At 38.9% G+C, this 127,500-nt stretch overlaps 5 protein-coding genes and 1 long non-coding RNA gene across 6 annotated transcripts in view; 2 read left to right on the forward strand and 4 right to left on the reverse strand.

Moving 5' to 3' along the window:
* Positions 1 to 21,923: 21,923 nt before the first annotated feature.
* LOC145462785 (uncharacterized) lies at positions 21,924 to 23,198 on the forward strand. Its single transcript, XM_081446394.1, has one exon. The coding sequence runs from the start codon at positions 21,996 to 21,998 to the stop codon at positions 22,920 to 22,922; it is 927 nt and encodes a 308-aa protein (XP_081302520.1). The 5' UTR covers positions 21,924 to 21,995; the 3' UTR covers positions 22,923 to 23,198.
* A 10,339-nt stretch (positions 23,199 to 33,537) lies between these two features.
* LOC145464502 (uncharacterized) lies at positions 33,538 to 37,963 on the reverse strand. The gene is made up of 6 exons (XM_081448419.1): positions 37,900 to 37,963; positions 37,783 to 37,833; positions 37,468 to 37,506; positions 35,092 to 36,804; positions 34,381 to 34,735; positions 33,538 to 33,607 (listed from the first exon to the last, which is right to left on the reverse strand). The coding sequence occupies exons 1-6, from the start codon at positions 37,961 to 37,963 to the stop codon at positions 33,541 to 33,543; spliced, it is 2,289 nt and encodes a 762-aa protein (XP_081304545.1). The 3' UTR covers positions 33,538 to 33,540.
* Positions 37,964 to 55,234: 17,271 nt separating this feature from the next.
* Positions 55,235 to 67,240, reverse strand: LOC145482162 (uncharacterized). The gene is made up of 7 exons (XM_081460773.1): positions 67,158 to 67,240; positions 63,297 to 63,380; positions 60,086 to 60,136; positions 59,074 to 59,124; positions 56,418 to 56,468; positions 55,766 to 55,825; positions 55,235 to 55,483 (listed from the first exon to the last, which is right to left on the reverse strand). Exons 1-7 carry the CDS (start codon positions 67,198 to 67,200, stop codon positions 55,380 to 55,382), a joined length of 444 nt encoding a protein of 147 aa, XP_081316899.1. The 5' UTR covers positions 67,201 to 67,240; the 3' UTR covers positions 55,235 to 55,379.
* A 707-nt stretch (positions 67,241 to 67,947) lies between these two features.
* On the reverse strand, positions 67,948 to 77,752 carry LOC145464513 (D-inositol 3-phosphate glycosyltransferase-like). The gene is made up of 2 exons (XM_081448429.1): positions 77,652 to 77,752; positions 67,948 to 69,306 (listed from the first exon to the last, which is right to left on the reverse strand). The coding sequence occupies exons 1-2, from the start codon at positions 77,667 to 77,669 to the stop codon at positions 67,948 to 67,950; spliced, it is 1,377 nt and encodes a 458-aa protein (XP_081304555.1). The 5' UTR covers positions 77,670 to 77,752.
* An 11,281-nt stretch (positions 77,753 to 89,033) lies between these two features.
* On the forward strand, positions 89,034 to 103,398 carry LOC145482402 (uncharacterized). The gene is made up of 3 exons (XR_014048772.1): positions 89,034 to 89,101; positions 96,329 to 96,405; positions 101,799 to 103,398. It is a non-coding gene; the product is annotated as an uncharacterized LOC145482402 (long non-coding RNA).
* A 23,433-nt stretch (positions 103,399 to 126,831) lies between these two features.
* The window catches only part of LOC145464523 (uncharacterized), a 2,783-nt gene continuing 2,114 nt past the window's right edge, over positions 126,832 to 127,500 (reverse strand). The window contains exon 2 of the mRNA XM_081448441.1: positions 126,832 to 126,943. Coding sequence (XP_081304567.1) covers positions 126,832 to 126,943 — 112 coding nt within the window. The remainder of the gene's footprint in view (positions 126,944 to 127,500) is intronic.

Below are 127,500 nucleotides of genomic sequence, written 5' to 3' on the forward strand. Positions count from 1 at the left end.
TAGAACCTCGATATAACGAACCTCGATATAACGAACTCTTCGATATAACGAACACAATCCGTAAGCCCAAACGTAAATCTACCTCGATATAACGAATTACAATGTCAGCACCCGACAAAAGATAAACGCTGAACAGACAACAGTCAACAAATCCTTGTAATCCTTATGGACAATTTTCTGTATAACCTCTATGTTGCAACATTTTTAAATCGCTACTTTGAAAAGTGTCGTTCTTTTGTAAACAAAAGCTGCGCGTCTGCTCAAAAGTGAAAATAATTGATACTGAAAGCCACCATGCTTATTTATGAATTGCATCTCAAAACGCGGCACTTCTGGGCGACAAAAATTGCATTGAATTACGTGACAGAAGTCACCTGTGTTACAAATCAATCATTAACTATGACCTCGATATAACGAACATTTTGGTTGTTCCCGTCAAATTCGTTATATTGAGGTTTTCAATATAACGAACAAATTTGGCCGGTCCCCAGCGACTTCGTTAAATCGAGGTTCCACTGTATTTTCGTATAGAATTACTCTTAGTGCTTCGGTAAAGTTTCTTACCTTACATTTGGGTCTTGTCCTTTTATACTTCAGTGAACTTGTTCAATTCTGAGCAATACAGTTGCTGTCTTTCGATATTGAAAGCCGCGTAAACAAGTAAAATCCTGTTTCATTTGGCTTGCACAAGGCATTTAATTTTCAGAAACGTCATTACTGCGCATCCTGCCGTAAACCTTTATCTTTTGTCATAATTTACAGATATAGAAGACTTTAGAGGAGACTGTGTGGGGAACATTTCGGGATCGTGACTAAAACACCACACGAGTACATACGAGTAGCATACAAGTGCATACGAGTACATGCCAGCAACACACAAGTGCATACGAGTACTACGAGTAACATACGAGTACATACGAGTAACATACGACTACATATAAGTAACATACGAATATATACGGGTAACATACGACTACATACGAGTAACATAGAGTACATACAGACACATACGGTAATATACAGGTTATATACGAATACATTGGTTACATACGAATACTTAGCTCTCATTAACCGAGCAGGAGGTCTGTATGGGAGAATCTTGACCGAGGTCGTGAGTACAGACCGAACGCAGTGAGGTCTGTACACACGACCGAGGTCAAGATTCTCCTATACAGACCGACTTAGCTCGGTTAATGAGATGTTTATTATGCGGCAAAGAAGAAAACTTTAATTCGTTTGATGTAACTGGTTTGCTTGAAAACGGAGATGAGCTTAACTTAAACCTGCTGAAGTTTGCTCGTCCTCTTCACTTCTTTTTTTGTCATCAAGCTTTTTGGCACTTCCATAAATGATTGATTTTTTAATTTTTTGATTTTTGATTTTTTCACAATTTCAACGCAAAATGAAACCGGTCTAGATGCCGGTGTAGATGGGAAAATCTAGACCGCGGTCAATATCGATTTCAGCCAATCAAATTAGTGAATTCGGTAGGTCCCAGTCCTTGTGAGACACAGCCATATAATAAATAGGAATATCAAATGTAAATACATTGATTAATACTGGAAACTTCATTCAAACAAACAAACATTCAAAGCAATGTTGCTGTTTACAAGCTTTATTGAACCGTTTTGTGACTTGCACTATGGAAGGGTATATTATTGCACATACCCAATAAATTTAATCTGTTACTTTAATCTCTTACTCAAGTAATTTAATTTGATCTCTTACTTATGTCAAGAGAATAACCAAAATGTGCAAATTTGAAAGAAAGTTAGACTGTTTTACCCCTTACTTGAGGAAATGGAGAGGGGTTCAATTCATTGAATGAAAAAATACCCCCCCCCCCGACACACACACACACACACACACACACAAGTGCCACACGCGTGCGTGCACCACACACATGCGCCTGTGAAACATAAATACGTTCTCCATACGTACGCCAAACAAGCAAACCGGAGCGCTGATGTGATAAGATGCAACGTTGCGCGTCAAATAAACGTAGATTGTGCTGATTGCACACAAGATTTACCGCGCGCAAATGTCTCATACAATTGTTTCCCTCGAAGTAATAGCATAGTAAAAGCTTCGAGGTGAGTGTGTGGCGTGCTGTTACGGGCGTGTGTGTGTGCGCTCGCTCGCGTATGTGTGCAAGACATGACCCGCGCACGTGTAAACATGAAATGTAAAGAGCAAAATGGTACATTTCATGTTTATTACCCTCCTGCCATCGTATGTTGCTCCTATGTATTTGTATGTAACCAATGTATTGATGTATAACCTATATATTACCGTATGTAGTCGTCTGTATCCGTATGTTTCTCGTATCTAGTCGTATGTTACTCGTATGTACTCGTATGTACTCGTATATTACTCGTATGTACTCCTGTGGTGTTTTAGTCACGATCACATTTCGGTGAGAAAACTCTGTCTCGCTCGCTTTCCACACGTGTTTCATTCAACTCGAAAAGTGAAGAACGTGCCACTCCGCGCTAAAAATTTTTCCTGCCATTTTCATATTATCACTTCGTTAAGAACAAAGTGAAATGTCCACATCATTTCGTCAATTTACGTAATGGGTATTTGTCTGCGGATTATCTGTTCCGAAAAGCGAACAGCTATCTCAGCCCGGAGATACGTTCGAGGAAAACTGTGAGCTTCGGGGAACTGATAAATAGATAATATCCAAGTATATTTTTAAAGTCAAATAAACGCTATTATCCTTCAAATGTTTTGCGCAGCACGCAAGATCTTTTAAACGTTTGGGAATATCACTCGGACAGTGAAAACTTACTTAACCTGACTCGTTGCCAGCGATCTCTTGTGTAATTGTTAGACGAGAGGGATTATGGGAAAGAGCATCCAACACGTCTTAGTGAATGATCAAGACTGGGCACGAATCTCACTAGGAGTGATTTCACTAAACCACTGACAATGCCTCTGTCCACTTGGGTGGTATAAATGGGTAGAGGTGAATTTAACGCAGGAGGTGGGCGGGGAGGGGGGGGGGGTAACCCAACAATGTTAGTCGTTCGCAGACTTGTTTTTCTTCTAAGAACATAATGAGTTTCTGTCGATTTTGCTCACTGCAACAGACCAAGCGGCTTAACCCGCTTTGGCCTGGACCAATTTGGGATTCCTGTCACTGCTAGATAAACAGCGCGAAGGTCATTCAGGACTAAAGATTTCACAGATTACATTTATCATGTAATAGGTAACAACTTCCAGGCCTGTGTTCACACAAGCGACGTGCGCTTTCTTTAATATGCATCACAAACCAAAAGTACATCAAACACTTGGGAAAAAATATTTACAAAATTAATACAAGAGTTGTAAAGAAAAAACTAATAAAAACTAATAATTTAGAAGCAAACTTACAAACCCTCGATATAACAAATTAATATCTGTCAACCCTTAACGGTATAATATGCACACTCAGGATCAATTGGCTGATGCTAAAATTAATTCGCAAATACAGATAGAGAGAAATATGTGTGTCCTTATTTACCTTATTTATTGAGTATGTAGTTTTCCAAATGAGGAAGCTGGCGAAGGACATGAATAAGCGAGAGTGAATAAAACAATTGACGTTGCGGATGAAAGCGTCAACCTGTAGCTACAACAAGACCGAAAGGTGGTCTGGGTACTTCACTGGAATATTCCCTGTCAGTCTACTAGAGGGTATCTACCAGATTGTATTCTTACATTTGAACTATTTAGTTTTCCTTTCCTCGAGTTCTTTTTCTGTTTCTTCACTATTACTTGGCTTTAAGTTTGCAACACTCTAAAACAACTTAATTGTTTCGATCTGTTTCCAAATGTTTGGCAAAAGGAAACATCAATATCCATGTCATATCGCAGCGCCTCTCTACTTCTATCCCCGAGGGAAATCCCATATAAAAATGACGGGGACGCTCTTTTAGGGGTTAAAAACGCGGTTTTGGTATCTCTTAGCATGTTCAGCCTCAAAAGGTCCACAGCGGGAGCTGAGCTGACACAAATATGGCAGGAGACATTTGTCAATCAACCCATTTTTTTTTTTTTTTTTTTTTTTTTTTTTTTTGCGAAACGACAAGTAAAAAGATATAGTTTTTGTTTTTCAACAATGCGTTTTATCATCATGTATATCACTGCGATTAACTTCTTATTTCTTGTAAGCAACTGATGTTTAATTTTGTCGCATTTACACCGGGAATTCACAACTCACCACATTCAGTTTTAAATGTGTTGTTTTAGAATTGTTGCCCCTAAGAGGTGAAAAAAAATTCAAGCCACGCCCATAAAACGGGATAGTGGTATATATAAAGAACACAGCTACTTACAAAGTGTGCACGCTTCTGAATTATGACATGATATCAATCGGCTTGAAACGAATATTGCGACTAAAAGGACAAGGGCACCGGGGGGGCACTCCCATATAAAATAGACGGGGGGTGCTCGTCGTACCTTTTAGTGGTTAAGAAAGGGGTTGTGGTACCCCTTAGGGTGTTAAGCCTCAAAAGGTCCACAGCTGGAGCTTTTGCGATTCCTTTTAGGGTATTGGGACGAAAGAATATCTCAGGAGATAATGTGTTATGTAAGAATTTGTACCTCTTAGGGGAGAAAACCAACTGAAGCCACGACCACAAAACAGGGTCATTAGCTTAAATTCATGTTTAGATGAAAAGGACAAGATCGTAGCATATATGAAACTCGATGCAGTGATGGTTTTAAAACAGCGAATTAAATTCGAAACGGTCAGATGTGGCCCGTTTCGCAAATTTGCGAAATACGTGACTGACATTGGCGTGACTGCCTTACTTCTTTCGTTACCAAGGTGATATAAGTAACCTCAACAGTAACAACAGCAACCTCAAACGGGTTGTATAGTAAACCTTAACTTAACCAAACTCGAACTCTTTGTTCAAAAATCATCACTGTATCGATTTTTATCTACGAAAAGTGTTAAAGAATCGGAAGAAAAAAGTTACATATCTTAACAGTCTTCGAACAGCTCGTTTCGCAAAATACAGATCTGTAATTTGCGAAACGGGGCACTTCTGACTTTTTGGCTCGAACTCTTTTGTTTAAAAATCATTGCTGTATAGAGCTGTACCTGCGAAAAGTGTTAAAGAATCGGAAGAAATAAGTTACATATCGTCACAGTCTTCGAAGAGCTCGTTTCGCAAAATACAGATCTTCCAATTTACAAATTCTACACTTCCGCTGTTTTATTCCTAGTTACTCATGCGCAGTATGGTGCATGAGTTGTAACATGGGCTCCGTTTCTCCGTTTTGGTGTCACATTTGTGCATGCAAATTTATGCATGCAAACATTTACCACGCTCTTTGGAGCTCCGTACGCCATATTGGATTCTTCAAGAAGGTGTCGGTTTTTCGCAAACGTTGTGCTTTTTTCCCAATTTGATACGGTGTGAAAGTACCTATCAGTACTTTAGTTCGTTGTTAAGATTCTGAACTGACATGTGAGCATGCATGGACAGCAAGAAAGTGTTTCTGGAGAGGTGAGCCATTGTTTATGTCGATCGCCATCTGACAATATGACAAGTCTCAAATTTAGTAGGGTTTTGGAGATTCAAGGACATATTACGAAGAATCGTTTACTAAAAACGTGCTTTGTATACTTAATCTTTTGGTCAAAAAATGCTTCTTATTCGTGTAAATGGACGTTTTCAACAAAATGGGCAGGTAATAGGCCACGTTCGATATATCAACACTCTAGCATGTCTCCGAGGATTTCACGACAAAATATTCAAGTTTCTTTTGCCCCTCAAATCCCAAAAGATACTCAGTTACAAAGAAATCATTTTAAAAGAAAAATAAATGCTATAACTTGATGTTTCGGCGTTATGTTGTCGCCATTATCAAATGCAGATTAAAGTCGTCCAGTTCAGTTATAGTTATAGTTGTATACTAGCTTAGGTGTTAAGAAGGAATCCACCAAAAGTTCGAGTAACAAGTGGACAAAAACTTTTTACCGAAATTATTTACATTGTATTGGAAACTTTTGTGCGACTCTTTTAAATAACTTCTCAAAAGAAATCATTTCTAACAACACCAAATGTAGAAAACAAATTTTGAAGTAATATATGAAGCACTTGAAAGTGCTGGTGAAATGAAACTGATGATGAAATTTTACCTGTGTTTTACCTGACAATTTCTCTGAACCTTGAAATTTACTTGCTCGAGTTCCCATGAGAAAGTGTTTTTGGTGTTATTTCAGACAACTGTTTATATCTTTAGCTTTTAGAAAATGCAAAAAGGACTGTAGTATACTTAAAGTTATTCTGGTACATGGTTTGTTTCCATTAAAAACCTGAATTGCTCGATTTCCTATCGGGATCGAGTCAAGAAGAATGTGACGAACAATGTCAGGTAATAAAACACTTGTGTGTTTAAGTTTTTTTTTTCCTTTTTCTTTTTCTGCTTCTTGGTTAGTCTAGTACACTTTGTATTTTGTATCAATTGTTGGAACCTATTACACTTTTAGCAACATGTGTAAGGATATATATAATAATATTTCAATTCTCGGAAATATCGCATTGCTTGATATGACTTACAAGAAACACCAGGTGCCGACTGAGGAGTACTGTTATTTTATCAAGTTTCAAGTATACTTTAAAATCAAATTACAAATAAAAATAAGGCAAAGTTGATATTTGTTACAGTGGTCCAGTACTGGAATATATTCCTAACTACCAACATAAACAAGTCTAATACTTGAACAAAAAATGCCTAAAGAGATTTAATTCAGAATAGCTATGAAAAAAGATATTTCATGCAATTCGCAATTCTGAATCGTTTGTTAATTCTCTATCAATAATTTTTCGACTCGGCTTGCTTTCTTATTCGCCTGACGATATCCTTGTAATAAAGATGGCATATTGCAATACAGCACTTATGTTCTCTCCTCCATCTTAATTATCTATGTCTTAGATCTATGATGCATCTTTTTCAAATTAGCATTTCTCCCGTGTTATTTCTAGCTTTAAGATGGCAAACGTTTTAAAATTGCTTGTCTGACTATGTACGCATTGCGTATCTATTTTATACGACTTGTAACATCCTGCGCGTGAGTATAGGCTACTTGGAGCCTCTTGTTTACGTTATCGCACGGAGGAATCTGACTGTTGTGATACTTGATATGTTCGTTCCAGTACAGGTTCATCCCTTTCGTTTCGTCTCGTTTCGTAAAATATAGTAAGCCGTTCATTTCAGTACAGGTTTATTCGTTTCGTTTTGTTTCGCAAAATACAGTAAGCCATAAAGACCGACTATTTTTTGGCCGATAGGTGACAACATATCGTCTCAAAACATACTTTCCGCTTTTCCGCAGTCATCTTTCACCAAAATTAACATTATTGTGGAATATTCCATGCTCGTTTCTTCATCTATTTTGTCTTTAACAAACCGACCAGGCCACAGATTGGTATGACTGCTCACGCACAGAGTGAAAAGATATTCCCAGACTCCCGTTCTCCGTTCCCCGTTACCAGTTTTAGTAACATCCACGATAACAGCAACCAAGCAGAAATGAAATATGAGCGACCAAAGGACGCTAGACCGTAACTGAAAGTTGATTGACAATTATGCTGACTACGGACTACCGGGAATTTCCTGCACGAATAGTTTCGATTTCATATCACGCAAAATGTTTGTAGGCTTTGTAAACGACCTTTAGATCGAAATACGAGTGCAAAATGGTATAAAAGGAGAACGGTTTTTCAAGCCAAGAGCTTATGCGTTTGACTATCACATCAATCGAGTATCGAGCGTCTTCTCGACTGCAACAAGAAACCGACGTAGAGTGTGGATTCTTGGGATGTAACGGTCCAACTCGTACTTCTATCCAAACTGCTCCTACTATTTAACATCCGAGACAGGCGAATCGAGACACCGAGGCCCTTAGCTCCTGTCAGTGGGTTAAACGATTTTAGACTTGGAGACGGATGACACGTAGAAAAACTAGACCTCATGACTCAAAATACAGCCGTGGGAGATTTCGAGATCGAATAAAAAATTTCTGTAATTCAAGAATTCAAGAGTTTTCTGCGAAAAAGTGTATGCAATAAAGACATTTTTCAACACAATTGCGTTATTCACTCAGGCTGAAAGTTATTAATTAGTGCATGATTCCACGTGTTTTCGCTACACAGAATCGGATCGATAAGATATCCGAAGATATTGACTATTTTGAACCAATTTTCGACCTCGATACAAGTTTTACAACTTATACTAAGGCGCGAAGTAAAATAGAAAACATATACACGTACTAACCTGAACTACGCTCGTCTTCAGCGACGCAGAATGGACGGTTTCTGTGAGGAATTGTTCAGCATAACCTACAAACAGGCGTCCCTATTAATCGCGGTGGTAACTGAGCAACACCTTTATGTGTGACTTATTCCGATTGGTCATCAAACAACAACAAACATTGGCCTACATATTGATTGGTTCCTGACTAAAAGTTTGACCTCCGGCATAGAAATATCGCTACTAATAGACTCGCTGTTTGGGCTCGTCGCGCAATCTTCACTCCCTCATAAAATCTGTACAAAATGTAATAGACGCTGAGAAGAAGAGCAAAGTGTAAACTAAAATTACTATGTCCTTACGCAATAGCGCGTGGCATCAAGGGTCAGCAAGACACTCCAGTGTCAGTGACCACAACTAAAAAGAAACCTATGATAAACAAGTCTTACATGTTGGCAAAAGTTGCAACCTCCGGCAAAACCTTGTATAAAATATTCGACAAATTACACAAAGCGGAACAAAAAAGTTTAAAAGAGGTGATCAAAATTTACTGGCGCGTAATGGGGTAAACATATGGAACAATAAAACAACAGTAATAACACAGTTTACATTTATTCTTCGTAACAACAGTAGCGCGAAATATATTTAGTGGTTGCATGTTGTAAGGAGTTCCGTCACACAGTAGTCAACAGATTTTAAAGTACTTTTTCAGTAATGCTGTTTGTAAGGGTTGTCTCGGTAACTGGGTCTTGTCCTTTTATACTTCACTGAACTTGTTCAATTCTGAGCAATACAGTTGCTGTCTTTCGATAATGAAAGCCACGTAAACCAGGGCCGGGGCAGAAGACTCCTGAAATTTTTGTACTGGATCATCCAACAAAAAGTGACGTCACATCCGGTTTAAACGGTGCCGCGCAGCTTTTTTCACAAAGCGAAAAAATGGCGTTTCGATTGGGGAAGATTTTCTTCTATTTGCAAACCGTCAGGTCCGTGTCCTTCCATACTGAGGATAGAAATATGTTGATGGCACATTTCTTCGACTTTTGAAGAAAAACTGTTGGCAAAAGAGAACAGTTAAGTATTGTTTTGAAGGAAAATAACGGAGAGCCTTCTATCATCGAATGGCGGATTTTACACATATTCAAAACTGGTGTTGTTCCGACTTTTGGTTCTTATTGTTCGTGATTCGGTGATAACACTGAGTGCAATAGCCTATAATGTTAACAACAACCTGGATGAAGTATTGCTGGCCATAGTTTGCACTGTGTACAACGGGAACATATTTAACAGAAACCGTTTTTTTCTGAAAGTGAACACAGTTGAAGTTCTGTATCCACGTGCGTGTGGTGGAAAAGACATGCTGAATCGTATACCCAAGGTTAGTATCCTATTTCCGTATCTCTTGTTGAATACGGTTTTTCTCTGTAAGAAATAAGCAATGTTGAGAGTTAGAGGCGAGCTTTGGGGATTACAGATTTCCCCGAAGAGATCAACAAAGGGGTGAAGCGGTCCCCATCAAATTTTTGTGGGAGTTCCCTCCCCCCCCCCCCCCCGGGCACTGTGAGGTTGTTCATTAATAAATGCTGGACAGAATTCAAATTTTATCCAATCCTCTGTATTGTCTGAACTGCAATGCTGGCCTGGGGATCAACGTCTTTGGGCAGTTCCAAAAGAGTGGGGTTGGCCTGTTTAGGGTTAGCTCTCGATGGTATGGTATATCCTTAGCCCTTAACTTTACCCCCGCTTTTGACAGGTACCCACTTCTACTGTGACCCAGGGTGGGGGCTACTCCCTTATATGCGCTATAGGCGTATGTTTGGCCCCAAAAGGTATGGTTTTTCAGCCGTTTTGATCATAACTTGGGTATCAGTTTTGGCCATTTTGGCCTTAAATAGGGTATGGGTTTTGTACTCTAATCTTGAATTGGGTAATGTTGTTTAGAAGAAGCTAATTTTTCATCATTATTGGTAAGACCATAAACAAAAGGCCTTCAAATATTATGTTTAGGGCAACTGTGTCAGCTACAATGGTGGTAAATAGGTTATCAAATTTTTGGTCTGGTTGTATATAGGGTAGGGAGAATCGCAGATTTTGGTCATAAATAGGGTAAGGGCTTTGGGAAGCTGGCTGCACTCCACGACCAAATTTTTCTGGGAGTTGTAAATTGTCATCTATTAATAATAAAATGGAGGACATCTTCTGTGTTTTTATTCAACAATTGGACTATAAGGTCAAGAATTCTTTGAGGTGATAGTTTAAGGCTGTATCAACTGTATTATGACCTGATGGGAATCTTAAGCTAGCAATCCAATAATATTGTTAAGTAGAATTGTAATTAAATTTTCTTCAAACCATGATTTACCATTGTTTCTTTATCAAACTTCATACTTAGGTGGAATCATACAAATTTATCTACAATTCTCATACTTGTAGTCATAATTAGTTAATTCGACTATTTTGAGATTTTAAAGTTATGTTCTATATATCAAATTAACTCAGCAAGAGATGCTGTGGGAACACAGGCCGCTGGTGATTGTTTTCACAGCTTTTTTAGTTCTTCCAAAGATCTGTTTACAACACCTCATCTTCTGTTAATCTGGTGAGGATACAATGTAGCTCTGTAGCAATGGGCCCCTTGTTCATTATTTGATCAATGTTTAAATGGCATCAGCCTTCCATCTTGTAAAGAAAGAATGAAAAATGACTGTCTCATATACATGCATCAAATAATTCACAAAGGTCAGTTGTGATTGCTCCATTGTGGGTGGGCTGAGAATTCTAGCTTAGTTTGATCTTAAAGTGATTGTTTGCCATTAATTTCCTCATGCATTCGGCTGAATTTGACCCTGCATGACTATTCATGACCCTTATTGAATAATCAAATGTGCAATATCCCTCTTTGTTTGAGTTTCCCTCAGTCACTCAATCACAGTGAGTTTTGCTGAGTTAATTTTCTCTTCTTTGTAAATTGATATTTCTGCTTTAAATTCTAAATCTAGGCATCATGTGACACTCGCCATGCCAAGAGTTGTCCCGGTTAGCCAAGCTAAAGTGTTTATATAAAGAAAAGTTGTCCTGCCTGTCAGAGTGAGACAGGTTCGTGATCCTAAATGTAAATGGTTGGTTGAATTTTCAAAGCAATAAGTGAAAAGTTAGCTTGGCCAGGGGAACTCAGGAGAAGGGTTGTCTTGGGTACCCAAGACCATATAAATGGGCCTTATATAAATGGGCCATAAGGTCATTCTATTTTATTTCCACACTCCCTCTTCCTCTGTTGACATGAGCTTTAGACAGGGTTATGAAAGAGTTATTTCTGCACTTTTATCTTTTCTGTTAGGTCGTAAATATTGACTTATTTAGTGAGTGTGGCTGGGGGAGGGGGTGTGGATATAAAATGGAATATCCCTAGTCAGCTCTGGGTCCAAGTTGTGTGTTGTCCAACTGATTATGCAAACTATACTTTCCAAAATCTTTATGGGTAGGTGTTTGGAGGATCATCTTATCTGTTCATCACTACACTGGAACCCCACCTTATGGCCACCCCATTCACATAACCACCTTGTTATCACGGCCACTTTATTCTGGCTTGAACAAAAGCTCAGTCAGTCGGTCATTTTCTTATTTAAAGAACGCCTTTAAGCACACTGTTAATGTGGTCAGATTTTTGTGGCCCATTGGCAACCAGATTAACAGAGTTCCACTGTAATTTAAAATTGTCAGTGTTGGTTGTTTTTAGAATATTTGTACCTCATAGAGGTGAAAATGAATTTGAGCTATCCACAAAACAAAATTCTGGATGGTACATTGTAGGAGATCAGGCATCACTTTGATAGGGAAGTCCCATAACTCTATTATTTGGAGATTGGTTATCCCCTATCCCTGAAATTACCAAGGCTGATATCTCCATTATCATGTCATCAAAGCCATAATATTTTGACACCTACTGTATCAAACACAGTTTCCTTAAGCAGTAACAAGAGTCTTCCTTTGGTAAAACCAAAATAGTACTTGTTGCCAGGTGTTTTATTAAAGTATAACCCTTCCAGAAGCCTTCACAAAGTAATATCAGTTGCTAACAATTTTTTTGTGGCTGATTTAAATTTTGTAATAAATCATAATCATAATAAATCATATATAATAAATCAATAAATCGTAATAAATCCTAATAAATCATTTTGTAATAAATTTTGTAATAAAACACGTGAAATGAGTAAAGTAAATTGTACTTAAGAATTATTTTTTAATTATCCTTTTTGTCTAGCTTATGCATCAATGTGCATATATGTTTGGTACAGTTGATGTGATGTCTTGCAGGACTTTATCAACTAAATAAATGTAGATGTAGATGTAGATCATACTGAACATGGCTCAGGTTTAATATACATTTTGTTGCATTTAGCTAACATGTTTTTAGTTAAAAGGAGGTCACTCCAAAAAGCTTGCTTTTTTTGTCTTCACTTATTAAGCAAGTGGTGGATTTAAATTTAGTTTTTTTAACCGTATTGTTAATGAATGGAATAGTTTACCTAATCACATTAGAAAAGCAAATTGTATTGGAACTTTTAAAAGGAATGTTTTAAGTTATCTTATGGATAATTAGAATATTTGTATATTTGTATTTGTATTTGTATTTGTATATTTGTATATATATTTTAAATTTTAATAAGTGGGGACATCCCTAGTATGGTGCCATTGCGCTATTGGTTGTCCCCTTCTCCACTGCTTTTTGTTTGTTTGTTTGTTTTTAGTTGGTTATCTTAATTATTCACAATGTATTTGTATTGTATTGGAGTAAATCGTAATAAATAAAATAAATAAATAAATAAATAAATAAGTGAATATTCAGCTTTTCCACTCACCAAAGGTTCAGCCTCTGAAGTGCCAGCTGCTATCCTTAAGAGCTTCGTCTCGGAATTAAGAAGCGACTTCGGAGGCCACCATTTTGCAGCTGTCTTCATTTTGCAGGCTGTGTTCATGTGACTTCATTCTGTCCAACTCAAAATTGGCAGGATTAGGAGAAGAATCTGCAACTGACTTGGCATCTGTCACAAGGTCAGCAAAATCTATTTTTTTCCAATCGATTATCCTCTTCACTATTTTCAATGCTATTATTTTGGAGTTTGGAGCACGTTTAGCTCAAAATAATATGTCTCAAGAGCAGCCATAACCCAGAGTGGTAGTCAAAAGCTTGTGAGAAGCCATTAGGACAAAATCTCTCGGACGGAATGATGTCATGAAAACTTGGCCTGGGTGCTTCTTTGGAGGCGAACTTCATAAGGAAAACCTGCACTTTAGACCCTGAAACTTCTGTGATTGGCTAACCTAAGTGCAAGGTTTACATTAGCATTGACATAAAATGTAATATGTTTTTTGGAGTGACCTTCTCCTTTATACATGTATCCAAAAAACAAAATATATATTGTCCAAACTCAGTCGTGTTAGTAGTGTTAGTGTCTAATGAGAACCTGCAAAGAGATAGTTATACAGTCATTCTTCTCAATATTCTGGGAGTCTCCCACCTACCATTTAGATCATCCACCCCAGACAATTTTTGAACTATTGTCCAGATACAAGGGACCGTGGGCTCTTGGGGACAGTGCATAAAATGCTATTATGATGAAATTTGCAGATGTCCTCCATAATATGAGCATAACAGTTTTGTTACCATGGCAACATACTGGGTTTCAACCTTCCCTGATATAGGCTTTTCTGAGCACCTTTGGCTTTCCATTTTGATATTTGCCAATGCCCCTGCGAAATAAATTCCCAGTAGTCTGGGAATTCCTAGGAATTCCTAGGAATTCCTAGGAATTCCAAGTTATTCCAAGACATGCAAATTGTGCTTTATCCAAGACCTTGGAATTTCTGGGAATATTTGGGAATAGTGGAAGTATGACTGGGAATTATTGGGAATTCCTAGGAATTCCAAGTTATTCCAAGCCATGCAAATTATGCTTAATCCAAGACCTTGGAATTTCTGGGAATATTTGGGAATAGTGAAAAGTATGACTGGGAATTATTGGGAATAATCCTTGGAACTCCTATTATTTCCCAGAGTGCTTTAAAAAATGTGTTTGGAATATCTAGGAGTTTTGGGGAGTAGCTAAAACACATGAAATATTGTTGGAAATTTCTATAAATTTCCAAAGTGTCAAAATTAAAGATGAACTCAGTGCATGAATCAATTTCCGTACATTAGTAAAAATCAACAGGATCATTTCTCTGTAGTTCCATCCTTTTTTATTGTTGTCAAGCTCCAAGGTAATTATTTCCAAAGAAATGTACATTAATTCCAGTTTAAGTCTGACAACTCAACATAAAACTATAGCACTGATAACATTGCTTTTTAGATCCAACATGATTTGTTAGTGTATATGTGCCCATATGGACCCTTAAATCAAACACCCAGAGTTTAACTGATAGAAAAATGGATGCTCTTAGATTTGATAAATAGATTAAGCAAAAAATTCCTGTCAGCATAAATGAATATATATTATTTACAATTCCAATAAAACCAAAAGTATATATATGCATGTATATATTTAATATAATTGTAGATTCACACACATACCCATCACAGCCCACTGTTGAACAATTTTTGACTTGATCCTTTTTGAATTTAGGAAAAAGAGGAAGACATCTCTCTCAGATGTCATAAATGAAAAGCTCACAGTTTCCACACACCTGCTGTACATTTGTAAAACTGTACTGTGACATTCTCTGGACAAATTACCGGTAGTTTCATTAAAACAATGATATCTTTAGCAGCCTCTCATTGTCATACAATGTCTTGAAATTAAGGCCAGAATAGCCGTACAGACATATTCTTTGGCAGAAAATGTCTTTTTCTTAGGAACCATTAGTTTCACTTTCATCAGGGGAGTCAAGTGGATGGCCGTCAGTGTCAGAGTTCTCAAATTCTTCAGAGGAGTCAGAACTAGAAACTTCAACATCATTATCTGAATCACTGTCTGTGGACAAATCTGAGTTGTTGTGTATTACATCAGTTGGTATTTCTGTAGTCTTTTCAGGTATATGCAACTCCATTTCATCAAATGCTGCTGTGAAGCTTCAATTCTTGTATAAAGGTTGACTCCACAATCCATCAAAGTCATCCACAACATTTTTGCCAACAGCCATCTCACTCAGGTGAGCCGAAGACTCTGAGGTGTTCTGTTCATGGTGCTGGAAATGATCTCCAGCAAAAAGTGATGCAAGAGAGGGAGATGACATCAACAGGCCTGTGAAGACTGCTTTAAGCGATTTTTGTGGTCGAATCTTGTAGATTTTGGTATGGGCATAGTGGGATCATCAATATGTTTCTTGTATTTCCTTGTCCTTGCGGTCACTTTAATTCATAACACAACAAAATCAAACGAATCAAAAAGATTGAGTCAGTGGGAAACAAATAAATAACTGACACAAATAAATGACAATGCAAATAAAAAAACCTACATCTTGATGTATTGAAAAGACTATAGATCTCATATCATGTTAATCCTTATAAATAATTCAAAGGAAAAAATGACAAGCATTGCAAATTTATACTTGCTGCATTGTGCTGACTGGGTGTTGAAACATGTGGGCTCTCAAAATAGATTTGGTGGACTAATACAACAAGCTTAAGCTTATTTCGCAGAATTTATCTCGTTTCCTTAAGTCGATTTGAAACTTTTCAGGTGAATTTCGGCGTTTGGGGTTTTTAAAGAGCACACAATGCATCGCTTAGTTTGATTTATTTACAATTATAGCTTATCATAACAGAAAATCCCTATAAAATTGGATTCCTTACCTTTGCAGTGAACTTGATTTAAGTGCCTCACGATCCTTTGTTATCTTGACAACCGTCGAGAACAGATCAACCAGTTAAAGTACGTTCCATTTTCCTCCTTGATTTCTTCCTAAAAAGTCTGTGTAGTTTTTTTCCTTTTGAAGCAAGACCCAACTTTCAAAAGACCACCAAAATCGCGTGGAAAGGGAAACAGACTTGCCATCGAAAGCGACTGGTCCGGCAGCCTCGTTGCCAGTCTCTCTCCCCTTCTTCTCCAGTTCCATTCTCTCCTCAACTGATCAACGGAACCAATCACAGCACGCCAATTTTCACCTGACTATCCTCGTGACTGAACGTGACAAAGATCGCGTTATTCATTCTCTTTTGGCGCCCATCTTTGAATTCAGCGTTAACGGTTGATCGCTCGTGCGTTTTAGTAGATTTCACTTCCAAAATTATATCAAAATGGTTTTTGCTGCGGTCCTGTGACCAGAAGAAAACAGGGTGAGTGTCATTAACGAGAAACAAGTTATTCTTGGCGAAGATTTGGAGCTAAAGGAAAGTCTTACTGTGGATGTTTCAACGGGGAAAAATTCAAAGGGCAGATTAGCCGTATACAAAATTATTTGGTGAGTAATCGAATTCAAGTAACCTTATATTATACAAAGTAAATTCTTGTATTTAGACAGAAGCTTTTCAATGAACTTTATCATCACGAATCATACACGAGTGGGTCACTCAGTCATGGTATGAAATTAATTCTGGCTAAAGCAAAGTTGAAACAATTTAGGTTGCCCAGTCAGTGCGTGCCTAAACAATTTGATTTGCGAATAACAAGTAGTTTCTCTCGCCACACTTGTTCAAACGAAACAAATATAGCAGTTCTCTCTGATCCCAGTCAAAGTTCTTCACAAAAACTCCGACGAGGCAGCCACAGTGTGCATGAGTCTGATACGTGTCTCCTGTGTGTTTCAGCCTGACTGTATGGCAATCCGTGTTGATCTTCAATTTTTGTCCATCCGTATATTCCTTTGTGTTTACTCTATTATTTAAATGTTCCTTTAATGTTGTAAGTGTCTTTTTTAATATTTCTAATGTCTAAATTTGGCTAAAAACCGTGATATATATATCCTTTAATTCGAGAGTTGTTGATACACTGACAGAAGAAGGAAAACCTTGATTTAATCAACTGTAAGCTCAAGATTTATGTAACATATTTATCAATAGTATACAAGCACCTTCACAATTATCAAGTCTTCTCTTTTAACATTTCAACCAGCTTACAGTCAGGTCTTAATTAGCTCCATGTATTAAACTGTGAGCACATAAACATTTGGATCTCAGTCTTACAGTACCTCATATATATTGCAATGTAATGTATTTTTTTAAAATTTGTTTTAGGTGTCATACAACAAAGATGACGATTAAGAGGCTAGCTGTTGACACCCTAATTAGAGGGCAACAAAAGAAGCTGCAGAATCAACAGAAATAACTGAACAGCAGCTAAGTTTGCCCAAACTCAGCCTTTTTTAATTTTAAGGAGTGTTTCAGTTTTGTTCTTACCATTGATTCCTTACAATCATGAAAATCCAGATTTGTTCCACATAATAACAATAATTTAAGCTACAATCTTGTGAATGGAAAATTGTTGGATTTCTAAACCAAAAAAGTAAGTAAATTATCTGAAAGAGTTCTCTTTTTATCAAACATGTAAAAGTTTGACCATCATATCTGTTTTCAGTTTTGCTTTTGATTCTTGATGTAATGAAAAAGAAACAGGATAGTTAATCTTATGTATAAATTCATGAAAGCAAATGTAATAAACCATTGATTTAAAACCTGTTTGATGTGATATCAGTGACTTTATTTGTTATTTTAATGCCGGGCATTAATCATCAAAATTTTGTCTGACCTACAAATGATACAAAATTCCCAGTTTTTCTCAGATTTTCCAAAAAATTCCAACCTATTCTCAAAAAATCCTACAAATTCCAAGTTATTCCCAGAAATTCCTAGGAATTTTTGGGAATTTTAAGGAATTTTCAAGGTGAGTATATTTCAGTTGGAATTCCTAGGGATTCCTAGGAATTCCAAATCAGCTCTATGTAAACTTGGAATTCCTAGGAATTCCTAGGAATTCCGAGTCCGAATTACCGTGAAAATTCACGCCTTAGATTCCTAGGAATTCCTAGGAATTCTTAGGAATTCCTAGGAATTTTTTCCTAGGAATTTTTTCCTAGGAATTCTTAGGAAATTCCTAGGAATTCCTAGGAATTCTTAAAGTTATCTCACAAGGGTGGTACCTCATCAGCACAATCCAGAAAGCATATTAATATACAAGGTTGAAGTTGTAGCCTCGTTTAACATTTTTCAAGCTGAAAATCACTGAATTAGTGAAATCAGGTTAGAGGGGACTGGAAAAGAGTGAGTTGCCACAGGAAAATAGAGGCTGTATATAATTTTTATAGCCATAGGTGTGTTTCCTGTAGCTCTAACTATAAGCCTACCAACCTGATGTAATATTGGGTTGAGTGTATGACAACATCAGTCACCTCATTTGCATATTTATAGTTTTCAAACTGAAATATCTTTGGAACTGATGCACATATTTGCAAAAGGTAAAGTGCATTTTAAATCTCTGGTGGAATTCTATGTGATACACCTGAAAATTCTGACTCAAGGGATAAAAATTTAATGATAGAAGTACTTCAAAGCATTGAGTTGAATTTATGCTGTTGGCAAAATTTTACCGTAAGGTGTCGAAACAAATTTGAAGGTGAATTTGGTGTGGTTATTGAATTGACAGAGGTTGGTTTTGTTATTATTGTTATTATCTTCTATATTTTTGAGGCAGAGTGGTTGCTGGCAAAAGCTAAACTGGCAATATCCTCACTGACCTGTGTTTAGATGTTTTAAGGTTTTTGTCTGACAATGAAGGTTAATTTAAGTAGTTTCACTGTCTTTACAATAGTACATATGGATATTAATAGTATAGTTATATTTCAATATCCTCATTCTAAAATTATAGTAATTTTATGGCTCAGTTTCTACGTCTGCTTTAATTTGTTTTAACCAGTAATTTTTTTAAACCAATTTAATTTTATCAAAGGGGATTAGGGGGAATCTGAGAGCAGCAATAAATTAGATCAACAAATATAAGGAAATTTGCAATGATTGCTTTCATTGCCTAGTGGGCATGAAGTGGACCAAAAAGTCAGAGATCTGATGTTTGAATCTAGTCTGTCTGTACAAAATATAAAAATGATTGTATTGTAGTATAGGAGTATTATGGTAAGTTATGTTGGGGGGTTGATATGGGATCCTGGCTGTACCGTTGTAGGGTAGGAATAGGGACTGAGGGGTGGGTGGTGTGCTTGTGATCCTTTTAAAAACAACTCTGAAAGTGAAAACAAACTGATTTGAAAAATTTACAGCACAGGTAAAAGTTATAAATTGTATCTTGTTTTTTATAGGTGGTAAATGAGCAAATACCCACAAGAGACCTGTCCAAGTGTGATTCTTTTTACTGATAATGGAAATCATAATAAAGATACAAAGCCACCTTGGTGTGGTTTTTTCCTTGACAGTGAAGTGCAACGTAACCAAAAGTTGCGTTCTGAAAGAGGTTTAGAAAAATTAAATGGAAAATTAAACTACACCAGTTTGTGTTAATTTTGTAAGTACTCCTCTCTCCAAAATATATTTGGTATGCTGTCGTACTGGCAAGAATATAATGTAGAAATTTTATGGGAAATGTTTCCATTTAAAAAATATGCAGCTCAGTGACAATACCCGGCGCGTCGGGTATGTTATGGACGGGTCAATGGGTGAGTGAGTGAGTGAGTGAGTGAGTGAGTGAGTGAGTGAGTGAGTGAGTGAGTGAGTGAGTGAGTGAGTGAGTGAGTGAGTGAGTGAGTGAGTGAGTGAGTGAGTGAGTGAGTGAGTGAGTGAGTGAGTGAGTGAGTGAGTGAGTGAGTGAGTGAGTGAGTGAGTGAGTGAGTGAGTGAGTGAGTGAGAGATGTATGTATGTCACACCAATCAGATTGGATCTACTATGAATAGCCAATCAAATTTCTTGTTGTAAAGGTAAATGGTATGTGAGAAACACAAGATATGTATAAACACAAGGACTTTGGTAATTGAAAAATAAAGAGTGACGTGTATGTTGCCGGTTTGTGATTTTTAGTCCGGTTTGGAGGGGAGTGTGACAGTTACATACGTGCGTTGGGTTGTTTTAGAGTGCATAATTTTCAGTGTAATGGTGGCTAGTTATGAACGAGATGAGTCTTGAGTTTTGAAGCAGTTAATGAGTTAGTAGTAGGCAAATGACACGAGATATTTTTATTTTTAATTACAAAGGGTAACTTGATACTTTTGTTTTTCACAAGGAGTAAATTCAGTTAGAGGTCACGAATCGTCGGTTCTAGTTCTTAGGACATGTTTTAGAGGAGACGAGACTATTTAGATTTGAAGCAGTTCTAACGTTTACAATAGTAAGTGCAGGTAACGATTGTTTTGTTCTTATTGCATGCAAATATAACGAGATATTTTTATTTTTCAGTTACAATGGGTAATTTGACACTCTTGTTTTTCACAAAGTTGTAAATTCAATTAGAACTGACGAATCGTCACCGCTTGTTCCCACGAGATGTTTGCTATTTTTAGTTTCAAATGGTAACTCGACACTTTTGTTTTTCATATGGAAGTAAATTCAATTAGAGCTTACAAGTTATCGGCCATTGTTCCCAGGATATTAAACAAAAAAGAAGCTTTCATTTCTAGAGTGTTTTTACGTCTCTGCAGTAGCAGTTTAATAGTTTTATTTGATGACATTCATTTCAGTCCGATATTTTTTAAGGTAAAAAGTATGAAAACTGTTCAAATGTTCTTTGAAGACTGCGCGGCACCAAGTTAAAGTGCAATTTAATTAAATCAGACTTTCAACGTGTCAGAAGTTTTTTTCTCTTTCTTTCTATTTTCGGTGAAGTTGTGTTGTGTTGTGTTGTGTGAAAAGGTAAACTTACGTCTCGTATAAAATGCGAAAAAGTCCCTAAATTAACTTGAGTATTTTTGAGCAAAAATTCCTCTTGGGGGTTGGAAGGGTTATGTGATCGGTGAGTGAGGGAGTTATGCATGTGCGCGTGTCACACCGGGTTGTATCAAAGAACGAATCAAATTGCCTGTTAGAAAATAAGATGGTATCTACATTAATCTGAAGACATGTCAGATTACTGTAGTTTGTTCAGTCAAACATTTTATGGCTTACTATTTAGCTATCTTACCATGACCGATGTAACATCACAACCAAAGAAAAAATGTCAAATTAACCAAATCATTACTGTACCATGAATGCTCCTATCTCCGACACTTCACACAAAAAAATAACTCTTGCACGCCTTGTTTACTTACAGGGAGAACGATTATGTCGCAGTCAAATTTTATTTTGCCGCTCAGCCCGCTTGTTTACCGGATGTGACGTCACTTTTTGTTGGATGAGTCAAACACAAAAAAAGTGTCAGGCGTCGCAGAGTGTTCTCCCCCGCCCCTGGCGTAAACAAGTAAAATCCTGTTTCATTTGGCTTGCACAAGGCATTTAATTTTCAGAAACGCTATTACTGCGCATCCTCCCGTAAACCTTAATCTTTTGTCACAATTTACAGATATAGAAGACTTTAGAGGAGACTGTGTGGGGAACATTTCGGGATCGTGACTAAAACACCACACGAGTACATACGAGTAACATACAAGTACATACGAGTACATACGGGTAACGTACAGATGCATACGAGTCAATACGAGTAACTTACGAGTACATATGAGTAACATACGAATACATACGAGTAGCATTCGACTACATACGAGTAACAAGCGAGTACATGCAGACACATAAGGTGAGGACTGGGTCGAGTAATGGCGACGTAAAGACGTGCGTTGCTGCCGCCCGCCGATCTTTCTGCTCTGTCTTTGGTAAATGGCCGTTTTTTTCGGTCAGTTTTTGAGCAAAAGAAAAACCATATCCTCAGACTCTTCCGACGAATCATCTCTTTCGCCGGAAATCAAAAAAACGAAGCCATACTCCTCGCCAACGCATCACGAAGACGAAATAATGACAGCTCTCAGTATGACACAAGATGTTGGTGCAACTCTACAAGCAATCTTAGCAAAGCTGGAAAAGCTTGATTCAATAGAATCCGCCGTGAAGAAAATTGAAGCCAATCTCGAGAACTTAGAGAAACGAACCCAAAGGCTAGAAGATTTCCAAACAACAGCGAAGAAAGATATTGACGATCTAAAAGAAGGGATCAACTTTACTGGACAACAACTCAAGGATAAGACAGAAGCTATGGAGAAGGTGCATCGACTCTATGAAACTCAATTAACAGAGCTCACGACAAAATGCCAGAAAAATGGGGATTTGTTAGACGAGATCCACACTAAAAATCTTTACTTAGAAGCCTACTCTCGCCGGGAGAATATCAAATTCACGAACATAGAAGAATCGACAGAAATAGGCGGCCGCACTAGTGAAGACACCGAAGAAGTTCTCCGAACTTTTCTGGAACGTGATCTTGGTTATAGGGATGCAAGGAATGTAGAAATTCAGCGAGTACATCGCATCGGAAAAAGCAAGGATGGAAATCCGCGTCCTATTCTGGCCCGTTTCCTTAGATATAAAGACTGTCAACAGATCTTTTTACTGGGTCACCGGCTTAAAGGCACTAACTTTCAAATGTTCCGAGACCTTCCCCAGGAAATCATTACCCGTCGCAAAGTACAGATGGGAGCTTTTAAGGATGCCAGGAAAAATGGAGTTGCTGCCTCCTTCAGCCAATCTCAACCGGATAAATTGTATATCAGAGGTAAATTGTGGCCGATCGGGCAAAAATTTACTATTTAATTAACACTAAATAAACTTTGTTCAGATTGACCGGTAAATTGTTCAAACTTCTCGCAGTTTCGTTATTGCCAATATGCTTTTCACCAATTAGAGGCGGTCGGCAACTTAAACGGGCTAATAGAGTTGCAGGCTTTTTCTCTTTTTTGCTGTAGCAAGCAATCAAGTTGCCTAATTTCTCCACCATAAGTCCTTTAGTAATTTTATTCATTTTGTGTGTGTTTTCGTTTTACTGTCTCCAGGGCATAAAAATCTATCTAATTAACAATAGTTTAAAGGCATGTGGTCGTTTAGATATCTTTTATTGTGAAAATGCAAAACAGTCAACTCAGCCTCCTTCATTACTCACAATACAACAGATCTGAAAATAATTTCCCTCAATGTCAGGGGATTGGGAAACAATGCCAAAAGAAAAGAGGTGTTTAACTGGCTGAGAGCGAAAAAGCAATCTATATATATGCTGCAAGAGGTCCATTGTTCTCGAGAAACTACCGATATATGGTCTTGTGAATGGGGGTACAAAGCGCTCTTCAGCTGCTGCAGCAGCAACAAAGCAGGGGTTGGTATTCTTTTCAATAATAATTTCAATTGCCAGATCCACAAGGTTTTCTCGGATCCGAATGGACGCTTTTTAATATGTGATATCGTTGCTGATAGCAAGCGTCTGACTGTGGCTAACATCTACGCTCCGAATGAAGACGATCCAAATTTCTTTCAGGTTTTTTTCGATCATTTATCAAACTTTAAATGTGGTGAAATCATAATTGGTGGGGACTTTAACTTAGTTCTTGACGTCGAAAAAGACAAGAGGGGTGGCCTTGCCAGAACACACAAAAATGCCTTAAAAGTGATTCGAGATTTCTCTGAAAATCTTGGTTTGACTGATATTTGGAGACTTTTCAACCCAGAAGCCAGGAGATATACTTGGCGCCAAAACCAACCAGTCATACATTGCCGACTCGATTTTTTTCTAGTAAGTGAATCATCTTTATGTGATGTGACCCATGCAGATATTTTTCCTGGTTTCAAAACGGATCATTCGATGATTACTCTGAATCTAGCTTTACACTCGAACCCCAGAGGCAAAGGTTTTTGGAAGTTGAACGCGTCCCTTTTATCCGAAATGAGATATGTCCAAGAAATTAAAACAACAATTGAAAGCACTGTGAAACAATACAAAGACGACACCTCAGTGAACCCAGATCTGCTTTGGGAGATGATTAAATTAAAGGTGCGAGAAAAATCAATATCTTATGCTGCATACAAAAACGCGACAACAAGGAAACGCGAAGAAATGTTGGAACGCGAAATCGCCTTGTTAGAAAAACATTTAGACAGTGCAAGCAATAGTAACCCGTCATATCATATTGTTGCTGAAAGAATTTTTACCTTAAAGAAAGAGCTAGAAAACATTTTTGAGTATCGAACCAAAGGCGCTATCATTAGGTCAAAGTCGCAATGGTACAACGAGGGCGAAAAGAACTCCGGATATTTTCTAAACCTCGAAAAAAGGCACTGTAAACAAGGAACAATTAGTCAATTAAAAATTAATGACACCGACTTTGTCACCACAGACAAAGATATCTTATCTGAATGTACGGCTTTTTATAAAAATCTTTATACGTCAAAAAGCCCCGACAGCATCCAGTCAACATTCCTCTCTGAAGTGAACTCCACTTCTTTGACCAATGAAGAACAAACTTTATGTGAAGGCCCCTTAACTCAAAAGGAATGTCTCGAAGCCCTGAAGAAGATGGAGTCTGACAAAACGCCAGGCACGGATGGACTTCCCGCCGAATTCTACAAAGTTTTTTGGAAAGACATTTCTTCTTTTTTAATCTCGGCCCTCAACTATGCTTTTGACTCTGGCTGCCTCTCAGTAACACAAAGACGAGGGGTTATAAAACTAATTCCAAAAAAAGATGCGGAACTATACTTCATCAAAAATTGGAGGCCTATTACCCTTTTGAACACTGATTACAAAATCGCAGCAAAATCTATTGCAAACCGAATTAAATTAGTACTTCCAAACCTTATCAATCACGATCAAACAGGATTTTTGAAGGGCAGATTTATAGGCGAAAATATCAGACTCATTGACTCTATTATCCAATATGCCACAGAAAAGAATATCCCGGGCCTGTTACTTTTTATTGACTTTGAAAAGGCATTTGATTCTCTCGAATGGTCCTTCATACATGGAACATTAAGATCCTACGGTTTTGGTGCTTCGCTAATTAACTGGGTGAAAACCCTGTATAGTCATACTGAAAGCTGTATTCTGAATAATGGATGGGCAAGTAATTTTTTTGAAATTCAAAGAGGTGTTAGGCAAGGCTGCCCGCTCTCACCTTATTTATTTATCCTATCGGCAGAGGTGCTGGCCACGGCAATTAGGAAAAATACTAATATAAAGGGAATCTCTGTAAATAATGTGGAAATTAAGTTAAGTCAGTATGCCGATGACACAACACTTATATTAGACGGGTCACGTGAATCTCTCCTTTCATCCCTTGCAATGCTTGACGATTTCAGCAAAGTCTCTGGCCTCAGACTCAATGATAAGAAAACGGAAGCTCTATGGATTGGCGCAAGTATTGGAAGTGATAAAATTCTGTTATCAGGAAAAGAGCTTAAATGGCCAAAAGACAAAGTAAAATCCCTAGGTCTATGGATTTCAACAGATCCCGAACTATCTGCCTCTTTAAACTACAATGAGAAACTTGAAAAAGTGAAAGAAATCCTGAGATGCTGGAAATACCGCCGACTCACATTGTTAGGGAAAATCACTGTTATCAAATCACTAGTGGTCTCCCAATTGGTTTATCTACTCTCGCCTCTTCGCTCAAACTACAGGGTTTTAAAAGAAATAAATGATTTACTCTACACTTTTCTATGGAATGGTAAAGGCGACAAGATAAAACGGAAGGTAATGATCAATGATTTCGGTGGTGGTGGCCTAAAAATGATTGATATTAGTTCCTTCAATAAATCTCTCAAAACAACATGGATTAAAAAATATTTAGATAACAACAATAAGGGAAAATGGAAAATCTTTTTTGACATAACCCTAAAAAAATATGGCTGTCAAAACTTTTTTTCCTACAACCTCAACGTTAGAGACACCTTATCGACAATAACAACCTCGGATGCCTTTTTAAAAGAACTATTAGGAATCTGGGCGGAAGTTAACTTTGAACCTGAAATAACATCGAAAGATCACTTTCTGGATCAACAACTTTGGCATAACTCCCTAATAAAGATAGCCAACAAAACAGTTTTTTTTAAAAATTGGTTCACCAAGGGAATAACTCGGGTGAAACATCTTTTAGGACCGGACAACAACTTTCTCTCGTTAAATGATTTCCGCTGTAAGTATGAAATAGACCCTCGCCCTCTCAGCTTCTACGGATTAATATCGGCTGTAAAGTCTCTTCGGACTGATTCTAATTTTCAAGATTTACAGAACACCGACCACGAATATGAGCCACTTACAACAAGAATTTTGCAGGTCAAAAAAGCAACTACGATAATATATAAAAAACTGATTAGTTACAAGAGTTTAACCCCAGTGTCAAGTCAAAAGAAGTGGCTAGAGGATTGTGGCCTACCAATAAATGACAACATAAATTGGAATGCTGCCTATCTTTTAGCTAAAAAATGCACAAAGAGCACTAAGCTGATAGAGTTTCAGTTTAAATTCTTACATAGACGTGTACCAACCAATAAGTTTTTATTTAGAATAGGTCTACAGGGCGATGAAAAGTGCAGTTTTTGTCACACCTCCTCTGAGTCAATAATTCATCTTTTTTGGTCATGCCGTCAAACATCTCACTTTTGGAATAAACTTACTGAATGGCTGAAAAACTTAAATTTACTTCCTAGAGATTATGCTTTGACAAATATTACTGCTTTGGGTCTGAGGCCAGATATCTCTCAATTTGCGCTTCTTATAAATTACTGCTTTCTCTTAGCACGATATCACATATGGCTCGCTAAAACAAAAAATGATCATCCAAATCTTACGCTTTTCATATGCACACTAAAATTACAGTATGAGATAGAAACAAAAAGTGGAGACACGAAGAAATGGAAACCTCTTACAGGATACATGAGGATTTAATTAATATTTTAGATTATATTTTCTGTAGGGTTATCTATCTCCTACCCATTAAGCTATTTCTAATCTCCTGTCAGATGCATAACTCATTTTACTTTTAATGTACCACATGCCTTTGGTCTGTTTTTTTATGTTTCTGTACTACAACCTCAAGCTGTAATGATAACAAGCTATTTTTCTTCTCAGTTTTTTTTTTTTTTTTTTCTTTGCCCCTTGTCGTCACTGTATTTCTTAATTGTGTAAGTCGTGTAACTGTATTTGTTAGTAATGTAAGTTGTTTAGTTATTGTAATTTAAATAGTGTAAATAATTAGAGCAATATAATGTAAATAGAGTTAGTGTTGTAAAAAAAAAAAAATAAAAAAAAAAAAAAATAACTCTTGCACGCCTTGTTTACTTACAGGGAGAACGATTATGTCGCAGTCAAATTTTATTTTGCCGCTCAGCCCGCTTGTTTACCGGATGTGACGTCACTTTTTGTTGGATGAGTCAAACACAAAAAAAGTGTCAGGCGTCGCAGAGTGTTCTCCCCCGCCCCTGGCGTAAACAAGTAAAATCCTGTTTCATTTGGCTTGCACAAGGCATTTAATTTTCAGAAACGCTATTACTGCGCATCCTCCCGTAAACCTTAATCTTTTGTCACAATTTACAGATATAGAAGACTTTAGAGGAGACTGTGTGGGGAACATTTCGGGATCGTGACTAAAACACCACACGAGTACATACGAGTAACATACAAGTACATACGAGTACATACGGGTAACGTACAGATGCATACGAGTCAATACGAGTAACTTACGAGTACATATGAGTAACATACGAATACATACGAGTAGCATTCGACTACATACGAGTAACAAGCGAGTACATGCAGACACATAAGGTGATATACAGGTTACATAGGAATACTTAGCTCTTATTAACCGAGCAGGAGGTCAGTATGCGATTGGGAGAATCTTGACCGAGGTCGTGAGTACAGACCGAGGTCAAGATTCTCCCATACAGACCGACTTAGCTCGGTTAATAAGTTGTTTATTACACGGCAAAGAAGAAAACTTTAATTCGTTTGATGTAACTGGTTTGCTTGCAAACGAAGATGACCTTAACTTAAACCTGCCGAAGTTTGCTCGTCCTCTTTACTTCTTTTTTTGTCATCAAGTTTTTTGGCACTTCCATAAATGATTGATTTTTGTATTTTACTTTGCTACAATTTCAACGCAAAATGAAACCGGTCTAAATGCCGGTATAGTGGCATTTAGTGGTATATGTGCGCGGGTCATGTCTTACACACATACACGAGCAAGCGCAACTGCCACCCACGCGCGCGTACCACACACATGCGCCTGTGGCACATACATACGTTCTCCATATGCGCGCCAAACAAACAAACTTGAGCGCTGATGTGATAAGATGGACGTTGCGCGTCAAATAAACGCAGATTGCGCTGATTGCACACAAGATTTAGCGCGCGCAAAGTAATAGCATTGTAAAAGTTTCGAGGTGAGTGTGTGGCGTGCTGTTACGGAAGTGTGTGTGTGTGTGCGCGCGTGTGGGAGGGGGAGTATCTTTTCATTCAGTGAATTGAACCCCTCTCCATTTCCTCAAGTAAGGGGTAAAACAATCTAACTTTCGTTCAAATTTGCAAATTTTGGTTATTCTCTTAACATAGGTAAGAGATTAAATTAAATTACATGAGTAAGAGATCAAAATAACAGATTAAATTTATTGGTTATGTACAATAATATACCCTGCCATAGTGCAAGTCACAAAACGGTTCAATAAAGCTTGTAAACAGCAACATTACTTTGAATGTTTGTTTGTTTGAATGAATTTTCCATTATTAATCAATGTATTTATATTTGATATTCCTATTTATTATATGGCTGTGTCTCACAAGGACTGGAAACTACCGAATTCACGACTTTGATCGGCTGAAATCGATATTGACCTCGGTCAAGATTTTCCCATCTATACCGCCATCTAGACCGGTAATGAAATGTAAAGAGAAAAATGGTACATTTTATGTTTATTACCCTCCTGCCATCGTATGTTGCTCCTATGTATTTGTATGTAACCAATTTATTGGTATATAACCTATATATTACCGTATGTAGTGGTATGTACCCGTATGTTTCTCGTATCTAGTCGTATGTTACTCGTATGCACTCGTATGCAAGGTACGTAGGTAAAGTCTGCATGCGAGCCAAGTGGCCCATCAGGCCGGAGCTTATCCCGGTTTCTGTAGTATGAAGCGACTAGGAGTATTTCTACTCCCCCCTGGATGGGATGCTAGTCCATCGCAGGGTTACCCCCAGCATTAAGTTCGCCGGTACCCATTTATACACCTGGGTGGAGAGAGGCACTGTGGGAGTAAAGTGTCTTGCCCTAGAACACAACACAATGTCCCCGGCCAGGGCTCGAACCCGGACCGCTCGATCCGGAGACGAGCGCACTAACCATGAGGCTACCGTTACGTATGCACTCGTATGTACTCGTATGTTACTAGTAGTACTCGTGTGGTGTTTTAGTCACGATCACATTTCGGTAAGACAACTCTGTCTCGCTCGCTTTCCACACGTGTTTCATTCAACTCAAAAAGTGAAGAACCCGCTACTCCGCGCTACAAATTTTTTCCGCCATTTTCATATTATCACTTCGTTTAGAACAAACTGAAATGTCCATATCATTTCGTCAATTTACATAGTTGGATATTTGTCTGCGGATTATCTGTTCCGAAAAGCGAACAGCTATCTCAGCCCGGAGATACGTTCGAGGAAAACTGTGAGCTTCGGGGAACAGATAAATAGATAATGTCCAAGTATATTTTTAAAGTCAAATGAAGGATATTATCCTTCAAATATTTTGCGCAGCACGCAAGATCTTTTAAACATTTGGTAATATCACTCGGACAGTGAAAGCTTGTAACCTGACTCGTTCCCAGCGATCTCTTATGTAATAGTTAGACGAGAGGGATTATGGAAAGAGCATCCAACACGACTTAGTGAATGATCAAGACTGGGCACGAATCTCATGATTTCACCAAACCACTGACAGTGCCTCTGTCCACTTGGGTGGTATAAATGGGTAGCGGTGAATTTAATGCAGGGGGTGGGGGGGGGGGGGTAGCCCAGCAATGTTAGTCGTTCGCAGACTTGTTTTTCTTCTAAGAACATAATGAATTTCTGTCAATTTTGCTCACTGGAACAGACCAAGCGGCTTAACCCGCTTTGGCCTGGACCAAAGTGAGATTCCTGTCACTGCTAGATAAACAGCGCGAAAGTCATTCAGGACTAAAGATTTCACAGATTACATTTATCATGTAATAGGTAACAACTTCCAGGCCTGTGTTCACACAAGCGACGTGCGCTTTCTTTAATATGCATCACAAACCAAAAGTACATCAAACACTTGGGAAAAAATATTTACAAAATTAATACAAAATGAAAAACTTCAAGAGTTGTAAAGAAAAAACTAATAAAAACTAATAATTTAGAAGTAAACTTATAAACCCTCGATATAACAAATTAATACCTGTCAACCCTTAACGGTATAAAATGCACACTCAGGATCAATTGTCTGATGCTAAAACTAATTTGAAAATACAGATAGATAGAAAGATGTGTATCCTTATTTATTGGGTATGTACTTTTCCAAATGAGGAAGCGGGCGAAGGACATGAATAAGCAGGAGTGAATATAACAATTGACAATGTGGATGAAAGCGTCAACCTGTAGCCACAACAAGACCGAAAGGTGGTCTGGGTACTTCACTGGAATATTCCCTGTCAGTCTACTAGAGGGTATCTACCAGATTGTATTCTTGCATTTGAACTATTTGTTTTTCCTTTCCTCAAGTTCTTTTTCTGTTTCTTCACTATTACTTGACTTTAAGCTTGCAACACTCTAAAAAAACTTAATTGTTTCGATCTGTTTCCAAATGTTTGGCAAAAGGCAACATCAATATCCATGTCATATCGCAGCGGCTTTCTACTTCTACCCCCGAGGGAACTCCCATATAAAAATGACGGGGACGCTCTTTTAGGGGTTAAAAACGCGGTTTTGGTATCTCTTAGCATGTTCAGCCTCAAAAGGTCCACAGCGGGAGCTGAGCTGACACAAATATGGCAGGAGACATTTGTCAATCAACCCATTTTTTTTTTTTTTTTTTTTTTTTTGCGGAACGACAAGTAAAAAGATATAGTTTTTGTTTTTCAACAATGCGTTTTATCATCATGTATATCATTGCGGTTAACTTCTTATTTCTTGTAAGCAACTGATGTTTAATTTTGTCACATTTACACTGGGAATTCACAACTCACCACATTCACTTTTAAATGTGTTGTTTTAGAATTATTGTCCCTAAGAGGTGAAAAAAAATTCAAGCCACGCTCATAATTCGGGATACTGGTATATATAAAGAACACAGCTACTTACAAAGTGTGCACGCTTCTGAATTATGACATGATGTCAATCGGCTTGAAACGAACATTGCGACTAAAAGGACAAGGGCATGGGGGGGGGACTCACATATAAAATAGACGGGGGGTGCTCGTCGTACCTTTTAGTGGTTAAGAAAGGGGTTGTGGTACCTCTTAGGGTGTTAAGCCTCAAAAGGTCCACAGCTGGAGCTTTTGCGATTCCTTTTAGGGTATTGGGACGAAAGAATATCTCAGGAGATGTGTTATGTAAGAATAGGGGAGAAAAACATTTCAAGCCACGCCCTAAAAACAGGATCTTGGTACCTCTTAGGGGTTCTTTTCAAAATTTCCGACGAGCACCCCCGTCCTTTTCATGTGGGATTCCCTTCCCCAGAGCAAGGGCAACGTTAAGTTTCTAATTAATGCCTAATAGTCTAGGAGACGCAGAGCGCAATAAGATTCTACGACTTGAGTTTCGTAATCGTAATAGTCCTTCTTTAGTCCCATCGTTAAGACACCAGGCAAATGAAACACAGTAAAACGTTTTTTCTCAAACGTCGGCTTCAAATAAACGTCGGGTTTACAAGGCCAAGTCTTCAATACACAATCGAAGTGTTTACTCAAAAGTAATACATCACCTAATACTTAAACTGTGCAAAAGAAAATTCATAGACAGTCGCCTTCCCCCTACCCCATCCATGTAGACATCTCTTTGTATTCTTACGTTTGTACTTCAGTCGTATGGACTGTCTGCTACATCAGTCATGCAGGCTACATACGTCCAAGTAGGTACATGCATTACGCGTTAAAATAAGCGCATACATGTTCCCTTAAAAGTTCAATAAAATGTATTTACACCATCCGACAGTGTCTCGCCAAATTTGGTATAATTGCTTTGAAAATGTTGCGCTATGATTGTAATGAACTGAAGGCAAGCACTAGTCTTCATCTTAAGAGAGATTTTATAAAGAAAGAAAATTGTCTGTTAAGCATACGTTTGCGGAGAATACAGAATTATCAAACAGACTACGAGCCTGGGTTTTCTGTGAGCGAGTCGTTGTCTATCGGTCATAGAAAACGAGGGCGAGTACAAAAAAAATTCTCTCTTTCGAGAGCAACGTGTCCACGGCCTATGTGCTGGTAGTTCCACTTGGGAATTGCAGTTTTTTAGAACATAAAATTTCCAAGGGAATCTATCAATCCATAGGCGCGAGTCATGAACACGATTTTCATTTTCTCTCAATTGTTTACCACGAAATGTTCTTGTACTAGTAAACCTAAAACTGAAAACATCAAGACATTATTTACCGTAATGTCCAACCGTTCTGGAGCGCAATTGCCATTTTATCGTACCGTTGTTTGTCGGTGTATTCAGCAGTAGTATTTACTTCTACGTGCTATTTTCCAAGAGAAATCTACATGGGATAACGACCAAAACGACTCAAGATTCTTGCTCTTTGGTGCCGCCCATATATGCATAGCTAGCTTGAGGTAATCGGTTCAATGCCCGTCATTCTCTCTGATGAGCGCGCATCTCTCCTAAACTTACAGAAATACTGCAAGACTCGTAAATATATTCAGGGATCACAACAAAATGTGATATTAGGGCCTCAACAGACTAGGACAATTGGTCGTCCATAGATATTAGCACCTAACTGCTCGACAGAATAATTCCACACACTGGAAGCTAAAGTTATTAATTTCTAAATATCTATGCGAGAACTTGATTAATAACGTTCGATGAACATGTCAGAGGTGCCTATTTTTTCCGCTAAAATCGTTGGGATGAAACACTTAAATTCAGTGTTTTAGGAAACACTTAGTACTTGGTTGTTAGTTGGATTTACATGTAAGGTAATTAAATTCCAGTAAAAGTGTCATCGATACCTTGGTTGCTTCGATCTTTTAAGCTATTGATAATCCTTTGTTGTCTACAACTAACGTTTTGCTTTAAAAGCCTGATCCCAGCAAGCATTGAATGGGAGACAACTCAGCTTCTCTTCGTGGTAGGTTTCGTGCTGGGATCAGGTTAAAACGTCAACCATATCGATCTACCATTGACAAACTCGGATTGTGTCCTCTTACTCAGTCGATCTCCAGTAACTGTTGGCGGACAAGACGGCTGCACACTTCTTCAATCTGTTCTTTAGTTCTGTGTGAGGAGATCAAGTAAGACACTATTTTTATTGTGATTTTATAAACAAGCAGTTGTTTTGCCTTTCATCAGTACTACATAGTGTATTTTGTTTCTCTATGTTTTATCTTCACTGTCCTTGCCCGTTCACATACTCTTGAAATACCGTCAAGTAATCTTTCAAAACCTAAGCGTAAAAACGAACCGGTCTTCCTTCCATAATCAGCAAGTCCTATCTCGTGACGTATGACCAGTTTTATAGATTGTATGACTTGTCAACCTACAACCATATCAGGCAGAGCTTAGGGAAATGCTGTCGAAGTAAATATTAGCAGCAAATTATTTAAGTCCATAAAAACCCAGAGCATACCCTCTAAAGGTGCGTTATTATGGTCAGGATTTATATATGACCCATTTTATGATCCAAGATCAGTCGGGTCATGGTGCATCAAAGGAACCAATGAATCTTCTCTTCGCAAGGATTCTTTGGTTCCTTTGATACACAGTAATAATCTGAGTGATCCCGGATTATAAACACTCATTCAAATCTTCTCAAGGAATCCCAGCCTTATTGTCTTAGCATAACCTCGTGACTGAGCCAGAATATCGATAGAGCTGACATGTATAGCGACGTTTTCTACTAAAATCTGCAAACAAACGCAGGCTCTTTCGAGTGTTGTCGATCAATCCATCGTGATTGGTAAACAATAAGTTTGCCAATGCTGGGCCTCTGAGTTAAGCTAAAATCGATGTTGAAGCACGCCTATGCTACAAAAAAAAGCCCAAAATACCGTTGAAGATCCTTGGTGTTGTCATCCAGCACTCTCTCCTGAATGGTCTGTGACCTTTCAAGGCATTCTTTTGCTTCCTGGAGTTCTCCCCTTTCTTTCTGCACCATACCAAGATCAAACAGAGACTTGGCCGTGTCACGATGATCCTTCAGCAACTCTTCCCGTATCCTCAGTGCTTCATCTGAATACTGCTTAGCTTTGTCGTATTGACCAAGAGCATAGTAGTTATTGGACAGATTGTTGAGGATGGTTGCCGTGAAAGGATGATCACCCAGTTGTTCCCTGTAAACTGGAAGGGTCTGACGTTCTCTGACTGCGATGGCTTCACGGTGGTCTCCTTTAAGCGACAGGGCCACTATCAAAATAATTTACAAGAAAACGTTATTATTCCTCTGTCTCGATGCCTTTGAGTTAAGTACAAGGAAAAACTAGTGAGGAATTGATCCGGCCCCTGATAAGGCTCCATTACCAGCCACTGTTCGGGAAAGGAGGGGAAGAACTGACGTAGACCGGACTCGAGAGAGCGGCGGAACTCGAGCCTATTCTTAGATAGACTTCACGTGTCCAACTGTTAGTCGGTTAGAATCCCAATCCGATTGGCCGTGGCTAGACTCTTGGCTGGTATCATCGTGCTGTGCTGACGAACAAGACTATTTACTGTCACAGTGTTTCGCTGAAACTGAGGATGCATAAACAATAAATGAAACGTACCTGCCATATCATTGTATGTTGCTGCAAGCATGACGATGCCCTCTTCCCCATGTCTTTTTCTAATGTCGATAGCCCGCTGAATCTTCACTTTCCCTTCAGAGAATTTGCCTTCCTTTGCGAGACATCGACCAAGTTTGGAGAGACATTGGGCCCGGCTATTTCCTGTGTTGATGTTCAGATTCCGACTGCTCTGAATTTTGTCGGCTTCCACCAAATATTCCTTGGTTCGGTCCGCCGCTACATCACACAGACCTGGCGAACATGAGCAGTGGAACACTTGTTTGATCCCCAGGGAGGTGAGGCACTCACTCAATCTCTTTTGATCTTCCATTTCTTCAGACTTCTTTCTTAACAAGTTGAAAAAAAATTCATATCTCTCCTTTCCAATCATCTTCGCCAGAAGCTCCCCAACGCCGTTGAAGACATCGATGCACTTCCCAATTTGTTCTGCAGGCATTTCTCCGTTGTCACACCACCCAATAAGTTGCATGATGTTCTCTTCGTCCTGTCGGAAAGCTGTGATTGCGTCTGAAGCGTTCTTGCTCAAGAACAGTTTAAATGTGTCTGTCAGGAAGGTAAGAAAGTAGTTGATGAACACATTCCGGGCATTGACAAAGATTTCACGAAAACCTGACTGATCTGATGTCTTCTTTCCGCAGTAGTCGCGAATGACTCTGAGAAAAGTAAAGAAACAAACATCCTTAACGATGTTTTGTCCTAAAAGAGATCGCTTTGCCAGTTCCAATGCATTATCTGTGAGCTGATGTTCACTCAGCTTCAAGGGTTGAAATATTTCTTCAGCTCTACGCAGGGTGAAACGCCCTCTAAGAAGTGCTAATATTATGAGGGTGCTCTTTTCCTTTTCATTAAGTCTGCCAAAGCAAATATCAAGGCACACGTTAATCTTTTTTTCTTTCGGGACGGACTGGATCTTTCTTAAGAACTCAAATGCATCGCTCGGTTGTGCGCAGCTCATACGTGCCACGAGATCAAGCAGGTCGGAGTGTGACATGGCTAAGGTGTACAGAACGAGGGGAATGCCGCTGCAAATCTCTGATAGCTGGTACGCGAGCTGCTGGTCAACCACCCTTTCTTTACCAACCCTTTGCAAAAGCTGAAATGACTCTTCTGGTTTAAAGCAATCCAGATGAACCTTTTGCTGCCCTAGGTCCGGAAACACAATTTTCTCTGATGAGGTGACCAGTAACTTGACTTTTCTTGAAATCATCACAGTTTCAGTGATAAAATTCATGATCTTCGATTCTTCGCATGGTGGGGTCATCCTCCCTTGTGCCACTGCTCCTTCATGGGGAGTTTCTCGCCCAATGTCGCCCAAATACAGCAGAAATTCGAAGTTGTCCAACAGCAACACAGTGTAGAAAGCTTGGCTTTTCAGGCGATTTTTCAGCTCTGATATCGGCTTGTCGACAGGACAAGGGTAAACTTGTTGAAGAGACTTTTCTGCGAAATCGTCCAAAGAATTTATATATCTGCAGTTGACATAAACAACCACGGTGCAACTGTCGAAGTCCAATCGGTCGTTTGCTACCTTGATAGCTGTGCTTGTTTTACCCACACCAGTAACGCCATGTACGAGAACACATCTGCAAACGTGTGTTGGACAGAGGTATCTGCTAATGGCGTTGCATTCCTGGTCACGACTGACAAAATGAGGAATTGTTTGAGGGAGATGGGAGAAATCTCTGCAGGCTCCTGTGAGACAAATGTTTCTTCGTTAATCACCAACTTATGTAGATAAAATATCCTCTAGAAAGAGCATCTAATAGGAGCGAGAATCCGCCAACTAATGTACACGGTTCTTCCTAGAACACAAACTATCAATATTGTAAACTATGTTGACCAACAAGTGGACACAATTTGCGTTTGTCGGCAGTTGTTAGGTGTTCGTTCTGTTCTTCTGAGATTTATATAGGTAGATGTGACAAAATTTATTGACGTGGCACACTTTACGGCACTGTTTGTGCCCCTGCAACGTCGAAGATGAAACTAGGTCTATACTTTATTGTTGAAAATAGTCATCGATTAGTTATCGTTTTTTCAGTGAATAATAAAAATACAATACTGAATCTCCGACAGTAACAGTTAGAGCATTAATTGTATAATTTATGAACTCCATTGATTATTTTATTAGCACGCCGTTAGTGCAGTGCTTATCCTCCTGTTTTGATAGGCGAGACAAACTACTTTCAATCTTTTGATTATATTTTTGTTGTTCTTGTTATTTATTTCTTTGTAAGTTTACGATCATAGCCATTTTAAAATGCTTTACGCTTTACGCTACAATGCGGAAACAATTTATGAATATATGCAAATAAAGCCTGTTGTTGTTGAGTCTGATATAAAATTTCAAATTACCTGCACTAGTTTCCGATACTGGTAATGAGACTATGAAACCTGTGTAATTGATCAAGCAAAGAACAATACTAGTCAATACAAATGACTGAGTCATGAAAAAGCTATTTCGTCACAATTCTTTCCCAATAACATTAATTTTCCATCTAATCATTCCCCATTTTTACATCCTCGAATTTTCATTCCCATGCTTTTCTATTCCCATGCTTTTACGTTCTCCCATCATTTCGTTGTAGCAACAATTGCAATCAACTTTCTCAGGAAAAACAGTGAAGAAAAGACCGTGAGACTCAATTTAACATTAAAAATTCAAAATACCTGGACTGGTTGTTTCCAGTTCACCAGCACTCTTTGGTTGATCTGAAAGACCTGGAAGGGAAGGTTAAGTATTTGTTATTTAAGGTGACCGAACACAGTTTTCGCGCGCGTTCTCACTAGTGCGATTCAGCGCGCGCACAAGGATTACAAAAACCAAACATGACGTCGATACAGCGATCATTCTAATTGCTCAATGCCCGCGCTAACTCTGGACACAGTGTATTGATGGTTTTAGTCTTTTATTAGAAAGGTATGTTAGAAAAGGTAACAATGCAAAGAACCCAACAATTCTTAGATTTACTTTTGTTACCGAAAGAACTCAGTTAAGTGCAGCGCATGCGTAATAAGTCAACAATTGTGATTGACTGCGGAATAGCTTTCTCGGAATTACGCCTATTTCTCGAGAACCATTCTTTAGAATTTCACGACACTCGGCACGAAAATACTTTAGGGAACGAGTAACTGGAGTAATAAAAAAATGAACCTTAACAGACGAAATTCTAGATATTCCAGTGAACCTTAAACAAGGGATAATCATAGGCGTACGGGCACCCTCGGACTGTCTGCAGGGGGGGGGGGGGCGGTGACCTTTTTACCCGAAAAAATTACCCAATGCCCGAATGCGTGAGTGTTGAAATCGGGATGCAGACGCACTCAAATTGGGAGAAAAACAAAAATGTTCACAAAGATAGTTCTATTGAAAGCTTGCATACTCAATGACCTCTCTATCAACAGTCTCCATCGAGTAAAATCTAAAACTTATTAAGAGAAAAAGTCCTTCTATTCATGGCGTTCGTTCAGCGATGGGCTGATCAGAAACATTGGCATTTGCGTTTGAAGATGGACCGTTTGGGTGTGTTACAGAAGCAATCATATATTCGAGACGAACGTCTCTACATACACGAGACGTTCAAAGAACAACATGAGGCATTGCAAGAAGTCGTTCGTGATAGTCTCGGCCACAGCAGACTTGCAGCGTGCACTGCAAGCCTTCTATGAATTCAAAAGCCACGTAAATAAGATGGTTAACAACATGGACGTACTAGAGGAACACCTCCAAAGAAAAATTCAAGAAAGAAATTAAAACACCATATTGTTAAGACATTCCAAACGGCTCTTTCAGAGCCACCACAAGAAAAAAAGTCTTGGTCCTCGTTCGCTTTGATTCGTGTCCTTGTTTTGTTGATGGAAAATTGGGAAAGGAAATAATATCCTTATTAAGGATTTCCACGATACACATTAAGCCAACTTGTAGCTAACAGAAAACCCCAGGTCCCTCATAACATTTCAGTTTAAGTCCTTTTATTGCAAGGCAAATGTCAGAGAAAAGTAGCTTACAAGGCTTAAAATCTAAAAGTAAAGGCCGAAAACGCTGTCCCGTTTCGTCCCGACTGACTACCACGGCGTCTTCGGTGCGCCAACGATACTTAAGATCAGCAGCAGATACAAATGGTACACTTTATACGGTACGCACACGGTACTACTTCAGGGACCAAACCACTGAAGAAACCACTTGGCGGCCTAAAGATACCCAATCGGGTGTCTAACCACACAGAACTTCATAAAAGTAGAAACTCTTTATGCGGGTTTTGAAAATCACATCAACAGCATTATTTTGTAATGTTTTCTCTTGAGTGTCGTTGCCCGAATCATGGGCGTTTTGCCCCTCGCCCCCCCCCCCCCCCCCATCTCGTACGCTTATGGGGATAATTATAGATATCTTCGTTAAATTACTATTTAACTATTAGATTATGAGCTCAAGATTTCTATGAGGTGATAGTTGATGAGCCCGAAGGCCGAATCAACTATTTCGTTGATGCCCTTCTTTTAGTCTTCTCAGAAATTTAATTATCCATTTACATCTAAACTTTCTTCCAAAACTTCAGGAAAACGATGAAAACGTTGCATTTTATGGACGACTGACAGTCACTGCACTCTAATGGCTGATAGTGTACGAGTAGCTCAGCCAATCAGATGGCAGCATTTGCATTAGTATACTAGTAGAATTCCACTAATAAAATAGTGTTAACTTCTGAGCATTGTTACATGCTTGTTGCATGTAAATTATAAAGAGAATTTAATAACTAGATTTCTGCAAATAAACCAGCCCGATTTTAAAGCCCTGTTAATATTTCATGCTTCCATGGCAACGTCAGACACGCCAGCTTAACTATCAAAAAACAGAAGATTGTGTTGTTAACAAGCGTGTTGCCATTTTTGGCGACCAAAGGATCAAGAGTTTTAGCGAAAAAAGGTAAATGAAACACAGGAATCAAAAAACTGTGTTCAGCCACCGAAGTGAACATTGGTAAATATTCACTGAGCCTGAGGCGAATAATTGTTTTAGTACAATTTTCAGAGGTGAATATCAAGGACTTCAAAATAACGGACTAAAGCATGAAAACACAAACGCAATTGTTCGTTTGCATACACGTATGCAGCCGTAGTTTTAACAATAGGGAGTTTACGAATCGATGACTTCTTTCACGACGACGATGTCTGTACAGCGGAAAGCCCTACTACGCATGCGCAAAAGGGTGTTTCGCAAGATTGAGCATCGTCGCGTGGCCGGCGACGACGGCAACCAGAGTGTTTTCAAGTTGTCGTCAGAGTTTTGCGACTTAGGTTTGTTGTGACCTTTTTCTGTGCCATTTTACGTCTAAGGTAGATTATTGCTTTCTGAAGTCTGAGTTTTCTTTTTTTTTTTTTTCTAACAGTTGAAGACGCTGGAAATGGCAGACGAAGTTTTAGCTTTGGCTACGGCAACAAGTACAAGGTTATGATAACTATGGGTTTTTTTGGTTATTCATCTCTTTATTGAGGTTTCCCAGCATATCAAGTGTAATTGCATGAACGAAATGAAAATTGGGGTGGCATTTTCAGCTTTCTTTTGGGGCCTAATAACGGTAAATAGCCCGAGTAAAGTAATGTATCCAAGCTCAACTTCACACCATGTCTACATGTGCAGTTTTTATAAATTATTCCCGCAGCTATCGGTCAAATAAGGCAAAGGTATGTATTTGAACGATGATATGCGCAGCTTTTCAACTGTAGTTATTTTGTTTTGACGTCAGCAGACACTTTACTTAACTTATTTAATTCAGACCGAATTTAGATATCCTAAAACCAGTTAAAAGAAATTCCAGACTCTTAAGTCTTGCCTACATCTTCATTATTTAAGCCATTTCACTGCAAAAGCTTAATCTTAAATTTGTACAGTTGCAGTCAATGTTAATGTAGTGAATATTCCGTTGTACTTGTAAACAAAAGAAATCCAAACTAAATTATTACTTCACAATTTTGTTAGGCCAAAGAGAGGGCTCTTTCCAGCAAATTTATTGTTTACACTTGCTTGTGGACAAGAAACTGTTTATATATGCTGTGCTAAATTAAAGCAAATTTGATCTATTCCAGAGCTGATTTGCCTTTTTAAATGATGTAGGACAAGTTTATGACATTGGTACATCTCACGAATGTAACTCGTTTTGTTAAAGAAATTCTCAGATGAAATGGAGTGTAGAGCATGGAGAGCATGATGTAATGCTGGAAAGGGAAATAATGTTGTTCGAATTATGGAAATATAAGGCAGGGAGCGGGCCAGTGCCTAGATCGAATTGCTGAGAGTCTTAATCATTTGAAAAAGCCGTCCTTTAGCGTGTCTCAAACGTCTGTGGGATTTTAAAAAGAAGGAAAGATCTGAGAAAAATACTTCTGGGATTTCTCCAGGAAAGACAGAACTCGATCAAAAAATGGAAGATTACTTGGAACAAAAAGAAGATCAGGAGGGGGCGTCAGAGAAGGCCTCAGAAGAACCTCGGGATAAGGCGGCAAAGGACAAGGACACGAGAAATAAGGCAATGGAACATGTGGAACGTCGATCAGAAACAAAGAAAAGAGCTGGCTCTGATCTGCCAAAAAAGAAAAGGATACACCATGGAAACGACCCTCTTAAATACTTGAGAGAGGCATCAGATAGATATTGCGAACTGAAAAAGCAAGAGCTTGAATTTAGAATGGCACAGGAGAAAAGTGCAGCAGCCAACAAACCCTTATATGCTTCAGCAAATGACTGAAGAATCAGCAAGAGCAATTTCAAACGATGCTTCAGATGTTCATGCAACATGCCCTGTTAAACTTTTGAAGAAGAGAAATTGATGTTATGTTGGACTAATTTAGTCAGGAGTTTTTATGGGCGTAGTTAAGTTCATGGTTACATGGTTACATTTTTTAGTAATGGGATACCCCTTTCTCCATATGGATAATCTCTATTTACTATTTAATGAAAAGTTAAAACAAAATTCTTCTTTTAATGCTGTTGAGTTCCACATTGATACAAAAATAACAGAAGTTGAAACTATATGATTAAATGAAATAATTATCTAGAAGCGGTGGATTGATGCCAAAGTACTCGGAGCTAGTAGACTGGTACAAAGTAGTATGAGCGTTCTGAATCAAGGCACAATCTATGTACATTTTCCCCACTGCACTTAAACCAATTTTACCCATTCAACAGCAGTACGTGCAGCATTCATGGCTGTATTGTAGTCTTTTTCATCTTGGGTTAGAGCTGTACCCCTTAAAGGTCCTTGCACGTGCGCACGCAGGGCGGGGGAGGGGGTCTGTTGTAGAGAACTCTTTGATTGACACATGGCCGAACAGTTCCGTCGATGAAACCCCAACAATTGTCTAATGCTGCGCGTGACTGATGTACAGCATCAGCATATAGCGTAAGGTTTGCTAAAGAAAGCAGGTTATGATTGTAGGCAGTCAGCGAGTGATTCCATCGATTGCAAATCCAGTCAATCATGTGATTTGTTATAATGCGATCTCTGGGACTGGTATTGCAAGGTGAAAAACCATATCATTATACCGGCGAGGATATAAAAATCTTTTTAGGTAAATACAGAAAAAAGGAATCGATTCGACAACCAAACCATTCTACCTACGTCACGAACTCATCTGGTAACTGAAGTGCATCTGCAAATTTTTATATGTCATTTTTATAGAAGCGAAATTTGGCGTTGCATCCAGCATTTGTCAACTCGTCTAACTCAAATCTTTCATAATCCCAATACCGTACGGAAAATCGGGTTTTTTGACCTATTAGCATCATACAACAAGACAATCTCTCTGTGATTGATAAATACTTTTCTTTATCATATGACCCGTACGGCCCCGCGCGCAATTTCCGTGGAAAACCATAAGAAAAAAGGTCCCGTATGAGGGCCGTACGCGTCGAAGTGATAGGGCCGGAAAAACACGTGCGGCCCTACTAGAAATGCGTACGGCCCTACTAGAAACTCGATGCGAGTTAATGACAAAACAACTTTGTCGCTGCAAAATTTTGTTCTTTTCAAAATGAGAGATGAAAGTAAACATTGTGAGAGCGAAGTTTACTATTCAGGCGAACTGTCCGATGCAGAACTACTTCAGTCGCCAACTCACTCCGAAAGCACAGAAAGAAAGTCAACAGTCCTCACAACTAAAGAAGTTCACAACTTTCTCAGAAGCCAACAACAAGCAAACGGGCGGTCAAGAAAACAACTTTTCCGAATAAATTGTCCGATAATTAACCTTTGGAATAAGCAAACAGTCTTGAGGCGAAACTTCTTTCAGTGGAAAGCATCAAAGAATTCATCGTAGGTCAACAGCAAGAAAACCGGCAAGTCGCGAAGAAAACAAAGTATGATATAAATTTTTTCTTCGAGTTTCCAGAGTTAGGAGAAGAGAAATCACAAACATACCTTGTGCACAGTAGGATATATTGCTCTGCAGTTTCTACATCAGTGTTGTTTGAAGAAACAAAACTGAGTACGAACACAAGTTCATTACCGTAAAATTCATCCAGATAATAATACTCGCTTGAATTTCCACTACATAGCAAAGCCAGCAGAAGTCAGCAAACCCAGGTACTGTTTGCGGGAGCTAACATCGGTGTCATTAATATTCAGTTGCTGGTTCTTCCTTGTTCAAGAGAATCCAAGAGGTAGACAAATAGCTTGAAACGACGCCGACGTTTTCTTAAGTCTTCAGATGAAGAAGATTTGTGAACAATTTCACTGAAGCGTGAAGCCAACTTTTGTCACTCGTTAAGTTTTTGATGGTTTTGACATATCTTTGACAGCTTTATGTCAACTTTCTGTTGGCTTTTTGGCATGAATTGTAATTGTAGACTTACATTGAAAAACAAATGTGAGAAAATGAGTCGTGTTTTTCGATGAATTGTGAGTTTCTTGTTCGACGCGAAGAAATAAACGACAATGAGTTTTCATGGTAGAATCTTTTCTGTAGTTTTTCCGCACGGCCGTCTGATGTTATGTAATCGCGTCCTATTTAGGTTCAACCGTTAAGTGGTCATATGATAAAATGCTTATTGACTGAGTAAGGTCGGGCCGGACGGGAAAATATTTGTCTCTCGGTCAGGACGCATGGACCTCGCTGCGCTCGGTCCGTACGTCCTGACCTCGAGCCAAATATTTTCCCGTCCGGCCCTCCCACTCAGTCAATAAGTACATAGTACGCATATGCAATGCAGTTTCTCGTCTCTCTTAACTTTGGCATCTCCCTTCGGTCTCTTCCAGTTTCCCTAAGTGATATAGTACTTCACAAACAAGCGTTGTTTCCTGGAAGAAAAAATTAATTTCTTCCCAAAAAGGCACAAACACTACCCTGGTCCCAGGTTCCGCATGAGATGAGAATAATCAAGAAAAACCTCTGGGTCCAGGGTACACAAACACGGTCTTGGTATCGTAATCAAATTTTGGCGCCAAATTGTGCGCGACGCCGACCCAGAACATGACGTCACTAAAAGTCGTGGCCGTGAAAGGAGTCGTCGATTCGTAAGCTCTCTAATAAGCTTATATGTACATTACGATTGTGAATCAATTAGCTTACGATTGTGAATCAATTCACTCATCGAGTTCGGCAGTAAAACAAACAAGCGAAACTCAACGAATAATAAATTCATCCGGTACCTTTGTTTTATCGTTGTTGACTGTAGGTGGCTATACCCGAACTCTGCCACGAGTAAAGCCTTGTCACGGAAACTTGTTCTTAAAAAACGCACACCACTATACCACCGAGGAAAATGACCCAGGCTTTGTCACTATTTTGGATTTATTTCCTTGATCTAATAACGATGTGGTCGACTAAAATTACAATTACATAAAGCTAAATTACTAACAGCGGGTAAGTGGTTCTACACGCGAGATGAGAAAGACAAACTAGCTATGTACAATAATAGAAACAAACATAACTGAAACAAGCTGAAATTAAATGCTGATGAAATAGACTTACTCACCAACGTTTCCGGGTTAAATCCTATCTTATGTCTTGATAACTTCTTTAGGGATTTCTGATTCTTCGATCACACGCGTTGCTGATCTCATTCTACTGTGCTATAAACTGGTCCTTGTAAAGAAATATATCCCACGTGATATTCTGTAAATCACGGAACGAAATTTGATGATAGATACTTAACTGCGCCTATATGGCAGCGGTTACATGGCTCCCCTAAATTGTAAGATCAATTTATAAAAATAGGCGTCTCCTAGAATGCTTAGCTATGAAATATCCAAACTAAAGGAAAAAAAAACTAAAATAAAGTGTCCATTCCACATCTGCTTCTGTCAGCATCAGCTTCACTTGGTATCACTGGAATCTGTTCAGCCTTGCGGGATTGGCTCCTAGTCGGGGACACCCGGTCTTCCTTCTGTGTTATTCGGAACTAGGAGGACAAGCTTGTGGATTGGGCGCTCTAGGAAAGACACTGGTTTTCTTCGTCTGCCACTGCTAGAGAGATGGCGATCTCTCTAGCTTACATCCCTAGCCCATCATTTCCCTTTCGAGGCTCAGCCACACGAGCTAGTTTCCACTGGTTATGGGGGGTATTATCGTCTTTAATGATAACGACATCTCCAAGTCTCGTCTTGGGCGCACCTATATCTGCCGTTCTTGTAGAGCATGGAGAAATTCTTTCCTCCATCGAGTCCAGAACTCGTTCGTTAAATGCTGACCGCGCCGCCATTGTTTCTTGGAGTACTGGTCAGCGTCTTGGAAGGCTCCGCGGGGTGGAAGAACGATGTTAGTCTTCGTGGTAAGGAGATGATTTGGGGTCAAGGCCTCTAGAGAAACAGGCGACGTGTTGTTGTGAGTAGTTAGTGTTAGTAGTGAGTGGACGGCTGTTTATTACTGCTTCAGCTTCACACATAAAAGTCCTTAGTGCTTCGTCGTTCAGCTGGCTCCCGTTCTTTTCCAAGAGTGCGGAGAGGACGCTTCTAACTTCTAACTTCTGCTTGAAGTTGGCGTATAGGACCGCACCTACAGAGGAATCGTCGCAGTGCGTTTAGAAATGAGTCGTTTCCAATGTATGACAGACTCCTAAATGAACGGCCCTGGAGGCCAGGCATGTAAAAACTACGCCGTATCTTTTTAGTTCCTTGCGGCCTTCCTTAACGTACCATGGGTCGAAGAGATGGACACCGCAATAACTAAACGGAGGGGATGGTTCTAGTCTTTCTTCGGGAAGGTCAGCCATTTTTTGCTCTTGTGCCTTCGCTCGCAGTCGTTGGCAGGTAACGCAATTCTTTATGTAGGTTGAAACAGCACCGCTACATCCAGTGGTACAACAGCCGGAGGAGCGAATTTCGTTGAGGGTAACTCTTCCTTGGTGCTGAGTCTTTTCGTGAAAATCCTTTATCACGAGCTCGGTGACGTGTCCTCTTCTTGGAAGAATGACCGGGTTAATGTTCTTTATATCTCCAGGTAAGCTGGCTCGCTGAATTCTCCCACCCACTCTTAGAACCCCATGTCTATCTAGAAAGGATCAAGGCGGTATAGATTGCTTGCTTGTTTCACGACTTGACTTCGCTTTCTTGCTTCATCAGCCTTTTCTGTATTTTTTTGGTTCGACCTAGGGGTCTCAAGCGCCTTGATCTCATTGTCTTTGTATTTGCTTTACGATTTCACGCTGAGCTTTCTTCAGTTCTTCTATTCAAAGCGGCTGGTACTTCTAAATTGCGGAGGTTTTCACATCTTCCAAGTGAATCCCTTTCCTTGATCTCTCTCTCTCTCTCTCTCTCTCTCTCTCTCTCGGAGTACCTTTAGGTATCTGCGGCAGACAGCTATTGCTATCTTTGCAAGGAACAAAACTGAGGAATAATCTAGTCGTTGTAGCAAGGATGCTGGAACTTCATTCCCTGCTCTTGGGAAAACAGAGCTTTTCTTGACTTCTTTATTGTCAGGTGATAGCTCGAGATGTTCATACTGTGGATCAGAGCTTCTCCAGCCTTCACTGTTCTCCCACAACAACGCGGGTCCGTTTATCCATCGCTTCTTCTCAACAAGGCTTCTTGCACTGATGTTTATAGTTGTAAGAATATGACGGTATATCAAGACAGTAACCTCAAGTTCATGATTTTCTTTATTCTCAAAACTTGTCTGCTTGACACTGATTTGAAACTGTAAGAGGAAATTATATATTAATCAGAGCTTGAGCCGGGCTGACAAAAATTTGGACAAATAGAGGTGTTTTGTTTCTTGACTTCCGTGTAAAATCTCATAACACGTTTGCCACTGAAGACATCTTAAGGAGACCCTTCCGTGTCTCACGGACATAATCGACAGCGAAAGCATTTCTATCTTAATAAAGGAAATGTTATCCATTATGATAAACCAAGATACTAATAATGTTAAAAATTTGGCATTCATTCCTGCGGTTATGATAGCGGAAACTCGTAATTTCACAGCTATCCGGCTTTTGTATTTCCAAATCATAATTACGAAATCCAGTCACGCACAACATTTTTACAAAAAGAACTGAAGAGTACTAAAAAAATGGAGAACTTTATCCTCAACTTTATTTAGTGATTTTGTTCTCCGTGCTGTAAAACCGTTTTCCTTTCCTTGAAAAAATTCTTTCCCGTCTACTAGATTTTTGAGTTATTTTTTTGTAAAAAAAAAAAATACCTCTTAGTCGGCGCGTCGGGTATGTTACGGGTCAATGGGTGAGTGAGTGAGTGAGAGATGTATGTATGTCACACCAATCAGATTGGATCAACTATAAACAGCCAATCAAATTTCTTGTTGTGAAGGTAAATAGTATGTGAGGAGATTTGATCCTGATACAGTTTAGAACGGCCATATTTATTCTTCTATAAAAGAGGAGGAATTATTCATGTATGGGGCTTATTTCGACATCTTCTGAGGCGAGGATTTTGTGAGCGGGTTTGATTAACATTTGCAATTGGATAATCAGTCAAAGAAACATAGTGTTTGGCATATAACTACGAGCATGCAATCAAGGGTGAGCTTTTCCCATTAGATAAAGTTTTCAATTAAATGAGTCTTAGCCGCTATGCTACTAGGTTTAAGATTTGAATGATAAGAACAATTGTATTTTAGGGGAGCGGAATGCACTACTGGGAATTTGATGAGGTTGCGACCAGGTTCAAATCGTTTGCATGTTGTATTGAAACCTAAATATTGCTGCAGAGTTCATAGTAAGTGTTCCGGGCGTGTAGTCAATGTCAGCATCCATTGACAAGTTTCACTGTGAAAAGCGAAGAGACTATAATTAATTCGGTCAACAGAACAAAAAGATATTATTCTGTGACGATTTCACAATTATAATGGTTCTTGTTTACCATTGGAATGAGAAGATACGTTTGAAATGAAACTAAATCTTTTCTCTTCAATGTTATCAGGGTTTTCGCTTTTTCACATTAATAGCTAGCACGAATTGCAGTAGGAGAAAAAGGAAATTGTTTTCGTTCATGATAACTTTAGTGAGGTATATGAAGTCTTGGGCGTTTTATTGTATTAAACACAAGGACTTTGGAAATTGAAAAATAAAGACTGACGTGTATGTTACCGGTTTGGGATTTTTAGTCCGGTTTGGAGCGGAGTGTGATAGTTAGATACATACACTGGGTTGTTTTAGAGTGCATAATGTTCAGTGTAATAGTGGCTAGTTATGAACGAGATGAGTCTTGAGTTTTGAAGCAGTTCATGAGTTAGCGGCTATGCAAATTGCACAAGATATTTTTATTTTTAGTTACAAAGGGCAACTTGATACTTTTGTTTTTCACAAGGAGTAAATTCAGTTAGAGCTGACAAATCGTCACCACTTGTTCCCACGAGATGTTTGCTATTTTCAGTTACAAATGGTAACTTGACACTTTTGTTTTTCACAAGGGAGTAAATTCAATTAGAGCTGACAAATCGTCACCACTTGTTCCCATGAAATGTTTCAACAAACAAAACAAGATATTGCTATTGTTAGTTACAAATGGTAACTTAACGCTTGTTTTTGAGTTATTTTTTTGTAAAAAAAAATACCTCTTAGTCGGCGCGTCGGGTATGTTATGGACGCGTCAATGGATGAGTGAGTGAGTGAGTGAGTAAGTGAGTGAGTGAGTAAGTGAGTGAGTGAGTGAGTGAGTGAGTGAGTGAGTGAGAGATGTATGTATGTCACACCAATCATATTGGATCTGCTATAAACAGCCAATCAAATTTCTTGTTGTAAAGGTAAATGGTATGTGAGAAGATTTGATCCTCGCGATAGAGTTCAGAACGGCCATATTTATTCTTCTATAAAAGAGGAGGAAGTACTCATATATTGGGTTTACTTCGACATGTTCTGTAGGTTTTGCTGAGGATTTCAGTTATGAACGAGATGAGCCTCGAGGTTTGAAACAGTTCGTGAGTTAGTAGTATGCAAATGGAACGAGATATTTTCATTTTTAGTTACAAAGGTAACTTGATACTTTTGTTTTTCACAAGGAGTAAATTCAATTAGATGTCACGAATCGTCGCTTCTAGTTCTTAGGATGTTTTAGAGGAGACGAGACTATTTAGATCTGAAAGAGTTCTACGTTTACAATAGTAAGTGTAGGCAACGATTGTTTTGTTCTTGTTGCATGCAAATATAACGAGATATTTTATTTTTTAGTTACAAAGGGTAATTGGACACCTTTTTTTTCACAAGGAAGTAAATTCAATTAGAGCTCACGAATCGTCACCACTCTTTCCCACTAGATGTTTGCTATTTTTAGTTACAAATGGTAACTTAACACTTTTGTCTTTTTGTATGGGAGTAAATTCAATTAGAACTGACAAGTTATCGGCTATTGTTTCCAGGTTATTAAACAAAAAAGAAGCATTCATTTCTGAACGGTTTTTACGTCACTGCAGTAGCAGTTTAATAGTTTTATTTGATGACATTCATTTCAGTCCGATGTTTTTAAAGGTAAAAAGTTTGAAAACTGCTCAAATGTTCTTTGAAGACTGCGTGGCACCAAGTTAAAGTGCAATTTAATTAAATCAGACTTTCAACGTGTCATACAGGTTTTTTTCCTCTTTCTTTCTATTTTCGGACAAGTTGTGTTGTCTTGTGTTGTGTGAAAAGGGTAAACGTACGACTCGTATAAAATGCGAAAAGGTCTCTTATTTAACTTGAATATTTTTGAGCAAAAATTCCTCTTGGGGGTTTGAAGGGCTATGTGATCGGTGAGTGAGGGAGTTATGCATGTGCGCATGTCACACCAATCACAGTGTGGGTTGTATCAAAGAACGAATCAAATTGCCTGTTAGAAAATAAGATGGTATCTACATTAATTTGGAGAAGTGTCAGATTACTGTAGTTTGTTCAGTCAAACATTTTATGGCTTACTTTTCAGTTATCTTACCATGAGCGATGTAACATCGCATGTACATCATAAATTCCGAGTTTCTTTCTTGCTGTACATCGCAACCCAAAAAAAACTTGTCAAATTAACCAAATCATAACTGTAAACAGCTCAATGAATGCTCCTATCTCCGACACTTCACAAAAAATAACTCTTGCACGCCTTGCGTGCCTATGTTATTTTCAGTTACAAAAGTAACTTGATACTTTTGTTTTTCACAAGGAGTAAATTCAATTAGAGTTCACGAATCGCTGCTTCTAGTTCTTAGGACATGTTTTAAAGGAGCGAGACTATTTAGATTTGAAATAGTTCTAACGTTTACAATAGTAAGTGCAGGTAACGATTGTTTTGTTCTTGTTGCATGCAAATATAACGAGACATTTTTACTTTTTAGTTACGAAGGGTAATTTGACTCTCTTGTTTTTCACACGGGAGTAAATTCAATTAGAGCTGACGAATCGTCACCACTTGTTCCCACGAGATGTTTGCTATCTTTAGTTACAAATGGTAACTTAACACTTTTGTTTTTTTATATGGGAGTAAATTCAATTAGATCCGACAAGTCATCGGCTATTGTTCCCAGGATATTAAACAAAAAAGAAGCATTCATGTCTGGACGGTTTTTACGTCTCTGCAGCAGCAGTTCAATATTTTTATTTGATGGGCATTTTATGACATTCTTTTCAGTCCGATATTTTTAAAGGTAAAAAGTATGAAAACTGTTCAAATGTTCTTTGAAGACTGCGTGGCACCAAGTTAAAGTGTAATTTAATTAAATCAGACTTTCAACGTGTCAGAGAGGTTTGGTTGCGTTCTGTTGTGTAAAAAGGGTAAACTTACGACTCATAAAATGCGAAAAGTTCCCTTAACTTGAGTATTTTTGAGCAAAAATTCCTCTTGGGGGTTTGAAGGGCTATGTGATCGGTGAGTGAGGGAGTTATGCATGTGCGCATGTCACACCAATCACAGTGTGGGTTGCATCAAAGAACGAATCAAATTGCCTGTTAGAAAATAAGAGGGTATCTACATTAATCCGGAGACGTGTCAGATTACTGTAGTTTGTTCAGTCAAACATTTTATGGCTTACTATTTAGTTATCTTACCATTACCGATGTAACATCGTATGTACATCATAAATTCCCAGTTTCTTTCTTGCTGTACATCGCAACCAAAATAACTTGTCAAATTAACCAAATCATTACTGTAAACAGTTCCATGAATGCTCCTATCTCCGAGACTTTTAGTTCACACAAAAAAAATTACTCTTACACGTCTTGCGTGCCTTTGTTCAGCTACGGTAATCTGCTTAAGCCCGTTAACTATAACACAAAACCCGAATGTTTTTAAAAAATAAATCAACTTGCCATGATTGTTCACCTTGCTTTATTCAATTTTGTTACTATAGTTGTTAACGAATCACCCAAGAACAACTTATCCGACCAGCAGAACTTCTCTGCAAATACATACTTCGTGCATGAAGGTGAACTTATTTATGCCTGTAGTTATTTATTAACTTTTAACAGACTTCCAAAAAAAAAGAGCCATTCAGACGAGGAATTTGATATGAGAGATGATGAAGAGAGCAAAAACAATGCTATGAATTTGGAGTATAAATATGAAAATATCGACAGTTATTCAGAGAACGAATACTAACGTACCTTAAGAACCTCAGGTGTAACATCTCAAACGACGGAGCTGGACTAGAACTAGCAATTTTCCTGTACATGCTGGACTACCAAGTTGTTAATTCTTACGAAAACTATTTAATAATCGATATCCACCAAGACAGTATCGGCATGTTGGAAAAGGTTGGTGTCCGGTGGTTTCGATACAAGTCGAAGTCGATTAGATGCATGTCGCAAGTCGATTCGATACAAACTGAATTCGATTCGACTCATCGCTTTTTCAGTAAATAATAAAAATAGAATACTGAATCTCAGACAGTTACCGTTTACAACAATAATTATACAATTAATGGGACCCATTGATTATTTTATCAGCACGGCGTTGGTGCAGTGCTTACCCTCCCGTTTTGATATACGAGACAAATTACTATTGATCGTTTGATTATATGTTTGAATTTTATTTGTTTGTACGTTTACGATCGTAACAATTTTAAGACGCTTTATGCTTTGTGCTACAATGTGGTGTGAGGGAGGCGCGGTGGCCTCATGGTTAGTGCGTACGTCTCAGAATCGAGCGGTCTGGATTCGAGGCCTGGCCAGGGACATTGCGCTGTGTTCTTTACTCTCACAGTGACTCTCTCCACCCAGGTGTACAAATGGGTACGGGCGAACTTAATGTTAGGAGTAACCCTGCGATGGACTAGCATCCCATCCAGGGAGGAGTAGAAATACTCATAGTCGCTTCATGCTACAGAAACCGGGATAAGCTCCGGCCTGATGGGCCACTTATTCCCGCAGATTTGTTGACGATACTCGCACGGTTATGCTCGATATTATTACAGCTACGGACTTCCTTAATACCCTCAACCACGCCCACCCAGTTGTAAACTTTACCATGGAAATCGAAAAGGATGGGTTTACGTGAAGCCTAGCAATACCGGTTTACTTCTCCATTACCAGAGTCATGTCGACAATCGGTACAAACAAAGCTTATTAACAACTATGCTTGATCGTGCGCACGTTTATCCTCGTCTTGGATTTATTTTTTAGATGAGTGTGAGCGTTTAAAGTCTGTGTTTTCACACCTAGAGTACCCACTACACCTCATCAACTCCACCATTAACGCTTCGTCAGTAATGGCGGAAAATGACGTGACCCGGATAGTCATGCCTTTTAAGGATCAGGATTCCGCTGACATCGTTAAGACTCAGTTGAAAGACCTTAGTCTCAAGCTCCAAACCACAATCCAGTCGCAAAATTGGCCTGAACCTCCAAGAATGCGAGACTAAACCACAGAGAGGTAATCAACAGTTTGTAGTTTACCGTTTTCAATATAACCTGTGCGATACAGGTAGCTATGTTGGTTATACTCGTGGATATCTGTATGCACGCGTAGTTGGCCATAACGGCACGTCATCTTCTGTCCGTAAACATTACGATAAAGACCACGCGGGCGCAATCCCTGAGGACCTCAAAGTGTTGAGAATATGCAGGAGTAAATTTGACTGTTTAACCGATTTAAGCGCGCGCTAGCACGCGTTGCTTAGAAGGTCAAATTTCACTTCCAGTTACTTACGTCAGCCTGACCGCGAAAAATAAAAACAACTCAACAACTTCCCAAATTCGCTTAGATTTTGGATGTTTTTCTTTGTGTTTCACAACATGCAAAGTAAAAAACAAAAAAAACAAGCAAAGACAATATTAGAGAAAGACAGAAAAAACAAGAGCAATAGAAAGAGAAAAACTAACTCCGTGTGGCTTTGTTTGATCTTACCGAAGTGCGCTGGTAGTGTATATTGCGCACGCGCTGATGGGGTAACTTCCAATATATATCGGGCTTACTTCCGGTTTCTTTAAATGCTAAAGGAACACAGTTTTTCATTAAATCCCGCCTTTTTCGACGAATTTCGATTAAAGCCAACGTTGGAAACATAGATATGCATTCCTTTTTCGAAATCATGCTTTTTTCAGAAAACAACGAATTGTTCAATATTTTGAAATTCTCTCAAAATTCTGATAGAAATGATTAGAAAAATTCTGATTAGAAATGAAACAAAATCTATGCATAGCGTAATGAGGATTTAAATTAAAATATTAAATCAATGAAAAAAATCCCGATAAACTAATTTCCCTGGGAGCCTTTGCGTCTTTTCAGTATTAGTCACATGACCATGGGCGTGCCTGATGACGTCATCACTAGGGTTACTGATCATGAAAAAGTTAAAACACATGAAATAACTCTGAACTTACTAAAAATGATGACGTTACATGCGAATAAATTTTCCTTAGCAGTCTTGAAAGATCAGTTAATGGGCCCTTAAGACTACGTTTGAATGTACAAACAGATTCGATCTGCGCTTAAGAATTTATTTAAATTAACTTCATTTATGTAAATCTGCAGGCCTTAACTCTTTTGAACTCGCTATTTTATTCATTCCTTAATAATGGCGTCATGAGGTCGCCGAAAGGTCGGAACATTCTATCGTTAGTTTTTACTTGCCTGAGAAAATACTTGATGGCAAAGAAAGGGAGAAACTCATTGATATAAATGGTCATGTACAAATGGCCTGAAAGTCCTGAAGCATTTCTGTTCTTCTCTTTATTACAATGTCTCAGAGTCAGTCAGCGGTCTTTGACTACGAATTACGAGCGTCACACTTTTATCTCTAAGAAGCTACGACGTTAATAGGTCTCCAGATTGTTACGATTCGACAGCGGTCAAACGCAAAAATCCAACGTGACTTCCGGAATTCGTGGCCTCGCAGCTTGAAAGAGTTTAAGAGTAAATGTGCAAGACCTTGGTAAGAAAACGTTATCAAGAGAGAACAGGAAAACCAAATTACGAAACCAAAAACTGAGCAGGTAGCAATAAACCATTTCCGAGTTGCCCTTTGCCTCTGTGTCGAAACGAGTCTTCGTGCGAAACATCTCATTTCCAAAATCTCTATTGAGGATGCCTACTTCACCCTAGAGTGCTTTACAGGTCCTCCTACGTATTTGAGAAAAATAACAAAAATTTTATAGCTAATGAAAAGTTACTGAGAAAAAAAAAAGAAGCACAACTAAGAACTAAAATTCAAACTAAAAAAAGTATACTTAATTGGCCACTCCAATTCATATGAAAATGAATTCCACCTACAGGTTCATTTTCATGCAAATCAAACTCATTTTCATATGAGAGGGTTTGCACTGGGACTCGTTTTGGAACATTGCACAAAGTAACTTGGAAATAGCGTATTATTAAATTCTATATTCACACGTGGTGTACAAAGGTGATTTAAAACTATTATGAATATGCAAATAACGCTTGTTGTTGTTGTTGTTTGAGTCTGATATAAAAGTTCAAATTACCTGCACTGGTTTCCGATACTGATAATGAGGCTATGGAACCTGCATATTGATCAAGCAAAGAACAACACTCGTCAGCAATGCAAATGACTAAGTCATGAAACAGCTACTTCCTTACAATTCTTTCCTATCAACAACATTTTCGATCTAGTCATTCCCTCATCTCTACTTTCTCGAACTTTCATTTCCATGCATGCTTTCTTATTTCCATGTCTACATGTTCTGCCATCCTTCCATTGTAGAAACAACTGGAATCAACTTCCTCAAAGAGAAGGATGAAGATAAGACCGTGAGACTAAATTTAACATTAAAAATTCAAAATACCTGAAATTACTGTTTCCTGTATTGGTGATGAATCCGTGACACAAGTGCTCTCTGTTCGATCTGGAAGGGAACGTGAAGAATTTGTTAATATGAATGACTAAGTTATAAAGCCTTTTGGTTGTTTTCATTTTAAACTCTCCTGGCTTTTTTTTTATCCAATTCTCCTTCCTTTCAATCTACTCTTTTATACTTGCATCCTCCCATAGATCCATTCTCCGATCCTTTTAACTTCCCATCTGTGCATACTTCAATCCCATAGTTCTCCCAAATTATTCCCTCAGGAACCCAGAGGAGAGGTGAATAGAATACTCCAGATGAAGTTTAACATTCAAACTCGGACTATAGGGAAATTTCCGGCTCTGTTGGTGATGAAACAGCACACTCATCAAAGTAAATGACTACATGTAACAAATCAGCGTTTTCCTCACCATTCTCTCCCATTCATTCAATTTGTCGTCAGGCAATTTTTCGATTCTTCCAGCCTCGATTTCTTTATTACCCTGCTTCCTCATTTCCATTTTTTTTGTGTGTTCAGATCTCATCACCTTCCCATCCTCCCAGCGTTACAAACAAGAAGTGGAATCAACTCTCCCAGAGATGGGGGCGAAGAAAAGGAGAAAGAGAGACAGTTTGTGGTAGAAATTAAATTTACCTATACAAGTGCCCTCCGTTGGAGATAAAGTTCCTGCACCAGCATCTTTACCTGTCCAAGAACATGAAACACGGTATAAATATGAATAACCAGTACTGTCGGGAAACCGTTTGTCCTTCTCAATAATAACTATTCTTTTATCTTTGCATTCTCCTAACCTTCCACCATACACCCATTCTCCCATTTTACTGTCCTCCCATCCCTATTTTTTTCAATCTCCTCTTTCAACCCACATCAACTCCCTTACAGGAGAGTAGTGAAAACAATACCCTGAGAATATACTTGATAAAATAGTTGACCACGCAGCAGCATTCCATCTTTTTTCTCTCATCAATCTTTCGATCAATCCTCCTGTCCTCCCATCCTTTCTTCCTCCTTTTTAACTACAAAACAAAATTTCCTTGAAGTGGGGGTAAGAAAAAGACCTCAGACTCTAAGTTTACCATTAAGTTCATAATACCTGTAACCATTTTCTGTGTTGTTGATGAAGCAGTGGCGTCCGTATGTTCAACTAGCAAAGAAAGGGAAATTCTCTTTGTATAAATGGACATAAATGGCCTGAAAGTCCTGAAGCATTTCTGTTCTTCTCTTAATTATAACGTCTCAGAGTTAGTCAGAGACATGAATTGCTGCGAAGGCATTCGGGTCTTTGACCACAAATTACGAGCGATGACACACTTTTATCTCTACGAAGCTACGACATTATTAGGTCTCCAGATCGTTACGATTCGACAGCGGTCAAACGCAAAAATCCAACGTGACTTCCGGCTTTCGTCGCCTTGCAGCTTGTAAGAGTTTGAGAAAATGTGCAAGACCTTAGTAAGAAAACGTTATCAAGAGAGAACAGGAAAACCAAATTACGAAACCAAAAACTAAGCGGATACCAATAGGCCATTTCCGAGTTGCCTTTTGCCTCTGTGTCGAAACGAGTCTCCGTGCAAAACCATTCATGTGAAAATGAATTCCGCCTACAGGTTAATTTTCATGCAAATCAAACTTATTTTCACATGAAAGGTTTTGCACTGGGATTCGTTTTGGAACATAGCACAAAGTAACTCGGAAAAAGCATATTACTAAATTCTATATTCATGCGTGGTGTACAAAGTTGATTTAAAACTATTATGAATATGCAAATAACGCTTGTTGTTGTTCTTGAGTTTGATATAAAAGTTCAAATTACCTGTACTAGTTTCTGATACTGATAATGGGGCTATGGAACCTGCATATTGATCAAGGAAAGAGCAACACTCGTCTTCAATACAAATGACTGAGTCATGAAACAGCTATTTCCTCGAAACTGACGTTTCGACAACCTGAGCGGAAGTCATCTTCAGAGTCAAGTGAATAGTGTTTGTCAGTCGATGATGTTATAAGTCTGGTCCGTTGAATGTTATTGGTCAGTTTAGCCAGGATGATATTGGCTGAAAGACTCGTGTAAAGTTTGTCATCAGTCACTGGTGAGTTTCGATCCGTCTATTGTTACTGACAAACACTATTCACTTGACTCTGAAGATGACTTCCACTCAGGTTGTCGAAACGTAAGTCACCAACAACAGTTCTTTTCAGAACTACCCTCAACCGGACGATCACATCATACGAATTACTGATACTCCTGGGTTCACACTATTTACTATAAATGACTAATTTGTAAAGCCTTTTAGTTGTTTTCATTCTAAACTCTCCTGGCTTTTTTTAACCAATTCTCTCTTCCTTTCAATCTACTCTTTTATATTCGCATCCTCCCATAGATCCCTTCTCCGATCCTTTTATCTTCCCATCTGTGCATTCTTCAATCCCACATTTCTCCCAAATCAGTCCCTCAGGAACCCAGAGGAGAGGTGAAGAGAACACGCCAGACCAAGTTTAACATTCAAACTCAGACTACAGGGAAATTGCCGGCTCTGTGGGTGATAACACAGCACACGCATCAAAGTAAATGACTACATGTAACAAATCAGCGTTTTCCTCACCATTCTCTCCCATTCACTCAATTTGTCGTCAGGCAATTTTTCGATTCTTCCAGCCTCGATTTTTTTTATTACCCTGCTTCCTTATTTCCTTTCTTTTGTGTTCAGATCTCATCACCTTCCCATCCTCCCAGCGTTACAAACAAGAAGTGGAATCAACTCTCCCACAGATAGGGGCGAAGAAAAGGAGAAAGAGAGACAGTTTGTGGTAGAAATTAAATTTACCTATGCGAGTGCCCTCCGTTGGAGATAAAGTTCCTGCACCAGCATCTTTACCTGTCCAAGAACATGAAACACGGTATAAATATGAATGACCAGTACTGTCGTGAAACCGTTTGTCCTTCTCAATAATAACTGTTCTTTTATCTTTGCATTCTCCTAACCTTCCACCATACACCCATTCACCCATCGTTACTGTCTTCCCATCCCTTTTTTTTTTTTCAATCTCCTCTTACACCCACATCAACTCTCTTGTAGGAGAGTAGTGAAACAATACCCTGAGAATATACTTGATAAAATAGTTGACCACGCAGCAGCATTCCATCTTTTTTCTCTCATCAATCTTTCGATCAATCCTCCTGTCCTCCCATCTTTTCGTCCTCCCTTTTTAACTACAAAACAAAATTTCCTTGAAGTGGGGGTAAGAAAAAGACCTCAGACTCTAAGTTTACCATTAATATTCATAATACCTGTAAACATTTTCTGCGTTGGCGATGAAGCAGTGGCGTCCGTATGTTCAACTAGCAAAGAAAGGGAAATTCTCTTTGTATAAATGGACATAAATGGCCTGAAAGTCCTGAAGCATTTCTGTTCTTCTCTTAATTATAACGTCTCAGAGTTAGTCAGAGACATGAATTGCTGCGAAGGCATTCGGGTCTTTGACTACAAATTACGAGCTACGACACACTTTTATCTCTAAGAAGCGATGACCTTATTAGGTCTCCAGATTGTTACGATTCGACAGCAGTCAAACGCAAAAATCCAACGTGACTTCCGGCTTTCGTCGCCTCGCAGCTTGTAGGAGTTTAAAGACAAAATGTGCAAGACCTTGGTAATAAAACGTTTTAAAGAGAGAACAGGAAAACCAAATTACGAAACCAAAAACTAAGCGGATAGCAATAGGCCATTTCTGAGTTGCCTTTTGCCTCTGTGTCAAAACGAGTCTCCGTGCGAAACCATTCAAATGAAAATGAATTCCGCCTACAGGTTAATTTTCATGCAAATCGAACTCATTTAAATATGAAAGGTTTTGCACTGGGATTCGTTTTGGAACAGAGTACAAAGTAACTCGGAAATAGCATATTACTAAATTCTATAGTCATACGTGGTGTACAAAGCTTGATTTATAAATATTATGAACGTGCAAATAAAGCTTGTTGTCGTTTGAGTCGGATATAAAAGTTCAAATCACCAGCACTAGTTTCTGATACTGGTAATGAACCTTTGAAACAAAACTCGTCAATGTAAATGACTAAGTCATGAGACAGCTATTTCCTTACAATTCTTGCCCATCAACTAAATTTCCCATCTAGTCATTCCCCCATTTCTACATTCTCGAACATTCGTTTCCAGGCTTTCTTATTTCCATGCTTCCATGTTCTCCCATCCTTCCATTGTAGAAGCAATTCGAATCAACTTCCTCAGAAAGAAGCATGAAGAAAAGACGGTGACACAAAATTTAACATTAAAAATTCAAAATACCTGGAATGGTTGTTTCCTTCTTAACAGCACTCTCTGGTTGATCTGGAAGACCTGGAAAGGAATGTTAAGTATTTGTTATTTAACAATTATTCGCCTCAGGCTCAGTGAACATTGATGAATACTCAATATTCACCAATGTTCACTGAGCCTGAGGCGAATAACTGTTTTAGTATAATTCTCAGAGGTGAATATCAAGGACTTCAAAATAACGGACTAAAACATAAAAACACAAATTCTTGGCTTTCAGTTTGGACTCTGTCATGTCGTTGTCCCGCTAAGCTTTCTACGTAGTAATCAACCTTGCTTCATTGTTATGTTTTCATTTTTGGCTGATCAGATCTTTTACAGATCCTGCGTAAACCGGCAGCATTTTCGTTTGCGGTCTCTGGCATCATTTTATTTAGTGAATATAGCGTCTTATTATATTTCTCAGTTAGTGCGCGCGCTGTGATTGGTCAATTTAGCGGGCCGTATTCTACTCTACGGCCCGCTAAAATTTAAAGCTTTTTTTGCTGCCAAAATGTTTCGTGATTTATTACCAAGTGTTCTCAACATTTTTAGCAAGTAAAGTTTAAAACTTGCTTTTATTCTGAAATTATGTATTAAAACCTGCTGAGGGTCACTTAACAACTATTTCAAAGTCACTGTTTTTGTTTTCGTGGTTGAAGCCGTTCCTCGTGAATAGAAATCGTTCCCGAACTCTTAAGACACACAGTAGAAATATAATAAATATCTTCCTAACCTCCTTCTCTCGGTCCGTACTGTAAGTTACGGATCCTCGTTTTTCCCCTTCGATTTGTGGCCATAAATCGATGGGAAAAAAACTCAGTCCGTAACAAAAGACACATAACTTGCACAAGCGCCGCACAGTGAAACTATTTCTTTTACTTAATGATCGTGTATTCCATATCACTGTCATAGTGATATCGACCTTTATAATCCATGAAATATTTCCGATAGCGAGCAATTGGTCTAAACTCGTCACGTGACTAAAGTTGGGGAATATCTGAGCACGACGGCGGGGTCGCGCAAGATGGCGGTCGTACTTCAGCTAATAGGCTGATTTAGCAAGGGAACGGGAACGTCACTTGCGTCACGTGACTAAAATTGGGGAATATCTGAGTGATAGCGTACTCACGACGACTACGGCGGGGTCGCCCAAGATGGCGGTCGTACTCCACCTAATAGGTTGAAAGCGACGTTTATAGGGTCCTTATTTGATATTGGACATTCATGTTATGATCGATTAACACCTGTCAAAACAAGGTATCCGCTAACCAGTATCACGTGACCATATCGCGAGCTCAAGTTTAGCGTTCATCGAGGTCACGTGTTTTTTAAAGTTGGCCGCTGACCAAGAACTGGTTTTCGATCGGATCACGGGCTCATGTCAGTTTTTTGTTTTCACCAGGGCTGGGTTGTTCGGAAGCCGGTTGATGCTAACCCAGGATTAAAAGAGAACCCAATTATAAATTTTTCTTCTATACAAATGTTTTTCACTGCTTTTGTGATTATTCAAACTCAAAACAGAAGACAAAACAATACACAGAAAACCTCACCGCAAAGTTACAAAACTAAAATTAACAAATTGACGTCAGTTTTTTAATGCGTCTGTCCTCTTATTGATGATCAATTGCGTCATAACATTGTCAAAGTGGTTGTGAGTGGTTCCGCAGTAAACTTTGACAAGGAAGTTTATCATCAATAAGAGGATTGACGCATAAAAAATTAACGTCAATTTGTTTTTTACAATAACAAGACCCCAAAATGGTCAAATGCCGGGAATAAATGAGGGGAAAAGACGCCATAAACTTGCCGTAAACAAAAATATGTGAATTTCATTCAAAATGACGCGAACATTGTCAATAGCTTTTCTCGCTTTTTCATTGGCTACTTAAAAAAGTCCATTAAATCTCATTGGTTAAAAAAGTTGACAGTTTGACAGCTGAAAGTTGGACTTGAAAGCTTGCATAAATTAAAATTTTATCCGTGTGTACTCTTATTGAAAAATGGGCCAATCAGCGCGCGAGAAATTAGGCAGTTATTGTGAAATTAAAGTCCTTGCTTATCCTGGGTTAGCTTAAAGTCATTCCTCACATTTGCATCGCGCATCCTTACTGCGCATAATTTATGGCGTCATTAGCGCGCGCTCGTGCACGCGCACATTGAAAACATGACGGATTTGCCGTGATATTGAGCTCTGTCAGTTGAAAAATGGCCCTAGCTCACCAACGAGCACGGGGACCCCAATTTTTTTTCCAGTCATTGTAATCAACTAATCATAAGCTTTGCGTGAGAAAAGACTGATCTAATTTCTATTGCTGAAAATTGAATAAATAAGAAAAATAGTAGATACACTGTGGTCTTTCCTATTTTGCAGTCGGTAACCACGTCAAGAAATTTGGTTCAAATTTTTAATCAAGGATTTAGCTTTCTGTCTGAATCAAACTTAAAACGTTTATTTGTGTCCGACACATTGCATTGACTGTAGTTTAATGCGTGTTCTTATGAGTCCGGGCTCACAAAGATGTTACAATTACTGGGAATGCGTTCTTATGATAAGCATTAAATAATGCCAAAATGGGGCATTTTCAATGCCTCACTGCTCCTTGATGAGCATGGGCACCCACCTTTTTCATTTCAAAATTGAAGTTATCATATGAAAAATATTCAGTGGACAAAGTTTGAACAAAAATCTATTGTAACTTTTATTTCAGAGGAATTACCTTAATAGGCCTTTGAAAAACCCGGCCCAGGAGCTCCGCTTTTAGGCTTGTCTAAATCTATATATTATCCCCAATTTTCAAAACTGCGCGTGTTGTGCAGAATGTATGGGGGATAATAAACACAAACGCAATCGGATATATGTCGTTTAGTTGGACATTCTCTCTTCCTCAAAGCTCACAGTTTCCCTCGAGCTAAGCTCTCGGAAAACTGTTCGCTTCTCCCAACAGAGAAAGTCCCCGAACAAATATCCGAGTATGTTTTCGCGCCAAATGGAAGTTATTGTTTATAATAGCGCGGCAAATATTCTAATGCAGGAGCATGACTAATTACCAACATTAATTTCTAAACAGTCATCCCGTCATTTTTCCCGTTTGTTTATAAATGTATCAGTTAAGTTTTACCGCGTAAGTTACAAGGTAACCTTTTTCGTGACTGAAGATGGAATCTAATCTTTCTACCTTCAAATATCGTTACGTCTACTGACCTTCATCTTGGGTTGATTCTCCCAAGGAGTCTAACTTTTTACGGACGTTTTTCACTTGATGTCCCAATTCCTCTTTCAGGTTTTCTGCGACGGAAAAAAAAAAACAGCTTGTCAGATTTAGTGTGGGAGGCGCGGTGGCCTCATGGTTAGTGCGCTCGTCTCCGGATCGAGCGGTCTGGGTTCGAGCCCTGGCCGGGGACATTGTGTTGTGTTCTTGGGCAATTCACTTTACTCTCACAGTGCCTCTCTCCACCCAGGTGTATAAATGGGTACCGACGAACTTAATGCTGGGGGTAACCCTGCGATGGACTAGCATCCCATCCAGGGGGGAGTAGAAATACTCCTAGTCGCTTCATGCTACAGAAACCGGGATAAGCTCCGGCCTGATTGGCCACTTGGCTCGCATGCAGACTTTACCTTGTCAGATTTAGTTTAAAGCTTTTACAGGTTGCTCTTAAGAGTCCCTGTCCATAAAAATGGAAAATAACTCGACAAGGGTCGAAAATTCGATTTCGCTCATATTCTCATGGTAGATAGGCTAGGGCATGACAAAAACTACTGGATAGTTTTTTCAGTTTGGCAAAATATCCTTTTATTTCAAAGAAATATGCGAATTACCAACTTCCGTTAAAATCGTCATTTGACGCACCATTTTATTAAGCAAGTTTGAGAGCCTGGCATGCAAAACCACATCATTCTTCCGTCTTTAAAACACTCAAATATTTTTGTGCAATGTTTAAATGTGTACTGGGTTGGTTTTAGGGAATGTTGCGTTGTCTTTTTGGGTGCAAAATAATTAAATTTCGAAGACATGTATTTCATTCACTTAAAAGTACTTCGTGTATATAATTAATTTTCACCATGTGCGAAACCTTTAAATGGATTAAGCTTCTGGTGGTTGAATCGCAGAAGGATGATCTACAGATTCCTGTAAAAATTTCTTTGGGCAAATGATTGTGAGCGACGCGAGAGCTTTTCAAAGAACGTTAAATATGCAAATATTTGACCATTCCTTCGTCAAATTTCAATTCACGGACGTATATTTTAACATGCGCCGCATGACTTGACCAATGTTAAGTTGAAATAGACACAGAGCTGATAATTTCGAAATGTTCTAACCTCATTTGCTGTAAAAGGCAGGTCCAAAGCCGATTTGACGTGTTTCTCTCACCATTCGTCGCACATAAAGCAGAAGTTTGCTTTTGTTTACACAACGTCCGATTACATCACCAACTGTCAACTTATTTAATGGTCGAATACAATGTATCTGTGACCCTCTTTCGACACATATGATCACCACTGCATCTAAGTCAAAAATTGCTAAGTCATTTGTAGATAGTTGCTTGCTTTGCACTACACCAAAATATTACATTTGATCATCGTGGTTTGATGGATTGAATCCTTGCTTGCAGCGGTTCCTTGTTCGTCACGCAATGCTGTCATCCCATTTTAGGGGGTAGTGGTAGGACAATTTCTATCCTAATACATAAGGCTCTGTAAGGCTGGGAACCACTGGGAGCACACAATCGTGTTGAGTAGGAAGAGATTAAATTGAGAAATGAGAAGAATGAATAGTTTACCGTTGCCCGTGTTGTTATCTTTTACTCGACCACCGCTACCTACATGCCCTGCGTAATACTGTAACGCTAAACTTATACCTAGGTCTTTTCGCGCTGTGCAATTATTTTTGGTTTACATGTAATACAGTGGGCTACCCCCGGGGAAATGGGTGGTGACCGCTTAATGGGGCTAGCCGCTTAAATAGAAGTTGGTGTACCTTGAATATTTAATTTTTCACTATCGGGTTATAAATTTCTTGGTGAACATGGAGTCAATTCAAGACAATCATGATAGACGTGTATTTGAATTATCACTCGTCATGCACCTTCAATTTCAGACTCTTATCTGCCATCGCCCTTTCCAAAACAAAGTTTTTAAATTTTGGGTGGCCGCTTAATAGGGGTAAAGACAATAATGAAACCCTTATCGGAACGACCAAATGGTGGCCGCGGAGGTAACCGGTCAATAGGTGTTTTATTTACAATATTTTACTGACAATAATTTTGGACCGTATTGACACTAGTCCTCTATTTTCTGTTACAAACAGACCAATGCCTCGCCCCCAGGCAAACAAAATACGCCAAATAAGATGGCATGGCCAGGGCTATTTACTCACGTAATTACTAATCAAATTTAGTCTGTTTTTCTCACGAATTAGACACGTTGCGATTTCCTATTTTTATTTCAGCTAGTTCTTGCTTCATTGATCTATAATTTGTTTTATGGCGATTTTTTTAAAATTCTAGTTAGTACAGGCACTAGTTTTATCAGCTGTTGTCTGAAACATCAAAACGTACAACAAACGTGATTTGGACAGAGGCCACGTACACTATAAAATACGATTATATAAATATACACATATTATTATATATATGAACAAACAGATGAACAATGATTAAATTGCTTCATTTATCCTGAGAGTGCTCTATACAAAATAGATCAAAATGTGCAGCATATGCCGTGACAGCATTGCGTGACGAACAAATAACGGCTGTAAGATTGTGCTGCGCCGACACGCTTATCAGCAATGGTCAGCAATCGATCAAACGTATTATTTTGGCGCAGTGCAAAGCAAGCAACTATCAAGAAATGACTCAGCCGTTTTTGACTTAGATGTAGTGATGTTCATATGGGCAGAAGGATGGTCACAGATTCATGGAATTCGACCAATAATAGGTTGACAGTTGGCGATGTACATCGGACGTTAACCTTGTGTAAACAAAAGCAAACTTCTGCTTTATGTGCGACGAATGGTGAGAGAAACACGTCAAATCGGCTTTGGACCTGCCTTTTGCAACAAATAAGGTTAGAACATTTCGAAATTATCAGCTCTGTGTCTATTTCAACTTATGATAGGTCAAGTCATGTGGCGCATGCTAAAATATACGTCTAACCCGTGAATTGAAATTTGACGACGGACGGTCAAATATTTGCATTTTTGACGTACTTTGAAAAGCTCTCGCGTCGCTCACAATCATTTGCCCAAAGAAATTTTTACAGGAATCTGTAGATCATCCTTCTGCGATTCAACCACCAGAAGCTTAATCCATTTGAAGGTTTCGCACATGGTGAAAATTAATTATATACACGAAATACTTTTAAGTGAATGAAATACATGTCTTCGAAATTTAATTATTTTGCACCCAAAAAGACAACGCAACATTCCCTAAAACCAACCCAGTACACATTTAAACATTGCACAAAAATATTTGAGTGTTTTAAAGACGGAAGAATGATGTGGTTTTGCATGCCAGGCTCTCAAACTTGCTTAATAAAATGGTGCGTCAAATGACGATTTTAACGGAAGTTGGTAATTCGCATATTTCTTTGAAATAAAAGGATATTTTGCCAAACTGAAAAAACTATCCAGTAGTTTTTGTCATGCCCTAGCCTATCTACCATGAGAATATGAGCGAAATCGAATTTTCGACCCTTGCCGCGAAATTAAGAATTTGTCTGATTTTTACAGGCAGGCACTCCTAACGCCCACGTTTAACAGGACCCTTTTTTTCGTGTCCTTTATTTTTCAGAAGTGTAAGAAACAATGCTGAATACATGACGCAGTCATTATACAGGAGACAGAACAGCTCTCAAGAGATGATTGACACTTGAAATTTCGTACTTCTAGCAAAATAGCAAGATAAATGTTCCCTTCTTCGAATAGCTTTTTTAAGTATTTTAAGTTCTTTGAACTTTGAACTTTCCTTGGTCAACGTTTTTATTTTTACGTTTGTTATTGCTATGATTAATTATTTGCGTGTGCAAATAATTCCATGTTGCAACCTTTCACTGTGAACTAACCTGCTTCTGGGTTTATCTCCGTTAGCTTCCCCAAATTTTTCATCTTTTCGTTCGCCTTTTCTACTTGATTTTGCACTTGTTCCAGTTTGTCTTGGGTGTTTCCTGGGGTTTAAATTTAATTTACTTCAAGGGTTAATAAAATGAAAAAACACTCGGCGTAGGTGGGGGAGTTACTCAGGTATATTAGTGACGAGAACGTGCGAGTAAGGCCAAACTGTTGGTCCAAAAATTTCTTAATAGGCTCAAACGAGACCCAAAACAGAATATAACCCCCAAAAGGCCCTTTTTTAAGCACGGGAAAGGACGTCTCATTGTCCACATGTGGATGAAGTTGAAGTTTGTAAACGAAACTAGTGCAATATTATTTGAAATTTGCAGTCCTTTAGAGAGTCTGCTAAACACAATATGACTATTCACTCTTGTTTTATATGAGCAATAGTCAACTCGGTTGCGCCAGATATAGACGTTGAGTATTCGCTCAAAGGGAACCCGTGTTTGAAGTGGATGTTTTGCAGCACTGTATTATAGGCATTGTACCATTTGTAGTTCTCCTATGTTTCAGAGGAAGATGTAAATAATACAATTTCTACTGAAAGGAAATTGACTGTTATGCTGCTTTGAAATCCCGAGGTTCAACGTACTGACGAGCGTGTGTAAAGACCTGCAAGCTTTGATCAAACGGCAACTCAATCCGCACGCGATTTTACTAACCCGTGATGTGTCGAGAGTTAATTGGAAATCGGCATTTAAAGAAAATTTGGTCAGAATTCTGCCAAAACATTGAATCAGATTATTCCCTTTTGATTTCTATGAGATGACAGTTGATGAGGCCTTCCACATTTTCAGCTATCACCTCATGGAAATCTGATTTATTCGTAAAGGTTACTAAACAAAAGGGCAATGCAAAGTCATTTATCTTACCAAACGAAAGGTGCAGCATCTTTTTCACAAGACAATCACACTGCTTCCGCCAGCTGTACTTCTCTGCATACTTTGCACGAAGAAGGTTAGCCTCTTCAAGTCGAAGCTCTCTACCTTTTTTACGGACGGTGTTGATAGCCTTGGCCCATTCTTTTGGATCTTCGGAATCAACTACGTGAGAGGTACCTGAAGGAATCTCCTTCAGAGCATCTCCAAGTCCTGAGTTACCACTCACAAGTACAGGAAGACCAGCAGATAGAGCTTCTAGAGCAGCCAAGCCAAAGCCCTCAGTCCTCGATGTCATGATTGCCAGATCGACCTCACAGAACAATTTGGCTAGCTCTTCCCTACTTTCCTTAAAGCGGCGAACAGTTAGCTGACTTGGGGAGAGACCATGCTGGAGTAACTTTTCTGCCACTTCATCCCCTTTTCTTTCTGGTACTCCAACAAGCATGAGCTGGTAGGATGGGTCTTTCAGTTCGGCAACTGCCTGAACAGCAATGTCATATCCCTTTAACTTGAAATCTTCGCCATCACCTCGTCCAAATACCAGAACAAAAAAATTCCTTCTTTCTTCAGAGGCTTGTTGAACATTGTCAAACTCCTTGAAAATGCTTGGGGTGATATTCATAACATCTTGATCTTTCCTACTGGAACGGAGGTAACGAGAGTAGGCATCTGCCAGCTTGGGCCCAACAGCGACAACTTGATCAGCCCGCTCGCAGAGTTTTACCTCTTCTTGATGTTTTTCTTCCCATTTCGAAATTGCCCCTTCATTACTCTTGTACATCCCAAGCTCTTCAGGAGCTGTGTGGACAACTTGAATCCACTTGCAATCATGCTGTCGCTTTATGAGTGGTATTTGTCGACCAAGGTGAAGTCCGTGTCCAATTACACAGTGAGGAAGATGACCTTTGGGTAAAGAAGTCAACCAATCAATTGGCTCAAAACCTGGAAGTTCTTCTGCTTCAATGAGCTGAACACTGTGACTACGGGCATCTTTCTTATCTTCTTCGCTACATTTGGGAAGAAAGACATAAACCTCCACATTAGGGTCTTTTGCCAATTGTACTGCAAGTTCTCTGTTGATGGTCGACAAGCCAACCTTTGATGACTTCCATTCACTACTTAACAGAGTAACTGCCAATGTTTCGTCACAGGACAAGCTTGGTTTTTCATCTTCCACGACTTTACGAGTTGTGGAGGCCACATAATGAATGGGCGATTCCTAAATCAAAAATTTGAAGATGAGGAAATTCAAGAGCTGCATAAATATAATAATCAATTTTCACTCACAAATTGAAAAGAGGTGGGTTCTCGGCTTGTTATCTTAGACAGTTAAATCTGCCACAAATTTCTTTACAGAAATCCTGAAGAGAAAGGTTTGAAATGAATTATGAACTTATAAAATGTTAATTGAACTTAAGGTTACTCCAAACCTTTGCGGGGCTACTTTTTCCAAATTTTCTTTTTTCCAACCAAATTGAAGTTTTTTATTCAAGGTAACATTTCCCAGAAAATGAAAATAAAATATTAAACATTAACATTTCATAACCTTTCTATTGATGTATAGTTTGTGGAGGTTTCCTTGAAAACAGCGTGCGTACGAATTTTTTGCTAGAGGACACCAGCGAAGGTTTGGAGTAACCTTAAAGCGTTGTACTTTTTCTGAATGCTATTGCTAGCCTATTCTTAGCACGAGCTTAAAAAATAAGGCCCAGTTCAGACGCCAAACTTTTCATGAGTCGAAACTCCGAAGGCCGCTACACTCATATGCCAAAGCAAACTCGATTAAGGACCTTCGCGCTAATTGTCTCAGCGCATCCTCACAGGGAGTCATCAATTCCGATTAGAATATGATTAAAGGCTGAACCTACCTTTATCGTGCGTGTTTTGTGTTTTGATGCGGCCATTTTGAATTTTTAATACGCGGTCACTAGTGCGAAGTCTGGAACCGAAATTTAAGAAGTCTGGGACGGGCGGGAAAATTCGCAAATTTTCGAAGGAGCCTAACGCTCACCGACGATAATAGAGCTCCGAGAAGGCTCCGAGCGATTCCCGTAATTGTCGGTTCCAGACCTCGCACTAGCAGACCGCGCACGTATTTAAAAATCAAAATGGCCGCCACAAAACACAAAACACGCGCGATAGGCCGCGCGATAAAGGTAGGTTGATCTTTTATTCATATTCTACACGGATGTGAAGGCTCCCTGTGCAGCCTTACTGCGCACGCAAATTCACACGCCACGTCATGCATCGAGCGCGCGCGATTGTTACTACTAATAAATAATGGTAATTGAACTGAGTGGAGTGCAATTTGGTCTGAAATCATACGCGTGATTTCAAAATCGAACGAGCGCGTAGCGCGAGTTCGATTTGAAATCACAAGTATGATTTCAGACCAAAATTGCACGACATGAAGTTCAATAGCCACTTTATTAGATCCATTTTGAAATCGCACAATTTTATCGCCTTAATTTTTAGACTTTTGGTGTATTGTTCCAGTAGCCGGTTTGTTAAAAAAAAAAGCGGAACCGGAAACGCCTTTACGTCTCATTTAGTATGCAAAACGATGTCATGTGACGAAAACTCATCCGAGCATGACAAAGAAACAAGCGGTTTTGAAGTCAGAACGAAAATAGTCTGCTTCAGGTATAAAAGTTCAATTCTCGTCGCTTGAATCAATGATGGAAGGTCTTTCTTTCTTGTGTGGTTGAGGCTGAGACTTTTCATTGTCTTTGGAGAAGGAATTTGAAGGTGCATCCTGCGTAATTCTGCGATGGATTTCTTTTGAGTTGTGAAACTCCCTCGAGTGCACGATGCCCAGTGGATGGTACGTTTTTTTTCTTTCATACCGTTTAATGGCATGATTTTAAGGGAGTCCAGCTCGTTATCATCTCCGTTTCTTTTTGTGACCTCGGCGAAGGACTCAATACTCAGGACCTTGTCAAGTTCTTGCGGCGCCATTTGTTTCAAGACATTGCCAAGATGGCAGGACTAACACCAGCTTCGTAAGACGTTCATTCATTCACTGTTTTGTGGAGCGGGGTGTATTTTGACTATGTTTATTCACAGCGACAGAGCTGAGCTCTTTTGTTGCTTCGTTTGAAACTGCCAGAAACCTGGAAACATCTACCTTCTTGAGATGGCCCTGAATTTGTTGTTGTGTGGTTTTCGTTTGTTTATGTTTTACTGGACTCGGTATCATACGGATTTTGAGCAGATGTTGAAGAAAAATCGCCAAAATATTCATCAAAATGGACACTGAAAGTTGGAAACTTCCATTAAAGTAGGTGTTCAGCCTGAAGGAGCTGACAATCGTCATTTAGAAACTGTAATTAATTACATTCGTCAAGTTTTTTGGAAAAAAAAACACAATAACAACAAGGTTTTGGCTATACTAGTTGCTAAATTCCCCACACAATGGCTTTTTGCCTTTCATTTTCCTGAAATTTTATTGTTTACTTTAAACTAATATTGAAATCTGATTTGTTGTTTTGTTTTACTGTCCCATTCTCAATGGCTGAGAAAAAGATGCGATTTAGAGCAAAAAATAGTGCGATTCGTGAATAAATCGCACCATTGAGAGCCAATTAGATTGTAAGGATAGCCAGTGATTTCAAAATGGATTTAACGAAATGATTAATTGATAGGGCAGACGGCTACTGCTATAGCTTTGCCTGGATTTAACGATCTTGGACGTACGGTAACCCCTATTTTTCTTTTGATGGATCACTTTCTCTACCGTTTTTTACGTTTTGTGAAAAAATGAAGAGAATCTATCGATTAGAAGTTTGAATTTTCTGCGAAATGCACCATCGAATTCCGTTCTTTTTAGCTCCTCGTTTATCTGTGCGGCGGTTTCAAATGCCTCTTGAAGGGTAAAGTTTTGTGAAAACGTTGGCAACATTTGGAATTATTTACGCAGCAGACCCACTTCTACAAACTATGACTAAGATCGTTTGCCTCCGTTGACTCACTTTCGATATTTTTAACTATAAACCCCTGTGGACCATGCTGAATTACGTGCGTCAATTTATCCAAATCAGGGTAGTTTTGCACAGGCTTTATCTTTGAAACGAAGTCGGTGACCCCCAATTTTTTTTGCATTTCTGGCACAAGTTCTGAATCCAATCCGTTCTGAATTCAAGAACTCTGTCCAAATCGAAAATCTGTGACAAATATTTCGCTGTTTATAGCAATACTTATAGGGAAATCGCAATCGCAAGGTTCATTGGTTGCATTTAGAAAGGTTTTCTCCTGGTATCGAGCTGTTAATAAGAAATCTCTTAAGCTGGGCTATTATCATGAAGAAACAGCAAAAATGAATTTACGCTGAGGAAACCCGCTTATTGAGTCCCGTTTCTCATAAATCGAAGGCATAAAGGGAGCTCCGAAACACCACGGAGTTTTTGTTGCCTTTAATAGGGGTGGCAAATGGTCCTTCAAAAACTCTGGGTCTCATAAAATTTTAGTTGAATTTGACGGGTCTCGCAGTGTCGCTTTTTAGCCGTTAGTTGCTTCTCACAGTCCCGATTTTTATACGAAGCTGACTCAGAGTCTTGATTTTTCCCGAGGCTAAGGGGCTTGAAGTCTTGATTCGTTTGTTTGGTTTTACAAATGACGTCTTCTCATCACTTAATATTGAATTTCAATAGAGCAACTTTCAAATTCTCGAGGAAAAAATAATCCTGACTTCTCCTAAATTGTTTGAATTCCACAAAAAGCTTCAAAACTTACCGCAAGTCATTTTGGTGCCAGAAAAAGTTATTTTGTTCAAGGATATCATAACGCAGTGTGTTATAGCCGAATTTCCAGTTCCAGCCAGTTTCCAGAAGCTGGCTAAAAGGCTAACAGGGGGAACCAAGAAAGCACACAACCCATGAGAGCTCATCATGAAGCCCACGGAGTCGGATAACGTATCAGTTGTCCCCTGTGGAACAGTGTATAAGCACAAGTATTCCAGGTGAACTCACTCACTGCCCATCATGCCCACTGGCGCACAGGGTAGCAACAAAGGACCTCCACAAGTGTCTGTCTCCGACCGGCTTTTGAATGGAGCTCCAGCTATCGCCCAAGTCCCTCATCTCTGCCTCGACAGTGCGTCGCCATGTATTTTTGGGTCTGCCAAGCTTGCGCCTACCCTCCGATGTCCAGTGGAGTGCCATCTTCGAAACCGAGTCTCTCTCCCTCCTGATGACGTGACCTATCCATCGCCATCGTCTCTGCATGATGATGGTACCAATGCACTCTTGTTCGCGTTGTATAAGCAGATCCTTGTTGGAAATGGTCTGAGGCCAGAAAATACGAAGGACGTTTCACAGACGTTTCGTGTGGAAGGTCGACAGCTTTCTCAGATCACTTTCTGCCATTCGCCAGCATTCTGACCCATACAAAAGGCGTAGACAGAACACAGCTATGGTAGATCTTGAGTTTGGTGCGCCACACATTGTTTAGCGTTTTAATTTGAAGGAGTTCCTGGCTTCGTTTAGCCGGCTTTGGAAATATATGCCTGCTCTGCCATCATATCTGACAATGCTATCCAACTACTCAAATTGCTCAGTCATAGGGAGATCTTTTTCACCTATCTTGATTGGTTGAGGGCTAGAGGTGTTAAGAGCCATGACTTCTGTTTTGGTGAGGTTGATGTTGAGTCCTTGTTGATGAGCATAAGTGCTTAGTATACTTGTCTTCTCTTGCATGTGGCAGTGGGTGTAAGATGCGAGTGCTATATCATCGTTGAAATCCAGATCCTCTAAGGTGGAGATGAGGGTCCACCGAATGCCCCTGGGTTGGTCTTTCGTGAAACGACATATCACTCAATGACCAAGTTAAATAGAAATGCAAACATTACGCAACCTTACCTAACTCCTGTTTGGACCTCAAAGCAGATATCACCGCCCTTGACACAACAAGAGAATGCTTTGTAGAAGCTTTGGGTAAGTTGGACAATCTTCAGGGGGACACCATAGTCTTGAAGTATGCGCTACAAGCTCTCTCTGTGTACACTATTAAAGACATTTTGGAAGTCTACAGAAGAGGATATAAAGCTGCCTCTACCACTCTGTGCACCGCATGTTCAATGATATTATGTAGGGTGAATATCTGGTCAGCACAACCCCTGCCTCGGGCCGTACTCGAGACCGAGGGCACAGTTTTTCCCAATACGGATCGACCAAGGCCGGCAAATAACGTGTTTATTTTTTTTCTCTACGGTATTGCTTGGAAAGCAACTTTTGCGATGAGTTTTAGTTGAAGCTGTTCAGTTCAAAACTGGCGTACACGTCAGTTTAATATTTCGGGCACGAAAAGCGACAAAAAAGTTTGATATGTTGCCAGTTTGTTGACTGAATGATTTCATTTTACGTTGTTTTATGGTGTAACAAAAAGCTTAAAAGTTGCTAAAGTGTTGAATGTTTACATTTGACATTGTTTTATGGTGTAACAAAAAGCTTGAAAAGTTGCCTAAGCTGGACATTTCTGAGCGGTCTGTATTCGGTATCCGCATGGGAAATTTAGACCGCTAGAGTGGTGCGCAATTGGCCAATCAGATTCAGGGATTTAGGATTCCGGACTGCTGAGAAGAGCTGGAGGAAAAAAATGATATCTTTTGATTCCTGTATGCGAAGCTGGTGGTTTTGATTTGCCCGCTTTTGACGCGATGGAAAGCGGTCGAGTGTATTTTAGTTATTTTGACCTATTTTGCCAGTTTTTACCATCTTGAGCAAATAATCCCCGCTAAAACCACCGTCAATGTAACTTGCAGCCTAGACCTTTCATAGCTCTCTATAGTAGCTTATAGTAATAATATTGACGTTGGATGAATGATGTAACTGCGGGACCTAACTGGCCAAACGTGGCGCGGTTGTTTACGCGATGCCATTATTGAAGTTTTACTGATAGACTAATAACGAATTATCGGCATATTGATATCTAAACATTTTCAGTAGAATTCTACTAGTATACTAATGCAAATGCTGTAATCTGATTGACTGAGCCATTGAACACTATCAGCCATTAGTGTGCAGTGGCTGGAGGTCGCCTAGGAAATGCGACGTTTTTTTCGTTTTTCCAAATTTTTGGAGGAAAATGTTGATGCAAATGGATAATTAAATTCCCGAGAAGTCTAAACGAAGGATATATACGGTTTCTTGACTTTTCAAAAAGTTGAAATTATTGAAAAACTAATGCGCGCGTGCACACAACTTCAAATTTAAATGACAATTCAATCCGAGCGACCTTTTTCAGGCGCAAAGTTTAATAACACGTCAAGAAATAATTGGAAACCGTTATTTGAACTTAATTATAGCAAGAATTCTACTAAAACAATTAGATTATTCGCTCTCGATTTCTATGAGGCGACAGTTGATGAGGCCTTCGTCCTCATCAACTATCACCTCATAGAAATCTCGAGCTCATAATCTAATTGTTAAATAGAGTACTTACGTGATTCGTGCTTTCGCTTGCGATGGGAAGACCTTTTGTTCATTTCGGTTTCCTTCATGGTTTACATGAACGCTTCCAGCGACTTCTACTGAGTTCAAACACAGCTGCGCTTTTTTTTGACGACTTCCAGACAACTGGAGTAGTAAGTGACAGCGTGCCAGTCAAAAAAGATAGGGGAAAGGCCCAAGCTCAACCCCCTGAACGGAAATTAGGTCATGACCAAGAAAATAATATAGTTTATTGGCTGTTGACAGATTTTCAGATCTGATGTCTCGATACAGGCGTTTACAACAAAAGGCTCCATTGTAAGACTTCTGTAAAGGTTCATTCTAGCTCATTGTCATAGCTCTCAACTAAAACGGGGACTCGATTAAGAGTCTGGACGTCTCGCGCTCCCATTCCAAAACACTTTGAAGTCTCTGTCTCGCAATTTAAAAAGTCAAAATGTCTCCGGCTGGAAAAGAAAAATGCTCGTCTCACTGTCTCGCAAAGTCTCGTATTTTACCATTCGCCTTTTAATTTTGGCCACGAATCCAGCTTCATGCATGACTTGTCACGCCACTCATTTTTGAGCCAATCACGAGTGCCGTTATATGAAAAATACATTACAGTAATTTATGCATCAGGTTCGGCACATGAGGAGAACACCGTATGAATCAGCCGCCGCTGTAACGTCGCATATTGCGACAGACCCTGCCGAATTTAATGTGGTTTGCCGCACCAAACCTAACCTGTCGAACCAGACTGATTCAGACGCCGCTCTTCTGCCGCACTTAACTCATCAGTTCGGTTCGACGCATGACTGGGGCGGCGTTTGGACTGGCCTAAGTTACAACAAATGTGAAAGCAGTATTCTTGAAATAAAAAAACTCTCTTTTTAATGCAGAGTGCACTATTGGGATGGTTTAGGGGTCCAAACCCACTAAAGCGATAACGTATTAATAAACTTGCATTTTTTGTTAACTGATTAATATCAATTAATTAACGCATAAATCAAAAATTAAGTTACCGCTTCTTTCGAGTCTCCGCCAGGATATAATAAATATTTTGCATTAAAGGTTAGACCACCGAAAGATGTTTTCTAGTTTGTGACAAGAAAATTCTGTGGCGCCAAATGAAACCGCAAATTAATTTAATCATATCTCAAAAGTTAACGTTTTGTGCATGCTTCCAAAAAATCTGAGTTATTTGCCTCAAAGTGAAATGAAATGTTAACTTTTACAATGAGATTTCATATAATCACATTAACTAAGATTTGTAGAAAACTGTAAGAACCAGCTGACTCGTGAAGATCACTACAAAATAACCTTTCTGTATTTATTATTTTGTGCCATATGTGAAGGGAGATAAGCCCTTTTGATGGATAAGACAGCTCTCTAGCAATCACATGCATGATCTGTTTATGAAAGGAAGTTCTGGCGACTGCCATTGAGAGTTTATATTCCTGCCAACTATTTCCGAGTCACAGGTTTCTCAAAGAAAACCCATACATAGCCGAAGATCTCCGAAGAAATTTCAACTCCCCAACCATAACATCATCTCCAGAACGTTTGCTTTCAAAACTTGAGATGCGGTGGAACTCCATGGACTTTTCTTCTATTACATCAGTAAATGAATTAATATTGATATTTTTTTTGGAAATTTGCAGTTATGGCTGCACTACATGAAGCTCAAATTCTCTAGCTAAAAATTTAGCCTTTGAACAGGCTCCCACCATTTGTTCTTCTTTAGACTGCTCTCGGCCAGCTCCTCTCATCTCTAATTTTGTTCGTTCTATAACCCAATCGACAGCCTGATCACAGGCTAAGTGTGAGCAGGATTAGGATCTCTTGGTGTGAGAAATTTGTCCATAGGAGTGGTTTAGGCATGAGATCAACGTTTTCCACCCTCATTTATGGACTCTTTTTAAAAATTGATATTTTTTTTTGCCTTCCGTTCTTTGATGGCCATTTCTGGAGAAAATCCCAAAAGTCAATGGGTCATATACAAGATAAAACTGCTTCGCATTATAAATCATGAACCAAAACATGTCGGCTGAGTGCACTTGATGGGCGAGTCACTTTATGAAAAAGGGGAAGATAAAAAACGCTAAGCAAAATATTGACCAGGCTATAAAAAAGACATTACCTCTTTTCGCTTGGACATCGCAGAGAGCCTTTAGAGAATGACTTGCGTGGGTCTCACTGAATTATATTTTGAAGTATAACCTAAGTAAACATTGTTATAATGATCAGTGCTTGAATTTAAGACATTAAAAGGAACGATTCTTTCTATCTAACAACAAATAACTATGCACTTATCATTGGCTTTCGCGGGGTTGAACCCCAGGGGAACTCCCATGTAAAAAGGACGGGGGTGCTCATCGGAAATTTTGAAAAGAACCCTTAAAAGGTACCAAGATCCTGTTTTGTGGACGTGGCTTGAAATTTTTTCACCGCTAAGAGGTACCTATTCCAAAACAACACATGATTTCTTGTCATTTCTTTTCGGCTCAATACCCTTAGGGGTACTGCAAAAGCTCCTGCTTTAGACCTTTTGAGACTGAACACCCTAAGAGATACCAAACGTACTTTTTTAACCCCTAAAAGGTACGACAAGCACCCTCCCGTCCTTTTAATATTGGGGTCCCCCTTTGGAATATGCGGGGAATGGCAAATTTTTGACATTTGCCTGTGCTTGCGAGGCAGCGGTATTGTTTAGTTCTGGAAACGAACGTGTCAAGCCCCCAGAATGAACCCATCGGACATCGCTTTTAAAATCCTAGATGAACTTGCCGTATGTTATTTGAATGGAATGTGTTTTATCCTAATACCCATGATACAGTGGGGATGCTGCATCCAGATTAGGGCAAGGAGAGCAAAAAACTCGACAAATCCGTCTGTTATACTGCAGAAATACAGCCGTGTAAATGAAGGTACTCTAGCTTCTTAGCCCCCGGGCGAAGAGGATTTCATGTGAAAACAAATCTCAAGGGGCACTAAGGATCGATACCAGGGAAAGCCAATGATAAGTGCATTTTAAAATGCATGTACAGCTTTTGTGACATCATAGTACGCTGGACAAAGCTGTTCTGGATTGACGTTTTACAACAAAAAATTAAAACAAACAAAGTGACCCAAATACCCAAATACCCAAATTTTGTGATTTTCTTAAACTTTACTAAATTCCACACATAGAAACTTATTTTTACATTTATCACGCAAGAAAGCCTTGCGTTACCCCTCGTCCAAATTTGGTAACTGAGTCACAAAAGTATGCAGAATCACGTGATTTTTGAGAAAAAAAGAGTCACATGTGGAGTGTTGTTTTGCAAAGAAACTCTACGTGCTGGTGGATTTTTTTGTGAAGATTTTGACAAGAAAGCATGAAAGAGACTTACAACTTATGTGGGGGAAAGACGATACATGTCTTCCCTAAGTGATCTTCTTTAAAGTCTCACTGTTCTTGCCACAAGATCGGTCTTTCACCTGTTTCAGTTGAATATGGCTGCCTTTAGCTCGCCCTTCGTACAAGCAACAAGTGCACAAAATACTGCTGTGCTAAAGCGTTGTCGGCCAAGAACCTCAGACACTGCTAGTTGTGCTTTTAGAAACGTTTCCGGGCCTGCATAACAGCTTGAAATAACTTTGTTTGATTTGCCTTGTGGCCCTTCAGTGGTAGCATTACAACTCGAATCCTTGATCAGTTTTCTAAGCCGCTGATGCATCACAGGATTACAATTCTGTTTAAATGGATTATTGCTCCTTCCTTAATGGCGCAATTTTCCGTACTTTTGTGATTCAGTCCGCAAATTTAGATAAGCTGTAACCCAAATCTTCCTTGCCTGTGTGGAATTTAATAAGGTTTAAGACAATCAAAAAATTGCTTGCATCGCTTTGCTTGTTTTTATTTTCTGTCATAAAACTTCGATCCAGAACAGTTTCGTCCAGTGTACTAGCCTTAAACTTTTAATTAACCTGTGTTGCAAACTTTCCTGTTTCTTGGATGCACAAAAATTAAGGTATGAGTGAAAAATAGAGGAACCGAGAGAAGGGAACAATTCTGAGACAAAGTCCACCAAGTTTTCATGGTTGAGTTCAGTTGTAGACTGAAACATTGTCAATACATCAATGGGTACTATATCTTTTGGCATTATATCGGCATCGCTTTCAAACTGGTTTAAAATTAAAAGATATACATCAACTGTTCGAAAAAGGAAGCAATTCTTGTTTCTCTGAAGTATCAGAATTATTAGTCCAATCATTCACACAAATTGACCATGTCGTGCCAATCAGAAGGCCCTCTCGCGGACGAGGACCGGGATCTTGGCGGGATCCCGCCGCGAGCTCGGCGGGAGTCTCTCCGGGATCCCGGCGAGAGTTTGGCCGCCGGGATTTTTACTCCCGGCTGGAATCCCGGCAAGATTCTCGCCGGGAAGCAAAAATTCCGGCGGCCAAAATCTCGCCGAGATCCTTCCGCGAATCTGGCCAAGATCCTCGCCTGGAAGCAAATTCCCGGCGGCCAAAATCTCGGCGCGATCTTGCCGGTTCATTGACAATTTTTCCTTGCTTGAAGTTTTTTTTTTTTTTTGTTTACAAGCGATTGTAGATCTCGATTACATGTTGATAGTACATGCAAATTTATTCTTTGTATCTGAATTCGGCTTGCTTGTTAACTTCAGCGTTGGGGCTTTCTGCACTACAGTGAAGCTAATGCTTTTACAGCTTTAATCTTGATGCATGCCTCTCTGAAACAGCTGGTAGATCTGTTCTGAATATTACGAAAGTCACAACGTACTGACATAACTGGATTGTTTTTTGGACTGGTTACCAAACATAGCAAATGAAGTGTTCGACAGATTGGTATCTGCCACAATTTGAGAAAAGTAAGCAAGCAGAAGCTTTCTACCTAAATCAGGCATTGTTGTTTTAGACCTATACAAATGCAGACACCCACTCCTAATATGTATCTACTAGACAATCGTATGAATGCGAATCCAATAAGGGATTTCCACACTGATATTTGAAAATTCTCTCAAAATTTGAACTGAGAATTTTCAAATATCACGAGTAGTGTAGATCCTTAATTGCTCCAGATTTCATACGATTACTCATTTATTATATGACTGAGAAAAACTGCGAACGCGCGCGCGTTAATTTGCACTGCAGTGCAAATTAAGAATTAACGATAAATTGACCTGCTCTCAGCCAATCATAATGAAGTAATTTTCTCAGTTATATGATAAAACCTATTAATCACACAGACTAGAATGCACATATCAGAATTTGTCTTCAGAATTTCTTACCTCGCACAGACGTTCTGCAGTTGTACAATTGTTTTTAATTTACCCTTCGAACATGACAGAGTTGCAGTTAGTCACCAAGGAGGTTATTACAACTGGAGAAATAAACAGGTTGGCTCTAAATATTTGTTGCAAAATATTACATTTGTTCTTTTTATTGTAAAAAATTGAAAGTAGTGATGAAAACAATTAAAGCTGCAATGCAAGATTGAAACAATGTCAACGAATAAAATAATATAAGCTATTTCATAAGAATGACATCGATTTGTCTTTTTCTCAATGGTTTTATTTTAATTTTACCGCAGATAATGCATCAGGGAAAGATTTCTTCACAGAAATTGTATCTAACATTTAAATCTACGTTGTGGCTTCTTCCTTTTATCAAAGATAAGAGCAAGTTTAATGCTTACGAGTCAACATTGATGTGCTAGAATCCATTATGAAAATAAAACAACGTTATTAAAAGACTTAAAACAGAAACACAAACGTAACTCGAACTCTAAAAATTTGGAGCTGGTTTCCATAAGCAAACTACATGACACTTTTGACAATAAAGAATAAGAAGAACATATAAACCTGTTATTAAAATATTTGCTAGTAAATTAGGCATGTTTATTACAAAGATGGGTTTAAGACAAACAACAACGGTTGTTTTTCAAACAGACATAATAATAACGTAATGAATTAGTGAATACAGACTGTTTAAAGCCTGACCGATTACTGATACATGACCGGTTAAAATACATAAAAAAAAAAAGCTAGCTATTCTCTTCTCCATCCAGCTGCACTTGTTGTGTAATGAAGTCTATGGAAATGGGCTCCCGAGTGAAACTCTTTCTATCGCATTTTGCAAGTTCCTCTTTCAAATACACTTGATGATTGCTTGTCTGTTTATATCGTTAGCGCTGAAGCTTTCCGCACTACACTTATACACTTACATCTTCAGCATTGAAGCTTTTGATCCGCACCCAGTACAGTGATTAACTATTGTTTTTGCTTAGTCTTGTATGTCTCTCTGAAACAGCCAGACCTGTGTTGAATATAACGAAAGCCAAAGCGTACTGAATTAAAAAGGGGATTTATTTTAACAATTTAAGAGGCATAGCAAAGCAAGTGTTCGACGAATTGGTATCTGAAACAAACTGAGAAAAGCAAGCAAGCAAAAGCTTTCCACCTTTGTTTTTTTAGACCCACTGACATATGTAAACAAATACTGCTAAATATAACCTGTCAATCACAATTACATAGACTAGAATGCACATATTATAATTTTTTTTTCATAATTTTCTTACCTTGTAGCCGGAAGTTCTGTCGTTGTGGAGTTGTTTTTTAATTTTCAGTGTTTAAAATGACAGTGTCAGTCACTCACCAAGGAGTTACAGTGAGTGTAGAAATAAACAGGTTGGCTCTAATCTTTTAAGTAAAATTACTAACACATTTGCTCTTGGTCAAAATTGTTCACCCATAAGAAAGATTTGCTTTTTCGCATTGGGTTTATCGCTCTAATGCGTCATGAGAATATAAAATTCCGTAAACGAAAACTGTATCCTCTAATATTTTAATCTAGCTTCTTACTTTCTCCAAGGGCAGGAGTAGTCGTTCAGTGTTCACGAGTCGATCGGCATTGATGCGCTACAAGCCATTATGGATTTCATCTTCAGTAATTAAATACACTTTTGACCAAAAAGAACGAAAAGAACATATAAACCTGTTATTTTTCCGTTTAAACATGTTTCATAAAGATTGGTTTAAGACAAACCCAAGGATTCCACAGTTGTTGTGCAAAAAAGCATGATAAGAAGCTAATGCATTAGTGAATACCAACTGTTTAAAGCCTTCGCATCATTACCGCTAACCGGAAAATACATTAAAAAAACCTAGCTAATGTTCTTCTCCGTCCAGATATTTTTGTCGTGTAATGAAGTCTGTGGAAATTGGCTACAAAATCTTTCTATAGCATTTTGCAAGTTACTCTTTCAAATGCGCGTGATGTAACTGCTTTTCTGTTTATGACTTCAGCGTTGATGCTTACCGCACTACCTGAGTGAAGATATTGTTCTTGTTTAGTCTTGCATATTATGCTCACTGAAACAGCTTAAGAACTCTTTTGAATATAAATTAAGTCACAGTGTCCAGAATCAAAAAACAGGATTATTTTATTCGCCAGTCAACAATCATACGCTGTAGTAACTGAAGAATTCAACAAATTGAGAAACGCAAGCAAGCAAAAGCTTTCCAACTTTGTTGTTTCAGACCAACTACATATAAAGACAAACACTGCTAATATGACCTTTTAATAATTACACAGACCACAATGCATATATCAGGTTTTTTTTTCGTAGTTTTATACCTTGCAGAGAAGGTCTACGGTCATGCAATTGTTTTTTGATTCACTTGAAAACCAGCCAGTGTCAGTCAATCACCAAGGAGTTTAATACAACTGTAGAAATAAACAGGTTGGCTCAAATCTGATGTAACATTTACTTATGACATTTCCTCTTTGCCTAAATTGAAAATATCGTTGCAATGGCAGCAATGAAATCGAAAATTTAAACGTACTAAAGTTAACCCGTAACAAAGATGTGCTTTTTCGCGCTGGGTTTACCGGTATCGCAGTTGTGTCAAGACAAACCTTTACAACTTGAGCCAGGCAAAAAGGCAGTACTGATAATTTAACTACCAATTTATTGCTAAACTTAGTGGTCGCTAGTAAATACTGATTACTAATGAATAGCAAATAATCCCCTGTTTAAGCAAGTACCATAAACTACGATAAAGAACTCGACTGTAAATCACAACAGCAGATCATTTGTTTTCAATCTATAATTAATCTAAGAATCAAGTATCCGCAAGATTACGTCACGTTGCTCACATCTTGTTGTAAAGTGAACTCTTGCATTCAAAAATGGCAATGAAATCACGATTTAGGTTGCTTTGATTTCGCTAAAGTACGCTGGCAATTGAACTACTGGTTCTACCCCTAACGATGAAATTGTTCCCTGACAAAAGCTGACGAGTTTGTTTAGGAGTCATCCATGATCAAAGTTTGCGAAAAGTAGAAACAGACGAGATTTCACATTCCACGACTTCCGCTTTAACTTCTTCGAATGCGTATGTGTCTCGTAAAAATCTTGCGACTAAACTGCTCGTTATGAATGATAGTTAGCTCATAAATTATTGGATATTGAATTAAAATATTCTCAGCAATTAAGCAACTGTGGAAATGAATAAGGTTTTCCCATCTTTCGTGTTACTTTATCTCGAGGTCTCATTGTTTTCTTTAAATGTTAAGGTACGCAACTGGCCTTCCCTCTGAAAAACTATTGCTTTCTTCGACAGTTAAAGGCAATAGGAGAAATAGTTAACTTTCAAAAGAGTGAAAACAAACTCGCACTTAAACTTAACTGCAGCTAAAATTCTGCACAAGACAAGAGGCGGAAGTAAGCGAAAACAACCCTCGTCCGACCAAGTTAACCTGTTTCATTGAAGTTACAAAGACTCAAGGAACTTCAAGTAATTCACTACTGACATTATCTTACCAGCTCTCCTTTTTCTCAGATCAACTGGTCGTCTTATAGCGCACTAGTAGTAGGGATAAGAACATTCCTCGGTATGTTGAATTGTTCACCAGACTAAACACTTCAAACGTAAGCACCTCATATATGTAAAGTGGATCAGCCCATTCTCGTCTCCAGTGCTACTCGTCTTGAATTAGAAACGGTTTCTCTAGGTAGGGACTGAACGAGCAAACTCCAATACAGTGGAACCTCGTTAATACTGTCACCAACGGGCCATGACAATTTGGCCATATTAACCGGGTGGCCGTATTATTGGTCTAGATTGAGTGACGCAGATATAACGCAATTGCACTTCTAAGCAACTGTTCCTTAATAAGCATCCGGAATGTGGATATGGTTTAAAAAAATTGAAACTTTAATCTGTGTATGAAATATTGACAATGGAAAGATGAACAAAACTAGTTTGAGTGGCCGTATAAACGGGGTTAAATTATTGTACAGGTTGAGATTTCAGAATGTGACCGTGGTTTTCTAATGAAGAAATGTATGGGCGTTTCTCCGGGACAAAACAAAATGGCCGTAATAACGAGCTAGGTGAACGTAAGGCGGGGTTTTATTAAACAAGGAGCAAGTTCAAATAAAGCGGCGCCAAACAGTAGTTCGTAGGGCGAGATTGCATCTAAAGAATTCTTGCGTTAAACGTTTCTCCAGTTGGTGGACCTCTTTACAAACGTCATTTAGTAGCCAAAGCAAACTCAAAGCTTTGACTATTTCAACTTCCAGTTATCCTTCAGGTGACTGTCAATATAACCGCAAATGATGTTTCTCCATATAAGGTGCCTTTAAGAAGGAAACAATTAAAAAGTGCTATTATAGTGTGTTGATTTTTTAGATCTCTCTGCTTGAGATGTTTCTAGTGATAGTGTCTTCATTATCTTGTTAACATCACTGCTGGTCTTCTTCGTTCTTATTCTTTGTATTTTATCAGAATGGTGCCCTTTTAAGTCAAATTAATTACATGTATACATGTACTTAATTCTTTCAGACACGTTCCACGAAAAAAAGAAAGTTATTTCACATTTCACGGGAAAAAAATAGACATCCAGGAATTGCCAAGATTCCCTCTAGCCCCGTTTTTATTGTCATTATATATATTGCGGGTGTAATTAGAAAAGCACGACCCGCCCTGCAAGTTCTACCTCAAATGTGATGTAAAGTGAAGTACTGACTGGAAGCCAGTGATTTCACACTCAGAGTGTAAGTCAGTGTTTTCTTTGTTCTCAACCATTCCTTAATTGACGTGAGGAGGTTCCGTCGTGATCTCTTAGTCGGGGTGGGTGAGGAGGGGGGGGGGGAAGGGTTGGGGAAGGTTTGTTGCTTTTAACGGAGCCAGTGTATTCACAATGAGATTTTAGGTCAATGCTTTAGTTATTTGTTATCGAGAGTTTATCATCTTTTCCTGGGAAAAATAATGTTGCATTTAGAGAGAGCCAGTGACTTCACACTCTGAGTTTGCTCTAGTGTATTCTTTGTTATCAAGGTACAGTGGTCTTTCCTTGGGGGGAGTGGGGTAAGATGTTACATTTTATGGAGTCAATGATTTTCATAGCCAGAGTTTTTGTCGGTGTTTCCTTTGTTCCTGGGACGTTTACAACAGATGGGGGGGAGACAGCAACTGATCATGCTATTCTCACTCGTTTTCGGGAGTAAATTTTTGGGTGGGATCTTTCTTGGTCACGACTGCATTGGTTTGGTTGTTAAATGAAAGCTGGTTCAAACATTGTCATAAGTGCATTTTCAGGTTTCAGGAGGTGACATCTGACTTCGAGATTCCCACAATCACAAAGTTGTTTTTCATAGGTAGCCTTCTTTCCGTTTACTTTTTCCCCTTTCGTCTTTGTTAATGACAAGTACTTGGCCCCTCCTACAATGTTGCGTAATCTGCACCACAACTAAAACCCTTTGATTAACAGTTAGATTATGAGCTCGAGATTTCTATGAGGTAATAGTTGATGAGGCCGGAGGTCGAATCAACTACCACCTCATAGAAATCAGAGCGATTTTAGTAGAATTCTAACTGAAATTTCCTTCAAGTGACGATTTCATTTACTTCTGGTCTTAGTATTAAACTTCATGCTTTAGAGAATTTGCGCGGACTGAAATAATTGTCAATTTGACATTTGCAGTTGCGTACACGCGCTTATCAATTTCTTTAAAAAATTTCGAGCTTTTTTAATTCAAGAAACCGCAAATGCTCTCCTTTTAGTCTTCTCAAGAATTTTGTTTATTCATTTGTTTTAGTTGTTCTTTCGAAACTTCGGAGAAACAAGGAGACATTGGTATTTTGTCGACCACACCAAGCCACTGTACACCAGTGGCTGATAGTGTGTAATGGCTCAGCCAATCAGATTACAACATTTGCGTGAGTATACTAGTAGAATTCTACTAACAGAGTATTATAGATTGCTTACGCAACCTCCGGGTTGAAAAAGTTGGGCTTTTCGACGCGCCTAACACCCCCACCCAAATGTTCGTGGAACACCCCCTTCGGCAGATGGTAAAACACCATTACAACCAGCTGGGAACAGGTTGAAAAGTTTTAGCAGAGCTATGTAATTTTTCATTCTTGTAGCTCTCTCCAGGAAGTTAGCTATGAGAAGAACTCTCGCGTGTTTAGTCCTCGCGCGCTAACAAAGTCGAGTTGTTTTACATGTGTTAAAATGCCTAATGGCTGACTAATTAACTACCCCTAAATTTCCGGCCAGAAGGTACGAACAGGGGGGCCCGATCCGGTCACAACAGTCTACAAGTAAAATATCAATCCCTGAAGGCATAAATGAAAGTACAATCGAACCTCCTGTAAGCGATCACCCAAAATTTCAAGGGTAGTTGATCGCTTACGGGAGGTGGTCGCCCGGCGGGAGAGGGGTACTTCCTTATATGGGCTATATAGGTATGTGCGGCCCCAAAGGGTAGGGTTTTTCGGCCGTTTTGGTCATAAATAGGGTATCGATTTTGGCCATTCTGGTTGTAAATAGGGTATGGTTTTAGCACTCTAGTCTTGAATTGGGTGTGTTTCTTAGAAGAAGCTACTTTAAATTTTCATCATTATCAATAAGACCGTCAACAAAAGCCCTGCATAACTTATGTTTGGAGCAACTGTGTCAGCCGCAACGGTCATAAATAGGCAATCGAATTTTTGGTCAGGTCATAAATAGGGTAGCAAAAAACGCAGATTTTGGCCATAAATAGGGTAAGGGTTTTGGGAAGTGGGCCGCACACCCCCACCAAACTTTTCTGGAAATACCCCCCTACGGGGTGGTCGCTTACGAGAATTTAGACCATATGGGGACAAAACTTCGCCTCATTAGCATCTGGTAACTGCGGAGACTTACCTCGTGTTTTAAATGTTTCATTCATGTGGAGAATCAGTTTCGAGAAAAACACGATACTTCCCACGGAGAAATTTCCCTCTCTTGCACTTCCCAGGAGTGCGATAATGTTGTAAACCCTTATTATCCAATTTTCCCTCTATTATCTGTCAAGTGGTCGCTTACGGGAGGTTAAACTTTTAACCCTTAAAGTGGTCGCGGTCGCTTATGAGAGGTGGTCGTTAACAAAAGGTTCCAAATACATAGTGATTTGACTTGGAAAATTTTCGTATCTTAGACAACTGGTCACTAAGGAGAGGTGGTCGCCTACGAGGGGTGGTCGCCACTGGAGGTTCCACTGTATATCAAGAATAATAGGGAGTTTACGAAACCACGACGGCGACGCCGAGGACAACGCCGATTAAAAACTGAATATATATTTTGCCTACGAATCTTGCGATACTCTAAAGTAATTTACTTTGTTTATCACTGTCAAAACTATCGCAAAACTAAATCCGGAACACAGGGATAAATTTGAAAGAAAAATTTAAAAAATCAGCCGTCGTGGTTCACGTTCTCCAGACAGCGCAAAATTTGGTCATTTCACGTTGTTGTCTTGCAGGGGCCGGGACGGCAAAGAAATGTACCAAGAATTATAACGCACTTGCACAGCCATTGTACTGCTCATGAATTCTTTTGTTCAGTGACGTTGCCGTTGCCGTTGCCGTCGTGGTTTGTTAAACTCCCAATTAGGTAGTTTAAGAAAACCACGACGGCAACGGCAACGCGGCCGTCGTTAAACAAAAGGTTTAATGAGCAGAACAATAGCTGTGCACGTGCGTTATAATTCTTGGTACATTTCTTTGCCGTCCTCTGCACAACAACAACGTGAAATGACCAAAGTCTGCGTTGTCCGTAGAACGTGAACCACGACGGCTAATTTTTTTATTTTTATTTCAAATGTTTCGCCATGACCTAGATTCAGTTTCGTGATAGTTTTGACACTGAGAAACAAAGGAAAATGACTTTAGAGTATCTCGAGATTCTTAGGTAAAATATAAAATCCTTTTTTTGACCCACGTTGTCCTCGGTGTCGCGTCCTGGTTTCTTTTGTCAGGACGTCAACTCGCGCGAGTAACGCGCGAGGTGAGTCCCAGCACTCCTTGCAAGAACTGTTCGTCCACGTTCCTGGACTGGGAAAGTTGAGTGAGGCCGAAAAGAGGCAGACTAAAAGGTTAATTTGTTCTTATTCACTGTGTATTTAGCACCTTTCGTTGAGGTGCTTTCATTGTTCGCATGGAGGACTTTCTGCTTGTCATAGTTTACCTGTTGTATATTCAGGTGAAAAAGAAAATCGATGGGAGCTGGAGAGCTTAATGTTGGCGTGCGATTAAACTCGGATTGCAGGTAAGCTTTTTGGACAAACAAAATATATTTGATCGTGGAGATATTTGGCATGGAGATATTTTGCATGGAGATATTTTGTACGGAAATATTTTGCAGCCAAGAGATGGAATGAACTATCAAATGACATTAGAATAAAAGTAGGCATCAGTGAAATAGTAAACAGAATTAGATCGCTAAATTTCGGGGATAAGTTAATTTGTGACATTAGTTTTCATAGTATTACTGCGGCGGTAATATTGTAATAATAGTTTTGAATAGTTTTAATCAGTATTTAATTTGTGATTTTTACCTGATGAATTGTAATATTAGCGTTGTTTAGTTGTTAGGTTCTCATTAGTTATTAGGTGGAATACTTTAAACTAGCTCTCAAGCTAAGCGTATATCCACGTTAAATGAAGCATTCATTCATTCATTCGTCTATTTAAATTGTTAACTCTAGTCGTATGCATTTCTTGCCCTCTCGATCGGTTCCACGCTGGCCTCGTTAACTTCGTTGTGAATGAAACATGTATGTTGCCAGTTTCCTCTCCCCCCCCCCCGCCATATCTTCAGTATTTTCATGTGTTGTTCCCCCCCCTCCCGTACACGCGGTATCCTCAGTATGAGCGATTTTACATTATCAGGCCACTTATTAGCATATCCCTGAACGCTTCTAAGGGCAGATGTTTACAAGGAGAGAGGGTTACCCAAGTAAGCGGGTTACTCTAGCACTCACATATTTCCTCTTTTTTCCTTTGTCATGTTTACAAGGCAGCTTGGGTTACATGGGTAGGCGGATTACCCTATCTGCGTGCTAGGGTTACCCTGGCAGGCGGGTTAACTTTTTCCCTTGTAAACACTCCAGGTAGGGTTAACTACTTAGGCTAAATTTCTACTTGTTTCCAGACCCTTTGCAGTGTAACTGCACATTAAGTTGTCCCAAGTTGTAGGGTTACTTTACCTGTGAAATTTTGCTTGTAAACTGGGGCTGTCTTTTGCCCTCCAGTTAGGGTTAACCCGCTTGCTAGGGTAACCCTCCCTCCTTGTAAACAGGTCCTAAGAACGAAGCACATAGAAAAAAAAAGGAACCATTCAAATTCAATGAGATGTAAATGAGTGGCCTGGTATCTACAAATTATCAAGCGAATATGTGTTTAACCCAGGCGCAGTCAATCGATAAGCCGATAATTGATAATAGTTGATAACAATCAATATCAATTGATATCAATTGCTGATAGCAATCAATGAAAATCGATGAAGACAGAAACTAAATTGTGAGTCATGGACTGCCGATAGAAACTGACAACGATTGATTCAGCAATTGGTATCAATTATCATTGATTGTTATCGGAAATTATTTTTGTCCTTTACAAGTTACACTGATAAAATATTTGACAAATTCCTCTATAATCGTTTTATTAAGTCAATTTGTCATAGTCTGCGTATCTTTTTCAATCATTGACAAAATAACAAAAACTGAAACAACTGGCAGAAACATTTTGGGCTTTATATCTTGCTAGTTTACAACACCAGAAGAAGCTCAGCCCAGAGTAGCAGCGTAAAACCCTCCAGTCTCATTGTAGCGTCGGTATAAAGATGAAGCAAAATAAACAACAGAGTCAGACAGTGCCCTAGTGATTTAAATTATGTGCATTAGGAAACAAATGTGAGAATAGATCTTGGAGTAGGCCAAAGGGAAAATATAATCTAGTAGCATGATGAAGATGAATGTCTCAAGTTTTTCCTGGTATTATTTTACACAGTTATAACAATTCATATTATCAATTGTTATTGATTTTTGCCAGTGATAAAGACATTTTCTGTGAGTTATCAATTGTTATTGATTGACTATGCCTGGCTCAAACAGTCAGTGTAAAATGCAGACTGCAGACCAGGGGTAAATGCAGAGTGAGGGTAAAAATGCAGGCTGCAGACTAGAGACTTTTAAAGTAAATATCATATTTCCATTATCAACAAAGGTTTTCAGGCTTATTGGAGTAGCCTATGAGTAAGCTCACATTGGGAAGGTGAGCCTGCTCACGGGCTATGATTTTAATGGTAGTGAAAGTCTCACTCCAGTTAGCCTGAATGTCAGTCTGGTTAGTCTGTTGGCCTACATGACACTTCGCTTATGGCGTGTTCCAAAACGTGAAATGGAGAAATAATAATTTTGCTCCACTGAAATCTGCATATGTTGACTTGTTCTGTTTGTGTGATTGTTATTTCACCATTTTGCCATTCTGTCATTTTGCCACCTTTGCCTAGGATTGGAAGTGATCCCTAGATTGTACTGTAAATGATCCCCAAACCGGGAATCGTCATCTCCCAGTAAGAGATCTATATGTGGGCTCAGGAATTTGGACCATGGATTTAAAATTTATATAATCAATCCTTTTTCATTACTGACAGTGAAATTCAGAAAACCATGAACACTTTGATTTGATTCTGGACGCAAGCAAAATGTATAGTATAAACAATTTGGATGCAAATTTCACAAGTTTAAAAGTGATATCCAATGTCGGGAAATCCTGTGTTTGAATTTTGTGGTTTAGCTGCATCCTTCTGTGAATGACATATTAGGTCCAGGCCTGAGATGTGTGCAAACACAGGATGTTCACTTTATCGTCAGATTGGAGACAAAAGAGAATTCCCAAGAGGATTGACTACATTATCACATAGCCTCTGGCAGAGAGGAGATTATTGACAGTAAAAAATATTTGCATGAGCAGAAGCGACAGCTCTACTCATACAGCATGCAAAGAAATCTATCTAAAGAACACTGCGGTAACTCACACGAAGAAATCTGGTCTTGTGCACTTTGGAACCCCCGTCTATCTAGGACAAGAGTATATATATAGAAGTAATAAAGTGTATTATCATTTGTCTCACGATGTAGTCACTTGAGATATTGCTTTGTACAGGCCCACAAATGATCCCTGGATGGCAAATGATGCCCATATTGGACCACTAATGATCCCAGGACTGGAACTGATTTCACTCCAAAAAGTCAGGAATGGCTTGGACTCCATGAATAGTCTATGGATGGATATATTTTTTTTAATTATCCTAGGTGAAGAAATATATAAGTACCTCAGGCATAAAAGAGGCAATAAAAAAAACATGAAATGTACTGCACAAAATACCAAATTGACATGTGCCGACTGAATAAATTTTTCGTTTAGGAAACGTACCACAAAAATAATCATGCATCTTTGAAGCTGACTCAGCTATATAACTAACCACTTAGAAAATTTACCTGTACATTTCTTACACCTGCATCCTTAATAGACACGGGCTTTCATGAAAGTGCACAAGACTTCTGCATGTGAGTTACCACAGTGTTCTTTAGATAGATTTATTTGCATGCCGTACGAGTAAAGCCGTCGCTTTTGCTGATGCAATTTTCTTTTTACTGTCAAAATTTCCACTGTGCTGGAAGCTATGGGAAAATGTAGTCAATTCACTCTGGAATTCTTAGTTGTCTCAAAATTTGGGGATATATATAGTGAACATAGCATACATCTCAGGCTCAGACCCAATAAAGTCATTCAGGAAAGTAACTAGTGTGAGGAGAGAATTTGCCAATATTCAAAGCCGTAAGAAAGCCAACAGTTAGAGTAACAATGGTAACTACCTGTCTATCTGTATTGTAGCACAATGCCTTGTAATGAGAACTACCTGAAGTTGTAAGTAGTTACATGTAATATTCACAAGCATAATAACTGACTTGCCTATGATGATGGAATAGCCTAGAATAACAATGAGCTCATTGACAGCCTGTAGGGGTCAAGTATTTCTAAGCGAAATATGAGATCATTTGTTTAGAGTCTAACATAAATACAGGTGTTTTTTTGAATTGCTTCTCGGTTATGCCCCCGGTGGTGGGACACCAGACACCACTATCCCATATTGGGTTGTATTCTTCAGACTAAATGCTAGCGTTGGACCTGAATTCTGAATACTGTTGATATCTCTGAAGATAGCATTCCTGTTACAGATCCTGGCATCCCCACAGCAAGAGAGCTTCCCCAGGTTTTTACAGAAGTGCTCTCCCTGGCCAAAAACCTGTTATCACACTAGCCAAACTACAAATTTCAACTGACACAGGACTTCGTGACATTGGATGTCATTTTTAAAGTTGTTAAATTTGCATTCAAATCGTTAATACTGTACATTTAGCTTGCGTTATCAAAATATTATATTATTACTGTGAAACTCAGCAATATGTGAAAAACAGAAATATTTATGGAATATTACTGTGTAGCAACTAGGAGAAAGCCAATTGACTATGAGAACATTAAACCGCAAACAGCAGCGGTAATAAGTTGTGGTTCTGTGTGTCCTGAACTTTGTTGTGGTTGGTTTAGTAGACAATTAACCTTTCAGAATCAAATCAAAGTGTTCACAGCTTTCTGAGTTTCACAGTAATAAAAAGTATTGATAAATATAATTTTAATCCACTGTCTAAATTCCTGAGTCCATACATTTTCCTTTTATATAATGAGGCAACCATTTCCGGTCCGGGAATCATTTACGGCGCAATCTGGGGTTCTGGTCCTGGAATCATTTGCGGTACAATTTTGGGATCATTAATTTTGTGGGCCTGTACAGATCATGATGTTTCAACTGCTTACTTCTAGTTTTCTTCAGGTGGTGAGACCCCCTGATTTCACGGCACCATTTACAATGTATATCACAAAGATCGGCTGTGATTGGTGCATGAAGAACAAAACTGTTTTAAATAAAGCAACATTTAATTGTGAAACAACGCTTTTACAAATCGTTTGGAAAACAATATGGTCTATTGTACATCTTGAACCACTTAATTCTGAGCCAATCAGAACTCATTCCAGTGTTCTTCATTAGTTACATGTATGACGCGTGCAAGCGCTGCATTTGCTCTTTGAAAGCAAAACAAACTCGCTTTTGACTGTACTTTTCAATGTCATAGTTTCAAAAAGAACATTGCTCTGGATCTTGATCATGACTAAAAAATATTCATGACAAAATTAAGACTAGAGAAAAAGTCTGGATAATCGAGAAATCCAGATAATCAAGGTACACATAATCGAAGTTCAACTGTACATGTATGTTGAACCACAGACGTAAAAGAAAAAACTTTAAAGAGCTATAAAACTGATTTTTGATCATACGCACTGGAAAAACTTTTGGTTACATTTTAGAGGTTTTAAAGTATTTGAAAGCGATTGCATTCAGATAAACGAAGTTTGGGTGGTGTATCCAATTTGCATAATATTTTAATTGGGTCAAGTTACGACTGAAAGTTAATTCCACAACACTTGCAGATAACAAACGGTGAGTAACAATGTGAAACCTCAGATTTTAGTATTTTTCAGATGAACGTAATTCAGACTAAATGGGGCTTCAGAATCTTTCACAACACCACTGCAAAATGCGTAGATTAAGGTGGCGGAACACAGTTTTCGCGCGCGCTTTTGCTGATGCAATTCAGCGCGCGCACAAGGATTGCAAAAAACAAACATGCCGTCAATAGAGTGATCATTTTATTTACTCAATACCCGCACTATCTGTGCTATTTTTCTCTATAACTGAACGCAGTGTATTGATGGCTTTAGTCTTTTATCATAAATATATGTTAGAAAAGGTAAAGATGCAAAGAACTCGGCAATTCTCAGCTTTTTCTTTGTTACCGAAAGAACCCAGTTAAATGCAACGCATGCGTAGTAAGTCAAAAAATTGCGATTGGATGAAAATTTGCACTCTCGGAAATACGCCTATTTCTCAGAAACGACTCATTAGAATTTCACGAAAATTGGCACGAAAATACTTTAGGAAATAAGTAACTGGAGTATTGAAAATAATTGAACTTTAACAAAGGAAACTCTAGATATTCCAGTAAACCTTCAACAAGAGATAATTAAAGATCTCTCTGTTAAATTATTTGCAAAATGGTCTTAACTTGTGAGAATCGTTACAAGCTTGGTGCATGCAAATTATATAGAAAATCTAATGACTAGATTTTCTACAAATAAACAAAACCGATTTTAAAGGCCTGTTTATTTTTATTCGTGTTGCCATGGCAATAGCACATACGTCAGCTTAACCATCAAAAACCAAAGTTTGTGTTGTTAAAGTACTTGCTGCCATTTTTGGCGACCAAAGGATCAAGGGTTTTAGAGAAAAAGGTGAATGAAACATAGGTATCAAAAACTGTGTTCAGCCACCTTAACACGTAGCCTAAATAGTGGCACTCACGTGGCTTGTTTACAATTCAATGTGACATTTGAGACGACGCATTGCGAGTGATAAAGTTATTTCTTTTTTGCCTAGCATTGTGTGGTAGTATAATAAAAAAAACTTGGTCCATATTCAGCCACAAATTTCCAGTTGAAGTATTTTTCATTTAGTAGAAAGCCCTGTGAGAGTGTCCGACCGAGCTAAGCTTTTACCTGTCAAAACCTCAAATTTACCGGACAATTGTCCAATGGCGGACTATTATTTGCAGGCTTGACAGATTGTCTTGCAACTAGGGTGAAAATAGCATTATTTTAGCTTATAACCCATCTTTCCCCCTACATTGTTATGAACTGCAGAATATGCATCCCCTGGGCTTTCAAATAGCATATTAAATTCAAACATCTGTGGAAATATACTGTCCAGAGGAACAAAAATTAGTTGTTTGGTTAGGACAGTTGGTGAATTGCAAAGATCATGCTGCAGCCCTACAGGTCCAGATACACGGCATGTGTTACAGGTCATTTAAAATATTGTGACCTCAATATGATTTCATGTGGTCAAATCTCCTTTCTTTGTCATTTAAAAAAATATTACGGGTACATTAAGGTTATTAAAATCCCTCTATCACAGGACACTGTCCCTTAATAATAACCAAAAAATGGCCATCAGTAATTCTCTCATTAACACACACCTGTATAAATAAATTTTAAATTGCAACACAGTTCACAAAGTTGATGCAAGAACTTAACAGAGAAATAAACATAACCAAAGAAATAAAAAAGTGCTGACATATTACTTTGAATGGCTGAAGCTCTGTCATATTGTATTTGATTTATCATCACTGTATGTTTATTTTCCATCAGTGATCTCACGTGATACACCTACATCTGCCTGTCACTAAAGAATTTGAATGACATTGAGTCATTTTGGTGTTTACAAGCGTATTCCTCTACCTTTAGTTGGCTTGTAAATACATTTCTCTCTCATTCCGAATGAATTTTAATATTTTATTTACCTATTTCATTTCAGATTCTACCCTCAGATGGAAAATACTTTTCTGGTGCTGTGAAGTTTGACCAAAAAAGGTCATGATATCATTTGCTCAGGTGTGAAAATAAATTAAATATATACTTCTACAGTGTTTGACATCTGTTCAGTTCTGTTCCCAGCCACCTGCCAAGGAGCCATTTCAATCTTGGCTACTTGTAGCTTGGAGCATGAAGCCCAACCTTCCCAGACTTTTGCTTGCCTCACTCTTGAGGCTTGGGCATTAAATGCCTCTTAAAACAGGGGCCCATGAACCAAAACTGGCATTATAAGGTGTATGTATTTCCAAATAAGTCGTTGCTTCGAGCTTATAGCACTCTTTGTCAACAATAAAAGTAAGCTTATGTGTATTAATAAGTACTCTGTCTTTAAGACTAACCCGTAACGTGTTTAATAATATACATGAAAAAATTACTCGATTCTGATTGGCTGAGAGCAGTGCAGTTCAAGTGTAACACCAGTGCAAAAAGTGTAACGTCAGTGCAAAAAGTGTAACACCAGTGCAAATTACACATCGTAATTCTAGATTATGATATGCTGAAAGAAAATAGGAAATTTTCTAAGCCAATGATATCACATAAAATGATGACGAAAATTTCGTGCAGAAACTTTGAAAAAAGTTTTATCGAATGAGAAAAAATGGCTTCAAGAAAGATCTTCTGGCATTTCCTCCGCGCAAAGTTTTTTCATGTTTATATTATTATTAAGTAATCATATGGTTTTTCTCGTTCAATTTGGAATTAATTAGCACTTGTGAGTTTTTGAAAAAGCTCACTCGAGCAAATTAATTCGAAATTGAACTCGAAACCGTATGATTACCTATACGATCATACACATTAAATTTGTTCAGCATCTCCAGATGATTTCTGGTGTACGTGTGAGATCTTGTGTACGTGTGAGATCTTGTCCGTTGAGCGGTCATTATTTCTAGCCCTGCTGCTTTATTCAAGTGTAAATTAATGAAGTTTTATAACACAGATGATTTCTGCTCTCTCAGCTGTTTGTTTGTTTGGTTTGGTGGTGTTTGGACCTGCATTTGTTTGCATTCATTTCTCTGCTGTTCATTTAGTTTAGTTGTTTGGGCAGGGGGCGTCTATTAATTGCTTGCAGGCATCTGTTTGTGCTTCCAGCGATCTGTTTGTTTGGTTGGGTTGTGTTCGGGTGTTTGTTTGCTTTGCACTTTTGACTGTTTAAGGGCAGTCTCTCTAAAAGCGGTCTGGTCAATCTGGCTTGAAAAAAAGATTTTGCTCATTTCTTGTTTAAACATTTCTTGTTTCGCTCATTCGTGTTTAAACCTAGGAGTATCAGTGGTTCATATAGTGTGATCCTCCGCGTGAGGGTTACATGTATGTTCATCTTTCCAATCTAAGTATTGTATGAACTGATTGAAGTTTCAATTTTTTTAAAATTCTATCTGCATTCCAGATGCTTATAAAAGAACAGTTGCTCAGAAGAGCAATTGTGATATATCTGTTACTTCTGTTAAGACGTCACTCAATTTAGACCAGTCGTGACATTTGACCCTACCCTGTTAATATGGTCAACCTGCTGCTAATACGGCCAAATTTTCATGGTCTGTTGGTGACCATATTAACAGGGTTCCACTGCAGGTTGCTGGTATCCATTTATAATCCTTGGTGAAGTAAGTTACTGTAAGTAAAGTGCTATATCCAAGATCATAACTCAAGGACTTTGGGAAGGCTTCTTAACATTCGTATTGTACATAATTTTTAGAGGGCCACTGGTTTGTTAGTATTTTTATACTATTTTAGTGCTACCCTCTTTAAATAAAGTCTTTACTTACTTACTAATCTGGGGACCATTACTAATCACTTATTTTTTTTTTTAGTTTATTTATTTCATGCACAACAAATTACAACACACTACTTAAACTGTACTACTTATAAAGTAATACTTATACTATTAGCAATACGGTACTAAAACAACTTAAAGAAATACGAAACTACTTACATTGTACAATACGATATTACTAACAAAACAATACTTATGCTACTACATGTATGAACACAATAAAGTTAAAAGATGTTAACAGTGCTATAATTAACAGTCGGTCATTAGACCTTGTACCACCAAATTTTGAAAGTTTTCTGACTATTATATTTAGTTAAATGGAATTTAACATAGTTAACGACTAGGAGCTAGTCTGGTCAGTAGTGTTTTTATAGGCGGTTGTTGGTGTCTTGGCCGTCTGTTAGTGTTTGTTTAGCGTTTGATGCGTTCTGTAGCGTTTGTAGTTCAATGAAATTTTACATAGTTTATGACCGGGAGCTAGTCTGGTCAGTAGCGTTTTTTGTAGGCGTTTGGTAATGTCTTGACCATCTGTTAGCATTTGTTAAGCGTTTGGTGCGTTCTGTAGTGTTTGCAGCAGTCATATGGTCGTTAGAGCCCTGGGGCTGACATTGTGGATTGAATTATAGTTTAGCGGTTCTCAGCGATCTCTCCCTATCCCCCTTTCCCCCTCTTTTCAGCATTTTTTTTTTTTTTTCACTGAGCCATCTGGCGTGAGTGTGATGGGTGCCTGTAGGGGGCTTGGTGGCGGCGGGGGGAGGGCTTGTGGCTTGGTTGGGGGTTGGGCAGGCCAGTCAGGTGTTCTAGCGCCTTGGGGATGTGACTGCGGTTGCAGCCTCCGGGCTTTGTAGGCACCTTCCCTCCACTAGTGACTTGGGCGTTAATTTACGTTATGATCGGATATGATGACAGAGCTCCAAAATGACTTGGCTTTTAGTTATGAAGATTTTGTTTGCAGACCATGTTTGCTTTAAAACATGTTTTGCTTTCAATAGTAGCTTCTCCAGACTTTGGAAATAACCCCATAATGCATTGCAAAGCACACTTGTTATCTCATGTAGGAGCCCTACAGATTGAGTCATTGTGTATACAAATTATATAATAATTGCTTTGACGAAATTGCTATGTAATAAAAATTGTTTCCAGCACTGTGCAGTGCTAAGGTTTACAAAAAGAGCCATTCACAATCAGTTGTGAAAGAGAAAGCCAAGTAATTAACCATGTAGATGTTTTTTTTTCCGTCAGTTTTGCATGACTTTTCCTAAAATGATTGTGAGAATTCTTTAAATTATTGGCAGATATTAAGTTTTTAACAATCCTATGCATGACTTGTTTGAAAGGTGCTGTAATGATGTTATGATGTCATAGGCCCTTCAGGCTTGCACAGTAGAATGAGATGTATCCCAGATGTAGTTGTTGTTGTATTACGGCTAGCAATGGCGGGCTTTTATGAGCTTCATTAAAACCGTTGTGTTAGCATCGTTTAGTCTCGTTTAGACTACGCTACAGGTACAGTGTAACCTTGATTTGACGAAGGGCCAAGGGACTGGCAAGATATGTTCGCTAAAATGAGGTTTTGTTCTTTTCCATATATTGTACTATTACGAGGGCCAGGAAAACTGCTCGTTATAACAAAGACTGTTAAATAGAGGTTTGTTAAATCAAGGTTCCACTGTATCTGGGATAAAAGAGTTAAAGAAAATTAAAAGCAGCATGTCTCATTCCTGCCATTATTAAACTGGAGAATCTGTGTACAAAGAGGAGAAACAGTCAGCAAAACAGACTGTGTACGAATGTGCACATCCCACCAATGCCTGCATGCAAATTTTTCATTGAGATTGGTTTCTTTTTGTTAGAATGTAAGAGAACCAAGAATCCATGCTAAGTCACTGTTAGATATATACATGTACATGTATATCTGAGTGAATTCGCAAAAACATGCCTGCTAGGTTTTAAGCCAGCGACTTTAAACCCAGGGGGGCTCCGTCATGCATGAGGGGCCAATCTCCTAGCCAGGGGGGTGGTCAGAAGACTTCTGGCCGCCGGGACTGTCTTTGAGTCAATGCGGTCATGTTTTTGCGAATTCGGTTAGATCTTGAGGGCAAAAGGCACCTGGAAGGGATCCAAAAGGACAACTTGCCCCTGGCACTGCATGTTTAGGACAAGGTTGAGACAATTTGGCTTGCTGGGGCCTTTTTGGCCTTGATATCTGAGCGAATTCACAAAAACATGCCCGCTAGGTTTTCGCCTGGATTCGGACCAAGGCTAAGCCAGCGACTTTAAACCCAGGCTGGGGGAGGCTCCGTCAAGGCCAGGCTGGGCACATGGCCCAATGACTGGCCTATCTCCTGGTGGCTCGCTGGCAGCCAGCTGTCAAAAGCAGGGGGAAGAGGAGGGTGTCTTGCACTGACACCCCCCAACTAGCTAGACCTTGAGTTTTCAGTGTTAAATAAGCTTGATATTGACTGTTTTTTTGGGTATTTTACTCAGTTGTTTGACCTTGTTTGAGGCTTCTGTGTTGACATAGCACCCTGCTGGAGTGGTACATGCCATGTGCTTGCGTGAGGAGCCAATCTCTTAGCCAGGAGGGTGGTCAGAGGACTTCTGGCTGCTGGGACTGTCTTTGAGTCAATGCGGGCATGTTTTTGCGAATTCGGTTAGATATACATGACATTGTATGGCTTGCAGAGCAAAATTGTGTAATTGTGTACTCCTCCGCTCTTTATGTTGAAGAAGACTATGGCTGTCTCTGTTTTTTCTTTTTAAGTTGCCAGATACAGCTGTATCAAAATGACAAACCTTAGCAGTGCAAGAATAGTTTGGCTGGACTAATGGAATTTACATGCTCCCTTTGGCCCATTGACTCTCTTGCCGCCCATAACGGGCCGTGACGTGTATCATCACCTTTGACCAAACTTCGCATCATCTATACTCAAGTTCTGCATGCCAGGAGGAAAAGATCTTTCCAATGATACCCAGATCAGAGTGATTGGCTCAATAGAGCCCGAGATATGCACCAAAATGTTCAGAAATTTGAGTGAGAAACTCGCGGCAAAATTTCCTGCGACTACACTTGGCTACTCCAAAATCTAGCTACTTAGCTACTCCAAAATTTCTCAGAAATTTTTGAACTGGAAGCAAGCCCTGTAGAACATCAATCACTGCAACAAAAAAGATAAGAAAAGGAGAAAAAGGAAAGGTGACAAAAAAAAATTAAAAAAGCATAAAGACGTAGGTCACTTTCTCGCCCCAAAACAAAATCTCAAAAGTTTGATTTCTGTGCATGCCTGAGCAAAAATGTTGTAAAAACGTGATGCCAGTGGAAAGAAAGGCATGCTGTCATTTTGCAAATGCTTTTTTGAGTAGATGGGAGCTAATTTGGGCCATATCCAGGCTGAAAATCTCAAGAGTGTCCAAAAAATGCATTTTTGGCTAAAAGCTGTGAGAGTCAGCGGGTTAAGTTTATTGACATCAGTGTGAACCCTATTCGATGTCATTCAGTTCAGAAAACATTGAGGAGACATTGCCTTTATCTACAAATTCTCTATGTTATATTGGCATTTCACTAGGGGAGTTAGTATTTTGAGCTTAATGGAAACTAAATACATATAAATTACAAGGAGACCTAAATTTTGTTTTCCAGATGAGATGTAAACAGGGAGTCAAGTGGATCGGAAACTTGGCAATCAGGATTTACGTGCAGCAGTTATCCAGGTAAACTAATAAAAGTGATTTACAATTATCGTAAACACCAACAGATAAGCCGCACCTTTTTACTCAAAATTTTCCTTAAAAATCGCGGATGTGGCTTATCTGCGAGAACATCTGGACAACATGCCATAAATTTGCACAAATTCATACTTTCCATCAAGAATTTACATGTATAAGCTAGTAAAGCAAACTAATAAGAACTTCAGTAAACAAATAATATCAGAGTTGGCTCCTAAAAGAGCAGTTTTTGTTCATAATTACAAGCTTACATTATTTTCTTGCTGCTAAACTGCATTAAACCTTCAGTAAAAAATCTTTTAGCCAATTTAAGGTCGCCATTCTAGCTCAGTCTAGAGAAGCTAAACGTCACTTGTAGTGTTTCAGCCAGAAAATTTTACTTGCGGGCCAAAGTGGCCCCTAAAGACCTTTTTTAGGAGCCAATAAATTGAAAGCTACAGAAGGAAAAAATGCATCAGGGTACCAAGGAAAATAAAGCAGTTTATTAGGATCTATGATAAAATTTAGTAAGTGCTTTTTGAAGTGTTTCTACTCAGTAAAGTTTCTTTTGAATCAGATACTAGTATGAAGGATCCGTGCATTACAAGAGAACAATCTTTAGGCAAACATGACGTAGTTAATGATCAAGGGTTTGCAATGCATTATAGGGCGATTTCAAACACGGTCAGTTTTCTGTTATGAGAGAATCAATACAGCAAAGTGAAAGGACGGATTGACTTCTTTTCTTATGTTGAATGTTTCAGAAGCAACTATCTTTCAATATTATTTTCTAGAAGGACATAATGTGTGACAAAATAACCGTTATTGATCGTCAACACAGAGAAATACAGTCGCCATTATGCCGTATCATGGCGACTAGACGAGAAATTTTGGTCGCCAAGGACGAAATGTCAGTTGCATTGGCGACGGTATCGATCATAATTTCGAGCCCTGAGATGGCTTTAAAATGTTATGCCTGTAGTCTTGTAAAAGGAAAGGGCCAAATTGGCCCTTTTTTCGTTTTTCTGGGGGCCATCTCTGATTGTAACGCGGGATTGCCGCAATGGCGCGCTCTGGCGGAAACACTGCGCTTGGTAGGGCATCTCCATTCCACCACAAAGCTGTTTACATGTCAACAAAGAAAGCTTCGAGAGTTACTTGTGTCCAATACTCCATCTCCTGATGAAATGCCTGGCTACTAAGCTATGAACGAATGCGTTCGCACTCTTCTTGTTGTATGTAAAATTCTACTGAAAAACTGACAGGAATGAAAAAATCACTGGTTTAAAAACAAAAATACCATAGAAATATCAAACATATGTCAAAGTTGGTAGACATCATGTCCATACTATTGCAACACTGAAATTATAGGTAAGGGTTTCAGTTTGAAGTATTCTCTGGTTTCAATCTTTGTGAGTTTATGCCGGTTTACTTCAAGAAATCAAGAAATGTACATGTAAATAACTTTCTCAAGCTCCACTTGTGAAGTATTTTGATTTCTTTGCAAAAACCTTTTTTGTCCCGAAATTTGAGTTCCCAAACTTGGGGTGCGGCTTATCTGCGGGTGCAGCTTATCTGCGAGTGCGGCTTATCCACCAGTGTTTACAGTATATTACTCTTGATTAATCAAGTTAATACTGCTTTGTAGCATTCTTATTGTAAAAGTTATGCCATTTTTCAGGGGGGGGGGGGGGTTTCATGACCTGCAAAAATCTTCACTCAAAATCATTATTCCACTCACACATTTTTTTCAGCAAAATTTTCACTACTCAAAATTACAATGTTTTTTTTTACATTTGAATTAAAATATATCTTTCATTTAGTGGCAAGAAAGATGTCCAACCTTGAAATTCTTTCTCATAAGTGCTAATTTACAAATTGTCTTCTCTTTTCCACTGCAGCCTTTTTCACCTGGGGTAACCTTGAAATTGCGCTGAATTTCTCTTTTGCACTCCATTTTTAATTTACAATGATAAACTAGAAACTGGGCTTTAATCCATTTAAATGATTAACTAATTGACTGGCTAATTGAGAGGTTGATTGGCTGGTTGATGGACTGGCAGAAAGACTGATTAGCACTTTTTTAAGTACACTTGTGAAGTGCATCAACTTGTTGTTTTCTATGTGCTTCTCTTGTGTTCTTTGAAGTTCCCATGACATGCTTACTTGTATATATGTATAACTCAACAATACACTTAGGTATATTACAGTGCATTTATTGAAACCGGGGCCACCCAGACAGTGAAAACCAATCAGATGGCAGAACTGAAACATGGTGATTGATTGGCAAACAAACTGGCTAACAGGTTAGCTCAGTGATAAACTGATATTTAGACTATATGGCATAGTGACCGGTTGAACTTCTATGGCGATGAAATAAGTAGCAATGAGTGCCTCCCTTGGACACTTTGTTAAGCAAATGTAAAGAGCAAACAAGGTGATTGAGTGACTACATGTAACTGACTGACTGAAAACTGGCAACTGAATATACTAACACATAACATGATTTGCAGAATTGCAGACACACAGACAGACAGACAGGCAGGCAGGCAGGCAGACTGACTAACTGACCTCTTAGTTGACTGATTCACAGACTATTTGAGATTTTGTTAACAAGACATCAACATTGTGTTGACTAAATTTCCTCTTAGTTAACTAAGGGCCGTACAGGGGTATTCTTGTGATGATTTTATTTTCCATGAAATGTGAATTTAGTAAATTATTCTTCATGATCTGTGACTTGAAGGTTTTGCGTGACCCGTGAAGAACTTAAATTATCAACCGATATTCGTGATTTCATTACTCTATTCTATGTGATTTTGAGATAAAAGTCCTCCAGAAGATTTATTAAGACTGAAAACATCAAATGTGACCTCTGTATAATTATTGTTACGTTTTGTAAGGCATCTTCAACTACCAAGTAACAGAGAGCTTTCCTTGATGTCCTTCACTTGATTTTCAAAAATGTCATATGACCTACAGTAGTAACACTCTTTAGAGCGTAAGAGCAGGTTATTAAAAAGAGTACCTTGCTTGCTTATTTTCTTGATTCGGGAAAATGACATTTCTCTATCCATTATCTGTAATTCACTATTTTTTCTATTCGTGAACCGAGCCAGAGACCCCATCCTGTACGACCCTCTTAACTGCAATGTTAAGTACATGGTAATAATTATAAAAACTGCTATAACTGAAATTATTTCTTAGCCTGACAAATACGCTTTCTTTCTTTTCCAGATCAGATGCCAACAGGGAGAAAGTAGACTAAATCTTCAAGCAGTTATCTTTAGAAGGGCTGCATGTTCTAATTTGCAATCCAACTCTTGGGTGAACCGGGTAAACAAAACTCTTGAATAAGCTAAGTTCCGCACTGATTATTTGACTTCAGACATGCAGTTTGTGCCTTGATTATTTACACAATGAGTAAGAAAAGCTATTAAATCAGACTATTTTAAACCAATCGTCCTTGAAATTGTTAAATTTATCTTCTGCAGCCAAAAGTGATGTTCAAAAGTAGGTTGTTTTTTTCAGAACAAGATTGCATTTTCACCTTCAAAGAAAATTTTTGAATTGGCGATTGTATAACTTAGTGAGTAATTGGGCTGCAGTACCAATTGACTGGCTGATTGACATTGTTAAAGTAGCTGTGGTCTATCCTGTTTGTATTATACATGGACAATGAGGGAGAATTCCGAGTAAAAGTGAGAGAAATACAGTATCCAAACTATGTACAATAACTCAAACATAAAAGGACTGACTGATGGACGGATGGACTGACTGACTGACTGACTGACTGACTGACCGACTGACTGACTGACTGATTGCATGACTGACTGTCTGACAAAGTGACTAATGGATTAAGACAGACTGACTACTGACTGCTGACTGACTGATGGACTGACTGACCAATTGATTGACTTATGACTGACCACCTGATTGGCTCATTACTGACTGACTGACTGATGGACTCATGACTAACTGACTCACTAATTGACTCAGGACTGACTGATTGACTCTTTACTGACTGACTGACTGACTGACTGACGGACTGACTGACTGAATGAATGATTGACTTATAACTGACTGACTGACTTTTTCAGGACTGCAACTGACTCACTGATGCACTGCTAGGGGACTGACTGGTTGACTGCCGACAGACTGCTGACTGACTGACTAACTGAATCACTAACTGTGATTGACTTATTCATGACTGTCTGAATGACTGATTGAATGGTGGACTGTTAACTGACTGACTGACTGATTGACAGCCAAGAGACTGTTGACTGACTGCCTGACTCACTCGCTTACCAATGGACTGTGATTGGCTGATTGACGGACCAAACGTTTAAACTGATTGGGACATGATGTATTGGCGTTGATCTGTTGAACTTCCGTATCATACATACGACATTTTGAAAAAAAATAATAATAAAAGGAAAAAATATTAAAAAGTCACTGAAGATAATCTTGGTACAGCACATTGCATGTCTGAAGTATTGAACACAGTCAAGCCTCTCTTAAGGACCACCTTGTGTAAAGTGACCCCCGGGAAGTGACCATCTTGAGTCTGAAATGTGACTACTTTGTAAAAGTCCTAAATTGTCTCGTGCAGCTTAATTATTAGACGAGAATTTATCTGTGATTTATAAGCACCACATTGGTTTGGCAAAGTACACAGATGGTCCCCTTTGGGTTGGTTTGACTTTATTTCTCTTTACTGTAAACCTTGATGGGTACGTTTCCCAAAGCATTTCCTCTCTTCTCCGCCAATATACCCTCAGATGTCATTAAAAATCTTAAACGAAATACACATTCAAGATTGCAGCAGAATTTTTTTGTTTTTCGAAATGTTCGCTTTTGCTCTACGTTCTCTAAAAAAACAAGTCTAAATATCATTTTCTAAAACGACGGATGTTTACTCTTGTGTGACTGATTTACCTTATGTTACGAAAAGAACGTAATAATGTCACGCAAGATGAGACATGCAAGTACATGTAAAGGAGTTTAGATCCTCCGCTAAAGCAGAGTAACTCTTTAAGAAACAACTACAAGATAGAGATAACAACAATTTAATTGCAAAAGTTAAAACTATAATTATATTTGATCAGTTACTATGCAAAACTTTACTCGTTACGTGCAAACAGCATGCAGAAAATTCCATGCTTTTTTTATGATTTCAAACCAGTTGTCTTAACCAGAATTAGAATTACAGCTTTGCTTACAGCTTCACGGTTCTCTTGAATGAATTTCTTGATGTTGTATGATCGGAAATTATAGAATTGTAAATACAATTAAAATACGCTGGAGTTGATGTATTTCCCGTGCGTACAAAAGGGTATTTCAGAGCCATTTCTTTTTGTCTTGAAAGCAAATTATAAGCCGGCAGAGCCTCAATAAAATAATCTGTACGGGGTTGTGAATTTTCTCGGGTTTTTCAGCGATTATTTAGAAACCATTCTTTCATTGGAGAGGTTTTGGGAAACGTACTCTGAAGCAGTCCCAAGAGTGATGAGCATGTTATTTCTCCTTACAATATTAATATATTTCAAAATCATCAACTCGGGATATTGTCTTGATATACTACCAAATTCTCAAAACAAAGATCAAATCACCTGGGGCAATTAGTAAGGAGAATTGATATGTTCAGCTTGGGACTGAAGCTCATGTTTACAGTAACTGAGGTCTTGTTAAAACTAAGCAGTACGATTCCAGACTGGTTTTAGTAAACGGTTTGTTTCTGTTCCAATGTACGCCCCAGATATGTTTAAATTTTAAGTTAGAATAAACTTTTGAAGTTGTCCTTCAATAGCATTTCGGAATAGATAAATATATTGATTCAATAGAGGCCTTAAGCTACTGTACTGTATTTTAATTCCAAGCTTTGGCCGCTCGTCTAATCTAACCAATCTTGTCCCTGCTCTTTGGGTTGCTTCCACTCTGCCCCTCCAAGTCGGTGTTGTTTCTTCAGTCCTCATTTAATATTCCAACTTTGAAATCCTGGTCTGTTTTATCTGATCCTTTCATCCAAGCCGGGGACAGTTAAACACTTGGAAGGGTTGACCGTTTGCGTCCCAAGTGGGGTGGAGAGCTTAAGGTGGCCGAACACAGTTTTCGCGCGCGCTTTTGCTGATGCAATTGAGCGCGCGCACAAGGATTGCAAAGAGCGATCATTTTATTTACTCAACACCCGCACTATCTGTGCTATTTTTCTCTATTATTGAACACAGCGTATTGATGGCTTTAGTCTTTTATTACAAAGATATGTTAGAAAAGGTAACGACGCAAAGAAACCAGCAATTCTCATCTTTCTCTATGTTACCGAAAGAACCCAGTTAAATGCAGCGCATGCGCAGTTGCTCGAAAAATTGAGACCGATTGCTTTTGCAGAAACTTGCGGATTTCTGACGATCCAGTCGTTAGAATTTCAAGAAATTTGGCAAAAAATTAGTTCAGAAACCACGTGAATGATCTATCGCAACAAATCTGAATTTTGACATAGGGAATTTTTAATAACACTGAACATGCGGTGAAAACGATTTACGGCGAATTACGAAAATCGCCTATGTCATTTTTTCAAGTGTGCCGCATATTCTTGAGTGTGGCGCATGTTTTTCAACCGTTCCGCATTTTGTTAACTGTGGCGCATTTTTCCAAGTGTGCCGTATTTTCTTAAGTGTGGCGCATTTTTTTAAGTGTGCCGCATTTTTTTAAGTTAGTTCATTTTTCCAAGTGTCCCGCATTTTCTTAAGCGTAACGCATTTTTCCAAGTGTGCCGTATTTTCTTAAGTGTTGCAAATTTTTCCAAGTCTGCCGCATTTTCCTTAGTCTGGCGCATTCTTTCAAGTGTGCCGTGTTTTCTTAAGTGTGGCGCATTTTTCCAATTGTGCCGCATTTTCTTAACTGTGGCGTATTTTTCCAAGTGTACCGCATTTTCGTAAGTGTGGCGCATTTTTCCAAGTGTGCCGCATTTTCCTAAGTGTGGCACATTTTTTACCCTGTGCCGCCTTTGTTTAAGTTGCTTCACTTTTCCAAGTGTGCAGCATTTTTTTGAGCGTGGCGCATTTTTCCAAGTGTGCCGTATTTTTTTAAGTGTTGGGAATTTTTGTAAATGTGCCGCATTTTTCCAAGTGTGGTGCATTTTCTTAAGTTTGGCGGATTTTTCCAAGTGTGCCGCATTTTCTTAAGTGTGGCACATTTTTCCAAGTGTGCTGCATTTTCTTAAGTGTGGCGCATTTTCCCAAGTGTGCCGCATTTTTCCAAATGTGCCGCATTTTCTTAAGTGTGGCGTATTTTTCCAAGTGTGCCGCATGTTCTTAAGCGTGGCGCATTTTTTCAAGTGTGCCGCATTTTCTTAAGTGTGCCGCTTTTTTTTTCAGTGTGGCGCATTTTTCCAAGTGTGCCGCATTTTCTTAAATTTGGGACGTTTTTTCAAGTGTGCCGCATTTTCTTAAGTGTGGCTTATTTTTCCAAGTGTGCCGCATTTTCTTAGGTGTGCCGCATTTTTCCAAGTGTGCCTCATGCTGTTAAGTGTGGCGCGTTTTTTCAAGTGTGCCGTATTTTCTTAAGAGGATCGTAAGTTATTGTCTTAAGCAGAGTTGTTGACCAAGCGAGATTGGTAACGTCCTCTGCAATATCAGACTCCAGTACAAACTATGGCGAGAATATGACTGGTAATTATCATGTTGATAACTCAAGTGAAGACAGTGACAGTGATGAAGGAGATGTTTGCAGTTCTGAAGATGAGGTCCTAGCTGCTGGACCGTGGAGGGAAGGAGATGAAGAGGAAGACGACTTTATAATGATCCCTGAAACAGTCACAGCGCTGTCTGGTAGAGTGGCTAGTAAGGGTTTCAACTGTTATTCCCCACTAATATTAAAAGGGTACATTCGGTTTCTTCCTGATTAATAAAGTTGTTGGAAAGGTGAAGGTATTGGTGGGCGGGGGGGGGGGTGCTCGAAAATATATGTAAAGAAAATTCGGGGGACTTGAAAAAAAAATTACATTCCATGTGGGGGAGGCAATGAATTTGTTTTTAATATTGCTCAATTTTCCTCCAGCTCACCCCTATGTTTAATTAATGAACGGTCCTTAAGGTATCTGCCTTCAGAGCGGGGGACTATGGGCTCAAATGTTAGTCAGACCGGAACTTTTTTGTTTGCTTATTTTTTCTTTTTCTTTCTTTTTTTTTTTTTCTTAAACATTTACCGAGAGGCAGCGTTTGCCTTTCCGATGCGCGCTTGTATTAAATGAAAGGAAAAGAAAACAAACAAATAATGACCGCAACAGAGCGATTAAGAAATCGGAAATAACTTACCTGAAAACTGCAACTAAAGTCGCAAGTGTAAGCTGTACAAGAATTACTTAAAACAAAATAAGGGCGCAGACAACACCATATGAAACGACACGCTCGACAAATTAAGGGCTGCAGAACGCTGGACCCGGCGAATGCTATTTCCCAGTCTACCTATAGGGCAAAATATGCTTCGGGAGATTCTGTTACGTGCCATTCCGTATACACACATATTTGCTCTGACTTAGCGAGCCTTATGCATAGGCCCACAAAAACTTAGCTGGAGAAACAAGGAGGGAAAGGGGGAAAGACAAGTTTTGTTTTTAACACGCGTATAAAAATGTTGCCTTAACTGTCAGTACCTCTATAATAAGAAATAGCTGGCGAGTTTCGTTTGGGAGTAAACTGGGTTTCAAAAGGAATAATGAAATAGCTCATAATTGTGGAAGGCCACTTCGAGCAAAGTTACAGATAATAGACAACAGATGGAAAAGCCACTTGAAGAGTTGCACATAATAAAGACAAGCTAAAAGTATTGCATGCAATATTGAAGATAGAGTACACGCCGAGGTTCTGCAATGTTGTTTAGACAGTTGACGCAAGTTAAAAATGTGTCACACAATGTTGTAGTTAGTAGAAACACGTTACTTTTATGTTACTCTTATTGCACAGGATGTTGCAGATAGCTGAGACAAGTCGTAACCGTCGTGCTCGACATAGCAGGTAGTCAAGAAAAGTTAAAATTGTTTTGCGCAATGTTGAGGATATCTGTTCTTTACGCCGCAGCAACACGCAAATTGTATCACATTTATACGGCGTGGATAGCGAAGTGCTATCACGTGAGAACTCAATCTTTGAAAACTTCGACTGCAGGGACCCATGACAGAGAAAAAACATAGCCGTGTTGGTGAGGACAATAAATCATAATGGTCTCCATAACATTTTATCTGTTCTATATAGAAGCTGCCTCCATCCTGGCCACAATTCGTATAACCTCGTGCCTTGATGAGCGGTCTTTCAGCACCCTTCCCCACATTATGCCATTTTTAAAAGCGACTTAGCAGCATCACCGCTATTATACATCGAAAGGAAGTATGTAAATAAAGCAATGTTGTATCTTAGAAATGTTGATCTCGATTTACCGAAAATATTTGTACTCTTTTGATCGCTCTTCCTCTCACAGCATTGTAAATTGACGTGACTGACGTCACAAGTCAAATCGTCTTACATCTGTGACCAACAAGTTTTATTATATTCGGGTGAGTTATGTTCAGCTCCAACCACCCCCACCCCCTCCCTCCGCCCACCCTCTCCCCACTTCTGACAAAATGTTTTCCGAAGGCCGTAACTAGAAATATGTAGCGTCTCACGAGTCCGTCTGATAGGAGTTGTTCTTCTAATCCGTGGGAGACTTACGGAGACAATTGTCATGCGCATGTCCTAAGGCGAACAAAGGTAACGTGGGGAGGCTGGAGGGAAATAACGAACCGGGAACTTGTGGTGAGCTTACTCAGAAATGGATATACTAACCTCCAGGATCTGTGTTAATGGACTGGGTCAAACTGTCATTAAAGAAAACAGCGTTAAATGATAACATTTATTCACTGGATAACAGGTAGAACTCAAAATTTAATTACAATGATGGCACAATTTTCCTACACGATTTGAAGTTAATAGTGATCCTACAACCCGCTTTAACTTCCAGCGGAGCTGAAACATGCAATTTTCCTAACCTTTCATTTAAAAACATAAATTCGCTCTAGAATATCAAATTGCTCAATTACCATAATTGTTACACGAAAGAACAAAGCCATCAGATCATGCTATTGGTTCACACCTTCACTAGTAAATGTATAACTGAAAAAAATTAAAACTTTGTATTGACGACCTATTTCTCCTTTATCCAAATACAAAAAGTTGTGTGCTAGCAAGCAGATGTTCACCTATCGTCTTGATTACCACTGGAACAGTTCCTAGTGTTCCTGTAGGGTATGTAAAAATTCGTTAACATCTTTATCTCAATGTTCCTTTGTATAAATGATAAAGATGTGAGAATGTACAACACATCTTTTAAGATTCTCGTGTCGCCTTATTTTGCCATGGTAACTTAATATCAAAGGGCCATTGTCAGGATAAAGCGCATGTGCCGTCTTGATTGACACCAATTTTTATAACCAATTGAAATCGACATACTATCACGCGCGCAACGAATTCGTCGCGGGTCAGCTTGGAGTTTTACGCGCCTTTCGAAAATTTTGATGAAAAAGGATTTTTCTCCCACATATCAACTTGAAAACTGTTCCGTCCGATAAGAAGTAAACATGGCGTAAATGGCGCGGAGCAAAATAAATTCTGCACTTGTTAGAATGGCAGATATACATATTTGAGCTTGTAAAATAGTCCATTTCTACCCTTAAAGTCTCAAGCTTTGGAATTGTGTATTTCAAACGTTACATTTTGTAAATATGAAAAGATTACTTTCGCTTCATATATACTTTAAGTCAGTAGTATTGGCGATGGGGAAGGTCTAAGGTCTTAGATCTTCGACTGAACTCACACTGACTTGTTTAACTGAGTGATTCCCTCACTCAAACTAGTGCACGAAACAGATAAATTCCCTGAATTAAGTTGGTCAGCTTGACGTGACATGAAAAAAAAGATAAAAGTTCATAATTTGTTGACTGGTTTCTTGCTCTGTTTATCAATACCTACATGGGTGGAAAGAGGCACTGTGAGCCGGAGTAAAATGTGTTGCCTAAGAACATGACACAATGACTCCTTGTAGGGCTCATACTCAGGATGCTTGATCCAGACTCCAGCGCATTAAAAACCATGAAATCACTGCACACACATTTAATATGAAAGAAAATCACTATAATTACCATTATATTATCAGTAATAACAGAGCTTCTCTGCAATGTCTAGGCGACGTATCAATGGATGCAGTAACACATCATGCAAAGCCTGATAGGTCGCATCAACACCTTGCCCTTGTTCCCAATGCTTTAACATGTGGTATCCCTTTTCCGATATTTGATCATGAGCGTGATCTATTCCTTCAAGTTCTGCATCTGAGACACCTAGGCGACGACCAAGCTTTTTCCATTGCTTCCCAATAAGACCAGCCACTTCCTCCAATTCATCGTATGTAGGTATGCCAGCTTTCACTACAAAGAGATATAACTCATTACAAATAAATTGTTATTGTTGGTCTTTTTAGCTCACAATACTTAAGAATAAGGGCTCTCTTTCTAAATATTCCATCACAGCCACTCAAGTAATGTTTGCAGATAACTTTGAGTATAAACCTGTACATATTTTACCAAAATAAATATTATCTTTGAGATGTCAAAATTAGTTGTCCTTGGGCGAAATTTTACATTGGTATGATTTTAAAATTATTTTTCAGTGCTTAAAAACCATTTTCCAGTCTGTCGTTGCGAAAGAGACTCTCGAGGTCAAAGGTCAGATGGTCTTTTTCTTTTTATAGGTTGGTGAAATTTGGATTTTGGTATCACTTAGGGTGTACAGGACGAACGCTTATGTTTTTACCCATCAAGATATCTTTCAGCTATGGGTGCACTTAAACAATTATGATATTTTAAACATCTTTTGGTAGAAGAAAGTATTCTATGACAGAGTCTTCTTCGTCATTATAAAGTGTTCGTAACTGTTAATTATACTAGTCGGTCTGTGTAAAATGGCTTTTTTAGGGGGCAAATACAGTTAGATTTGATTAAAAATCGTAAAAGGTAAATATACCGCGTGATTCCATTGATTTTACACCATAAGAATCGGAATCCAGAAAAAAGTGCGAAGAACTCTCCATACTTGGGTCAATTCTGAAAACAGAATCAGACTTACGTCAGTGTTCAGCTCGCAGTGTTTTTTTGATTATCCTGTTTCTCGTCGTTAGCTCACGAGCTACCTTTGAACTACCATAGAATTTCATTCCTTCATCTCCTTTTTTAGTTCAAAGCTCTCTTACGCAAACTTGCCAATAGCTGACGACAACAGTTGCCGCCGTCAATTTTTTTTTTCAAACAGAGTAGGGAGGGGGAAGATGAGAGATCCTGGGAACGAGGTTGAGTGCGAGGTTGATTTTTATCCAATCGTGCAGTTGTTGTGAGGAGAATGTTTGTTTACAATATTTGCCTCATTAGCATATAAAATGGCGATACAGTTTCTGATGGAGCTACAAAAACATTAGTTCTAAATATTGAAAGGGCAAAGCACGATTAACTGTCCCAAGGAATTTGAGCCAGATGTAGTGAATACCTTTTGTGCCACCCGGGTTTAAGTACTCAAAATTTTACAAAGAATGTCTGAGCTCATTTGCACTTTAAGGTGATTCCCTAGTGAAAGAATCCGCCTTAGATTTCTGATGAAACTTGGTATGCTGTTGTTACAGGACAAGGAGATATTAAAAACGTAGTAAAAAGAGGGGGTCACCGTGCTTGTTTTCACGCCACAATGCTGACAAAAACGGTTATTTAGGTGAGTTTTGGTAATTTCCGTGCGCAACAAATAACCTCGATTATTTTTAAACGCAGCGTGTTATATCACACAGAGTTTGACTTTCTTTGATTGTTTATTCATCTACGTCCCAGAAAAAATGCCTTCAAATACCCTGCATTTTTTATCCTTTAAAGGAAACATAATTTAGACATGCGCTGTTGGGCCGTTATGTCTCCCTCTGTAGTAGTTATTTCATAGTAAATGGTTTGAATCCAGGAGTATCAGTAGTTCGTATAGTGTGATCGTCCGGGTGAGGGTAGTTCTGAAAAGAACTGTTGTTGGTGACTGACGTTTCGACAACCTGAACGGAAGTCATCTTCAGAGTCAAGTGAATCGTTTTTGTCAGTCGATGATGTTATAAGTCTGGTCCGTTGAACATGATTGGTCAGTTTAGCCGTGATGGTATTGGCTGAAAGACTCGTGTAAAGTTTGCCATCAGTCATTGGTGGGTTTCGATCCGTCTATTGTTAATCAAATTGGTCGGTTTTTGGTCCGTCTATTGTTAGTCAAATTAAGTCGGTCTGTTGGAAGTCCGTTTGTCGGTTTCGTTTCCGTCATGGATAAGTCGTTTGTAAGGCGCCGGTAGTTGTTGACATCTGTTAAGTGGCGCTTGTTCTAGGTTAGTGCACCAGCTTTCCAGAGTCAGTCGTTGAAAATAGTTTGTACTGTAAGTTAAGCACTGAGCAGAATCCCAGTCAATGTTGTGTTTTGTCAGTTGATGATGTACAGCAATGTGATTGTTGACATCACCATTTCTTTCGTGGCTCGTGTGTGTTCAGTCAGTCTCATGTTAAGGTTTCTGCCAGTCTCACCAATGTACGAAGCCTCGCAGTCGGAGCATTTGATCTTGTAAACTGCTCCTTGTTTGTTGTTAGGTTCGTCCCTGTCTTTCACGTTGGTCAGTAAGTGTCGTAACGTAGTTGTCGGTTTGTGGGCTACACGGATGTTGTAGGGCTGTAGGATCCGTGAGATGGTCCCAGAAGTACCCTTAATGTAAGGTATAGTCACTGTAGTAACAGGCGTTGGGTTCCTGTTCGTTGCGTCAGCTTCAGTAGGTCGGTAACTGTTTCGTCTAATAAAGTCAGCGTTGTAGCAGTTTTTGTGAAAAACACTTTCAAGGTATCTGTTGAAGCCCTGATTTTTTTCAGGCTTCTTCTTTCCAGTTGCTTAAATTGGAAAATTTACTGCGATGATCATACTTCACTTTCATCTACTACCGCAGTTCAAATATGAATTATTTCATATATACTTCACATCATTTCACTCACGGGAAGATATGAACTCAATTAATTGACCTCGCTCCCAATGTGTGGCTTCATAGCTCAGTTGGTAGAGCATCGCACCGGTATCGCGGAGGTCACGGGTTCGAGTCCCGTTGAAGCCCTGATTTTTTTTTCAGGCTTCTTCTTTCCAGTTGCTTAAATTGGAAAATTTACTGCGATGATCATACTTCACTTTTTTTGTATCTGTTTTCGTCACGTAAGCTGTCCGGTGTGTCACAAACTAGTTGCGCTCGTCTCGTCAAAGTCTTTATAGTCGTGCCTTTGTTCGAAGTCGGGTTGTAGGATGATTCGTCACGTAATCTGTCGGTATGCGTCCGCGGTTTTGACCATCTCACGGATGACAAACCTACAACTACGTTACGACACTTACTGACCAACGTGAAAGACAGGGACGAACCTAACAACAATTGGTAGAATTCTACTAGTATACTAATGCAAATGCTGCAATGTGATTGGCTGAGCTACTCGTATACTATCAGCCATTAGAGGGCAGTGGCTGTCGATCGTCCACAAAACACGACGTTTTTATTGCTTTTCGAGGTTTTGGAAGAAAGTTTAGATGTAAATGGATAGTTAAATTCCTGAGAAGACTAAAAGAAGGACATTAGCGGTTTCTTGACTTTAAAAACTTGAAATTATTGAAAAAACGAGTGCGCGCGTAAACAACTGCAAATTTACCAAGGACAATTCAATGCGTGCGATTTTGTTAAAGCGTAAAGTTCAATAATGCGTAGAAAAATAAATAGAAACCGTTATTTGCGTTTATTTTAGTTAGAATTCTACTAAAACAATTAGATTATTTGCTCTCGATTTCTATGAGGCGATAGTTGACTATCACCTCATAGAAATCTCAAGCTCATAATCTAATTGTTAATTAGTGTATCTGCAAGATCGAAAGAAAACTCTAGTTACAAATATACTGTATGGTTAGTTTTCATGTGACGTCATCATTTTCTAAAATCGAAAACTAAAGAGCCACCACTAAAGAGCCACAGACCTAAAACTTGGAGAAGTGCCTTCTTCATTTATTTCCTATAAGATCACAATTTGAGAGTGAAGAATGATCATCGCAGTTAATTTTCCAATTTAAGCAATTGGAAAGAAGAAGCCTGAAAAAATCAGGGCTTCAACGGGATTCGAACCCGTGACCTCCGCGATACCGGTGCGATGCTCTACCAACTGAGCTATGAAGCCACACATTGGGAGCGAGGTCAATTAATTGAGTTCATATCTTCCAGTGAGGAGTGAAATGATGTGAAGTTTATATGAAATAATTCATATATGAACTGCGGTTGTAGATGAGAGTGAAGATATGAACTTGTCACGGGAAGATATGAACTCAATTAATTGACCTCGCTCCCAATGTGTAGCTTCATAGCTCGGTTGGTAGAGCATCGCACCGGTATCGCGGAGGTCACGGGTTCGAATCCCGTTGAAGCCATGATTTTTTCAGGCTTCTTCTTTCCAATTGCTTAAATTGGAAAATTAACTGCGATGATCATTCTTCACTCTCATCTACAACCGCAGTTCATATATGAATTATTTCATATAAACTTCACATAAGATCACAATTTCTTGACTTTATCCACTGAATGGGTTTCGACTTATTTTTCTATTGCGTGGCAGTGAAAACGATCTGTAAGACAAAGACTATTCTGAAAGTATGTCGTGATCATGTCGGCGAAATCAGCCTGAAACTAGAAGCACGCAAGGCAGTAACGCGTCTTGGCCCCAAAAGGCGTACTCTTGCCGTGCCAAACTGAAGTCATAGCCTGGTCTTCAGCAAAGCAAACTTCCTCCGATTTTAGGCGCGCCTGAATTAAATCAGACGTTTGAAAGCACTGCCGTTCTTTTGTCATGCCACTGCCGGGCCAAATTCATTTGACTTCGGCACGGCAGTAGTACGACGTTTGGACTAGGCCCAAGTGTCTTCCCGATTGTGCGACACCGAGGACGACGCCTTCAGTATAAAAAGTTGATATATACTTTACCGAATTAAGCAATTATCCAGATCTACTAAGTACACCTATCGGTCTAAAACCCTGCTCAGGATAAATATGTAATGAAATCGTTTAATTCTAAAAGGACATTCAATATATATATTATTTGTCGCGGTTCACGTTCTCCAAAGTACCCAGAACTTGGTCATTTCACGATGTTACTTTGCAAGGGACGGCTAAGAAATGTACAAAGATTTATAATGCACGTGCATACCCACCGTTTTGTTCATTTTGAAACCTTTTGATTGGTGACGCTCTCGTTCGCGTTACCGTCGTAGTTTGATTAAGTATGGAAATTTCCGCGACAGCACTGAAAATTCAAATTTTCTTTTATTGTGTAAGAAAGACCCTTTCTTTCAAATTCTTTCAGGGTTTTTTTTCAGTAGTGTTATGGCTGCGTTCGCATCTATCATCATGGCTACATTTAATTGCTACTGTTGGACACCTGTAACTATGGAGTATGGGTTCGAATCCCGTTCAAAGCCTGAAAATTCTTTCAAGTCTGTTTTCCAGTAGTGTTACGGCTGCATTCGCATCTATCATCATGTCCTTTTGTTGAACGTTTTTCGGAAATATTGCTTAAAGGTTTAAATTGTTGTGAAATCAAGGAAAGTTCGCAATGCCGGCCGATCGATCGACCAAGGTGGTCGATGGAATAAAGCGTATGACATTTAATGGTAATTTTTACTTTTTAATTAAGTGGAAAGCCTAAAGTCTAAAAACGTTCGGTGTCGACTTTTAAATTTTTCATTTTTTTTAGCCTTGTAATAACATATTTTATTGTAATGTAACTTTTTGTGCTTTTATCATGATATGTAAAGCGCTTTTGAATATTTTATAAAACTAGCGCTATAAAAACGTATTATTATTATCATTATTATATTATTATATTATAATTATTATATTATTATTGATTTACACAAAGTATGTCACTTACAGAGAAACAGCAGGGGGTAAAGACGAAAACCAGCTTGAACCAGGAGAAGGCGGAGTAGATGGTGTCACGCCTCTTGAGCGCCGCCGGGACTTTTCTATCAACTGAAAAGGGGAGCAAGCAACAGTTAAAAACGGTGGTTGAAGTAAGCATGTAAGTAATTTATTTAACGTCAATAACACTGAGTCAGAGTGCTTGACAATAATAACTGCTAATAAAATCTGTGAAGTAAATATTAACTTGAATTTGGGTTAATTGAATAAGATTTAAGAAGTATACTGCACTAAAATGTGTGCAAAAAAATACTGTTTCATTAAAGAAAACACCCTGGATGCTCTCCTACCCCACACCCCCTGCCCTTTTCAGCAGCATGTCTACATCCACCACTATGCTTAAGAGGACTTAACAAAGAGGAGAAGTTTATCTCAAGTTCTAATGGTGAATAACGAGAAGATAAACGAGACGAAAAAAAGGAACAGCACAGTTTCTCTTCAGCAATTGCCTAAACTCATTTAATACTAGGCCATGATTCTAACATGTCTCCGAGGCTTGAGGGAATAAAACAAAAACAATAATAATTGTTCATCCCTCAGTGACCTCGATGTGATTTGTTTTATTTTATTCCCTAAGCCTCAGAGCCAAGTTAGAATTTTAATATATCGAAAATGGCCTAATGGCATGGAAAGGGTCTGTCTGTCACACCCTATTTAAGGAATTTCGTGCCCATTGTTACTGCGCGTCCTTTCTGCGCACCTAATTTATGTCGTAACGTCACGCCACGTCATACATCAAGCACGCGCTAAGGAAGTAATATTTAACAATTAATCTTTAATCTTTAATCTTTAATCATTATTTATACACGGCAAAAACATCAGGTAGAAAAAATTACATAATTGCATAATAATGAGTGTTTTACTGGAAAATGCACCACTCGTAGAATTCATACGAAACCACATCCAGGACTCTGGTGGCGTATTTTCCATATCCTCACTAGTGAAGATATCGATGATTTCACTGATATCAAGTTTGTCTCTTAAATTGGACTTAAATTCGTTGGTGTATGATCGCAACATCTTCGGGTCTGCCTCGAAAGTCTTCGGTAATCTTTGGAAATCTTGGGAAATTTTCGGAAAATGTTCGTCAACGTTCGTGTGACCTTCGGACAAATTTAGGAGAATGTTATAGAGGGTATTACACGGTGGCGAGAGGATATGAATTTTATGTTCTTGCCACTCGAACATAGAATTCATATCTTCTCGCCACCGTGTAATATCCCCTATTTATTCGCCAAAGGCAAAGTGAACATTGGTGAATATTCACCAATGTTCACTGAGCCTGAGGCGAATAATTGTTTTAGTATAATTTTCAGAGGTGACTACAAAAAAACGGACTAAAACATAAAACAAAAACGCAACGTATGCAACGTGTGCAACATATGCAGCGGTAGTTTTATTAATAAGCTTACATGTACATGTACATCGATTGTACATTGATTGCTAGCAGATTAGTGAATAATCCTTAGGTTGCGTGCGCAATGCATGATTTCCAAGAGCAGTGTCAAGTTCACATAAGAACATGGCTTGTCGAAAATAAACTGTGTTCCGTGCGATAATGCGTTTGTCATTATTTTCTTTAAAACAATGTATAATAAAACAATTATGAGATTCGGTTTTTGTGATATCCGAAATAATCAAGGTCTCGGTTAGCGTAATTAACCTCAACCTTCGGCTTCGGGTAATAACACTTACCTCGACCTTGATTATTCCGGATATCACAAAAACCTCATCTAATAATTGTTTATAATAATTAAATTATACATATATGCTAGTATTACGGCTGACAAGCCAATGAAAACTCAAATTGTATTATGCAATGATCCAGTTTTAAATAAAACTGATTGTATATATGGCTTAACAAATTTATATTTTTAAATAAGACAAATCCATACATCACATTAATGTATGGTCAACAATGTTAATTTAAAAAATAGCAAAAAATTCATTGTTTAAATCTCCAAATACAATAAGCTTACTTTTCGAACAATGTGATTATGATTTCTAAGTACAGTAAACAAATGCAAATCAACTCTAATATGGTAATTTATTTCACTTTTGAATATATAATTTGGACAAAGAGAAAATGCCACAATTCATATCCAAACTGAGGCGAAGAAGCGTACTTACTCAAAAGGGTAAAAATATATTCCGCAAATCGACGGCTTTACAGTCAACTGATCGTTGAATGACCTCTTCCGTGACTAACGTTTGTAAACAAGTAATTCCACTAATTCCATCCAAATGTAAAGCGATGAAATATGTTACCCTCTTGTTTCCGAAAGTCTTGAGAAGGCGTCTGTGATTTATATTGTTTTCAAACTCAAGCGGTACTGTCTTTGAATTTGTGGTCACCGGTGGAGACATTTTAAACCTCTGACGGTTCAAAGCAATGAATACTGGCTTTTAAAAATACAATGGCTCTTGTAGAACCTGTACTGGACGCATGCCAAGTCTGTCCCAGCTTTCGCGAGGAACTTTACTCCCGTTGTCTCGATTTGTCGACTTGTGTCAGTACCGTAGTACCTGTCTTTATTTCCTCTCAAAACGCCGAAAACTCACAGCTCACAATGGGCTCAAGCTCAAAAGGCACACATCGACCGCACGGCCTCGGTCTATGAACAAAATCACAACAACTTGAATGAAACTCTTAGCTTCCATCAAAGGCATACGTGTGTGGTTTCCACAATTCGTGTTCCTCCATTAGCCTTTACTTTAACAGGAAGGACTCCCAAGCAAACACGCCTCTCGCCGGCCCCAGTTGCTGCAGTCATAGAAGCTCCACTAGCGCTCTATTGCTCTTGACTTATTCTATGGGCTCCACGTAATTGACTTGTAGGGGTACTATTCTGCTGATGACCATCTCTCGTGTTGCGAGGGGAACCATCGAGGCTAATGTTTGTGGCACTTGTTCTTTCCACTTGCTCATTGGGGTCGGGGTGTAACAGAGTATTATGGTCTTCAACACAACCTTGCACCTGACACTTGAAGGTTTCTTTGGGACAGCGGTCCTTGAAATGTCCTCCGTTAAGACACTTGAAACAAAGCCTCTTGCTTAATCCCAATTTCTCTCTATCTCCACAGGATAGCTTCTTAAACCTTTCACACTTCCATAGCCCATGCTGTCCTGAGCAAGCTGGACACTTCCGTCTGGGACCGAATACCTTCTTCGTACCATCCTGGTTTCCAATCAGGCCAGGTTCAGCTTTGGTTGTGAATGAGTTTATCTTTGGTATAGACCTTCCACCTCTCTCGTTAACTCTTTTCTTCTCCCTTAAGGAACTCAGGAAGAGATCTTCTCCAAACTCATTATTCACAAGCTTTGCTCTGTCCTTAACAAACTTCAAAAAAAATCACTGAACTTCGGTCGTCGTCCAGATTCAATAATTCTGTCAGCACATTCTGCCCACTTTTCTCTTACAAAGTAGGGTAGCTTCCTGCTCAGCTCCATCAGGGTGTTGGTGTGGTTCAGGTCACTGAGGAATTCGGGTCCCATTCCCCTGAGGGCCCTTTCTGCTATCTCGAGATGTCTTGCGAATTCTAACAGAGTTGACCCAGTGCTGACCTTTAATGGTGGTAAATGTTCCAATTTCTTTAAATGAGCCTTTGCAATAACATGAGGCAGACCAAAGTTTTCCTCCAGGGTTTTCTTTGCAGACTCGTAACCCTCTGAAACTGGCAAGTTGACACAACTTTCAATGGCATCTCTGGCCTTGCCCGTGCAATGTTGGATGAGAAACTGCAGGTTTCTAGAATTGTCAGCATCATCTTCCAAACAAGTTTCAAACTTCCGCATGAATGATTCATAGTTAACTGGGTTTCCATCAAAGTGCATATTTTCTATCTTGGGGATGTTCATGACTTGGTACAAGGTGTTAACTATCTTTTCCTCAGTATCCAAATTAGCTGGCATTTGCACTTGCTCTAACCTTTCCTGTCGCTGAGTGCTCTAGGTTGGGGGTGTTAGTTCACATACCCTTTCAATTTCAGATAAGGTGATAATATTTTCTTGTGGAGGTGCTACTGGTTGCTCACTCACTTTTGAAATTGGTAATTTCAACATAGATTCAGAGGAAGCTGGCTCTGGACTGATATCTTGTTTTGGAGACTTCATTTCCAATTTCACATCTGTCTGCTCTACAACATTTTCTTCATGGTCTATTAGCTCCAAAGCTGGTGGTCTTTTTTTTCCCTTTTGGGAATTGAGCTGGTTCCCTTAACCCTTCCGGCCCCGATTTCTTGATTAAGCACACTAAATCTTACACAGGCTCTTTCGGCATCCATTTCGGCCTCCATTAATTCTCGTGCATGATTAAGTTTAGTTAAATTGCGCTCAAGTTCTTGTTTTCTTTTCAAATGCTCCACATTAAGTTTAGCTAAAGCCATCTGCCCTCATCGAGCCTCAATGCTACAACTACCACTAACATGACTAGATTTCAGTGCAGTATTCACGGTTCCGACGCTCTTCCTTCCAGGTTCGATCTCGAGTTGCCTCACAGACCTTAGGCTAAATATGGACTCTGACCCAGACAAGCGACGGAGTCGTTTTATCGCTCAATCCAATTCCATTTTCCTCGCTAATTCCTCGTCGTACATGACCTGAGTTCTCCGTTTTTCAGGTTCTGACTCCACTATTTCCATAAAACACTCGTGAGCATTCACAAATTTTCTCCATATCTCGTCATAAGATGCAAGTTTTGCAGCCAAATCCACCGACGGCAAGTTCCTTTCCTCTTCGGTTGATAAAGGCCAAATTTCACCTCTCAGCTTCTTCAACGCTCCAATTAATCCAGCCTTTGATCGCTTTAACTGCTCGGCCTTTTCAGCACGATCCTCTTCTTCATTTCTCCTTCTTGAATACATTTTCAATCGAGCTCCTTTTCCCGCCTCAGGAAATGAATGGGTAGCCATGTTTACACAAATATTTCGGCCGATGAAACGAAGCGCTGAGCTCGAAAACTGTCAGTACCGTAGTACCTGTCTTTATTTCCTCTCAAAACAAACGCCGAAAACCCACAGCTCACAATGGGCTCAAGCTCAAAAGGCACACATTGACCGCACGGCCTCGGTCGATGAACAAAGTCACAACAACTTGAAAAAAACTCTTAGCTTCCATCAAAGGCATACGTGTGTGAATGTATACGTGTGAGGTTTTCTGAAAATTACAAAAAGGTATTAAGTTCCAAATGTTTCTTTGAATAGCAAGGGCGAAATGTTAACTTACCGAACTGTTTGCTTCGAGCTAAACGAACGGCACAATAACAACTTTCTGACAAACTCCTGCGATTCAAAACACTTGCTTACTTGAATACATGGCGACTAAAGTCCAATGGTCACGTCACGTGACCGACAAAAATCTCCCAAAGGGAGTCGGGAGTGACAACTTGCACGAACACCTGAAAGTGAAACAACAATTGCAAACGGGTTTCGTTATTTGTACTTAATTGCGACACGTAAAAGAAATGATAAGATTTAGAACTCAAGACTAAGCTCAAAATGAAAAACGACTTACCTTTAAAACTAAAAGCAGGGGGAAACTAGAGACCACTCTTACAACCGAAATGACTGACCGTACGACACAAGACCACGTGACTAATTCTCGCAGACAAATAAATAAATAAATAAATCCGGTCATGACATAGTGTGGCTACACACTTCGTGTAAGCCACACAAAAATGAGTAGTTTTAGGTCCCGTTTACATGAATCCGGACAAATATTTGCACGGACGAATTTTGTTCCTGGACCGGCTGTTAACATGGATCCGTGCAAATTCTGTTAGAGATTGCAGTGGTGTTTACACGGATCCGTGCAAATTTTAGACCAGTTGCGGCATTTGAATGGCTTTTTTTACGTCTCTGTTGTGATTGGTTATCGCTAATGTTCTATGCGAATCATGTTGCAGCTGATGCAGTACGCGGCAAATCAAACATGGCGGCAGACAAGAACTTTACGTAGTCTGATTAAGAAACTAATTTGTTGCTACATGTGGCTATAGACTACAAAGCAGGAAAAGCAGGGAAAGGAGTTGATTGGGAAAAGGTCAGGAGTAAGTACGAAGACGTAATCAAAATGTTCATGGAAAAGTACCCTGATAACGACAAGGAGAAATTTTCCCGAAGTACCACTCGTCTCCTCATATATGTAATCTGCTTTTGTTTGTTTCTTCTGTATTAAATTGAACAAAATGTAACAAACCAGAGACAAAATGTAACAACCCAGGGACAAAATGTAACAAACCAGAGACAAAATGTAACAAACCAGAGACAAAATGTATGAAACCAGAGACAAATGTAACAAACCAGAGACAATATATAACAAACCAGAGACAACATGTAACAAACCAGAGACAAAATGTAACAAACCAGGGACAAAATGTAACAAACCAAAGGACAAAATGTAACAAACTAGAGACAAAATGTAAGAAACCAGAGACAAAATGTAACAAACCAGGGACAAAATGTAACAAAATGTTTCATTTTTGCTAAGCAACCAGACAAAACATAAATAGATTCCAGGCCTTAACCGCGCTATCTGAGAAAAAAAGTTGCACGGTTCAGGTGTTTACACGAGTCCGTACGAAATATGGAACCGTGCCGGTCAAAAAGTTGACCTGCTTTTTTCAGGTCCGAAATTTGCACACTTAGACGTTCAAAAATTCGTCCAGTTCCGCCGTCCCATGTAAACGCATGGTGGAACCGTGCAAGTTTTTGTCCGTGCAAACATTTGTCCGGACCCGTGTAAACGGGGCCTTAGTTTGAAGAAAAATAAATTTCGGTCAATCTATCTGACCTGCTAGCGATCGACGCAGCCACTGCGTGTACGATTCTTAAACGCCTTGAATACGAGTTCTTGAAAAGATTTTTGGTCCAAGGGCGACAGCAGTCATTTTGAAAATTCTCCATCCTTTCAAAAATCCTGGACTTGGAGTGATGTCTTTCGAATAAATGAAAACTTCCTTCAGCAACTGTCCGCCATGTTTACTTGCCGAGATGGCAAAGATTGCGAGCTTGGTACCAAGCTCTAGCGGGGTGAATAAAGCGTCATAGGATGAGCTTTTCGACCAATCAGAATGTCCAATTCTTATATGCACCTCTGGAAATTATACTAAAAGCTAGTATATTGCTTGGCACCGGGTGCGCTAACTTCGCCTGCAATTTACTTTCTTGAATGTCGGTTCCCCCTCTTTTCTTTTCATAGATACAATACATAACAAAGACTAGAAGTTTTCTGAGACCTAAGAACAAAATGGGTTCTTCCTGAAATGTGAAAGATAAAAGACGGAAAAGAAAAGCAGTATTTCTTATAGTTATTCTATTTGGGTAAACTTTAAAAAAAAAGCGAATAGTGGCTTACAGATATCAATTTTAAAAGCAGTACCTCTGAAATGCTCGAGGTTCGTGCAAGTGGTTTTTCTGTAGAGGATTGTGAAGAAATCGTTTCTTCTGCATCATTGGATATAAGCAGTGCATTAGTAGACTACATTTCTCAGCAAAACATTAAAAGAAATTTTATATTGTAATGATTACAATTTTTTAGTGTCCGTTACATTTCCTCAGCTCCATAATTAGCTTGAAAACCACCTTCCAGCCTGTTGATGCGGGAGGGACTCCCACAGTCAAAGGGGTGGATGGTCTTCTTTTTAAGGGTGATAAAATTTTGGATTTTGGTATAATATAGCGTACAGGAATGAACGCTAATATTTTTTACTCATAACGGTATCTTTTAGGAATGCAAGTTCTACTGTTTTGTCTGTTGTCGATCACTTATGATACCTTTGAAAAACGTCTCTTCAGTAGATGAAAGCATTCTAAGACAGAGTCATAGCAATGAATTACTAGTCACTCTGTTTAAAATGGCTTTGTTAGGGGACAAATACAGCTAGATTCAATTAAAAATTATAAACTGTAATACAACCTGATTCCATTGATTCGATACCAGAACACACTGTACAAGGGTCAAAAGCCGCGCGAAAGTCCGAGGATCTCTTCCACGTTTCTTTTCTGAAAACAAAATCAGGTATTTGTGACGGATTCAAAATATCCTATGCCAGTGTAATTATCTTCTTGACTGGATGTAAAAACAAGAGAAAATGAAGGAGCGGATCCCTATACTCCATGACAATCATTAAAAAAATATATTTGTAGCTAGTGTTGGTGCATTTCAGTCTGTACCCGTGACCACACAGTCTCCCCTTACAGTCACCATTTTGCTCCTCGACCGCTACTTTTACCTGACTTTTCCCCGTCAAAACACGTTTTGGTTCATCAACAAAAGCGACGTTATTATCACCCGCCGCGTTTTTTTCCCTTGTGTGTGTTGTCATCTCCTGTGAAACCATTAACCTGCCAACTTTAACAATATCTGACGTCAGTCTAACTTACCATTTTGGGTTTGAGTCTAAGATATTCACACAGTTTGAGACAGAACTAATAATGAGGGTCTGTATACGAGCCAAGTGGCCCATCTGGCCAGAGCTTATCCCGGCCGTTTCTGTAGCATGAAGCGACAAGGAGTATTTCTTCTCTCCCCTAGATGGGATTCTAATTACAACCAGCAT

Source organism: Orbicella franksi, chromosome 1, assembly GCF_964199315.1.
Source record: "Orbicella franksi chromosome 1, jaOrbFran1.1, whole genome shotgun sequence".
Taxonomy (NCBI): Eukaryota; Metazoa; Cnidaria; class Anthozoa; order Scleractinia; family Merulinidae; genus Orbicella; species Orbicella franksi.

What these genes read in the sequence shown, in the direction of transcription:
- LOC145462785 (XM_081446394.1), top strand. Translation starts at nt 21,996, where the DNA reads ATGGCCGTTTTTTTCGGTCAGTTTTTGAGCAAAAGAAAAACCATATCC.
- LOC145464502 (XM_081448419.1), bottom strand. Translation starts at nt 37,963, where the DNA reads ATGATCGCTGTATCGACGTCATGTTTGGTTTTTGTAATCCTTGTGCGC. An exon ending in AGTATCGGAAACTAGTGCAG is followed by an intron (nt 36,805 to 37,467) that starts GTAATTTGAAAT and finishes TTTGTCTCACAG; the next exon opens with GAGCCTGCAGAGATTTCTCC. An exon ending in AACATACAATGATATGGCAG is followed by an intron (nt 34,736 to 35,091) that starts GTACGTTTCATT and finishes TTATTTTGATAG; the next exon opens with TGGCCCTGTCGCTTAAAGGA.
- LOC145482162 (XM_081460773.1), bottom strand. Translation starts at nt 67,200, where the DNA reads ATGAAAAATTTGGGGAAGCTAACGGAGATAAACCCAGAAGCAG. An exon ending in AACGCAGAAAATGTTTACAG is followed by an intron (nt 56,469 to 59,073) that starts GTATTATGAATA and finishes GTTCTTGGACAG; the next exon opens with GTAAAGATGCTGGTGCAGGA. An exon ending in ACAGGAAACAGTAATTTCAG is followed by an intron (nt 55,484 to 55,765) that starts GTATTTTGAATT and finishes ATCAATATGCAG; the next exon opens with GTTCCATAGCCTCATTATCA.